The 144,179-nt window shown below is 35.0% G+C and overlaps 2 protein-coding genes across 2 annotated transcripts; one reads left to right on the plus strand and one right to left on the minus strand.

The window, feature by feature from the left end:
- Window positions 1-48,210: 48,210 nt before the first annotated feature.
- Window positions 48,211-56,674, minus strand: CSN2 (casein beta). Its single transcript, XM_032632699.1, has 9 exons — window positions 56,582-56,674; window positions 53,839-53,901; window positions 53,073-53,099; window positions 52,939-52,965; window positions 51,890-51,913; window positions 51,752-51,793; window positions 49,884-50,381; window positions 49,254-49,295; window positions 48,211-48,530 (listed from the first exon to the last, which is right to left on the minus strand). The coding sequence occupies exons 1-8, from the start codon at window positions 56,672-56,674 to the stop codon at window positions 49,290-49,292; spliced, it is 780 nt and encodes a 259-aa protein (XP_032488590.1). The 3' UTR covers window positions 48,211-48,530; window positions 49,254-49,289.
- Window positions 56,675-79,449: 22,775 nt separating this feature from the next.
- Window positions 79,450-102,748, plus strand: LOC116753977 (alpha-S2-casein-like). Its single transcript, XM_032631992.1, is given in 14 exon segments — window positions 79,450-79,500; window positions 80,937-80,963; window positions 81,730-81,753; window positions 81,837-81,878; window positions 82,270-82,296; window positions 83,829-83,852; window positions 83,950-83,994; window positions 85,579-85,710; window positions 86,216-86,233; window positions 87,421-87,447; window positions 88,897-88,920; window positions 89,009-89,053; window positions 89,925-90,044; window positions 102,638-102,748. Coding segments are annotated over 14 exon segments (717 nt in total).
- The last annotated feature ends 41,431 nt before the right edge of the window (window positions 102,749-144,179 follow it).

A 144,179-nucleotide genomic window follows, 5' to 3' on the forward strand; every position in this document is an offset into this window, starting at 1 on the left:
AACTTCTACATCCTCTTACATATTGAATTTCTTTCCCTTCTATTCCTGTCTCCCATATTTTCAAGTTTGGACCCAAAGGCAGAGGTAAGCTTATTTAGGAATGTCATCACAATTTAGCTACTCACCAAACCAAATAACTGATCTGTAAACAGGTAGTTACAGAAGGGGAATTTGAGGATGAAGCCTCAAGGAATCAAGGAAGATTTTGGAATTTGGGGGACAAAGCATAGTACCAATGTCATCTGGTTAGTAAAAGGAAAGAATGGATTTGAACCCTATGGGCCACACGATGAGATTGAGACAAAAATACATTTTAAGATGGAGAAAACTAAGCTCAAAAGCAACACCTTGGTGAAACTGATTTCTGATTGAGATTGCTAGAGTCCTCGACAGCTGCTGTGGTTCCTTGTCAGCCATTTACTGGTAAGGTATGATCTATGGTTGCTAACTGAAATTTCAACCATATTTAACAACTGTATATGTTTTGTAAATATAAGTGTAACTATCATTTTTAGAGTTAAATTTTTTAAATGAAAGTGTCTTTTTCCCTCATTATCTAAAACAATTGATCCATGTCCTTATAAAGTAAGTACATAATAGTATTACTTACTTTCTGTAACAATAATCATTTTACTGTGTCTCTGTTTCTTTCTTAAATATTAAAGAATTAAATACATTTTTTCTGAGCTTAGTTTGGCCTCAAATCCTGAAAAGGCTAAGTATTAATAAAGTTTGCCAAATTATATTTTAACTGTGTGAACTAGTGTATCAATACTAGAAGCTCAGTAGTAGAATTGAATTTTATTAGGCTATGTAATTTTTTTAGGCTACTAATTTGATTAGGTAATTTTCTAGCTCTTTTTTTTCATTATTGTAATATTCCAAACTTAAATGGCACATGTGAAGTAATTACAGTTCCCCTTTAGATTAAAATATTGTTAATCTATGTTATAGATTCAAAGAGTAGTTTGTTCTTTTTTTATAATTATCCATTTAATTTTGTCTGAATAAAGATATTGATATTGGAGACCTCATGTCACTGAAATACGCCTAACAAAGTATTTCCTTGTTCTAAGTCTGCCTTTGAATAATTGACAGTGAGTTCAGAACATTTCTAGGAAATGCATTGTGTTTATTTTCCAAGCATTTTATCTGTGACATCTTAATTACCTAATGGTCATTTTAACTCCCCTTATTATTTCAAATTTGTGATTTTATGCCAAAAGCATAAAGTATTTTCACCACCATTTATCTATATTTTAACCCTTTTAAATAAAACTAACATCATTTCATAAAGAAATATCCATAAGCTTGACATGTTTAGAGATCATAAAGCAATTAGTGTACTTTGAACTTTTACACATCAAAACGCTAACTTTAAATCAGTAGAGGTAGCAGAAATCAAAAAAAGAAAAATAAATTTGACTTCTTAAAATAAGAATAGCCCTAAAAAGTTCAGCATATTGGTATAATGCATGATGACCTTTTTATTACTTAAGAATATTTAAATTATTATTGGGTAATCACATTTTATTTCTTTTAACCATCAAAATTTTGTTTATTGGCTAGAAAGTCAAGCTTTTAGGTATTTAGGGTGCATTAAATGAACAACACTGATAAAGATGTTTGTTTTTTGGTACTTATACATTCTAGAGGAATGTGGGCAGAAAGTAAACTTTTAATAGACTTATTTAAAATTATACATTAGGATAGAAGATGGTACAGGCTATCAAAAAGAAAAAGAAAGAAAAGAAAAGAAAGGAAGGGAAGGAGAGGAAAGGAGAGGAGATGAGAGGAGAGGAGAGGACAGGAGGGGAGGGGAGGGGAGGGGAAAGGAGAGGAGAGGGGAGGAGAGGAGAGGAGAGGAGAGGAGAGGAGAGGAGAGGAGAGGAGAAGAGAGGAGAGGGGAGGAGAGAAGGCTAAAGGGGGTCAGTATGTTATGATGGCCAAGGGAGAATAAAGCTGAGGAGAACTCATTGTGAGAATGTGCAGGCCATACAGAAGGCATTTGCTAAACGGCACATGTCTTCCTTTTTGCTACCAATTTATTCATGATTTCAAGAAACAAAGTACTTCTGTAAAATTAGGTCTAACACCAGTGTAAATAATGTTTTCTGAAAGAATAGATTTGATCACCTGGACATACTTCAAAGGTTATCACTTTTATTTTGTTATTTCCAAGTTCCAGGATTAAGTACATGCATTTGGAATAGCATTTGTTTAGTTTTAGACAAATGCTAAAGGGCTATTCCTGTTTACATACAATCCTAACGTAGTTTAAAGCTAATTTTGAGTGACAAATTTTTGGCCAAGGGCTCAAGTCACATTTTAATTATGATATCATCAGCTGGGTTGATCTATGCAGTTCAACTATTTACAACAAAATAGTTAACTGGTTTTCATAGAAAGCTGTCTAAAACTTCAAAAAGTTACTATATAGTATACTACAGATTATTTCTTGTCTTTTCCTGTTTTTCTTTGCATGTTTTCTTATTTTATTTTCCTACTTTCCTTTATCGGCTAGCACACATACCAAGACTCTATCATCATTGAATGATAGAATAATTGCAGGATTCTTGTTGATGGGAATAATATGCACTGGAAGAACAAATATATACTAATAGCTGTTATTTGCACAGTGTTGGAACATTTGTTTCAGACCTATAAGCTGATCCTTAATTACAGATTGGAAGTTGCTGTCTCTGACGTACAAAAGGATGGTATATCTCAATCCAAGATAATATTTCCATGTTTTAAATATATTTATTTGCATATCTATTTAAAAATATCACATCCCTATTAGCTGCAACACACCTTGAGGGTTACAAGAATGAATATTGATGTTTAACCTGTCAAAGAAAGAAAGAGAGAAAGAGAAAGGAGGAAGGAGGGATGGAAGGAAAGAAGGGAGGAAGGGAGGGAGAGAGGGAGGGAGGGAGGGAGGAGGAAGTATAAAGGGAGACAGACAACAATGCAACAGTCAACATTGCAACATTGTGCAACAGTCATTGTTACAGACATTACAACCCTATAATACCTTAAATACCTTAACAGAGGTCCAATATACTATAAAAGGTTAAAGTGAGTATAAATTACTTTCAGCTGAAGCAAGCAGGGAGGGTTTGTGGATGAGGACATAGCATTCTTCAAGGGGAGGGAAAGAGTGAGGAATAATTAATTTAAAGTTATTGAGCACCTCTACATTCCAGATATATTTCTAGGTCCTTTCCTTTTACAAATTTTATTTCACTTTATCTTATAACAACCCCAGGAGTCATCATCATCTTCATCTCCACCTTTCAGGTAAAGTAAATAAAATTCATAAAATCTAACTCTTCAAAATCACACAGTGAGTTTTCTCTTCTTCAGAGACTATTATTTTATGAGAATATCTTAATGAGACACCATAAAATCACATCCTGTGTGACCATAGAAAATTGAGACCCCTCTGGAATATTGCTGATGGATTTTCTAAACATTTTTAATCCTCATTCTGAGCAAGTGCTCCTGGCACCAACTCTGGCAATTGCATCTAAACTTCACCAGTCAGAATGGCCATCATCAAAAAATCTAGAAACAATAAACCCTGGAGAGGGTGTGGAGAAAAGGGAACCCTCTTGCACTGTTGGTGGGAATGTAAATTGATACAGCCCCTGTGGAGAACAGTATGGACGTTCCTTTAAAAACTACAAATAGAACCACTATATGTCCCAGCAATCCCACTACTGGGCATATACTCTGAGAAAACCATAATTCAAAAAGAGTCATGTACCAAAATGTTTATTGTAGCTCTATTTACAATAGCCCAGAGATGGAAACAACATAAGTGTCCATCATCGGATGAATGGATAAAGAAGATGTGGCACATTCATATTGAATTCTTCTTAATGTATTGTTTTCTTCCAAGCATGAACACATGCTTCCTTTACTCACTCAGATATCATTTACACAAGGCTGTTGAATTTGTCAGAATTTCATCACCACTTAATGATTTCAGAAGAGGACTTTGGTGTAGGGGAAAGAAAAAATAAAAACACCAAAACTGAATATTACTCTAAGTATCCCTAAAGACTATTAGCTAAAATCCAAGAGAGTCTTCACAAGATATGACTCTTCTTGACCCCAACATGCTCTCCTATGCTGTAGTTTGCCATTTTTGAAATCAGTTACCCATATTCTGTCATATCTAGCTAGATTCAAGGTCCCCAAAACCTTGTCTCGAGGTGCCCAATGGAAGTCAAAAATCAGCTAGCAGGTAAACATGTTTCTCACACTTAAGGGATATTCTTTTATATCATTTTGCTGAACAGTTCAACACCTCTTTAACCTAAACTTTACCAGTCAAGATTTTGTAAAAATAAACAAGGTGAAACAGGTTTTTAGGAGTGACAATGGAATGATGAAATGTCTGCATTGTATCAAAGACAACTTTTATATCTTGCCTGAAAATGCCAGTATACAGAGCTTGATGCTGAACTAGGGTCTATTTTATTCCATATCTCAATTTTTACTATGTTTCTTTCACATAAAGTTAAGTATATTTCAGTAGTTTTGGAAAGAGAGTCATGAAGGAAGAGAAGGGAGGAAATTGAAGGCAAGTTTTAGAAAAAGCAATCGGCTAGTTGAATGAAGCACAGGTTATGTTAAGGAGGGTATTGTAAGAACTGATTGGAAAGATAATTCAATTTCACTCCAAATATGAATAACTAATAGTAAGATGTTTGGACACAATTCACCAGGCACCATGTAGCCAACAAAGTGGAAACTTGGGAAGATAAAAGAAGCAAGAGATAAAAGTTCCACAGCCTAATGTAAAAAATGGAGTTGCATCAATTGTGTCCATATAACTAACCTGGAAAAATTACTTATTCATCCACAGCATCCCACGTAACTGCCCACCCATCCCATTGCCTTAGTTCCAACTTTTGAGTATGCTATTCTATATATTGCCTAGACACTAGTGCAATATTCTCTTTTGGGATTTAGTAACTGTTCTACCTTTGCCCTAGTAGACTGGAGGATTCAGACTGTCCTTTACTTCCCAATATTGCCCCTGACTAGCTACCCCATCTGCCTTGGATAGAAAAATGAATAACAACCAAAACAGTATGCTTTATCTTTAGAAAAGTTTCATTAAATTAGTGTGCTTAAATGTTTACTTAATTTTTTATCTCTAACCACATGCTCTACTTTTCCCCATAAGTTTTCAGTAAGGCACCAAAGATGAAATTATCTTTGTTTTTTCTATTGTATCTTCTCAGGAGGACTTCTAGTTTTCCTCAGAGTGGTTCTGTGTGCCCTATTGATTCATTATATTACTTGTCCAGTTGCTTTACCTATTTTAACCGTAGAATGAACTGGGCTCAGACAGAGGTATGTATCCATGATTTTACTTATAATTTTAAGTTCTCCCCCTCATTCTCTGGTTCTTTCAGACCTCTTACTTACAACAGCAAAAATTGGAGATGGAATTTTTTGATATTAATTCAGCATAATGTGCACAATCATACAAAAAATCAGGATTACCTTTTCTACATTTTCCTTCCCAGGGTATGTGTTAACAATATGGCATTCATCTTCTCACCATCCAAAACATTCATGAAGCCTCTGCAATGGCTGCTTTGACAAAAAGCTTCCAACAGAATGAGAGCATCTCGATTAGATTAGAAAGGCCTATTCAGGTATTGCTAAATTATCTTTCTAAAAGAGTATTTATATGGTTTTTTTCCTTTGTTTCCTATGTGAGGAAGGTAGTAATAGGGACCTGTAATAGTATAGTCAACCAAGACACATATGCTCTTGATCTCTTGGTTTTTGTAAGATTTCCCAATTTCAAGACATTGGACAATTATTAACTAAATTCCACATATTTTTAAGTTAGCAAACTCACAGTTCGTGGAGAGTCTGAATTTCCTAAAGTTGTCTTGGCAATCCAGGTGCAGCTGGCAGACCACAGAGTTTTTTCTAAGAAAAGTATGATCAACGTACAATGTTTTGTATTGTGTGAGTTTATGGATATACTTCTATAAAAAAGATCAGCTTAATCTCCGCAATGTTTGCCAGATATTTGTCAGATGTGTTTTAAGAGTTAAAGAGGGCTTCCCTGGTGGCGCAGTGGTGGAGAGTCCGCCTGCCGATGCAGGGGACACGGGTTCGTGCCCCGGTCGGAGAGGATCCCACATGCCGTGGAGCGGCTGGTCCCGTGAGCCATGGCTGCTGAGCCTGCGCGTCCGAAGCCTGTGCTCCGCAGTGGGAGAGGCCTCAACAGTGAGAGGCCCGCGTAAAAAAAAATACACACCAAAAAAAAAAAAAAAAAAAAAAAAGAGTTAAAGAATATTCTAAGTGCATTAATAACTTTTAATCTACTCTGTTTGCCTGTGCAACATGATTTTATTGTTATATTACATGAATAATTCTATTACTATAATAATATTGTATAAAATTCTTTTGCTATTATACTATTACAGCCAGAATATTCTTCTGAATACTTAAGGGACACAATATAAGTACTGGAACATTGTCTCTATAAGCAGTCAATTTTATCAAAAAAAATTTTGACCTCTGTTCTTAGGGACTATGATCTCAGTATTTTAACTGATCTTCTTTCATGTGTTTGTTCATTCAAAAATAACATATTAGTGGAATCTGTCTGCATAGTACTTGACATCTATTGACCAATTACTAATTTATTTTTTATTACCATCTGAATTATAATTTTCTTAGCTAAGAGATAATATAGCCTATAAACTATACTAGATCCTGGAAAGGTAATGTTCTATATCATGCCTTACAAATTATAAAAACCCTTGCTTTGTTGTTTATACCACATTTGTATTATAACATGACCAAAGAATATTCTGTCTTGGTTACTCTCAGCTTATTAACAAAAACTTCTTTTCCCTACTGGGGAGTCATCATTTTCTTTCAGAATAGCCAGTGGAAAATCATTTGTCGACCTAGATATGGACAACGTACACCACTAAAGGGCCAGGAAGTCACTATAAAAAATGAAGACTGTGTGGAACTTGTAACAACAGAAGATGAGAATATGTGATAATAATAATTTTTTTAAAAATCTGAGTTGCATCAACAAGGCCTCTTCCAAATTATTTGTTCTAGTATTTCCCAAAAATTTCAAAGAGATGTAATTGATAAGTCGTAAAAGAAAGAGTTCCTTTATCAAATATGTTTTTGAAATACTATATTCTATAACGTTTCTCTAGGAAATTTATAAACACCTTAGTGACTTAAAGGTTCTGACAACTCCTATAGTTTTAAAAAAAAGCCTTTGATAATCTTTAACCAACACTTATCAAATGTATTTGATCATAGTTATTTTTCCTCCCTTACCTGGTAACATTTTACAAAGTGCTATTTAGTTTGCAAAAATGCAGATTCAGATTTATCAGTTGAGTACTGCAGGGAAAAATATAAGTAACAATCTCAAGACTGTTGGAAAACCACTGATTGTCACACAATTTTTAAAATTTATTTTATTCAGGATCCTTGAAGTAGAATAACCCTCACTGCCAAGAAAGAAGGCCCTTCTTGTGTCAAAACTTGTAAGTCTCCAAGGGTTATAGTTTCTAATTCAACCTTCTTGGAATTTGAAGGATACCCCATCTTACACTAATAACTTTCAGAGTTATAAGGATAAGAATACCTTCCATGGTGAATGCAATATGTAAATACTCTTTTAGTGACTTCTTTTCATAGATTTGAGAAGCCATATTTTTTCAAATAAAACACTTCCTGAGCAATGTTTCTTACATGATCAAAAGCCAGAAAGTCATAAAAATAGGTAGGATTGCAGGGCACTTCAATTTTCAAATTAATTAATTATATGAGCATTATTATTGTATAATATGAAAAGAACTCAGAAAATAAAATTCACAGAACTTATTTTTCATTTCCTATCTATCTATGGAGATACATTCACTTCTCTATCTGGCACACATACCTCCAAGCATGGTGCTAGGCATTAAGATTAAGACAAGAAAAGATTCTTGCTCACATTCTAGTGGAAAAAACAGAAAATAAACAAATAAATTAAAATGTGCTATTATTACCAGATTATAAATAACACGTAGATGTATATTATCTACATTAAAACTCTCTGAGGTGCTAGGTACCCCCTTTACCAATAAATGCAAGTCTAGCCATAGCCTATGCATTCTGATTTGCTACTATGCATCAAATATTAATAATTTACAGATTATCAAGCTACTGATTATTTGGTTTATTAGGACAGTTTTTTTAAAAATAATTATTTAATGATATCTGACCAGAAGTTGACAACAAACTTGCAGAATTAACAATAAGACTATCTGAAATATGAATTTACATCTGCTATTATTAACAACAGACCTCTCCCAAAGTGTCTATTTCATGTTAAAGACCTTGTAATGAATAATTTCAACTATGACAGTCATTAAAATCAAAAACATAAATGAACTAAATCTTAAGCTAGATTTTAATCACTGTATTATAATGTTAAACTGAAATTTCAAAAATTATTCAACTTTGCAGTGCATTTCTTCAATTCTAGAAGTGACTGGAAAGACTCAATATGCATATAAACATTCAATTTAGCAAATTTAGGAACAGATTAAATATATACCTATAAAAGAATGAACAGTAATTTAGAGTATTACCATATAATGTAATATTGGATAGACATTTAAAATCACAGTTCTATCATCTATGTATCTATGTTGAAATATGCTTACAACATTTGTAAATAAACAAAATATTCAGTGCATATATGTTAAAATTATAATACACAAGTTATTTGAAAGCAAGTAAAATTTGAAAACAGTATATTTGTAAAATAAGAAATTATATATGATTTCTTTTATTATTGTTACTATTGTCATTGTTATGGTGACTGACATATGGTGCATGGTTTAAAAGAGAAAAAAAAATTAAAAGGAAATTGAACCATGTAATGTACCTAATCTGGAAGTTTTATAAAATATGCTGCAGCTGAAAATATAGTATATGCAACAATCATAGTGTTAAACAAATGCATATGTTTACCCTTTGGTTACTAATTCCTCAAGGGTAGCTTCTTCCTTACAAAGAGTTTTTCAGAGATCCACCTTTTGTTCTGAAGTGGAAGTGTATCATTTCCTTGGTTACACGTAATCCTTAATTTTCCCAAAGGGAAATTTCCTAAAACTATTCTTTCTTGATTTTCTTCCCCTCAGGTTGCTCCTGCACGGTCTCTGGTCTCCTTTGCAGCCATTCTTCCTTTTTCCATCCCTGAAAATCACTGTCCTCTGAGGTTCTGTCCTTGAACCACTTCACTTTTCACTCTATACCCATTCTAGGCAAATTCATCAATTTCTGTGGACTCATTTACCACATGGTTACATACTGATGATTGTTTTTTTTTCTTCTTTTTTTTACATCTTTATTAGAGTATAATTGCTTTACAATGGTGTGTTAGTTTCTGCTTTATAACAAAGTGAATCAGTTATACATATACATATGTTCCCATATCTCTTCCCTGTTGCGTCTCCCTCCCTCCCACCTTCCCTATCCCACCCCTCCAGGCCGTCACAAAGCACTGAGTTGATCTCCCTGTGCTATGCAGCTGCTTCCCACTAGCTATCTACATTACATTTGGTAGTGTATATATGTCCATGCCTCTCTCTTGCTTTGTCACAGCTTACCCTTCCCCCTCCCCATATCCTCAAGTCCATTCTCTAGTAGGTCTGTGTCTTTACTCCTGTCTTACCCCTAGGTTCTTCATGACATTTTTTTGTTTCTTAAATTCCATATATATGTGTTAGCATACGGTATTTGTCTTTCTCTTTAGGACTTACTTCACTCTGTATGACAGACTCTAGGTCTATCCACCTCATTACAAATAGCTCAATTTCGTTTCTTTTTATGGCTGAGTAATATTCCATTGTATATATGTGCCACATCTTCTTTATCCATTCATCCGATGATGGACACTTAGGTTGTTTCCATGTCCTGGCTATTGTAAATAGAGCTGCAATGAACATTTTGGTACATGACTCTTTTTGAATTTTGGTTTTCTCAGGGTATATGCCCAGTAGTGGGATTGCTGGGTCATATGGTAGTTCTATTTGTAGATTTTTAAGAAACCTCCATACTGTTCTCCATAGTGGCTGTACCAATTCATATTCCCACCAGCAGTGCAAGAGTGTTCCCTTTTCTCCACACCCTCTCCAGCATTTATTGTTCCTAGATTTTTTGATGATGGCCATTCTGACTGGTGTGAGATGATATCTCATTGTAGTTTTGATTTGGATTTCACTAATGATTAATGATGTTGAGCATTCTTTCATCTGTTTGTTGGCAGTCTGTATATCTTCTTTAGAGAAATGTCTATTTAGGTCTTCTGCCCAATTTTGGATTGGGTTGTTAAGTTTCATTGGTCCCATTTGTTTATTTTTGTTTTTATTTCCATTTCTCTAGGAGGTGGGTCAAAAAGGATCTTGCTGTGATGTATGTCATAGAGTGTTCTACCTATGTTTTCCTCTAAGAGTTTGATAGTTTCTGGCTTTACATTTAGGTCTTTAATCCATTTTGAACTTATTTTTGTGTGTGGTGTTAGGGAGTGATCTAATCTCATATTTTTACATGTACCTGCCCAGTTTTCCCAGAACCACTTATTGAAGAGGCTATCCTTTCTCCATTGTACATTCCTGCCTCCTTTCTCAAAGATAAGGTGACCATATATGTGTGGGTTTATCTCTGGGCTTTCTATCCTGTTCCATTGATCTATCTTTCTGTTTCTGTGCCAGTACCATACTGTCTTGATTACTATAGCTTTGTAGTGAATTGAGATAACTTCTGTCCACATTTGAGTAGGGTTTATATTGTCTAAAACTTCAAATTTCTACTTTAAGTAGCTCTCTGAATTCCTTTTGGAGATATTGATTTCCTCTATTGTATGTAGTCTTAGTGTGAGGGCATGTACACATACCTGGTTTCCCACTAAGGAAGCTCAAAGAACCAGATCCTAGCTCTTCATGCTTTGTTATAGCCAACATGACCCAAGCTTGACAATCAGATCTTCTCTTCTGGAATTGTAAATCTTTACTGAGTAACCCCAATGTGAAGAGAAGTTTAGATATTATGGTCCAGCCACTGTGTAGGGTTCAGACTATTCCAGCTAGCTTCCCTTACCGTTCTATCTTCTACCATTCAGAGCTACCTTTTAAATTCTCCTTGAGTTCTGAATCCTCCTCTCCAATAACATTTTGCTTCAGATAGCCAGAGCTGGTTTCAAGGGTTTGTAAACAAGGACCAAAAACATCAGGTGTTTGAAAAGCCCCTGATTCCTTAGTTTTAGAACAAAAATAGAGAAATTTAGATGCAAAGAGAGCAATGACAACCATAAGCCTAAAAGTGGTGAAATTTCAAATTAAGCACTTACCTAGTCTTTCTCTGACCACATAGGTGTTATTATTTCACCAATACCACCAAGAACTGAATAATGTTATGTTACTCAAGCCCTCCCATAACATTACACCCCCCAAAAATCCACACAATCCAGTCACTTTCCTCTGCTACATTCACCAAATTCTAGGTGTCCTATGTCTCTCACTGACATAATTCTAAAATCTTCTAAGTTACTGAATCTGAAAAAAAAATTATTGAGTATGGAAAATCAAGTTAGATCTTGATAAGGAGTAATTAGGTGAAATACTACCTTTACCAAAATTTAGGATTTAAAACTGGTGAAGTTATGATTTTTGGTAAAACCCCATTATTATATCACCCAAACACAGCTACATAGGACTTCTCTATTATATGTCTTTTTTTTTTTACATCTTTATTGGAGTATAATTGCTTTACAATGTTGTGTTAGTTTCTGCTGTATAACAAATTGAATCAGCTATACATATACATATATCACCAAATCCCCTCCTTCTTGCATCTCCCTTCCACCCTCCCTATCCCACCCCTCTGGGTGGTCACAAAGCACTGAGATGATCTCTCTGTGCTGTTTGTTTCATAAATTTTGTAGACTTACATATCTTCAGTAATAGTCCAAATATTTCTAGATTTATAGGCCCCTTCATTTAGAATATTAGATGAAAGAGAATAATGTCACAAAATTAAGCAAAGTAACTGAAAGTGATGAAAAAATCAATGAGTATAAGTTAATCAAATCTTATGGTGGAATAAAAAAAAGCCACAACTAAGGAAGATAAAAAATTAGAGGAATGCCTTTTCACAAATGTAACTTCATAGTTCATTTTACTTCTTTTTATTCCTCTTTGTGTATTTCTCCCCCTCTTTTCTTTCACTGTTTCTTTCTCTCCTTCATTTTAGAAATTTTCCTTCCTTATTTCTGTTAACACTGGTGTACAAAATGATCAAGTCTAATGGGCATGTGGTCTCAAAAACCTTAACCTCTAACTAACTAAAATATGAATAATTATCAATAAAACTGAAAGTCTGGATTCACTACTTTTTGAAAAGTTTTGATAACTTTTTTGCCTGATATAGTGCTTTCATATTTAAAAATCTTATTAAATTGTCATATTCACCATATTGTTTTCAAGATGCCAAGAGATTGACAATTTCTTGATTTACATTTATTTTGAAACCCCTTTACACAAGTTATTGATTTTGTGCCATAATATCAGTAATATTCCAAAACACTTAAGGAAATTATTCCTATGACAATTCTCATTCTCCAATGTAAATTTACTTAAGTCAATGAAAAAGAGCTTTGACATTTTATTCAGGCGGTGCCTTCATTCTTGTGTTTTGCTTTCTTGCTCATTGCTTTCCTCTTTATTTATTTTTTTTTCAGAATCATTCATCAGAGAAAAGCTTGACCTCATTTCTGATGGCTTCCTTGGTATTCATCTCCTTCCTTACTACCTTCTGTCCCCAAATCAACAGCCCCAAACAAAATCTGCAAACTTGGCTTGATTAAAATATTTCCATTAAATGGACTCTGAAAGACTGTAAAATGTCTCAAGACCTGTTTCAGAAACTTTGAAGGGTCCATGATTTTATCCTACTTGTAACAAGATGGCCTGCCACAGTTCCAAGGATACCAACAGAAGACTGCAACTCCTGAACAGAAGACTAAAGCTTTATTGGATGCAGGCAACCACAGGGGAGTATCAGCATTTGCACTCATTTCCCCAATTTTTACAGTGTTGTATGAAAAGGCACTGTATTACGGGGAAGAACTCTAAATGTAGGGAACTCAAACTTTTATAATGAGCAGTAAGTTTACCAGACTTTTACCCTGCAATGAAACATGATCTTTATTATAACTGGACAGACAACAGCCTGCCCTTTATTCTGAACAGAGACACTATCTCTGTCTTTCGAAGATGTTTACTTAAAAAAAAATATCCTTGGGAAGATGGTCGAAAACAAAGGCAGCCAGTGCCTCTACTTGCTGGACATGAGGAAAAGCAAAAGATCCATGGGGGACTGTCTCTCAATAATTAGTGAAGGCCCAGAGTGGGTATCCAAATTCTTCTCTGAAGATAGATTCTACCCCAAACATTTTTAATTTTCCCTCATTTTTAAACTAATCCTTATTTTTAACTGTATGTAGTCTCTCCCAAAATGAATTCTGGATTTTAATGATTGGTGAGAGATTTATAGAAATAGTTGTTTGTTAGGCATATAGCACAGGCTCCCAACCCTTCTTCTCCAATATAAATGGGTAAAAGAAATAAAAGATAATATAAAGGCACAGTTATGCTTCTTGTTTGTTTGTTTGTTTGTGGGTTTGTTTTAAGAGAATAGAAATGGAAGCATGGAAAAATCATTGTATATCTGTATAAGATATAAGGTAAAGATTACATCCTACATTACCCTCTCCCCAAAATGTGAATGTGACATTAAAATAAGACACTATAAAACAATTATTATGTTCAAAAGAAATTGATGTTTAATGTTTAAATCATATATACAGTACAATTTAACATAAAGATTCATGTATAACATAAATTACAAATGAATGATAATTTAGATTAAAAATTGCCCAAAGTTATATGATGTTTTTATTGAATTTAAATACTGTAACATAGAAATTTATTGGTTGTCGCCTTTCTGAGTTAAAAAAAATATTCTAATTAGATGTCATAAAGCAGATACTGCTCAGCCTTCAAATATTTCATTGTTGTGTCTTTTTTCCTCTTTTTTTTATTTGTGGTACGCGGGCCTCTCACTGCTGTGTCCTCTCCTGTTGCGGAGCTTAGGCTCCAGATGCACAGGCCCAGCGGCCATGGCTCAAGGGCCCAGCCACTCCGCGGCATGTGGGATCTTCCCGAACCGGGGCAGGAACCCGTGTCCCCTGCATCGGCAGGCGGACTCTCAACCACTGCGCCACCAGGGAAGCCCCTATTTCATTGTTTTGAAGAACTCTGAAACTGTAAAACCTACATGATTGAGACAAGGACATTTTTAAGGATCATATTTGATATACCACAGAAGAGCCATTGTTTTCTAGATGATGGATGCTTCCTTGTCTTGAGTGACCTATCTTATATTATCCAGGGTGATGCAGTAGCTTTAGGGCCAATGAAATGTCCTTGACCTCTGTCTTTAATGTCACCTTAAACAAAGATAAAGCTGAATATTTTGACTTCCTATTTTGACTTAAAAATTTGTAACTCAGAAATAAATGTAAAGACTGAAACCAGAGAAAATAAATATATATAGTAATCTGAAATTAAAAAATAGGAAAGCCAGGATCAGAACTGGGTGTGAGGCTAAAGATACTCCCTCTGAAGGTTTGGATGCTTAGGATTTTCCCCTTCGATTTTGGAAAAAATAATTTTACTGCAGAAATATGAGTTTTTTAACCCATTAGAGAAAATTACATTTATTATATCAACACAGTGAATAAAACAATATAAAATTATGATAAATATATATATTTTAATTTCAGAGACAATAAATGCAGAAAAAAAGAAACACCATACAATGAAAATTTGATTTGTTTGATTATCTAGTGTTTGAATACTTCTCAATATCAAACCCATCATAACATTAATATTTTGTGAAAATATGTCCACAAAATTAATGACTGGCAAAGGTAAATATTTTTATGATTGAGTAAAAACTTACAAAAATATAAAAGCATTTCCCAAGAGAAAGACAAAAGATACGAAATCATTCTAAAGGATAGACACGGCCAACACACATGTGGAAAGTGGCCCACCCTGCTTATAATAAGTAAGATGCAACTCAATATTGAAATGATACAATTTTTTGTTCATCATTTTATGAAATTAACAAAGACATAAAACCCCCAAGTCAGATAAATAATATTTGGTGTAAAACTCATGGCCAAACAAGTACTTTCAAACATTAATCCTGCCTTTATAAATTGAAAATTCACTTTCTGAAGGGTATTTGGAAATATTAATCAAAGGTCAGAAATGTTTATACTCTTTGATCATGAATTTCCAATTCCTCTTCTAGAAATATATGCAAAAGACATTGCTAGAGGGTATGCAGTAAAATTCATGTACATGTGTATATGTTACAGCCATATGCATAAAGGCAGAAAACAAAACCAAACTCTGAAAATTAAAAAAAAAGTCCTTTAAATTGTGATTAAATAAATTGTAATGTATCTAAAATACAGAAAATTGTGGCTCACAGAACCTGAAAAGAGCCCCAGGGAATGAAAAAGATTATATTCCATCAGGATTGGAAATATTCCAACCAAAGAAATACACATTTATCTCTTACATTTCAAGCTTTAAAGAACAGGATCAGTTGCTTAAAATTTGTTACATATTAATAATCTATAAAAATAACACTAGGAAAAAGTGATAATGTCATAACAAAATATGGGTTAAAAATGTAGTTTATGGTCCCACGTGCCGCGGAGCAGCTGGGCCCGTGAGCCATGGCCCTGGGTCTGCGCCTGCGAGTCCGGAGCCTGTGCTCCGCACTGGGAGAGGCCACAACAGTGAGGGGTCCGCATACCAAAAAAAAAAAAAAAAAAAAAAAAAAGTAGTTTATGAAATCAAGGTAAGGTACTCTACACAAACACTTGTATATATAGTTAAAAAACATGCCACATTTTTACCAGTGACTTCTTATCTTTGGGTTGAGGGTTAATGAATTGTCTTTTCTTTTTTTTTTTTCTTACTGATTTTTAAAAATTGTGTAAATATTTATTTAAATAGTTACTAAACTCAAATCTACAACTGTTCTATATTAAGTAAAATCTTGTGACTCAAACCTTATACCTCATTTTACAAGTTAAATGTCAGAAACTCTAAAACTGACTTTAATGTTTCAGTAATCTACTTGATTATAAATTTAAATAATAAAACAGAAATATGGTAAAGCCATTTGTTGGACTCTTATCTAGGACACAGAAAGCCTTTGGGGGTACATTTTAAAAATAAAGCACAGTGCTGAAAAGTGGGATCTCTGGAATAAAATGGCCTGATTCAAATTCCAGCTAGCCATCTATGTATTAAGCTGGAAAAGTTGTTCAACTATTGTAAGCCTTAGTTTCTTCATCTCTAAAATTGAAATAACAATAATATTTACTTTTTTGTGTTGCCATGAGAAAAATCCTAGTAATGAGAAAATCCTTTAAAAGTATTAACACAGTGCTTGAGTGTCTGGCTTGTTAAAAGTGCTCAGTAAATGCCAGCTCACACTGCTGTTGGAAGAATATGATTACATTTGAGAGTTGGCACCACAATAATCGATACATTGAGGAGAACGCCCTTCCTTGTCTCCTCAGGTGAGTGCTTAGAAACAAGGGAAGCTGGAGGCCAGGAACATAACCTGTGAATTGTTGGAGCATAGAGGGATCTAGTTCCTTTATCCTTCTCAGAGAGTTTCCAGGCAGAGGAAGAGGAAGGCCCTGGAGGTACTTGGGCTGAAACAATCCATGACCATCTTGATTTAAAACAACAAAAGGAGGTTACGACACCCAGGAAGAGCTGGGGTGAGGAGAAGTGGGGCAGATGTGAAGAACACTGTAGAGCTTCACCTCAACACTCAAGGAGAGGGAGCCAGCCTTTCAGGCTTCTGCCTTCCTCAAAAGGAGAATTTACAATTCTCAAAATTCAAGTTCAAATTCTTCCTTGTACTGCATGGTCTTCTATGTCCTGCTTGCTGCCTTCCTTTTCAACTGTATCACTCATCACTTTCCTGGTGATTATGGTACACTTCAAACCAAGACCATTAAAACACCTTCCCACCTCCACACGTAACCCCCCTCCCCTGTTTCCGCATCTGAGTTCATACACTTGTACTCATCTCTCAGGACTCCTTTCCTAATCTTTTCATGTTGAGACTAACACTTACTTTTTTGTGCCTTCAACATTCTTGTGTTCCTCAACAATTATAGTACCTTTCAATATATAAAATTTATTAATGTATAGATTTGTCTCCCCAACAGAATTATTTTTTAGTTTTAATTGCATGCCATTACACACTTGCCATTAGCACTTTCCTCATCTGTAAACCTCTCTTTCAATTCTCAACTTTCCAAATCTTACCCAAATATCAGTAGTCACTTCAAATTTCAGGCCACTTCATTCCATCATATGCTGTCTGTCTTCTGGACTTCTATTGTATTTTACTTATTATATCAGCCACTTAGAAATTAAATCCTGAAATTACTTCTACTTGTTAGATTTTAAATGACTTTTCATGTGCCTCTGTGAAATCTTTTCTACTCTACTACATTCTTCATCACTGTAGATTTTTTTTTTACATCTTTATTGGAGTATAATTGCTTTACAATGGTGTGTTAATTTCTGCTTTATAACAAAGTGAATCAGTTATACATATACATATGTTCCCACATCACTGTAGATTGTAATCATCAACCATGTTCAAAAAATCTCCAGCCTGGAACATACCAGCTCCACAATAGTCTTTTTCACTGGGTCTATAAAAATTGAATTATATTGATAGTAATCCCTTTCATCTCCTTTATTTCCAAGAAAGACAGACATTTGAACTTGAATCCCCCAGAAAAAACTATCTCATTTTATTACCTTCTCAAAAGGGGGAAGGTATCCCTTCTGTGTTGTCACCTGTGTCTGGAGGTCAGAGGAGGGGAAGGAATTGTCATTCTGCTTCTACTTCCACTTCCTGTTACTTTTTCTACTAGCTTTATTCAAGTAGCCTCCTTACCTTAAAGTCTCTCTTATTTTAAGTCTGGCCTATTTCTCATCTCACTGCTGCCATTTTCTATCCTTTAGGGACCCTAATGTGATCCTGATCCAGTGGTTTGTTCTCTGTTGCATCTTTAAACTCGCCATGATCCTGGACTATATCAGTGCCCACACAAATGGCCCAGTCAAATTCCTGATGTCTTTTGCTTCAGCAACCTTCACCTCACTTCACTAGTTTAGCCCCTATGGTCATCAACAAAAACTTTAAAGATTTTTAATCTTAAAATTTCCCTCTCGGGCTTCCCTGGTGGCGCAGTGGTTGAGAGTCCGCCTGCCGATGCAGGGGACGCGGGTTCGTGCCCTGGTCCGGGAAGATCCCACATGCCGCGGAGCGGCTGGGCCCATGAGCCATGGCCGCTGAGCCTGCGCGTCCGGAGCCTGTGCTCCGCAACGGGAGAGGCCACAGCAGTGAGAGGCCCGCGTACCAAAAAAAAAAAAAAAAAAAAAAAAAAAAATTTCCCTCTCTGCTCTAACATTTACACTTAGACACGTCAGTACTTCCATAAAAGTGGCAAACATTCTTACCAACTGTTAAGGATTAGTTAATCAATGAAGAAATATTATTATTATTGATTTTGCTGTAGTTAGTGTAAGAAAAAGGGTTAGAAGACTTTTGTTGGATACAGGGAAATTTCCTATCTGAAAGGCTGCAGACTTGTGCAGAAGCATTTTGAAGTTTGTCTTTAGCAATGCTGAGACCTTTTTTTACTCTGCTAGGTCCTTTTACTCTAACACTACCCTTGATGGCTTAAGTCAGTTCATCTTTTATGCATGTTAGGCATTCTCCACTTGCAGGGGTGCTCCTTCCTCCATTATCTATCCAAAGATATAACTTCTTGCATACATTAAGTATTTTTGAATAAAGGAGTTATCAGCATGATATATTAGAAAGAGCACAGGCTCTGGTGTTAGAAGATCAGAGTCATCATTTACTTGTTACCTGTTGCATGACCTTGTATGGAAATTAATTTACTTAACTTATAGAAGGTTTGTTTTCCTTATCTACAAAAGAAAGAATAATGTCTGCTTTCTCTACATGATTCTTGTAAGGAGTAAATGGATTAATAATTGTAAGAAGACTTTAGACATTGTAAAGAACCATATAAATTGATTAATTAATGCATATATTCCACTCTACAGTTGGATGGCTTATTATCTTATCTGGTACACTATGGTCCTGATAGCTAGTAATGCATGTTAAATACATTATATCTTCATAATAACACTGTTGAATATGGGCAACCAGTGACTAGAGCCAGGAAAGCTTATCAATCATGAAAACCACATTTTGTCAAGTCAGAGGAAGAGAGATTTCTGATAGGAAAAAATCTATTTACCTGCCAAATTACACAGTCTTTCAGAAAGAACTCACTATGTAGGATTTAGTTAACATAGTTAAATTTTAGCCCGTTTTTTCCAGGTGTCTTAAGTAGATGAAAGCCTCGTTAGTGTAAGATGAATGAATTTTTGGTTGGAGGTAAAAGGAGAGTAGTGGTATTAGTACAATATAGACAGATAAACTGTTACTAAAGGGATATCCTACTTACAAAAAGCATCTAGGGTTGGATAAGGAAATGCTTTATTTTAGATATTGTTATAAAGGTAAACACTTTCATGGAAACATAATTCAGCATTTTTAATGTCTTTGTCCTATATATGTTACATTGTTTTTATAATTTTCATGGTTTTCCTGTATACGTTACATATTTTTACAATGTTCATGTTTTTAAGTATTTCTCAATGGCATTTTGTATACAAACTTTCATTATTTGGTAAGTTTAAAAGAGAGGACTATACCTTACATTTTAAAATCTCCCAGTTCCTAGCTACTCAAAGTGTGTCACATAGATCACCAGCAATGACATCACCTGAGAACTTGCTAAAAATGCAGGAACTCAGGATGCACCTCTGACCTACTAAATCTGAATCTGAATTTTAACAAGACACCCTGGTGATTCATAAGCACGTTAAAATTTGAGAAACACTGTCTTAGTTCACTGTTCTGTGAGAATATCAAATAATACAGAATTTCATTAATAAAAATTCTCATTAATAAAAGTAGAAAGTTCTTCCTATTCCCTTCTCATAGTCCATTCCAAGCTTTCTTTGATTTTGGTCACTATTAGAAATTTTGTCTTTACCCTTCTATACATTTTCTATGCGTATATAAATGTAAAAATATAATTCATAAATTCTCAAAAGTTAACAAATCCATGAAGGAGGAAGATAATTTGGGCACAAAATAATTTTGGGATTCTTCAAAAATCATGTTCTAATAATGCATAATTTTAAATGAGTACTTACTTTGTTTCAGGCACTCTTTTAAGTGAGTGACCTAATTTTTTCCTCTCAATCACATAGGAAGTGGATATTATTGAACAGATGAGAACGTTGAGACACAGTGACTTTGCAAGATTACACTGTTGTCTTTGAGAGACAGAAATTAAACTTACAATTTGACCCTGAAGCCAGGGTCTTGCAACATTACATTATACCTCTTTACTTAGACTATGTGCTTCATTTAAGATCTCCAGAGACCTACTGACAGAGCACCAAGTTAAAAAGCACATTGTTCTAAATACAGACATAAAATCAAGCATAGGTTCCATATTTCCAGTGCTATCATATATTCATAATATGCAACAACTTCCTGGAAATAACTCTATTTTAATTCTGGGTGCCAAGGTTCTATTTGTACAATACCTAAGAGCAATTATTAATAATCTATTGTGAATCCTCTCTTAGATTTCAAATGGCATCTGGGTTTCTAGAGAAAAACAAAAATATCTTTCACATTTCTCAGTAAATTTCCTTCTGGAAGGTTAACTGTTTGTTACATAATTAAAGGACACTTTCCTACAAGACTCATCAGTCATAAACCCAAATGTTCCAGGGAGAATTTTGACAAACTAGCTTTGAAACTTATTATTCTTTGAATAATTCATGTTCTGAATTACTTACTGTCTCATACAAAAAGAGTCCTCCAAAGAGGTTTGAATCTGGACCAGAATATGTAACAACAGTGTACAGAACCTTGCAGAGTAAAGTGTACCTCTTGACTCATAGTTTTGTTTTGTTCTGTTTTTTTCAAAAATCTATGTCTATTGCTAATAATGTTTCCTTTCATTTTTGTGCCAATTTTTCTAGTAAGTATGAATCCAAGAAAAAATTTTTCAATATTTAAACTTGAAAGAAAAGAAAGCTTTCTACTTAGTTGTCCCTTATCTGACCTATCACCACTTTCATTTGTTTAGGGATTCTGTTGGATTTTCAAAACCAGTTGTGATACCACTAGAGTAGCTATGCCTTGGTGCACCTAAAATAGTCCTGGTTTATATCTATTGTTTTGTTACAATTATTAAGAGTAGACCCTTTTATTATCATAAATGTTCAATGTTGGGTGAACAATTTTATGTTCACCCTACATATGACTCTATTACATCAGAAAATTAATATTTTTCTTTACTCACAGGGCAAAGGTCCATTTGACTACAAATGGTCTAAATATGTGTCTCAATTTTGAACCTTGTTTTAGTGGTTGGAACCAAACAGCTTTAAGTGATAAAGCAAGTGGAAAATATCAATATAAAGCAAATAAATGTAAGCTAAAGTTTTGCAGGGCTTGGCATTGTATAAATCTACAATGAACCTGTTTTCTCAAATTATAATGAGCAGTGATGTTTTACAATGATAAGAATGATTTATTTAAAAAACACAAAACCTAATAAACCATATTCAATACTTAGTTAAGACAAAGTGGAAATTTGTCCTTATCCATAGGGGATAGAAAAATCTGGATTTTGAGTTCATGAGAATTCCCACAGTAGATTTACAAGTAGATATATACTTAGGGAAGAGGTGGCTTGTCTTATGACACAGATTAGACACTTTAAAAAGTCTGATTGTTCCCCTTTGATGGCAAACCTTATTATCAAATCTATCTAAGTCTTGTCTGATGTGGTCCCATCTCAGCTGTTCATAAGTATTCTGGAAGCCCTGTTCAAATCTCTTATTTTTGGATTATCAAAAGTATTAAAATTATTAGCTTCTTATATATTAATTACCCATCATAGTATGAGACCAAGGATTTGTCTTGCTCTACTTTTACATCCCCCTTACATTGTCTAGTTTCTTCACTTCTGTGAATAAATAAGTAAATAAAAGAATGAATAAACAATGAAGATACAGTAACTTTTCACAAATTACTGTATGATTCTGAGTTGGGAGTAAAATAAGTCAGTTCTCCTGGATACACTCCTGGGAAAAGACAAAAGCAGGGTATTATAATGCAGCGGCAGTTGCTTGTTCTCAGCTCCTTGAAGAAATCAGCCTAAATAGAAAATACTAGTACCTTGTTGAAATTGGTGTGATACAGGCAGCAAGGAAGATACTATCTAAAGAGAACTTCAATATGAAAAATTATAGTCTTTTCTATCCCCAGTGTGGAGAGCCTGAACCACTTTGAAATTTCTTTTAATCCAAAATGTTCCTGTCATATGACTGTGAATAGGCTGTAAATATCACTATAGATTTTTGTAATTTAAAATATATACTATGATTCCTTTCTTGTAAACAAGCAGTCACAATCAGCAATTTTTAAAAACCCTATGTATAGATATTTTATTCAGCATATAATATTTTTCTATAATGTACAATACCAGTTAATTCTAGGAGTACAATTGGGAATTGGAGGGACAGATTTTTAGTTTTTCCTTTTATTTATTGACTTTAAAAGATGGAAAATCAGAGTTATTGTTGATTTTTGCAGTATTTAAAAACTGTAATCCTTGAATCATTATTACTCTTAATTAATCAATCTATAATGAAATTAATGAATGATATCACAACTAGTACACCCAAAACAAAGCAAACAAAAAAATTACTTGGTGTAGTTAAAATACCACCAAAGTTTATAGGACAATTGTATTTTCTTTTTGGGAAAAAAATGATTAGACGACATATAATGTAAGTTACTTCACAAAGTAAATTCTTAAAATAAATAATAGGGAATAAATTGAGGTTTAAAAAGTGAAATAAATAATGAATTCTTCTCATGGTCTAGTATGTTGTTAAAAATTGAAAACTTTTGAAGACTCTCTTTTGTCCCAAGAATTTCTTTTATAGGTATTGAATTTCTCAAAAGATATAAAGGGAATTTTATTGATAAATTGGTCTTTCCAATTATTCATTTAACATAAAAGCATGTTCTCATAATCATAAATCTAGATTTTTTTATATTTTAATTTTGAATAATGCCATTCCATTTCCTGTATAATTTGCTATCATAGCATGAATCACTCTTTTGTTGAAAACTCTACTTAGAATTTCTTGGGAGAGGAATTGCACAGAAAATTAATTTCCTATTTGAGAGAATTCTTAGAATTTAAATGGTCCTACTGGTTGAACTGAAAACACAAAATTAGCATTTTACTAATCATTAGGTTTAAATATCTGTGAAGCAAAGAGATCTGCCATCACCTTGATCATCAACCCAGCTTGCTGCTTCTTCCCTGTATTGGGTTCAAGGTATTATGTTTACATATAACAAAATTACTATGATTTACTGTGTCTAATCTTTCTTTCATTCTTCCCTAATATGCATTTGTAACTCTTCTATGTGATTGCAAGTATTAATACTTTCCTATGATATACTGGTAGCTTAAAAATGCATTTGTGAACGTTAACAGCATCCATCTCAGAGCTTTAGGTGAAAAATCAAATAGTTTTATAAAGACCAAATAATTTTTTGATTATTATTTGAATAAATTTTCATATATTGAAAAAGTAGATACATAATTTCAGTATAGACTTGTGGTGAAGTAATTTGAATTACTTTTTCCAAATTCTGTGAAAAGTTTTTATGCAGAATAATTTATAATATTTTTAATTATCATAGTGAAGATCAATTCTGGTAGAATATTTCAAAACCATTTTTATTCTATGTCATTAGGTTAATAAAATTAATTTTATAAAGGATACATCAATGATAGACAATTAGATATAAAAGACTGCTTTTGTAAAGATAGTTAAATTAAGATACTAGGAAGGATACAAATGGATGAAAAAAGAAAATTTATTTTGGGCTTATAAATATGTCTTCTTTACTAATGCAGGTAGATTCCACAGTTTGTAAACTGAAACAGTATATATAAAATAAGCTGGTATTAGTTTGTTGACTAAGGTATAAACAAATTTCATGTATAATCTGATATTTTTCCTAATTTATCTGGAACCCATTTTCCCAGCACATATAAATGTAAGTATTTCTGGGTTCTTGTAATCTGATGGAACTGTAGAAGTCAAACCTGATAAGATATCTGAATCTTACGATTCTGTTCAGTTCAATCACCTTCATACAGTCATGTCATGGATATATCAGTGTAGCAAAACATAAAGTAATAACCAGATTCTTTTTTAAAAAATTGATGGAGGTTAATGGTTTCTACATAATGCACCTACAGTGTTTTTCACTGAAGACTCTAAAAGAGCAGGATGATTTTAAAAAGACTTAAAGGAGGGCTTTCCTGGTGACGCAGTGGTTGGGAATCCACCTGCCAATGCGGGGAACACGGGTTTGGGCCCTGGTCTGGGAGGATCCCACATGCTGCGGAGCAGCTGGGCCCGTGTGCCACAACTGCTGAGCCTGCATACCTAGAGCCCGTGCTCTGCAACGAGAGAAGGCACTGCAGTTAGAGGCCTGTGCACTGCAGTGGGGAGGAGTCCCCGCTTGCCAAAACTAAAGAAAGCCTGCATGCAGCAACAAGGACCCAATGCAGCCAAAAATAAATAAATTAAAAAAAAAAGACTTAAAGGAGAAAGACATTTTCAAAAAATTTCAGATAAAATTAAATGCCATTTCCTAGTGGATTTTAGTTTATTATCAATTTTAGCAAGTCTGATGATCTAAGAAGATTAAAAAAATTTTTTTAATTGTAGTATTTTAAAAGTCAGTAGTATTTAAATGATAATGATTCTCTATTCCTCTGACAAAACCCTATTACTACTTCCCGGATCAAATGCTTTGTTTTAAAGTATAGTAAGATTGTTATCTCTTATCCCATATAAGCACTAAGCAAGATAATTTGAATGATAAATATTTATATTGAATAGCAAAATTAAACACTAAATGAATAAAAATACTACTTCTCAAATAAAACTACTTTTATCATAATATACTCCTCTGTTGGAAAATTAAGGATTTTTATTTTCATGAATCAAATTTTATTATAAGACCAGATGCTTTTTATTTTGTTTTCTTCCGTAGGTCTTGACAACCATGAAACTTCTCATCCTTACCTGCCTTGTGACTGCTGCTCTTGCCAGGCCTGTGAGTACAGTAGAAAATTTAGAAGGTTCTAGATTCTTGCTTGAAATCACTGGTATCTCATCAAACACATGACATTGAGGATAATAATCTTAAAGAATTGGATGGTCTCTAATTAGCTATTGAAGTCTTGATCATAAAATTATGGTAATACTTCACATTTTGATGATTATTATGTAGTTCATTCAAAGCCTTAACTCCAAATAGAATCTCTGGCTTGAAATAAAAACACCTCACAATAAAAAAATTAAAACTAAAAAGTAAAAAGAAGAGGAAATAAAGGATTGAACAACATACTAAAGAGCATCAAAGAATGTTATTAGGCTCTTTGCCTGGGTCCATTACAGAATTAACATATTTGTAAACATATGTGTCCAATATTTTCTTACAGAATATACCATTAAGCCACATATTCCAGTGTATCTTACTCTTGGAGCCTAAGTCAAACCCTCATGTGAGATGGCTCATGCCAACCAATATTTCCCAAGATATAGAAAACTGGGCTCTTTCTGCTGATTCAGAGATCAAATTGCTTGGTCCCTGTAGACAGTAAAACTAGATAATGTAAAGTAAAATAACCTTTCTTCTCAAAAATAAAAGGAAAAGATTCTGTTACTTATGTGAAGCAAAAAGTTATTCTGTTTCCTTGTGATGTGTAGCTAGTGAGGGTGAAATAAATGAACAGGAATCACCTGATAGGAAAACAGTTTAAATAAGGTAATAGTCTTGGATATTTGGACATTGAAACTATCAAATATAGATGCAAAAGTTTCTGAAATGCTGAGATATTCTATTGATGAGACTCTTATTTTCTAAGTTTGTGATTGGATCACTAATACCCAGCTTCTTAATCAATATTCTGTCTGTGCTGCACCCTAAGCACCAACAGAAAGAAGTATCTGACATCAAGTTACAAAAAAAAACAGATCCAAGTTCTTCAGATATGTGTCATTGGAGTAGTCCATATCTTCTCCTTTTACAGATGAAATGGGTATAGGTTCCCCAGAAAACAGATTCTATAATCTTATTCCAAAGAAAACATCATTTTTAATGCTTCAATTTAACAAACAAAAATCTTGTTCTCACAGTTAAAATTCAGATTGAGTTAAATTTTTATATAATTTAATTGATGATAAAAATAAAATCCGGACAGACAAACAATATTTAATTAGTAAAAGCATACATTATTCTTCAAATATTTATCATGATTTAAAGTCACCTTTAAAACTACCATATAATATAAATAGTTCAAAAAATGTAATAATACCTTTATCATTCTGGATTAATTCAAACTAATGCAGGTTTGTGTTTTTTTCCATCTTTTTACATAGTTTTCTCAATTCTCCACCATACTCTAAAGAGAGAAGATAATTTACTTTTCTTTGAGTTTTGTCAGTAAAATCATTGTTTTATTCCTCCTAGGGAAACTTGGTGTCAGAAAAATTTAGATATTAAAATACAGACTTTTCTTAAATGGCAATGTTAAATGTATAGTATTATATGTGTATCGTGATATTATTATTATTGTATTTTGATTGCTTTTTGTTTTACAATTCTTGCATTTTTTTCACAGAAACATCCTCTCAGGCACCGAGAACTCTTTCAAGTGAGTGCTCTATTCTATGTTCCAAGAACTCACTCTAATTGTGACACTCAAGTGATGATGGATTGGTAATACATAGACTCTAGTTCTGTTCCTCCCTTCTCTAAAAAACATCCAGTTTCACATTCACTGAGCTGTAATATCTTCATGTATTGAACTGAATATAGATCTGCTCTCACAAACGTTTTTAGAGAGGAGGGTACATGGACTTACATATTTATGATTCATAACATTACTCAATAGCAGTAGTTAATTAAACAGAATATGTTACCGTAGTTTATTTTAATGTATTATTGTTTCTTTCTGTGTCTTCTACTTGCACTCAAACATATGATTTGCAATTTGGTCTCATTTTACACACTGAATATTAAGTTAGATATCTCTACCACACCTTTCTACAAGAACCATTAATCCTCCACTCTATCCACTGATTGAATTAATGCCTTTTAATTTATTTTTTATTCTTTGCAGAATGAACCAGATAGCAGAGAGGTAAGGTTCTTTCTTTCCCTCAACTAATGTCTCTTTCAGTGAGCTATGATGAATGTTGAATGTCTTCGTCATTTCAATTTTTATTTACCTACAATTGTATCCAGATACTCAGGTACTTGGATTAATCTCTCAATTCTCTGTTTTGATTATGTTCTTGTTCAATTCCTCCTTTGACATTTGATAAGGATGAACTTACTAAACCTTTAGGCCTGGTAAAGAATGAACCAAATATGGTGTGGTGTCTCCTTTAGATTTTAAAACTAGATCATAAAACTAAAACTAATTATCTTTTATTTTCCTAAGAGATTTTTGGTTTACCTAAGCAAATGAGGAACTTGTGTTCAAATGGAAAAACATGCTCCTTTTTGATGTGTGTTTTTCATTTTTATAATTCACAATTTAATTTCTACAGGCAGTCCTCAAAGAAAGAAAGTTTCTCAGGTTTGCTGTGGCGGTAAGCATCATCCACTTATTCTTCTGAAATGACGAACATATTTTTCTCGAAAAATAAACTTAATTTTTGTTATAAATATATTTTTCACTTGAGTTGATCAAACCTTTTCTTCTTTCACTCATCCAAGCACCCACAAAGAATATTGAAATTATATGTGCAAATATTAAAAAGTTGCTTTAAATGATAATTTGTACCTGTACTTTTGACTCTTTGCAAAACACTTATGCTTCCTTTTGCATAACCTATGTAGAGTTTTACAATTTTCATGCTCATTATGTTGGAATGTTCTGTATCTCTAAACGATACCCTGTGTGTGTTTTATATATTATTTTCTGTAATTTTGCAACTCAATTGTCAAATAAAACACAAATAGAAATTTTACTTCAAGAACACTATTTAAAAGATTTAATAGGCAAACCAACTTTTTCTGAATGGTGTGTAACATAACTTTCCTTTTTTTTGTAGCCTTTATTAGAACAGCTTAGAGAGGTAAGAAATTCTCCACAGAATATGCTATAAGTTAGCAAAGGGAAGCAAGTTTTGTTCTGTCCAGTGAGTGTTGTGGTGGTGTGCCAATTCTTTATTGCCTTTTTATGGAAAAAAACACTAGATTATTGAATCAGACAGAAGAGATCAAGAGAACTCAGAGCTCTGACTTAAACAAGGTTAAAGATAGTAACAGTAAAATTTAATGGAACAAAATTTTAAAATATTTTTAAGTGCACATTTACATACTGACAGCTTAAATGTAAAAAGCTTAGCAATGAGACACAAGGCAAGGAATGATATAGCAAGAAATATTAATGCATTCACAAAAAAAACATATTTATTTTTTAATTTGCAGCAGAACAATGAAGGTACATTTTCTCATAGATATCCATTTATTTATGTCCCTCTTTACTAACGTTTCTCTCTTTTTTTCTATCCTTAAGGAAAACATCAATGAACTGAGCAGGGTAAGGAATATCAATCATATTTAAATTATTTTAAAATTTAGTTCTTTCAAAAATGCATTTTATAACCTACACTTTATTGGTTTCAACAGAGAGAACTTCTGAGAGAAAAGCAGAGTGACGAACTCAAGGTAACAAAAATTTCCTTAAGACAGTATGTAAAAAAATGTATTCTGCAGTAGGAAAAATGTTTTAATTTAGAAAAAAAGTTTTCCTGTGGCATTTATACATTCCTTGAACTTTCAAAATGACTAATGAATTCTACTGAGATTCTATATTGATTTTATTGATTTAACTTTGTAGCTAGGAGGAGACAAGACATTAGTGTAAATGAATGAATGGATGAGTGAGTGCAATTATGGACTGACCAACTGTTTGCACTTATCACCAAAACTGAATGAATGAATAAATTCATGAATGAATACTAAGAGTATTATATAAAGCAATATATCTGCTCCAAGAATGTTTTACATAGTCATGGTTATTCACTTTCTTTAAACATGATTTTTTGATCTGGGTTGTCTATCAGGTTTTTAATAGATTTGGTATTAAGAGACCACACAGGTACTCAAAATTTGTGAAATAAAATATATATCCTTTTAATTATCCTTCATAGCTGAATGATCATCTTTTCTTGGCAGGATACCAGGAATGGATCAACTGAAGTAAGATTCTTTATTTTAAAACTATTAAATATAATATAAAGAAAAGAAGGAAGTAAAAACATTTCCTTTAAATACCCTAACCAAAATAAATGAATAATTCTCTTAGGTCAAAACTAAGAAAGATATCTCTAATTCAAAGAAAAAAGATTCAACATATATGTTGGCCAGAATTAGCTGGATAACTAAATTAATACTAATATTTTGAGCTTAAATTCTATGGTTCATGTCACTGCTCTCTATATTGCTATGGTCATGAAAACTGAGCACAACATACTAGATGGAGAAAATCCATTTTTCTTAAATATTTATACATCATTGAACGAATGCTTTGTGCACTTTTATTTACCACATGATCTTTAATCCAATGCTCTGTTTTGTCATCCAAAAGTCAAGTTAAAGAAAAAAAGATTAGGCTAGTTAAAGGAAGATGTAGGATTATTTACATAGATTTACCACTACATATAAGAAACTACAATAGTTTTTATTAAACTCTGAAATGCAGATTAAAGGGGTAAATTCTTTGGTTAGTCTGGTAGGTAGGCTTTTTTTGTTTTCCTTATCACTTCACTATTGCCACACATTTCTATTTCCTTTGGCATCTATTTTATTTGGTAATTATCATTTTACATTTGAATGTTTGTCATGAAAAATAAAGTTAATTCTCTTTTCTTTTCTAAGGATCATGGCATGGAAGACCCTGAGGTAAGACCTTTATTTTAATAAACTCTGCGCTTATATATCATAGATAGTATACACTCTATGCTTTAAGAAAGCTATCTTCTCAAATCGAGCAAGATTGAACTTCTCAAACAGGGCTTTTATACCCAAGAATGTACAATGTTGAGCTAGATAAAGTTAAAATTAGAAGAGGAAATTTGTCATTTAAGTGATAATCAGGAAGAACATTGCTTATTTATTTAAAAAAAGAGTAAAAAGCAAAATGTGCATAAGTGTTCAAAATGAAACATGAGACTCACAAAAATAAAACCCTGCTTCTGCCAACCCAGGGTATGAGCTCACTCTCGTAAGTTGAGGGCGGTCCTCGGCAGACAGAATCTATTTCAGCAATTACCTTGGATCAATGGGCTATGCTACCTAATCTAAAAATATGGGGAAAACTTTCCCAAAAGACAAATAATTTGTTGCATGTTAAAATTAATATTTTACTATGTATTTGGGAACAAAACTTATATCCATATGTAAAGATAAACATCCATGACTTAGGAAAAAAACTAAATATTTCAAAGCATAGATGGTTTAGAAGCTAGTGTAATTTTATTCCATACTGAAATTGGTTGTTCTATTTTAATATTTCCAATTTATTCGCATCAAAACTACCCCAAGAGTATTAGAGAATAGAAACTCAACCCAGGGTTTCAGGCAAGCCTAGCTCAACAGGGCTCTTCCTTCCAGGTTTCATTTTTATCACAGAAATATATGCATTTGCATTCTACTCAAGCATGTATCTGTGTTTGTTTTAATAAAAAATTGTTTTTAAGTTATCAGGTAAGTTATTATACTCCCCTCTCCAACATATTTTAAATAAAATGGACAATCCAAGAATGTACATTATATTGGCCTTAAATCTTTTCATACTAACTGTTGTAATTCTAAACAAGGAGTTAGCAACCCAGCATGAAAGTGTGGAACTAGTTTCCTTCCAATTCTAAAAATCACAGTCATGATTTTCTTTCTTTTAGCAAAGGGAATTTGGTAGCAGTTCATCAAGTGAGGTAAATCATTTTGATGTTCATTCAGTATCCCAATTAGAAAATGTTTATGAAAGCTTGTTGTACAATGAAGGTTACCTGTCCCCTAAGATCTCATTGTACAAGACACTATGTATACAGCTCTATCCTAATTTTAACATACAAGGAGATCAACCCAACAAATGTAAGAAAGCAAATATTTGTCAGAAACAAAATTACAGAATTCTTTCTGGGCAAACAATACTATCTGTGTATCTTTGGTTCCCAAACTTTTTTTTTTCTAATATGTTTTGACCTTCCCAGATTTTGGTAGACCTAAGTCTTGTTAAAAATTGCAATAATGGCTATGCTTCTAAATCAATGATATAAACATGATATATCCTTTGTAGAAATCATTCAATTCTAGGTTAATCAGACACTGGAGTCCTTTGCTCTTTGTTAACCTGGAGGAGAAAAAGAGCAGGAATACAGGGTGATGAGGTCCTTCCTTTAACTTTGTGAGAAGACCTTCATCCAGGTTACAAAATAAACCTAACGCCATTATGTGGAGTTTCTGTGAGTTGGATAAAAGTGAATATTTCACATCCACCTCCAACATTCTGAATAACTTCCCTGGTGAAAGTGGTGAGAAGAGAAAAGAGAACCTTGAAGACGACATGTACCTTGAATTATTTATCTCGTCTAAGTTACCCAGGAATTTGTGGCTAAAATCAGTTTATCACAGTTAAGCAATGGAGTGTCTGGTTAATTGGTATTCTTACCTTGAATGTAAATTAATGTCATAAAACTAACAATGCATGTTTTTATTTTTTAAGGAAGTTGCTCCCAATAGCAATGAGGTGAGATATATTTAGTAAATTTAAAATATATTAACATTTTCTGGGATATGTTAAAATTTCCTTAAACTTTTTTTTTAGCAAAAGCACTTTCAAGGGGAAGATGTGCCCTCTGAACGCTATCTGGTAAAATTTTATTAAAAGTTTATCAAAGGCAAATGTACCAAGGAATGAATAAGAATCTTATATTGATAAATTATTTCTCCTTTTTAATATCTGCTAAACTTTAATACACAGTAAGCAGTCTAACAGACTCTAGATGTTTACTGATCTCTTCTGAAAATAAAAGTAACAACTTTTGTACCCCAGGTATTTAATTCATGCTTTCACTTGAATATTTGTGTGTTATAGTCTACTTTAGGATCTGAATAGCAGAGTATTGGAATGGCACTCTATAGATTTGGCCAGAATTGAGTTCGACTTTAAGCTCTACATTTTACCAGCATGTGATGTTAGACAGTTTACTTGTCTGCTATAAGTCTATAATCTAAATTCTAAAATGACAACACAATAATAAATATTTAATCATGTAAAGCAATTAATACAAGCAAGACATAGCACAAAGTAAGCACTCAGTAAATGTGGCTTGTATTAGAAACATCATCTTTTCCCACTTCATCTAATATTCTAACTTACTCTGCAAAAACCAGAAAGCAAAAGCCACTTTCAATTTTTTTAGCAATTCTGACATGACACACTGTAAGTGAAATTGCCGAAATACTCATTTATATCTTACTGCATTATAATTTATTTTAAGTTAAAAATAAGTTAAGAAAATAGTTTTTCTAAAGAAAGAATAATTGGATTAGTCCAAATTCTCTGTGGTAGAAATAACACTAAAGTAGGATTACTAGTTCCTCATTCTTTACTCCTGGGAAAGGGCACTTTAGTATTTTACCTTTATTACTTGAAAATGTTGGAAGTGGACTGAATGGTATCCACAAAATTGACAATATTTATTCTTTTTGAATAGAAAGAGCTTCTCAGACTGGACAAATACAACCTACACCAGCTAGTAATATTTTATTATAATAATACAAAATAATATTCTGCAGAATTAAAATAATTAAATTTTAAATTGGGTCCACTTCTAAATATATAATTTTTTTTCAAGAAATTATTTATTCTAGCCTTGCCATTAATAATAATTGAGAAATGATCCATATGATTGCCTATGTATTTACTGTCACAGCTATTTCTTTCTATTTATGCCAAAACTAATGTTGTATATCATATCCATAATTGTTAACCAGGGAGAAATTTACTTTGACTAAATTCTACATCGAATCCTCTTAGAGCCTCCCAGATGATGCATTATATTCAGGAATTTATCCTGTTTATTTTCCCAAATTCAGTTCTGGATGGTGATTCCATAGATATGCCTCCTTGTGAAAGCACTGATATGCCAAATAAGCTTTCCATTTAAGGAAACAGTGTAGTCTCTGGAGAAGGAATCAGGAATCCTAAACATTCCAATTGCTTTTGTCAAAATTCTCTAAGGAAGAGCTGGCAAGCTGATTGATCTAATTGTCTCTGGACCTGTTTCCTTATGTGTGAAATGGAAATACAGTTATTCTCACTTCCTGGTGTTATTTTGAATATTGAATGAGCAATCTACTACTCAGCTATCCCCGAGTCTAGCTTTTAGCAAGTGCAATAAAATGTTCATTTCCACTTCTCCTGCCCCCACTCCCCAGTCTCTGTAAAATTTGCTGTGCTCATGCGATTTCTGACAACATTATGAAGGTCTTTCATCAGGCTGTGCATTTGAACTATGACGTCATAAACTATCTGCTGATAGTATGGATAGATCAAAAACATATCAATTAGCACAACCCTCTCTTACTATTTAGCTTCGACTTTTTTGAGTATCATAGTCTTTCACTTAGGAGGCCAAAATTTTTTCTTTTAGTTATATAGCAAATAAACTTGACTTAATTAGGACTTTAGGGAAAAGGGCTTGTCTTAGTTTAGCAAAATTACATTTTCACATTTTCTTCTGTTACAAATGTAAGGAGAAGGAAGTCAGTAATGAATTTAATTTGGACCTCAATTGTTACTCTTGTTTCAGTTTCCAAGTTGCTTGTGTTTATAGTCCAAATAAATTTAAATATATCAATACCCCACTGAAATGCATCATTACTGATTTAAGAAATTACCTGAAAAATATATTTTAGTAGCTTAGTTATGATATGACTAGGCTGTAACCTCCACAAGTGTTAGAACTACATGGTCCTGCTCATAGTGTTCATCGCATTTCATAGTTGGTCCCCAGTATTTAGCATAGACCCTAAGTGAATGAAGGTATCTAGTAAATGTCTGCTATTCATACATGGATAAAGTCAATACACTAAAACAAAATGTTCTCTCTTTCTTAGGAAGCTACTCATGATCATGTAAGATTATTTATTAAATCTAGAATATTTTAGTATTTTCTTCACATGTTATGCTTTTATAACATGTGCTCCTCTTTCTTTTTTTAAACAGAAATATATTCCAAGACAGAAAATTTTCTACCACCCATATCTGGTAATATTTTATTTAAAATTTACCAAAGATAAAATTTAAACAAGTGATTAATAGTCATGAACAGAAAATACGTAGTCCTAGGGAATTGGTGAGTTATTATTTCCCCCCCGGGTATGAGCCTTATAGATTCTTTATTCTTCCAAACTATAGTAAGTCTAGCCTTTAGTTGAATAATTTTCCTAAAGTTAGAAAATAAAAAGTGTATTGCTATTTTTCATAGTTTTGACATAAAATACTGCTTATCCTAAATTTCATTGTATATTGTAAAATGAATGTGATGTACCAGAAGATGTCTAAGTAATTTGGAACATATTTCCTTCTACATAGGAACAACTTCACAGAACAAATGAGGAAGACCATGCCCAACTGGTAATATTTTGCTTAATAAATTACACAATGATATATTGTGAAGCTTAAATATGTTTGTTTTTAAATAACCTCACACTTCTGAAGATATTTTTTTCTTCTCAGGCAGTTATTTCTCACTCCCAACTTTCTGAAATAATTTATATTCTTCAATCTGAGAGAGGAGAACTACTTGTCACTCTTCTTTGGAATGGGAGCTGTCTGTTCTGTCTGTCTCACCTGATACGGGCAGCACATTTATAACTCTAAACACTATGAAGTGTTAGTTTCCATGGTTACATTAATTTCTCTCTTAAGATATTCCTTAATTTTATATCTTTGTGTCCATGCTTTGATTCCTGAATTCAATTTACATTTAGGAAAGTCAAACTCACTTACAATTATGTTCTTTTAAGCAAGTCATATTGGAGATTTACTAGTTGACACATTTTGAAGAAACCATCTGGAGAGATATTAAATGTCTCTGTTAAAAAACTTTCCAGTCCTGTTTTATCTCTCATCTGTGGCATGAGTTTATCTATAATACATAACAGAAACCATTTCTTCCCCTGCCCTACATTCCATTGATTCCATAGTGCTCCTGGGGCTTCTGATTTCGTTTTTAAGGCGACAGCCAGTTTCTGTGAAATATGTGCTGCTATTGCAATTCTGATTCCTATCAACAGCTACACCAATTCCAATTCCAATCATGGAGCCCTTCAATCACTACTTGCCATTCAGTGAATCTTAAAAGAATTGTTGAGGATGTTTTATATGTCTTAGAAAAAATTGTATCTAGGTAATGCAATTGGCAAAATTATTAGGGTGAGTTCCCAGATCTCTAACATGAAAAGCATTTCAAAAAGTTTGCTTCTTACATCTTTGGGTTTATTCAGCCTTAAAAGTTAACCCTGATTCTCTTTTTCTTTCCAGAGAGAGCCTATGAGAGTAGTGAATCAGGTAAGTGTGTGTGTGTGTGTGTGTGTGCTTTATAATACTGCCCCAAACTGTCTATTAACAGTCTGTTTTTTGGAAATTATTGTACTAGTTGCATCATGAACTAGCGCTATGCTAGTATTTCTTAGTTGTTGTTGAGTGTTGGACTCTCCAGTGCTGGTTCTAACATTGCTATGGAAGATCGGATCTAAGTTGCCAAGGAAAATGAAAGAATGATTCTATGGCCATTCCTGAGTGAAGATAGCTTCAGGCCAACTTTTAAGTCAGAACAACCTCAACCAACTATTCGTGTTGTTAAAATTTGACTTTTTATTAATCTATAGTACTGTGTAGTGAAAATAACTTGAGTTTTCAATCTTAGATCTGATACCTTCTAATCATATGACCTTGAGTAAATTGTGCTATTCTCTTTGAGCATTGCTTTTTCATTTGTGAAATTAGTATGGATCTATTAATTTATTTCTCCCCAAACTCCCATATCCTGATTTTTGCAGTGTTCTTTTGTGTCTTCACTTTTACAGGTAGTAACTGTGAATTCAATTCAGTTGCTTTTGTCCATTGATGCTTCAACATATATATGGCATGCTAAGTAAAAAAATAAAGCATGCAAAGAAAACCATGGAGTTTTCTCCATATGAATGTGATTATGGATTAAAAACTTTCCTCAAGATTCAAAACATAGTAGTCATCAATCAATTTTATGATAATGAAGATTCAAAACATAGTAGTCATCAATCAGTTTTATGATAATGATTCCTCACTGTACGTCAGATTTTACTCTCAAATTTCTTCCAAAATTCTCTCATCACTCACGGGCCAAAGTAAGAGGAAAGAAAAGGCAATTACTCACTTCATTTGAGCTCTAAGGAGTACACTATCTTCACCTTTCCATGTAATTAAAAAAAAAAAAGAGGGTGATAATTATAATCTTAATGAAAGTATTTGGTAGTAATATTTTAGCCCATTATGGTATTTAACTGGATTTAAATCACAAAATTATTTTTACCTCTCTCTCTGTTAAGGAACTGGCCTACTTCTACCTTGAGGTAAATATATTTTATTTTATTTTTTTATATAAATTACTTAATAAAGAGAAGGTATCAGATATCATTATTTATTATAAACTTTACATAGGTAACCACAGCAAAATTTGAAATGCTTTCTTTGGTTTTTCTAATTCCATTGAAAAACACATATTTTCCACCTGAATATATAGAGAATTACATTAATACATAGAAGAAAGTAAAATCTCATGATAGATTAACAGATGCACCTATTCCAAAATTTCAGAAAGGAAAATAATGTTTTGGCACCAAAACCTTATAGTTATGAAGGGGCACTGAGCTAGGAATTGGAGAATTCTTTTCTCTTTACTCCTGGCATTTCTGAAAGACCCGTATTGACCCTGGGTGGAAGGTTCTTCCCTTTCTTTGAGCTCAGTCTTTCATGGAAAATTAAACTATAAAATTAAACGGCAAAAATTATCCTTTCCAGTCCAAATGTCCATAAGTTTATAAATTATATAATAATTAAATCCACACTACTATTTTCCTCTGGACTCTGGCAAATGGACCTGTGTTAGTAATGCAGGTTCTTAGAGTTCAACACTGAATATTGACCTTGAAGAAGTGGTTTATTCATTGCCCCTCAGGTACCCTAAAAAAGCCCTTTCCAAAAATTCTTTTACCATGGTCCCCCATAGGGAACAGTGTGATTTCTCATTTTTTCTCACAGTGTAAACATCTCTTGTGATGCTAATAGCCATGTCTAAAATGAATGCAATGATTCATTTTCAGAGATTCAAAACAGCAATTTCTCATACACTGTTGCTTTTTCTATGGTCTTTCTTTCTAGCCTTTCCAACAATTCTATCAGCTTGATGCCCATCCCTATGCTGCCTGGTATTATCCTCCACAAGTCACACAATATATTGCTTCTCCATCATTCTTCGACATCCCTAAACGCATTGCCTCTGAGAACAGTGGGAAAACAATTATGCCACAGTGGTGGTAAGTTCATTTAAATTACTGCATGCTGATGTTCTATCAAAGGAAATTAAAGAAAATTGCTTACAGAACATACCATAAAAACATTTAGAATAAACATGACACATCATGCTTAGTTCCCCATACTAGAATTTTCTGAAATGGAAAATTGGTGATACTTTTTGGTATATGGTTAATGTTAATCTATTACTCAGGAATATGTGGAACAGTGCTATCTATTCTATAAGCGAAATTCAGTCTGATGAAGGTAGGGGAAAAACTTCTCTCCAAAATAAAAATACAATAATTCAACTTTATCCTCCTTTCACTTTTACTAACCTTTAAATGCCTTTCTTTTGATTATACACATGATATACATTAGAAAGCAGTGCAGGGAATAAAGCACAGATTCTGGCATCCAGAAGTCCTAAATTCAAATCCTTATCTTTTCTGGTTACTTGAAATAATATAATGATGCTTGTTTTTATAACTCTGAAGGTGATTAAATATAATAATCTGTTAAGCATACTGCTGGGAAAATAAGTAGTGGTCATTTTTTGATTTAGAAAAATTTTATTGCCGACTACCTTCATCACATGATTTTAACAATTTTTGTCCCTTCAGAAGGATCAAGTGAATTCTCAGGAACTCCACAATTATGGTCTTTGGTAAGTTGGAAATTACTTGTCTAACCATTGATCCTCTTTTCATATGAGAACTCAGTACAAAGATATGACTGTATTCTACAAAGTTCTTTTTTTTTTCCTGTAGTCTAGCTGCATGAAGACACATTAGCAGTTAGAAAATAATTAAATTGTCTTGGACATTTGCAAATTTTTGTTTCATAATAAATTTAAATAGCAATAAAACTTAGCTAATTTAATTAATATAATTTATTACATTGAAACTCCTATACAAGTATAGGAGTGTTGATGTTACTAATTTTCCATCAAGACTCTGGTGAACCCAACAGTGGAATCCTATTCTTTATGATCACTGCAGTAGAAATCCTTAGCAAGTCACATAGTAAAACCAAGTGTTTGTCTGTCAAAGAAAACAGACTTAAATGTCTCCAGGTTTGTGTTAATTACTTTAATCCAGTGTATTGGAGTTTCTAATTGTGTGTATGTGTGTGTGTGCATGTGCGTGTGTATGCATGTGTGTGCGTTTTCCCTTTCCAGTGGTGGAATCTTCCCTTACAACAGATCAAAATAAGGAAAATGATAAAAGTCTGACATATGTGCAAGCTTTTTCTTTGAATTACCTTGCCATATTTTCTGTTACTGCAAAGGAAAATGCTACCTAGTAATAAATTGTCTGTAAAACTTAAAAGTCAGGAGCAATGGGTATGTACATCAGTAACAGGAAAGCACAGATAACTTTGTGAACTTCATCTTAAGATGAAGAAAAAACAACTATTAAAATGTATCATATCATAACAGTGCCTCTTCCTTCAAAACATGTGACATAACTAACCACATATTTCTTTTTCTATTTACAGATGGGACTGAAAATTCCATGCTCTAAATTTCTTTCATCTATCATGTAAAACCATTCTATCCAAAGGCTTTGACTGCTATTTTAGAATAGGACAGTCCCAAATTGAAGGCACTCTTTCTTCTTGAGCTCTCTACTGTATATTAGATAGCATATCATCCTTAAGTGAAATTGTCCTAACAGTTTATTGTCTAAATTCCAGTTGTATCATGCCAGTATGAAAGCCACTGCGTCAGAGGGAATTAAAGTCTTTACTAAATTTCTGTATGGAAAATTTGTTTTAAAAGCCTTTGAATCACTTCTCCTGTAAGTGCCATCATTTCAAATAATTGTGTGCAGTGACTGAGATTTTTTCTTTCTTCTTTTCAATAAATTACATTTTAAGGCACCATTCCTATTTTTTATCATTAATCCATTCAGCACAATTTACACAATCCTGTGAGTCTTTATGTATATAACATTTTGTTTTCACTGAACTTTTATAACACTTTCAATCACATTTTAATGAAAAAAATTGTGTTCACTTCTAGCTGATGCTGGTAGATTATAAACTGGGTCTAAGATCTTTCATTTGAAGTCAGCTGTTTATAGAATATTTTCTATGAGAACATAGGTGTGGCTGCAGTAAGGAACAAGTGTGGCAGTTGTGGGTGCATTAGGAATTTGAACAACCTAGTTATGCTGTTTACTTATGCCATCAGAACTTGTTTGGGCCCAATTCATTTGATTATACTTGAGTTTATAACTAGGTAGATTAGATAACAATGATTTAAAGAGTTAGCACAGGACACACAGTAACAAAGTATTCATGGTGAGCTGTTTAGTGTCCTCCAAAACTCCAATGAGGAGTTATTTCTCAAAATGACAATAGTTGCTTACTCTGATATCTTCAAATACCCAGGTGAAATTTACTTTCCAGGGTTTGTTACAGGCTTCAAAACCAACCCAATCTGTCATGACTTTTTAAGAGCCTTGTATCCCCCAGATCACAAAACACAGGTAACAAGGTCTCTTGTACCACAGCTTAGACAATCTAGATAGCTATCCATGGTTCTGTTTCTTATTAATTAAGTATATACATAGACATAACATCCAAACATGTATTTTTGCCTTGAAAAATTTTTTAAAAAGTCATTTAACATTGGGTCTTCTGCCTTCTCTGTGTTAAGAAGTACAAGGTGAAACAACTTATTATTCAACCTAGAGAAGGTTTGTCAACATACTCAGACTACTGGACTTGCAGGAAATTAATGGAACGTACAGATCACTATGTCTTCATAAAATGTATCTCCCAGCTTCTATCATCATGTCAGTTGCCAACAAATCAACAAAACACAGCTTCATGTGTTGTGAATCCTACAGGAATAAAGCCATCGGTTTAATGAATGCATGATGAACTGTAGTGCAATAAAACATTCACATTTTTTGTAGACTAAACTGTGATGCAAGACTAGAGTAGACTTGTCCTTAAAAACTGTCCTATGCGAAAGCAAGTTCTGTTTTTAAGATGAAAGAAAACTGCTACTGGTATTTTCTTCTTTTTCTTTAGTTTTTAAATCAGAATGGAGAAAAAATAATTTACTAGCTGTAAAATAAGTATCAGGAATTTATCTGATGTGTACCACGTTAAAATACCACCTGTAATAGGTGCCATAACCTCATTAAATTTGAAATAATCTGTTGTTATTCTCCAAGAAGCTATTTCAAAGGCCAAGTGGGGAAGTAGAATAATGATGTAATCCACTATCTTTTAGTCTTTGCATCTTTTAGTGTTTAACAGTTGTTGAAATTCTCACAGAGATGCAAAATTATTATTTTCTTATAGAAAAACCCAAAACAATGGTTTCTATTTGGTATTTTTTGACCTCCTTACACCATACATCAGGGAGGTAATATGCAGATTAGACCAGTTGCTAAGTATATCCAGTCAAACTATACACTCTGAACTTAGGACTTATCATAAATGGTTTAGACTATCACTAGGCTTGAAAGGAGGCAAACTTGGGTGGCAACACAAATTATTGCTTGACTCAAAGAAATCTCAACATGAACCAAAGATTATCAAGACAGTCTCCATTCCAAGTAATGAGTGGTAAGACAGAGCATGGAATCCAGAGTCTGTAAGAGGATCAGATAGTACCCTTTATCCAGGTAAATGCCCCAAATTCATAGTCTGAAGATAAGTACCAGGGTTGGAAATATGATGTTATAGCATGATCTTTCCTGTAGAATTTTATCGTTCCCTTCATTCCAGGGATATAGATCCATAAATTGATTCGTATTTGTAAATAGCAGGTGGGCGTCACTCTCTCTAATAGTAGCTTGAGTCAGAGTTCTGTTCACCAGAATATTTTTGTATTTATATATCAAAAACCAATGGGATAAGACAGCCATTAATTTTCCTAAGGATATAATAATGAGCCTCACACAGAGATCACGTCTGGTTTGACCATTTCTCATGGAATAATTACCCCATTCACTATATCTCTGAAATTTTAAATTATCACTTTGCTTCAGAGTTTATCAGTTATCACTTGGTTTGGTGACACTAGTCTCCTTCCATTTCCCCTGAGGTCGGAAATACAATTTCAGTTACTTTGCACCTCCCACTCGAGTTTTCAGTCAACTGTCGTTAGGCAGAAAATATTTTTATAAAAGTTTATTCTTCACGGAAAATTTAAAGGAGAGTCATTTATGCTTTGTCTATAGACACAGGGAAGTGATGGACCATTTGAACTAGGCATATCTATTTACAGATGTTTAAATGCTTCCATTTTGATTATGGTTACCAAACTGCCTTCTAGAGCTTGACAAATAACACAAGTGAGTAAAAGAAATGGCTGTGAAAAAATGGTGCTGACAGTGAACTGAAGAATGTATGCATTCCTCTTCTGCTACTCCTTCCAATCCATTGTTGACATGCAGGAGTACACAGGTCAAGTGTGACCAAATATTGGGAACTTCCAGTTCATATCGAGGTTGAATCCTGGTTATAGTGAAGCAAAAGTGAGAAGTGGGAAATTAAGGTAATGATTAGCTACAATAAACAAAGAAATCATGACTGCATCATGAAAAAGAGGCACAGTGAGACTTTCAGGAGCATTTGGGATCTGGAGTTTCTCTAAATTTTCCATATCTTCCAACATATTTCACTTTCAGTAGTTGGGATCCTACTGTCCTAAATTTCACAAGACCTACTCAGTTTGAAAATTCAGGTCATTTTAAGCACTATAGATTAAATGTTTGTGCTCCCCCAAATTCATATATTGAAGCCCTAATCCCCAATGTGATGTCATTTGAAGGCGGCATCTTTGGAGGCAATTAGGTCATGAAAGTGGAATGTAGGGGCTTCCCTGGTGGCACAGTGGTTGAGAGTCCACCTGCCGATGCAGGGGACATGGGTTCGTGCCCCGGTCCGGGAAGATCCCACATGCCGCGGAGTGGCTAGGCCCGTGAGCCATGGCCGCTGAGCCTGCGCGTCCGGAGCCTGTGCTCTGCAACACGAGAGGCCACAACAGTGAGAGGCCCGCGTACCATAAAAAAAAAAGAAAATAAATGTGGAATGTCTATGAGTGGGATTAGTGCCCTTACAAGAAAAGATATGAGAGAGATGATCTTTTGTTCTCTCGTGTGAGGATACAGCCATCTGCAAGCCAGGAAGGGAGCCTTCATCAGACAAGATCTGCTGGCACCTTGATTTTGGACTCCTAGCCTTTGGAACTGTGAAAAATAAATGTTTGTTGTTTAAGCCATTCAGTCTGTGGTGTTTTGTTATGAAATCCTGAACTAAAACATTAATTTTATAATTCAAAAACTCCATCTTGGATTTTTTTTCAAAAATATAAGCTCTATGGTCATAAGTGGTGAAAGATCCACTAACATAGAACCATGAGGTACAGAAACTTGGCTCTCTTCTGTCAGGAATCTTATGGTTCCAAGTGACATAAATAAATCTTATCTCAAAATAATGCAAAGAAGAAAGGAATTTATTAATTTATGCAAATAAAAATTGCAAGAGTAGAGTACAGTGGGATTTAGGAACTTGAAGGTAGTCATTAACACTTTTGTTCAAATTTCACCATCATTATTCCATGGACTGACTTATTTTGTAGACATGGATAGCCCACATCTCAGGGGTTTATGATCATTCAGGTCCTATAATCCTAGAGGAAGTGATAATACTGCAGTTTCCCTGAGTGTCTATGCATCAATAGAGGAATGTTAATTTTTCTGTTAGGTTCAAGAACCTCTCCCATTGGAGATAAGGGATTGTGGTATCATGATATTCTTGGCTTGGAACATATAGTCACTTCTTCATCCAAAAGCAATTAAAATATTCTAGCTACATTTTAAGATATACCAAATTGCAATTGTAGAAGTTCAAAATTAAATTTTGTATGTTATTTGCGTTTTCATTATTTCAAAAAAATTTCTTCCATGGGGAATAAATTTCAATGTCTTCCCATTTGCAAGCTTTGCTCTTAATAATTTTAGTAAGGCAGAACTTTTTTGGTTCTCTACTTGTTAAATAATTTGATCAAAGATTTTCAGCTGATTTTTGAACAAAGTGTAACCAAATTTTGTACATTTCATTGTATTTGTTTCCTAGGATTGCTATAACTCAAAAACATAAACTGGGTAGCTTAAAACAACAGAAATTTATTTTCTCAAAGTCTGGAGGCTAGAAGACAGAAATCAATGTATTGGTTAGGGCCATCTCCCCTCTGAAGACTCTAGAGATCCTTCCTTGCCTCTTCGGAGCTTCTGGTGGTTGCCAAGAATTCTTGGCATCCATAATTTGTGGTTGTATCTTATAATTACATCACTCCATTTTCTGCTTCTGCCTTCTCATGGCTATCTTTCCTCTGTGTATATCTGTGTATGTCTCTGTCCAAATTTCCCTTTTCTTATAAGAACCACAGTCTTTGGATTTAGGTCCCATACTCTAATCCAGTATGACCTAAACTTGATTACACCTACAAACAACCTATTTCCAAAAAAGGTCACATTCACAGGTACCAGGGCTTAGGACTTGAACATAACTTTTGAGGGGAAAAAGTTCCATACACTATAGTCACTGATACAGAAAATTCAATATTTTTGTAGTATAGTTAGATCAGTTTTCACATTGGTTCTCTCAAAGACTCAGGCATTTCTTCAATCTAAGTGGTACTTATTAAAGAGAAAATACATTCTGTCATGTTAAAGTATTTCTATAAATTCAATATCAACTTTGTTACAATATTTTATGTTTATTCATTTTGTGTTTATATAATAAACATTTATAAATGTCTACAACTTCTGCTTCTATTTAGATTGATTGTTTACTGAAATTTGTTTGGAAGCAATTATAAATTATGTATATGCCTGTACCCTATGTAAATGGAGGTAACGAAAGATGAAAGCAATGCAAGAACAACTTCATTACAAGTTGAAGGATAATCAGCAGGTGTGCCTTATCAGCACATAAGATTTTTCCAGAAAGGCTGTGCATACCGTGGGTTAATCTCAGCTGGTCTGGGTTGGCTGTATGTTTGTCTTCAGAGTTACTGACCCTTGGCCAACACTATGATACTTAATAACTGAAAGTAAATGGTATTCTGTAACCATATGTCTGTGAGTTGCTTCCAGCAGGATATATCAGCCTGTCAACATTGTTTAGTAATAGTTGAATATGGTTTGCACAAGATTTCAGTGGAATCTAGGAGTGGAGGAGCAAATTGGGGTTTGGCTTTTAATGGTTAAAACTAGTCATGTAACTAGAATATGCCTGCATGACTAGCTTATTGTAAGAGATCCTCACAACAAATATTTTTGAGCTTCCAGGTATTGAGGTAATTTGCACACCCTTGATTATGGTTTAACATGTGAATATGAAACATATCTTTTGCTACCAAGCAGTGGAAGGATAAATAAAGTTTGCTTCTTAGATTTCAGTGCATACCCTTCTCCTGTTGTTGTACTCTATCTTCTGCCTGTAATAAAGCTGTTCTGTTAATATAAACTGTTTGGGTCCTCTGAATTGTTTTAGCTATTAAAAATGGAAGGTGATTATTGTGTAATGACCACCTCTGAATAATATACAGAAAATAAAAGAAGGGAGAATTAATGTGCAAGTTCTCTCTTACCTCCTGCTTCTCATTTTAAAAATTTCAGCCCAGTGGGGGCTAAAACTATGCGTTTCACAGCAGCATTAACCAACTATTCCACAGCTTCTGAGGAAACCAGGTTTTATGCCCTAGTATGTAATTACATTCAAGTCCAAAAGCAAAGAATTGATTCTGTATTGGTGAGGCCCCAACCACAGGGAAAAGGAAGAAGGTAGGCAATGTACTGAGTGCCCACATCTAAATGAATTACCACAGAGTACTTATCTTCCAGGCTAAGGGAAAGAATTTCACTAATACCTGAGAGCACTTTCTCACATTCCCTATCAAGTTCTACCTTCCCTCAGATAACCAATAGTCTAGTTTATCTCATCAGATATTAATTGCTCATAGATTCTAATAAATTCTATTTATGGGGTTGTACATTCCACTATATTTTGTGTCCAGTTACTGTCATTCAGTGTTATTTATATAAAATTCATCCACGTTGTTTTGTGTAACAGTAACTCATTCATGTTAATTACAGTATAATATCCCTTTGCATTGTATACCACAATTTATTTATACAAAATACTGTTAATTCACACATGTTGATTTTAGTTTGGGATATTAATAATAACGTTGCTAAGAATTGGTTAAATGTTTTAGAGCATATATGTGTATATGTATATATGTATAAATGTCTTTAGAGCAAACATATATAAATATATTATATATATATATATTTATTTATTTATTTATTTATTTATTTTGGTTATATACCTAAGAGTGAAATTGCTAGTCATAAGATAAGCAGATGTTTATCTTCGACAAAGACTAATGCAGGTTTCCAAGTTGCTTGTACCAGTTAACATTTATTTTAGCTCTGCTTTTCATTCCTTTTGTTTGTTTGTTTTTGCAAATACTTGGTATTACCAATTCTTTTCATTTCAGTCATTCTGGTGGTTGTGTCATGATATTATTCAGTATATTTAATTTGCATTTTTTTCTGAGGACTAATGATGTTGAGCACTTTTTCATATATTTATTGACCATTAAGATAACCTCTTTTGGTAAAGTGCCTATTCAGGTCTATTGCCTACATATTATTACATCAGTTGCCCTTGTTATTGAAATATGCCCAATTAAATTTTGAGCAAGTTGGGGACTGGATTCAGACAAAAATTGTGCTTAGCCATATCACATTTGGGATATTAATTAGGTACTCAGATGTGGAGGCAAAGAATGCAGTTGAGTATGTGAGTTTGGGGTTCAGAAAAGAAGTAAGTTTGGAGACATACATGTGGAAGCTCTGAGCTCATGAATGGACTTAAAGCCTTGGAACTGAACAACATCAACAAAAGTAAGGCTAACTTCTAGGGTAGTCCAACCCTTAAAGTTTTGAAAAAGGAGAAAATGCCAAAAGGGAGACTGCAAACAAGTGGCTAGTGAGTTAAGAGAGAAACCAAGGGCTTATCAGGTTTAGGATTTCAAACAAAAAGAAGTGTAATATTTCAAAAAAGAAGGAATGGTCAACTCTACGAAATAACACTGAGAGGCTGGGTAAAATGAACACAGATTAGTAAGATAAAAGTTATTGGTAATCTTCAAAAAAGTGGTTTCCATAGGAATAAAATCTTGATTGGAGCAAGCTAATGAGAGAATAACAAGTGAAAAAATGGACACAGCAGTTTGGATACTTCTTTTATGATAGTCGTCGTAGAGTACCAAAGAACTGTCGAGGATGGAATTTTTCTTTAAAAATAGGAGATATTATGCCTAAGTACAGCTTGGACTTGATCCTGTGGTGAGGAAAACATTGAGGATGCAGGAAAGATGAAATTAGACAAGTCACTGTGTAAACTCAAGGGGATGGAATTGTGTATAAAAATGTAGGATTTGGTAGACAGATAATTCATCATGATGAAATAATTACTCCACAGGCAGAGACAATGGATATCAGAGCTTTACATAAGTCTGCTCTCTTGTGCATTAATTGCTAAAATCACATAACTCAGCTCATTCTGATTGTGATACTGGCTCTTGCTGCTCTGGTGTAAGTGAAGTCAGGAACATGGGGCAACCAGGAACACCTATCATGTACCATGTAGTGCACTATTCACATTACAACTTCAATAAAACCCCTTAAATTGACTATTTTATAGATGTAGAAATGGAACCTCTTAGAGACTAACATGCAGCACCACTTAGCTAACACGTTATAGAGCTGTGATTCAGATATCACATTTGAAGCTTTTTTTTCCTATTTATTAGGTCATAAATAAATTAGGTCATAAATTCCTAATTTATGACCATAAAATTTAACAGCTAATGCTGAATACTTCTGAGAGTGAAAGGCACAAATGTAATAGTTCAACTGAGATAATAGGTATAAACCAAGACTTTCTAGAGTATATGCAGCATATGATCACCCTATCTTTTCCTCCACCTTTTGATATCCTCTGGTATTCAATTCAAAGCATTCTATTCAATTTTTCCACAGCTATTTTTAATGCCAATAATAACTTTAAGTTAAAAATAAAGAGGCCAATTACATCTGAAAAATTATAATAAAGACAGGAAAGCTTAAATATGCCAAAGGATTAATTTATTGAAATGACTGGCTAGGAAAAAGATTCTTATAGAAATAATAAACACAAATCCAGAAATTATTTTTATACATATTTTTGATATGTTTATGGTATTTCCCACTTAAAGTTGAAATTTTGTTGAACTGAACTTTTGAAAATATAGAGTTTATAAGTCAAATTCAAATTAAGATGAATGCCATATAAAGCATAAAATAAATAAAGGAATAATTTTCATATTTTTCCATGTTGATTCATTTAAAAACTATTTTGGTAGCATGATGCAAGGATTGAAAAGTTGCCACATTTCCAGTCGCAGTCAATTCTGTGGAATAGAGAGCAAATATAGAATTAGTTATATGGTATAACTCTTCATCTCTCCCCATTTGTAATTTTGGTGGGACTAATTCATAAGAGAAATTTTATTACAAATGCACCATGTTGTGCCTTATCTTGGAGGCATATAAAAGTTCCTCTAGGACCAAATATCAGCTCACTTGGAATTGTTTTATGTCTACTGGATCATGATCATAAGAGTATTCGCATCTTAAGAATCTCAAAACTATGTTCTATTCCCTTTTTAAGCCTTATGTCTGGACTAAGAAACTGTATTTTTACTCATAAATTAAAAGACAATATATAAATCTTAACTGATAACTAATTGAAGTTCATAAAGCCTAAGTTAGAAATGTGAATGCAGTTGATCTTTAGAATAAGCTCTAACATATTTACATAAAAGTAGAAGAAATTATTTTCAGTTTTCCCTAAAAATGATGTTAATCCAGCATAAGGATATAGACAATTGAAAGAAAAATAATCAAATCTGTCAATAGTACATACATACAATTTTGAATTATTTGAAATATAAAAGATACAAAATTTCAGGTGCATAATTAATAGTCAGTCATTGAGAATAAATTGATAATTAATAATTAAGTTGGTATATTGATGGAAGTTGGCACTGTTTGGGGCTTATCCAGGAAAATGAAATGTAATAAGATATTAACTATAAAAATGATCAGTCTATCTCCAAACTCCTAAAGCTTACCAAAAGTGAGAAGGGGGCATTAATTTTGAAATCCTCTTAGACCTTAACAATTAAAAAATAAATGAATAAATATACAATTCACCTTTTGGCAAGAACACTTTCCCTAAGAATTTCATGAGTATTGAAATAAACACCTCAGTATTTTGCCCTCATATGCTCATATATCAAAAACAAGATGTGAAATGAGGCATGTGGGGAAATAATTGTGCACAAGCAAAACTTCAAAATTGTAGAAAATAGCAAACTTTCTTAGGTTTGTTATTCCCAACCAAATGAGGTTATCAAATTTAATTCTGGCTTTAGTACACCTTAATCCTCTTTATCTAAATTATCAACAGAACAGTTAAATCATAGTCCCTGAAATTATTTCTTCCCAATATTCAGTTTCTTCTACATAGAAAGAACAATTATATCAGAATCTCTATGGGTAAGCCTAGACATTGAGATTTAGGTGTGTGTGTGTGGGAAGTTCTCCAGGTTATTCTATTTGTAGCTAGTGTTGAGAACCACTGATCTAAACTATACGCATTTTGGAACCATTCATTATTCATTTTTTCTAGAGCTTTCAATTACTCTAACATCATAGAAACATCATGAGTGAAACAGCACAATTAGTAAATTTGGACTTACAATAACAGGGTAGAGCCCCTGGATAGGACCAAGTACAGGCTCCTGGTACAGCAGAAGGGTCTGGATGGGCATATCTCTCTGGAGGTAGGGCACCACTTGCTGGGGAATAGGCAGGACTTTGGGCTGAGAAAGGGACTTCAGTGGCTGAGGAGGAAACATGAGGGTAGGAGGAAGACGATGGGGAGGCTGGTGCATCAAGGACTGGAGCAGAGGCAGAGGAAGGTGCAGATTTTCAAGATCAGTGAGAGTCAGGCTCTGGCTTTCAATAAAGGGCTCTACTGGAGATTTAGGGAAGCGCATTTCTTTATGCTTAGGAAGGATAGTCTCCTTAGCTTTGGGGACTTCCACTATTTCAGGCTGAGGGAAAGGCACCACCACAGGGGGCTGAGCAAGAGGCAGGATGTTTTTTGGAAGGATAGGGTAAGGGATTGGCCCAGTGTAGGAATAGACTAGAGGCTGTGGCTGGGAAAAGTGGTGGATTCTATCCTGGCGTTCATCCTGGAAAGAAGGAAAAATAGTCTTTGCGTCTGTAATTCAGTTATAATTGTCATTCATGATGAATTAACCTCCTCTCTTTTGAACAATAATTCACGGAAAAGAGAGAAAGAAAATCTTTCCCTTACTTTGGTTAAGAAATTATTTGGGGTCCTGTGAAGATTAATGAGTAAAATGCCCACTAAGGGATTTCTCATTAAGCCACTTCCTTCATAGGTGAATCCACAGAGCCAAAAGAAATCAATGTTTGGAGATTTCAAGACTTGTTTCACCTTTTCCTGAGTTGCCTGCAGAGCTGTAGCTATATACTTTGGTCTTCAGAGGGTACAGACTTTTCAACAATGTGTTGATAATAGTCAAAATTGTTTTCATATAATGAATGAAGATCTATTTTAAAAAGACTTAAAGGGATAACTCCAAGTTTTATTTTTTTTTGTTTTAATGAAAAGTAAGTCTTAGTTTGTTTTTTTAATTCAAGGAATTATTTAACAACAGCAAACTTCTAGCACTACTTCCCTTGGTAGAAGGTGGTAATCTTGAGTCTTTAAAGAGGCATCAATTTGTAAATTCATTTTGATTTAGCAAATATTTGGTGTAAGTTCCAGACAATCTAACTTCATTAGTAAAACAGGAAAGCTTAAATATCACAATAGAGTAATTATGTTACCACAAAAGTAATTTATTTACAGAATTTTATGTTGTTCCCAATCCTTATTTTTAAGCAAGCTCTGCTATTTAATAACTATGTGATATTGCCACACAACTGTGTACTCAATTGTTCTGTACCTCACTTCTCTCATCTGTGTAATGGAAATACTTTTAGGAACTTCACACATTCATAAATGTGAGTATAAAAGCTACAGAATGCTAATGTAAAATCACTGAATATTCACTGTGTGCCAGCTCATCAATCCTGGGGATTTATGAATATTCTCAATTTACAGGTGAAGAAATTGAGGTACAGATAAACTTGGAGCCAAGGTTATACAGCTGATAAATGATCAAATTAGGATTTTTGCCACACTGCTTCCCTCCTCTTTTTCCTCACCATACCCATCTTGAAATAAGGGGATCACAGTCCCCTATCCAGAAATGTTCCTACCAATGTGCACTCTTTGAATACAGATATACTATTAGTAAAATGAATAAACTAATAGTTATTCTTAGGTATTTATTCTAAATTCTGGAAGCTGATTATGTGTTTAAAAATGTGTTTAAGTCTTTAAAAATATTTCACCTTCTCAAAGTTTAATTTCTTCCACTGATGTTTATATTATTACCATTCTTTAGACTGAACATAATTATTATAAGTATGTTTTCATGTATTATGTTTCATTATAATTTTCAAAATATACTAATCATGAAAAAATTACCTCTGTTTGCTGCTGTTCCTCATGTTTAAACTTCTCAATTTTCTGCTAAAAAACAATTACACATAAAGAATTGTTATTATTTGTAAAAACCAAACAGGAAATTTTGAAAATATGTACATTTAAATATAATGGTTTTACCTCATTGATGTGTGTAACAGATTCCTTTGGAAGAAAAAAATAAAATCACATTTAGTTTTAATGAACTATTCTTAGTTGTCAACATACATCAGAAAATGAAGACATTTAGTAGGTTAATGCAGACATATTGTTTGATAATGTCATTATTTTAATTGCTGAAACTTTATGTTACACTATTCTGAATAAATCTGTGTATAAAGAACAGATGATGCAGTCAAGAAAGAAAAGAAAATTAGTGAACATAATACCAAAAGAGGCATTTAACAGAAGTTAATTTCTCTTTATCACCCTGTTCCCTTCTTATGACAACAAATGATCTCTAATACCCTCATCTAGTTCTAGAAGAATAGTCATTGAATATATATGATAATAACCATTGAGGCATTTGTTAATCATTCTTAGTTCCCTTGTTATGTTTAGGCTTCAAATGAATTGTAAGAAATACACACCATCCCCTAAGGACCTTATAACCTTTGCAAAGAGACAAAGTATATTGATGTACCATTTAATTAACAGGTGATAACAGACCCAAAAAAGAGTGGTGCAAGCATTAATATCTACATGACTCCCCCAGTCAGATTTAGGACTACACTAATTCTCACTGCCTCTAATTTACTAGATTGCTATTACAATAACAAAATATGTCCATTTGCATGTCTCTCCACTCTTTACTAAGGGCATCCCTCTTTCCAGTTTGTACCACAGCTCCTAGTCAAAGTCTGATACAGAAAGTGCTCAATAAATGTCAAAACAGGGAAAGAGGTTAACATAGAGTTCAAGATAGAAAAGAGGACTGTATGTATAGTTCATCAAAAAAAAAAAAAGGCACAGTGACACAATTTAAGTAGCAGACAAACTTAGAAACTGCTAGAATACTAAATTTTCTAGACATTTATTCTGTCTTTAAACATATACAGTGGAAATTTACATTAGTTACCTGTCAGAACATAGCTACATTGGCTTGACTGCCCTAATGTAATATAAAAAGAAAGTACAGTATTTTTTTGTTCTAAATTTGGGAAATTGCCTTTGAATGAAGGTTGTCTTACCTCACTGCTTGAAAGGCTTTTCACAGTCTGCAAACGAAAAAAGAAATCAATAATCAGTTGAGTCTTCTACTAGATAATCAGAAAGTGTTATTACTTTATGGTTGGAAATTTTTCTCTGAAGAAAAATATCTTACCTCACCAGATACAATGAGTTCTTCTTTCTATAGAGAAAAAACAACACCATTTTAGTTCCCATAGCTAACCCATTATTAAACATTTTTCCTACCTAATTTTTACCTTCCTTATGGAGAGCTATTTCACAAATTTGAGAAATAAAAAATGTTATATGTCTTTTGAGAGACTTGTAATTGCTTTTACGGCTTTCAAATTTAGTACCTTTTTATTGGTAGATTTTTATTTTACCGTAATGAAGAGTCTTTTTTATGGGTAACAGAAAAGGAGTTATTTTAATTTGTATTGAACACTTTTTTATTATGATTATGAATATGTTTATGATTATTCATCTTCTGGAGTATCATCCTCTGTTGAATATACACAGGTAGGAATCAGCCCAGTTCCCTAGAGTAAGAGATATATATATTTCATCACTGGAATAAGATATATTTATCAAGATTGCACATGCATGCAATTGTATTTGTGCAATATTACTCATGTTTTTGTTCTTATGTGTGTTTCTTCTTGTTTGTCTGCTGCTTATTGGTCTGTCTGCTTTTCCTTTAGGTACTGGTGGCACAATACTGTAGAAGAATTTGACCCAGATTTGTGGTCCTATAGGATTCTGTTGAGATAGTGAGTGAATGTAAATGATTTTCTTAGAAGTCAAAAAAAAATCTGAGATCCTGCATTATTTATACATTTAAAATGTTGGTAATACTACATTCTGCAAATAGGCAGATAGTACTATTTCTTAGTTATTTCAAGATATTTTTCTGTACTTACCTCTCTTGCAAGAGCAAGAGCCAACAAGCAGGCAAGGATGAGGACCTTCATGGCTCTTAAGTCCTGTGAATGGGGAAATGAGGAAATGGTATATTACTTGTCAATCTAATGCATTTTATTATTTAGGTAGGATTACTTTCCTTTAAAAGAAACCAAAGATAATGTAAAACAAAAATGTCTGGGGACTTCCCTGGTGGTCCCGTGGTTAAGATTCCATGCTTCCACCTCGGGGGTGCGGTTCAATCCCTGGTTGGTGAATTAGGATGCCGCATGCCACATGGCGTGGCCAAAAAAAGAAAAAAAAAAAGAAGAAAATGTCTGTATTGTAGAAAAAATACTAATAGAAGTTTTATCATATGACCAAGGTCAAAATATACTATGGCTCTTTAATCTTACATACCAAGTTTATATTTCATTGCCAGCCATTCAGATATTTTCAGCTAACAGCCCTATCCTACTTTATTCGTTTTCATCTCATTCATGGTACTTATGAGGCTTTTTAGAAAGACAGAAAAAAAGTTACAAATATTTACAGAAAGATTAATTAGTTGATTCATTTATTCAAAAATATTTATTTAGGGGCTTCCCTGGTGGTGCAGTGGTTAAGAATTCACCTGCCAATGCAGGGGAGATGGGTTCGAGCCCTGACCCGGGAAGATCCCACATGCCACGGAGCAGCTAAGCCTGTGCACCACAACTACTGAGCCTGCGCTCTAGACCTGCGAGCCACAACTACTGAGCCCACGTACCACAACTACTGAAGCCCACATGCCTAGAGCCTATGCTCCACAACAAGAGAGGCCACCACAATGAGAAGCCTACGCACTGCAATGAAGACCCAATGCAGCCAAAAATAAATAAAAATAAAATTAAAAAATATATATATTTATTTAGCACCTTTTATTGTCAGACACTGCTTAGGTGCTGGGATTTTAGCAGTGAGCAAAATATTAAGGTCTCAGTCCTGTTGGAGCTTCAGTTCTATTGAGAGGCAACTGATCAAAGAAAATGTATACAAAGAAGAAGATCATATTTTATTTTTATATTATTCATATCTTATTCATATCTTTATTTCCAATAAGACCACCATTTTCATTTTAGCATTTCTTTTATTTGCTCCACTTATCCAGACATTTTCTTGGACTGATTGGACTATCTCTTCTCTATGTATATCCACCTCTCAGTCTTCATCCCCACATGCATAATGCCATCTCTTCTCATTTGTCGCACATAATTTTAGAGATCATACACTCTGTTTATTTTCTCTCCATAAAAATGTGTACTTATCCCTTGATGATTTACCAAGGTGTCAGGTTCTTTGGTCCAATCCCCACTCTAGGCTACTTCTCCTTGGAGCATAGCATAAAATATGTTATCACTTTTCACCAAAATGTACTAAATGGTTGGTCTTGTTGCATTTCTATATAAATAAAGTTTTATAAGTTCTTATAAAAAATAATGTTTGTGTCACCAATATCCTTTGACACACAATCTTCAATCCCAGATTTTCAAACTAAATTAAGAAATTTTTTTCTAGATTTTTCTCATGGGTGCTAATTCTATATTAGTTTTACTTTACCTAACACTTCTATAAATTTCTAAATAATTTTTTATTGTCATGACTCAAAAAAAGAGTATGGTACTGTACTCGAATTCATTACAAGTAAGGAGAATATTATTACATTTTCTTTATTTTATAATTAGCATTTTATATACAGATTTTCAAGCAAGAATTTTATTATTGACTAATATACTTTGAGCTATTCTTTCTTTCAGATCATATATTTCCTTAATTTTTGTTTCCTGGTCATCTCTGTCAGATCTAGAATTTTTGTACAAAGTAAAACACTTTGTTTCTTTTTAACTTAATTCTGTGTTTCATGTATCTATTTTAATATTTTTAAATAGTATAAACTAAATGATAAACTGGGAATTTGGATGTTTTAAACAATTTTGATAAATACACTCTTCTTCTAAAAATATTGTCCATTTCTTGACTACTCTATTTCTTGACTCAGTATGCTACTTCTATAAACTATTTGTTGGCTAACACTTTCTCAGTGAAGAACCTAGGGCTAAGATGGGAATAAAGACACAGACCTACTAGAGAATGGACTTGAGGATATGTGGAGGGGGAAGGGTAAGCTGTGACAAAGTGAGAGAGTGGTATGGACATATATACACTACCAAACATAAAATAGATAGCTAGTGGGAAGCAGCCACATAGCACAGGGAGATCAGCTTGGTGCTTTGTGATCTCCTAGAGGGGTGGGATAGAGAGGGTGGGAGGGAGGGAGACGCAAGAGGGAAGACATATGGGAACATATGTATATGTATAGCTGATTCACTTTGTTATAAAGCAGAAACTAACACACCATTGTAAAGCAATTATACTCCAATAAAGATGTTTTTAAAAATTAAAAAATAAATAAATAAAAAATATTTACTTCAAGAAATAGATCTTTTAATATAGCCTGTTAACTAGTCATGTACTAAAGAAAATAGCAATCACTGTTACTACATTTTGTTAGACTCAGAAAACATATGCTGTCATTATAATTTTTATCAAATCTTTATAGGTACTTCTATTTTTTTCAAGCTAAGTGCTAAAAATATTGTTAGAACTATCTTAAATACTCTAACATTTAAAGATATATATTAAGTAATTATATTCTTTCTATATCTCAACTTAGTTTGAAATAAAGATGAGGAGAGGATATATTGAATTATCTGAAATTCTTACCTTTTTTCTGATGTAGAGGAAAAGAAGTGAAGAAGGAGCTGAGTGGATAATGGTCTGCTTTTGTGGCTCTTTATATACAGTATTTAATGGCATGCTAATTTTGTGGTTGAAATAAAATCAATAGTGAGTTTGAATTCCAAGAAGTCTGCATGATTAGAAAATGAATTCTTCCTATTATCTGTCCCCAGAAATTCTGGGGAGCATTTTAACAAGGGAATAATTCACAATCTGATAAAGGAAGTGAAACTGTCCAGTACTTACAGACATTGGCTGGGGGACAGTGATGTTCTGGCCCAGTCCCCAAGTTATTGTAACCACAATAAAGTCTCTTAGTACTTGGTGGGTCTTCAAGATCTTAATTGTGGGGAAATCCTAATAGACACCAGAGAGACACAAGCCACACAAAGGACACAATTTTGTGCTAACCAGAATAGCTGTAGTGTTTTATGCTGTAATGCAGAAAATGACAAGCTAACAAGTCCATGATGGTAGCTTAGACCCAAAGAGGGAAGAGAGTTATAGGCTAAAAGGAAAGGAAGAATAGGGTGTTGAATATGAGAAAGAAGTCACTATAATTAAATCAAGTAGTGAATCTGGGTCATGAATTGCAAGGAGTAGGGAGTAAATGGAGATGAGAAGAGAGAAAGAGAAAGGGGTCAGATAATGATGGGCAAAGCATACAATGATCCTAAGGAACGTAAATTTTATTCTCTAGATAGTGCGGATTTGTTGAAGGGTATTAAGACAGAAAGTAACATTTAGAGAATACTTCTACAAAATGAATGATAGTGGTACAAATTTATTAAAACGGGGCAGCCCAGGTTTGGCCTCATAACTTTTACAATGAGTCAATATTTATCAGCTAGTATACATGGAAGGACAAATGAGGGAAGGAAGGAAGAAAGAAAATGAAAACCCAAACAGGAGGAGGGTCTTACCCAAAGCACTACAATAGAGTCTGAGCCAGACTTCAAAAGTACTTTTTAGGTGCCCATTTACAAAAGCAGTCTTCAAGTTTCTTTGCCTCTTTAGCAATTGATGTTCATAAATGTAGTTGTATTTGACACTACTCATTTTTAGAAGGTTTGTTTCTTCTATTCATTGCCTGTAATAGATATATTCAGGGCTTCAGGACAGATAGATGCCCTTCTAAAGTAAGCACTTTAGCATAATTAATAATTTTTCTTCACAATATACTTCGCATTCATATCATGCTAGATGTGTGTGGGAGAGGAACACATCTGACTGTCATACAAGTTTTATATTGCTTAGAAAACCCAAGTCAATGTCTGCTATGTATTTGAATTATTCAGCTAATCTTCATTTTAAGACTGTTCATAGGGAGCCAGGAGGAAGCCATGAAAAGAAATGATGAAATGACTTCAGTGTCATAGGTATAACTAAAAAAGGCCTTGGCTGCTCCATGTGCCTTTATGTGTTAGCTCTTGGTTGCGAAGGCCACAGTCAAAAAAGTGTGATTTCTGAGAAAAGGAATACAAAAGCAAGCATGCCCTACCCATTCAACACTTCCTTTTTATTTTCTCAGCAAGATAGTTTACATATTGTGCAATAAACACAGCATTGCCTTATGACTGTCTCTCACCAAGTTTGAATTATATTAATTGTTATAGTTATGGACTCAACTGGGTCAGAAAAGTAGGTTAAAACCTTGATCAAGAAAATCACTAACAATACACTAGAGAAAGGAGCTTGTCCAAGGGAAAATTAAAAACACTGAGATTTAAGATGACATCAGGTGCCACTGGCCAGGGAAGCGTCAGAACACAAAGACCAATAAGAAGCAAAGTGCCATGTGGGCAACTCAAGCTTTTGCAATGTATAACTTAAGAGTTACCATTTTTATAAGGCAAAATGAGAATTTCATACAGGGAAATTTTATAAGATAATCCTGGGTGAAGAGCAAGATATAATCTAAGCAAGATGTTCTAGTACTATTTGTTATAAGCAGAATTTGTTCAGCCAATGCTTTTTCCCATATTGAATGATGGATCTGAAATATGCAGTCATTTGTTTTGGATATATTCTAGCTGAAACCATGTAAGTAATACCCTCAAGAAAGAGAGCAATAGAAAAGTTGGATAAAGAGTACAATAAAGGGACCAAAAAATGTTCAGAAAATAAGAACTAGAAGAGATATCAGGAATTCCCTAGTGGTCCAGTGATTAGGACTCTGCATTCCCATTGTGGCGGGCATGGGTTTGATCCCTGGTCAGGAAACTAAGATCCTGCAAGCTGTGTGGCATGGCCAAAAAAAAAAAAGTTAAGAGATATCATCCATATGATGTCTTAAATATATTTTAGAGAAGAGGAAACTGAGGACCTGGGAATTTGTATTATTTTTTCAGGATACTATAGCTATTTAGAGATAGAGCTGTTAACTAAAAACTTCAGTTTCCTAAAAAATATTTGAGGTACTGTTTAATAACTTCCAAAACATGGGGGCAGGGAGGAGGAAAATAAATAGGATTTATATAATAATTTAGACTTAGGAACAACAGAACACAGAATTACTTAATTCTGACAAATTATTAGGTAGGGATAAATAGTTTAGCTTAGCATTATTTATATAGTTGGAGTATTTTAATTCTTTCCATTTGATTATCCAAATATAATAAAATAATATCTTATCTATGTGAAATATAGCTATTAAGATTAATTTATAAAGTTAATCAAGAATCAGGGAATAAGAAATATGTTCTGTGAGCAAGCAGACACCATGAAAGCATAAAACCCAGAACCCTGATTCATAGGACACACTCTTAATCCTAATTACTCTCCCTTTACATATGAATCATCACTCAAGTTCAAGATACATTTATTGAGCACATACTAGACCAGTAGTTTTCAACCTTCATGCTATTGATATTTTGGGCAGGAGAATTCTTTGTTGTGGGGGTTATCCTGTGTGTTGTAGGATGTTTAGCAGCTTCCCTGGCCTCTACCCATAAGAAGCCAGTAGCACCAACCACACAGCTATTAGAACCCAAAATGTCTCAAGAAATTTCCAAATGTCTCCTGGTGCAGGGCAGTGAAAAATCATCTCACATTTAGAAGCACTGTACTGGATGACTTGAAAAGTCACACAAAGAAAAAAGACAAAGATGGTGTTGTTCCATCCTGTCAGTGTTTCAGTGCCTTTGAATTCCTTATGTCTATATGCCCCTCTTTTCCCACTTTGAATTTCAAGGGAATTGCTATTATCACACTTGTATACAGATATTCAAATCCCTTACTTGTCTCTGATTTTACTATACTGTCTTACCTAAATCATATCCCAGGTAAATCCGAATTCTACCTTCTGCCCCTGTGAATGTAGCTGACAAAACATATTCAACCATGACAATTGTTCTCACTATAAAATGAAGTGCAGCAGTCACATATTCTCCCCGACTTTCTTAGACTATTTAACATTCAAAGCAACACCTCTACATACTGCCTTTCATTGGTTTCCTGACACTCCCAGATTAAAATCCAAAAGTCATCACAATGACTTAAAATACCTTACATCATCAGGCCCCCTGTTGCCTCTTTGACCTCATGTTCTGTGTATTCTCGGTCTAGTTCCTGTTCTGTCCTGCTGGCCTCTTTGCTATTCCTTGAGCACAGTAGGTGAGCTGCCACCTGATAGCTTTCCATTAGTCTTTTTCTCAGTCCGGAATTCTTTCCCCAGGTAAACGCATGGACCACTCCCCACTCTTATGTCTCTACTTAATTTTTCTGTGAGGCTTTTCCTGGCCATCTTCCCCAGTACTCCTCCTGACATTTCCTACCCCACTTCCTTTACCTATTTTTCTTCTTTTCATATAATATAATGTAAATACTATACATTTTACTTTTTATCGTGATTTTTTTTTTGCTACTTGTCTTCAATTGTTTGTGTTTCTGTAGCTCTGTACACTTATAAATCTGTTTCCCTTAAAAGAATGTAAGTTTCATGAGGGCTATATCCCAGGAGCCTAGAATAATACATCTAGTTACTTGTAAATAAGTCTAAGTAGCTTATGTAATAAAATTAAATTCATTTATTTACATAGTTTAAATAACTGCTGATTGAGTAAATGAATTAATTAACATGTGACTGACTAAAATACAGCATCAATGTAAATACTCTCTTAAAGAATACACCAAATAAGCAAGCACTAGACCTACCCGAGGCTTGGAGGATATTGTCACAGAAATGTTCAAATTTCAACTTTGTCTTGGAAAATACATAGGAGTTTGTAAGTCAGAGAATGTGAAGAGAGAGCATTCTCTGTCAGAAGGAAAGACATGAAGACATGAAATTATGGAATGGAAAAGTTGTATATGAGACATAAGGAGAGGCAAGAAGTAAGGCCAGAAATATCTCCCCAGAAAGCTGTGAAATGGTCTTGAATGCTGTGTTAAGACCTTGGATATTATTCCATATATAATATGAAAGAATTAAAATAGTTTTTGCAGTAAAATTGCTTCTCACAACAGTTTTTGCAAAATAATTCTGAGAATAATGTGGATAATGACCTAGAAAACTGTCAGGTTAGAAGTGGAAAGACCAATTAGGAAACAAATTACAATTACCTAAGAAAGAACAAAAGATGTGAATGAGGTGAAAGTTGAATGTACAAGTTATGGAGCAAAATCTACAAATGTAAATCTTTTCGGTTGCTCATCTAAGTATTTGATGGTAACTTGTAGGAGAAAACTGGTGATGTAGCTGAAGAAACAGGAAATTATGAGACAGTATTTGTAGAATATAGGATGGGGCAAAACTGATGGTTTGTCTAGGCTAAAGAAAGACCACTGGAAATGAAGCAAAGATGTAAGAGAGAAAAGAGATAAAATAGAATGGTGATGATCATGTAGGAGGTATTAAGAGCCGATCTACCCAAGGCAAATGACTGATTCAGAGCTTCTCTGGAGAGTTAGAGAAATGAACAAGCATGGTTGTGAAGCCCCCAAGCTAATGGATGGAGATGCAAAAATGATTAAAACAGATCAGATATCTTGCCCTCAGGAAACAAACCTTTTTAAAATAGATCCATACAAAACATTATGACTGATAAGCAGTCATAAAAATGCATAAGCAAAACAATATGGTTAATAGGAGACATAAAAATCAGAAACAGGAAAAATAGCAATTTCAGGAAAATAATTTTATGGTGCTGAACTACTTTAAATTTGTCAATGACTGTAAATAACATATATATATATATATAAATTGATTATATTTAGTGTTTCAGAATGTAGTAAGGTGTGGTAAATTTTAAAAATTCTTCTACATAAAATAATTAGGAAATTTAAAAAATATCATTATGCTTAAAAGTTAATTTTTAAGTTGATTCCACTTAGCTTGTCAAAATGATTCATTCTCCAGTAACACAGAATCACATTTGTGATCTTTTTATTTTAGCAAACCCAGCCCTTCAATGTGTTTTTTTTGACAAAGAAGATATTTTAAGGCATGTTTCAAATTTGTTGATAGTCTGTAAATATCAGAAGAATTCACATTTTAAAAACTCCAGACTTCTGATTTATCTCCTAAAATAATTTGCAGAATCTGGTAATACAGAGTAATAATTTTTCCATGTCAAAAACTGGCTGGAGCTGAATATTGACTGCTTCCTTCGACCCATGCTCGAACTTTCTAGGAGGCCATAATCCATATTTTATCTTACCTTTTTTTTTTTTTTTTGCGCTACGCGGGCCTGTCACTGTTGTGGCCTCTCCCATTGCGCAGCACAGGCTCCAGATGCGCAGGCCCAGTGACCATGGCTCATGGGCCTAGCCGCTCTGCTGCATGTGGGATCTTCCGGACTGGGGCACGAACCCGTGTCCCCTGCATGGACCCCCCCACCACTGGGCAACCAGGGAAGCCCTATCTTACCTTTTTTATGTCTAGTGCTGTTTTATTCATTTAAATCACTTGGTTGGTCTCTATGGTTATTTGAATTTGTAAATATTTTCTGATTTAGCATCTTCCACCTAAAAAATAATATTTTCTATTACATACACTATTGCTAAACTTTGCAATAATACACACACACACACATATATTTAATTGACACCATCTTACAGATGAAAAACCTGAAGACAAAACTTATCTACTCAGTTTATAGTGCTAATAAGTAGTGGATACAAGCATTACATTGTGTGCCTTGTCATTTAAGTAGACCAAGTTTTTGTATTTGATAGATGGCTACCAAGCTTCAGTTCTTCATTCATTCAAATAATGAAGCACATTTATTTTTATAATAATGAAATTTTATTACATATCCAAATGTTTTTCAGATACGTGTTCAAAGAAAATAGAAAACAGATCTGTGAAATTCTTTTTGCCTGTATCCAAATAAATTTATGCAAATGAGAAAATGAGACTAGGAAAGACTTATGAACTTCCTTGAACCAAAAATCTAGGCCATGGCAGAGGTGAGGCTACATAAAAACAGAATGTTAATAATCAATGAGCATAATAACATCTTCATTTCCTCTAACCATATTCTAAATCATCCTGTATAAAATACTCCTTAGAATATGTGGGTACAAAAATTGGTCAGAAAAACAACATGTGATCATAGTGAGTTCTTAGAATTCAAGTAGGTTACTTGTATTTTAAACCACAGAATTACCACATGATGGAGAAACAAGGTTTAAATAGTATTAAGATAAACTATCTTAGCACATTCACTGTCTGGACTTCTTTTCTTTGTTTCACAAAACAAGGTAATATTTTCATATATCCTTTCTCTCATACTTCTTACCTATGAAGAATATCTGTACAACAAATACTATTATTTAGAAAAAAATACAAACTATTTTAAAAGATAATAGAATGTTTTAAAGAAGATTTCTTCTAATTAGCCCAAGACTCTTATTTATCATTCTTTACCAGGTTTTTCTTGATGAAACTGACATTTAGACACTAGAAACAGTTTATTGTATTTTTTTTTATTATTATGTGCTCAGACCTTGCTTTTGATGCAGGGAATTAAAAATAAAGATTACAGAAACTCAGGAGAATCTTCATCTGTAAAATAGAAAAAAAGTTATTCACCTTACATTACTCTGGTGCAGAAAATACACATAACATGACTAGCAGAGTGAAAATAGCAGATGCTGAGTGATTAGTAGATCTTTTGTTTTATTTTTTAAACCTACATTTTAAGAAAATTTGTTTCTCATTTAATTTTTTATGATATAATTTATTTCATTAATCTAAAGAAAATTCCTAACTATAACATATTGGGAACAGCTGTGGTGAATAAGCTTATTTCACATCATTAAATGTCACATAATATTAAAGATGTTCTAATGAAAATGTCCTTTGTTATATGAAATTTAACTTTAGTGTGCAATGTTAGGGAAAATACAATTTTAATCTGTCTACTTAAATATAAGTAAATTTATTTATTTATATATCAAAACTATGCAACAAATATATGAAAAAGAGAAATTATGCAGCTTACTACTTGGAAATTATTTATTAATGCAAATCTTGAGATAGAAAATTGAGGGAAGGAGCTTCAAGATGGCTGAAGAGTAAGACGCAGAGATCACCTTCTTCCCCACAAGTACATCAGAAATACATCTACGTGTGGAACAACTCCTACAGAACACCTACTGAACGCTGGCAGAAGATCTCAGACCTCCCTAAAGGCAAGAAACTCCCCACGTACCTGGGTAGGGCAAAAGAAAAAAGAAAAGACAAAAGAATAGGCATGGGACCTTGCACCCGTGGGAGGGAGCTGTGAAGGAGGAAAGGTTTCCACACACTAGAAGCCCCTTCGTGGGGCAGAGACTGTGGGGGGGGGGGGTGGAGGGGGAAGCTTCAGAGCCATGGAGGAGAGCGCAGCAACAGGGGTGCGGAGGGCAAAGCAGAGAGATTCTCGCACAGAACATCACTGCTGACCAGCACTCACCAGCCCGGGAGGATTGTCTGCTCACCCACTGGGACAGGTGGGGGCTGGGAGCTGACGCACGGACTTCAGAGATCAGAACCCAGGGAGAGGACTGGGGTTGGCTGTGTGAACACAGCCTGAAGGGGACTAGTGCACCACAGCTAGCCGAGAGGGCGTCCAGGAAAAGGTCTGGAGCTGCTGAAGAGGCAAGAGACTTTTTCTTGCCTCTTTGTTTCCTGGTATGAGAGGAGAGGGGATTCAGAGCACCGCTTAAAGGAGCTCCAGAGATGAGTGCGAGCTGTGACTATCAGCGCAGATCTCAGAGACGAGCATGAGCTGCTAAGGTTGCTGCTGCTGCAGCCACCAAGAACCCTGTGTGCGAGCACAGGTCACTATCCACACCGTCCCTCACGGGAGCCTGTGCAGCCTGCCACTGCCAGGGTCCTGTGACTCAGGTAGAGGTGAGGCTTACCCAGGAGAACAAACAGCAGGCCTCAGGCTGCTGCAACATCACGCCAGCCTCTGCCACCGCAGGCTCACCCTGAACTCTGTACACCTCCCTCCCCCCAGCCTGAGGGAGCCAGAGCTCACGAACCAGCTACTCCTTTAACCCCATCCTGTCTGAGTGAAAAACAGATGCCCTCAGGCGACCTACATGCAGAGGCGGATCCAAATCCAAAGCTGAACCCCAGGAGCTGTGAGAAAAAGAAGAGAAAAGGAAATTTCTCCCAGCAGCCTCAGGAGGAGCGGATTAAATCTCCACAGTCAACTTGATGTACCCTGCATCTGTGGAATACCTGAAGAGACAACGAATCATCCAAAATTGAGGAGGTGGACTTTGGGAGCAATGATATACATTTTTTTTTCTCTCTCTCTTTTTCTCTTTTTGTGAGTGTGTACTTGTATGATTCTGTGTGTGATTTTGTCTGTATAGCTTTGCTTTTACCATTTGTCCTAGGGTTCTTCTGTCCATTTTTTGTTTTGTTTTGCTTTTTAGTACAGTTCTTAGTACTTGTAATCATTGGTGGATTTGTTTTTTGGTTTGGTTACACTCTTCTTTCTTTCTTTTTTGTTACTTCTTAATTTTTTTTTAATAATTATTTTTTATTTTATTTTATTTTATGTCATTTTACATTATTTTATTTTATCTTCTTCTTTCTTTCCTTCTTTATTTCCTCCCTTTTATTCTGAGCTGTGGGGATGACAGGTTCCTGGCACTCTAGCCAGGCATCAGGGCTGTGCCTCTGAGGTGGGAAAGCCAAGTTCAGGACACTGGACCACAAGAGACCTCCCAGCTTCATGTAATATCAAATGGTGAAAACCTCCCAGAGATCTCCATCTCAACGCCAAGACCCAGCTCCACTCAATGAACAGCAAGCTACAGTGCTGGACACCATATGCCAAACAAGTAGCAAGACAGGAAAAAAACACCATCCATTGGCAGAGAGGCTGACTAAAATCATAATAAGGCCACAGACACCGCAAAACACACCACCAGACATGGACCTGCCCACGAGAAAGAAAAGATCTGGCCCCATCCACCAGAACACAGGCACTAGTACCCTCCACCAGGAAGCTTACACAACACACTGAACCAACCTTAGCCACTGGGGACAGAAAACAAAAACAATAGAAACTACAAGCATACAGCCTGCGAAAAGGAGACCCCAAACAGAGTAAGTGAAGCAAAATGAGAAGACAGAGAAACACACTGCAGATGAAGGAGCAAGGTAAAAACTCACCAGACCTGAAAAATGAAGAGGAAATAAACAGTCTACCTGAAAAATAATTCAGAATAATGATAGTAAAGATGATCCAAAATCTTGGAAATAAAATGGAGCACATACAAGAAACATTTAACAAGGAAATAGAAGAACTAAAGAGCAAACAAACAGTGATGAATAACACAATAAATGAAATTAAAAATTCTCTAGAAGGGATCAATAGCAGAATAACTGAGGCAGAAGAACGGATAAGTGACCTGGAAGATAAAATAGTAGAAATAACTACTGCAGAGCAGAATAAACAAAAAGGAATGAAAAGAATTGAGGACAGTCTCAGAGACTTCAGAGACAACATTAAACACACTAATAGTTGAATTATATGGGTCCCAGAAGAAGAAGAGAAAAAGAAAGGGACTGAGAAAATATTTGAAGATATTATAGTTGAAAACTTCCTAATATGGGAAAAGAAATAGTTAATCAAGTCCAGGAAGCACAGAGAATCCCATACAGGATAAATCCAAGGAGAAACACACCAAGACACATATTATTCAAGCTATCAAAAATTAAATACAAAGAAAAACTATTAAAAGCAACAAGGGAAAAACAACAAGTAACACATAAGGGAATCTCCATAAGGTTAACAGCTGATCTTTCAGCAGAAACTCTGCAAGCCAGAAGGGCATGCCAGGACATATTTAAAGTGATGAAGGAGAAAAACCTACAACCAAGATTACTCTACCCAGCAAGGACCTCATTCAGACTTGATGAAGAAATTTAATGTTTAACAGACAAGCAAAACATAAGAGAATTCAGCACCACTACACCAGCTTTACAAGTGCAAAGGAACTTCTCTAGGCAGAAAACACAAAAGAAGGAAAAGACTTACAATAATAAACCCAAAACAATTAAGAAAATAGGAATAGGAACACACATATTGATAATTACCTTAAATGTAAATGGATTAAATGTTCCAACCAAAAGACATAGACTGGCTGAATGGATACAAAAACAAGACCTGTGTATATGCTGTCTACAAGAGACCCACTTCAGACCTAGGGACACATACAGACTGAAAGTGAGGGGATGGAAAAAGATATTGCATGCAAAGGGAAATCAAAAGAAAGCTAGAGGGCTTCCCTGGTGGTGCAGTGGTTGAGAGTCTGCCTGCCAATGCAGGGGACATGGGTTTGTGCCCCGGTCCAGGAAGATCCCACATGCCATGGGGTGGCTGGGCCTGTGAGCCATGGCCGCTGAGCCTGCGCATCTGGAGCCTGTACTCCACAACGGGAGAGGCCACAACAGTGAGGGGCTCGCATACCACCCCCCAAAAAAAAAGCTAGTAGCAATTCTCATAACAGGCAAAATAGACTTTAAAACAAAACCTATTACAAGAGACAAAGAAGGACACTACATAATGATCAAGGGATCAATCCAAGAAGAAGATATAACAATTGTAAATATTCATGCACCCAACATAGCAGCACCTCAATACATAAGGCAAATACTAACAGGCATAAAATGGGAAATCGACAGTAACACAATCATAGTAGGGGACTCTAACACCACACTTTCACCAATGCACAGATCAACCAAAATGAAAATAAATAAGGAAACACAAGCTTTAAATGATACATTATACAGGATAGAATTCATTGATATTTATAGACATTTGGACATTCCTTCCAAAAACAATAGAATACACATTCTTCTTAAGTGCTCATGGAACATTCTCCAGGATAGATCATATCTTGGGTCACAAATCAAGTCTTGGTAAATTTAAGAAAATTGAAATTATATCAAGTATCTTTTCCAACCACAATGCTATGTGACTAGATATCAATTACAGGAAAAAATTTGTAAGAAATACAAACACATGGAGGCTAAACAACACACTACTTAATAACCAAGAGATCACTGAAGAAATCATAGACGAAATCAAAAAATTTTTAGAAGAAAATGACAATGAAAACACAATGACCCAAAACCTATGAGATGCAGCAAAAGCAGTTCTAAAAGGGACTTTTATAGCAATACAATCCTACCTCAAGAAACAAGAAACATCTCAAATAAACAACCTAACCTTACACCTAAAGCAAGTAGAGAAAGAAAAATAAAAAAAACAAGAGTTAGCAGAAGGAAAGAAATCATATAGATCAGATCAGAAATAAATGAAAAATAAATGAATGAAATGATAGCAAAGATCAATAAAACTGAAAGCTGGTTCTTTGAGAAGATAAACTCAATTGATAAGCCATTAGCCAGACAGATCAAGAAAAAAAGGGAGGGCTTCCCTGGTGACGCAGTGGTTGGGAATGTGCCTGCCAATGCAGAGGACACAGGGTCGAACCCTGGTCTGGGGAGATCCCACATGCCGTGAAGCAACTAGGCCCGTGAGCCACAACTGCTGAGCCTGAGCGTCTGGAACCTGTGCTCTGCAACAAGAGAGGCTGCGACAGTGAAAGGCCCACGCATCGTGATGAAGAGTGGCTCCCGCTTGCCTCAACTAGAGAAAGCCCTCGCACAGAAATGAAGACCCAACACAGCCAAAAATAAAAATAAATAAATACAAATATAAATAAATAATTTAATAAATAAATTAAAAGAAAAATGTATAGCATTGTCTAGAGTCTGTGCCTGTACTTTATTTCTAAAACAAAAAAAAAAGGAGATTAAAATCAGCAGAATTAGAAATGAAAAAGGAAAAGTACCAAAGGACACTGCAGAAATACAAAGAATCATGAGAGATTACTACAAGCAGCTATATGCCAATAAAATGGATAACCTGGAATAAATGGACAAATTCTTAGAGATGCACAACTTTTAGAGACTTAACCAGCAAGAAAGAGAAAATATGAACAGACCAATGACAAGCACTGAAATTGAAACTGTGATTAAAAATCTTCCAACAAACAAAAGCCCAGGACCAGATGGCTTCACAGGGGAATTCTATCAAACGTTTAGAGAAGCGCTAACACCTGTCCTTCTCAAACTCTTCCAAAATATAGCAGAGGTAGGAACACTCCCAAACTCATTCTACGAGGCCACCATCACCCTGATTCCAAAACCAGACAAAGATGTCACAAAGAAAGAAAACTACAGGCCAATATCACTGATGAACATAGATGCAAAAATCCTCAACAAAATACTTGCAAAAAGAATCCAACAGAACATTAAAAGGATCATACACCATGAATAAGTGGGGTTTATCCCAGGAATGCCAGGATTCTTCAATATATGCAAATCAATCAATGTGATAAACCATATTAACAAATTGAAGGAGAAAAAACTTGTGCTTATCTCAATAGATGCAGAGAAAACTTTTGACAAAATTCAACACTCATTTATGACAAAAACCCTCCAGAAAGTAGGCATAGAGGGAAATTTCCTCAACATAATAAAGGCTATATATGACAAACCCAAAGCCAACATCGTCCTCAATGGTGAAAAACTGAAACAATTTCCACTAAGATCAGGAACAAGACAAGGTTACCCACTCTCACCACTATTATTCAACATAGTTTTGGAAGCTGTGGCCACAGTAATCAGAGAGGAAAAGAAAAGCAATCCAAATCAGAAAAGAAGAAGTAAAGCTGTCACTGTTTGCAGGTGACTTGATTCTATACATAGAGAATCCTAAAGATGCCACCAGAAAACTACTAGAGCTAATCAATGAATTTAGTAAAGTAGCAGGATACATAATTAATGTATAGATTTCTTGCATTCCTATACACTAATGATGAAAAATCTGAAAGTGAAATAAAGAAAACACTCCCATTTACCATTGCAACAAAAGGAATAAAATATCTAGGAAAAAACGTACCTAAGGAGACAAAAGACTATGCAGAAAATTACAAAACACTGATGAAAGAAATTAAAGATGATACAAAGAGATGGAGAGATATACCATGTTCTTGGATTGGAAGAATCAACACACTGAAAATTACTATACTACCCAAAGCGATCAATAGATTCAATGAAATCCCTATCAAACTACCACTGGCATTTTTCACAGAACCAGAACAAAAATTTTCACAATTTGTATGGAAACATAAAAGACCCTGAATAGCCAAAGCAATATTGAGAAATTAACACAGAGCTGGAGGAATCAGGCTCCCTGACTTCAGACTATACTACAAAGCTACAGTAATCAAGACAGCATGGTACTGGCACAAAAAAAGAAATATAGATCAATGGAACAGGATAGAAAGCCCAGAGATAAACCAACACACCTATGGTCACCTTATCTTTGCAAAAGTAGGCAAGAATATACAGTGGAGAAAGGACAGCCTCTTCAATAAGTGGTGCTGGGAAAACTGTACAGCATGTAAAAGAATGAAATTAGAACACTCCCTAACACCATACACAAAAATAAACTCAAAATAGATTAAAGACCTAAATGTAAGGCCAGACACCATGAAACTGTTAGAGGAAAACATAGGCAGAACACTCTATGACATAAATCACAGAAAGATCCTTTTTGACCCACCTCCTAAAGAAATGGAAATAAAAACAAAACTAAACAAATGGGACCTAATGAAACAAATGCTTTTGCAAAGCAAAGGAAACCATAAAAAAGACCAAAAGACAACCCTCAGAATGGGAGAAAATATTTGCAAATGAAACAACTGACAAATGATTAATTTCCAAAATTTACAAGCAGTTCATGCAGCTCAATATCAAAAAAAAAAAAAACCAACCCAATCCAAATATGGGCAGAAGACCTAAATAGACATTTCTCCAAAGAAGATATACAGATTGCCAACAAACACATGAAAGAATGCTCAACATCATTAATCATTAGTGAAATCCAAATCAAAACTACAATGAGATATCATCTCACACCAGTCAGAATGGCCATTATCAAAAAATCTAGAAACAATAAATGCTGGCAAGGGTGTGGAGAAAAGGGAACACTCTTGTACTTTTGGTGGGAATGTAAATTGATACAGCCACTATGGAGAACAGTATGGAAGTTCCTTAAAAAACTAAAAATGGAACTACCTTACGACCCAGCAATCCCACTACTGGGCATACACACTGAGAAAACCATAATTCAAAAAGAGTCATGTACAAAAATATTCATTGCAGCTCTATTTACAATAGCCAGGACATGGAAATGACCAAAGTGTCCATCAACAGTTGAATGGATAAAGAAGAAGTGGCACATATATACAATGGAATATTACTCAGCCATAAAAAAAAATGAAATTGAGTTATTTGTAGTGAGGTGGATGGACCTAGAGTCTGTCATACAGAGTGAAACAAGTCAGAAAGAGATAAACAAATACCATATGCTAACACGTATATATGGAATCTAAAAAAAAAAAAAAGGTCATGAAGAACCTAGGGGCAAGATGGGAATAAAGACCCAGACCTACTAGAGAAAGGACTTGAGGATATAGGGAGGGGTAAGGGTAAGCTGGGACAAAGTGAGTGGCATGGACATATATACACTACCAAACGTAAAATAGATAGCTAGTGGGAAGCAGCCGCATAGCACAGGGAGATCAGCTCCGCGCTTTGTGACCACCTAGAGGGGTGGGATAGGGAGGGTGGGAGGGAGGGAGACACAAGAGGGAAGAGATATGGGAACATATGTATATGAATAACTGATTCACTTTGTTATAAAGCAGAAGCTAACACACCATTGTAAAGTAATTATAGTCCAATAAAGATGTTAAAATAAATAAATAAATAAAATAAAGATACAGTTTTGTAAAAAAAAAAAAAAAGTAAAAGATTGCTCAGTAAAGAAGTGGGGTGACAGAATACTCTTGAATATAAAAATCATTGGAATAAAAGTCAGTGTTTCCTTGCATGAGTCCAACTGTCTTTATACTCATCACAAGACTTCCCTGGACCTCACTTCCACTTCTGGTAAAATTAGAGAACCTTCTACCTCAGGTATTCCTTGTATCTAATTACTGGGAACATCATACACAATTAGTGGCAATACTCCAAATACTAACACATGCTGTATAGAAGAGTTTAAAATTACAAATGAATTATGAAACTTTCATTTACTACCACCTCATATGGCATGGAAAAGAAAGGGGGGGAAAACAGAAAAGAAGAAAAATAAGCAGTTTAATGAGCCTATCAGCAAAGCAAATATTTGAATTTAAGAAATTCTTGTTTTTTGAAACTGGTAAACATCTTTATTTTAATATGTCATCACTAGTTATATAATGTCGTTAAATAGACTTTGTTTAATATACAAATTATCGAATGATCTGTATCAATTCTATGTTTAATCATGATAGTGGCACTGTGATCATTTTAATTTTCCCTTAGGAAATTATTTGACAGTCTATGTAAATATTCAATGTGCATATACCATATGACACAGCCATACCATTCCTCTGCCTTATCAGAGATTAAAAAAAAAAGTCTTCAAAAATCCTTGTACAAATAATATTATAATATCTTTATTCATGATAGTCCCAAACTAGGAATAGCCATGGTGTCCTTCTAGAGGAGAGGCATAAACAAAGTGCAGACATTCTTACAATAGACAACTCAGCAATAATTACCCTGGATAAATCTCAAAAACATTATGTCATGAGACAAAAGCTAGACACCACAAAGTATATGCTCTATAATTACATACAAAAGATGCTCTAAAACAGAAAAAATGAATTATTGATCAATTCAGATGAGTGATGGTTTCTGAGAGGGGTGATCAAGTGGGAAAGGGTAGGAGGAAATTTCATGGGGTAATAGGAAAGTAACATACTTCGATCATGGTAACTGATCCACCTATACACTTAAAATATGTGCATTTCATCACTCATAACTAATACTTTATTAAAAGACTTTAGTTAATGAAAAGAAAATAAATTTTGTCACTACAACTGAAGCTTCATTGTCCCCACTCAATTCCATTCCCATCCCTAGCTCCTCAGAGGTAATCAGGATTTTGAAATTAGTATGTATGCTTCCCAGACATTATATTATGCCTGTACTACACATGCATATAGCTCTTCCAATAGATAGCAGACATTTCGTTTAAAAGGGTTGTTTTCTGTGTAATAAAGTAACATTTTGACATTAAAAATAGAAATAACTGGGCTTCCCTGGTGGCGCAGTGGTTGAGAGTCCGCCTGCTGATGCAGGGGACACTGGTTCGTGCCCCGGTCCGGGAAGATCCTACATGCCGCGGAGCAGCTAGGCCCGTGAGCCATGGACACTGAAGCTGCGCGTCTGGAGCCTGTGTTCCGCAACGTGAGAGGCCACAACAGTGAGAGGCCCGCGTAATGCAAAAAGAAGAAAAAAAGAAAGAACTGTGTATGTTTTAAGTTTTCATAAGACTGCATTCATGGATTTCTCAAAGAGTATAAAATATATGGAATTAAACTTCTTTTTAGAAAAAATGGTTAGATACATTTCTCATAAGTCATTCTTCACAGCTTACATAGCTAATGTATTTTTCTGCCAGAGATCACTTCATTTTAGACTTAGAAACTAATAAAAGTTTCCACGTTTTCAATGAGCCAATATTCACTAATCAAGTAGTAACATTTTTTAATGATAATTTACATTTATTGAATTATTTCTAGCTCTTATGAACCTGTGTTCAAGTTTCATTTCCATCCTCAGAGGTCTCTTGGGCTTTTTGTTTGCTTATGACCTAACTCTCAATTCCCTCAACTTTGCACAAACTCCCTCCATTCATTATTTTCTTTCTGGACTACCTGATTCTTATACTTACGGACAGTTCTGTATATAAGTTAAGTGTCTTGATGAACTATCGATATAGTCATTGTAATGTATTAAACGTATGACAAGAGATATATACCCATTGAAATAATATGGGACTTTTGATATTTTAGGATTTCCTTTCTTTCTTTATTTACTTATATCCTACACAACTTATCTACTCCAGGCCTTTTATTTCTAACTGGTGGTAAGATTTTCCTTTTCTTTATGTTCTTATATTAGTTGTACATAAATAGCATCAGAAAAGGCTGAAATCATGATGGTTGGTAACACTGATAAGGGCTTTGCCTGTAGTCTGTTCTTTAATAATTTTCATCAATCCCATTAGGTAGTTAAGTATTGTTGTACACTGTTTACTCTGTATTCCAACCTAAATTTCTAACTGGAACTTCAAATTTAACTTTTATAAAACTAAGCTCCTAAAAGAATAGATATATGTGTATATGTAACTGAATCACTTTGCTGTACACCTGAAATAACACAACATTGTAAGTCCCATGTAAAATAAATATTTAAAATTAAATACATAAATAAGATAAGGGGGGGAAAATATCTAAGCTCCTAATAGTTTTCCCCTAAACTAGCTCCTCTCTCAATATTTGTCATATCAGTAGGTAGTAACTACATTATTCCAGGTGATCAGAACAAAAACCTGGAGTAATTGTTGACCTTTTCCTTTCTCTCACACCTCACCTTTCATCTATTAAATTCTATCTTCTCTAAGTTTCAAAGTATATCTAGAATATTACAATTTCTTACCATCCCCTCTGCTGGCATAAACACAACTAGATTATTACAATAGCCTCCAACTTGATCATATTTCTTCTTTTGACCCTTTCAGTCTACATTTTAGTAGGTAATCCCAAGTTATCTTCTACTTGACATCACTTTCCAGTCAGTGTAACTGTTTCCTAAAGTCTTTTCAATACCTAAGAACCTTGCCTTATTGGTCCCATTTGCCCCTTTGACATTGTTTCCACCAAATTCACTATTTTTCAACCATGCTGGTTTATCCAAAAATTTTCAAACTTGCCAGGAATACTCATAAATCAGGGCCTTTGCAGATGAGTTCTTCCCAAACTATCTACAGTACAAGGTTTATTTCCTTTAAGTTTTTACTCTTTTGCTCATGGAGACATTTCCTGGCCACACTATCTAACAGTGACTACCCCATCCCTGCTAATACTTCCTATCCTCTTTCTCCAGTTTTCTCCTTAGCATGCATCATAATCAAACCAAGAATGTCTTACTTATCATGGGTCTATCTCTTTCAGCCAGTTGAAGTATAAGCCCCATGAAAGCAGAGATTTCTCTTTTGTTTATGGCTTTCTCCTAGATGCTTAGAATAATTCCTGGCACATACTCAAGAATTATTCACTGATTATATCTTAACTACATTTCCAACTTCAACAACTGTCCAAATATTTCATTCATAGCATATATTAACAAGTTCAAGTACATCGAAGATTTGGGTAATCTTTTCACAGATGGCTCAAATTTCAACTGAATCTTCAGAAACACTTGGGCATTTGCAAGGCAGGTAATGTGATAGAAGCACATTCCCAGTCAGAAGGATCATGGGACATTCCATGGTGCCCTGGAAAGATTGTGAATGAGGAATACAACATGTCAAGAAATGAGGCCAGAAAAATCTCCTGGGAAGATTTTGAATGACCTTGAATTCTATGTTAAATATCTTGAACATTACCCTCGACAGTATAAAAAAAACATAGAAATGTTTTGATTCAGTAAAATTACTTGTTACATTGATTATAGAAAGAAAATATTTGTGGAATTTATGGAAAATCCATTTTGGAGATAACAGATGAGAGGTTACAAGATCTATTAGAAACTGTAGTTATCTAAACAGTGGAAGATAAATTGGCACAGAAACAATAGATTGAAGAGGTTAGGAGGAATAAGTCACAAGTATGAAGACTTCCAAGAAGTTTGGTGGTGAGTGAAAGGAAAAAAATAGGTGCAGTGTCCAGTTAGTGACAGAATGATGAAATAGTATCTGTAAAATGAAGGCGAATTCAGGATATTGTAAGCTAAGCAAAGGAGCAAGTACAAATGAAGCAAATAAAACTAAGAGGAAAAAGGGATAAACATATAGGTAAGTGCTTAGAAGATGAGAGAGAAGCAGGTGGACCCACATCTCATAGAGAAGCTACTCATAAAACAGTTACTGGAGAGCCACAGAAATGAACAAGCATGGTTGTCTGATTTTCACACTCTCAAAAGTTAAAAGCAATGGAAAACTGTGGCTTCCAAAGGCAAGTAGTCCTGATTGTAAAGGGAAATTAAAGTGTTTACTAAGTATCCACCAAGTGTCAGGCCAACTTAAACAGCAAATATGTAAAGATGAAAAGCCAGATTTCTTCTGCTCCAGAGGACAAAGTGATTTAAATAATTCCATACAAACAAGATGATTGCTAAGCAGAAGCAAAGGAGACATAGAAATCAGAAACAGATTTAAAAAGGGCAGTTTCATGAAACATAATCCTATGGGGGAAACAGCTTTAAGCTCTTAAATACCATGTGTAATAATTGGTTTTCTTTAGTTTTAAGAGTGCAGTCACACTGTAGTAAACTTCACAAGGATTTCTATTGAAACTTAGGAATTTTAATAACTTGATGCCTAAACATTAATGCTTTGGTTAACCAGAATATGTGGTTTTCCAAAATGATTCATTTTTCAATAATTACATGCATCTAGAAACTAACATTCTCTCCAAAGATCTCAAATTGGCAGCACTTGAGCAAAATCTAACTGTGCATGGGTTCTGTCTTCAGACACAATATTTTAAAATAGTTTTAACATATTGACAATCAATATACAAAAATGTTCTGAATAAATAATAAGACACTTAGACTAGCCTAAAAAGTGGAAGATTTGGCAACAATGGAGCATATATATTACATGTCAAAATTGACTGGAGCTGAGTATTTCCAGGCTTGCACTTTCAGGAAGACCACATTACAGTCTCTGTGATACATTCTTTTCCTTCAACCTAGGCCTACTTCAGGCAATTACGTTTCCTGCCTGGTTATTATAGCCATTTCATTCTGTGATTTCTGAAAAAGTAGGTGCCATGTAGATACCAATTCACTTTACATAAATTATTTCTAATCATTATAATTTTATAAATTGGATTCAATATGAATATCATTATTTTAAAGATTCAGAAAATACTGAGAAAAGTTAAGAAAGTAAATTCTTATGAAAGTTACTGCTAACTAGTTGGAGAGCTGAGTTTTCCAGTATATCACATAGACTTGCATATGGCTAACCATATTTTTAGTGTTGGCAAATGATAAGCAATGAATATGAAAAATGTATTTTTTCACATATTAATGAAATTTTAGTTGAAATATCCAAAATGTCATTTGAGACATTTATTTAAAATGTTTTAGATTAGAAGAGGCACTGAGGTACTTCTAGGAAAGCAAACAAACAAAAAGTTTATCCTGAACGACCCAACTAGTACATGGAAGAGGTGAGCTACACAAACATGAAATATAGATAATCACTATACATTATAAACTCCTCCTTACCTGTTATCATGTTCTAAATCAACCTGAGCGGAAGCACTCCTTGGACTATATGGTACAAAAATTGGATGGAAAAACAATTCTAATCTTCATGACTTCGTAGAATTTGAATTCTGTTTAGGAATTTCAAACCACAGAATTACCATGTTATGGAGGAACAAGGTTTAAATAGCACTGGGATAACCCATCATAGATCTCCCACTCTCTGGACTACTTGTCTTCCTTTTAGGAAACAAGGTAATATTTTCATTTATCTTTTTATTATTCTATATAACTTGTAATATTGTAAAACCTAATAACATTGTTCTAAAAAGTATTTTTAAAGAAACCAATGTCAGTGTACCTTAAGATTCTTTGAGAAATTGGTAACTAACATAGCTACTGATTTATCTCCTTTTCAGTGCTTCTGAATATAATCAACATGTAGACACTGGAAACTATTATAGTGCTCTATCTTATGATGAAATGCCACAATCTTATTTTAAGGATGAGCTCATCATAATGAGGTTTTTGGAAATCCAGGGTACTGTGTATTTGATGTATGACCTCCTGAGTCATTTTCTTCATCTGTTAATAAGACTCATGTACCTAACAAAATTGTTCCAGAGACTAGAGAAAGAATTTACAACATACCTAACACAATGTCTGGCAATAGCAGTTGCTTAGTAACTACAACCATTTCTATGGTTCTCATTTATCAACATGCTAAAAGCATTTCTTTAACTTTTAGTTAACGTTTGCCCATGTTCCAACTTCCTTCATCCATGGAAAATAAAATCTTAAGTAAAATTAAGGTAAATGGCTATATATAATAAATTTATTTCAAAATTTTAAATTATAAAATTTAATATATATCTAATCTTATTTTAAAACTTACTCATTATGAAATGCTTCTAAAGTGAGTGTCATATGCCTCACCCTGTAAGAGTAAACAAACATATCTGAGATTCTTTAGTAGGAATGAGAAATTAATAACAAAATCAGGCAATGCAAATCTTAAGATAGAGAATAATTCCTGTGCATACACATTCTCTAGATGTGCATAGGTAGAGATCACCAGTAAATTTAACAGTTTGAGTCAAATAAAATCTTGCCCTTTAAGAATAATTAATTTCATATTTGTAGATCTACAGAGTAAAACACTGTTATATGTCAAAAAGCATTAGAATAACTTTACTTCACTTTTCAGTTCTCTGTTTATCCACTGGAAAAGTTGAACTGATATGTGGTCAGCAAACCTGGGGGACTTATATGTAGTCACAGTATTAGAGATGGAGCTGGAGGGGGTCTTATTAATCAAATATTTTTAGTTAAACCTCTCTTTGGCTAGATATTCTAAGTGAGGTTCAGCGATGTTCAGTGACTTGCTCAAGGTTCAGCAGCCTGTCCCAGGCTGATCTGGGATCAGCAGGCCTCCTTGTACCCATCACAGTGTTATTTCTACCTGATAATTCTTCCCCTTATGAGGGAGCCAGGCTCTTTTTGCCTCACCTGAAATCTGATTTCAAAATGATTTTGCATTTCTGATAGTGATTCTCTACAAGATTAAAGAAGAATTGTAAATAATATGGCCTTATTAGTATAAGCATAACTTATTATTTTCACCACTGTATCTTCATGTCTAGAATGGTACCTGAAACAGGGTAGCAAGTATTCATTGAATAAATTAATAAATAAATTAACCATTTATACATAGGGTCAATTATTCTACTAACTTGCTAAGCCCCAGAAGAACTTCTACAATTTAGAAACTAAGATTTTTCATTATGTTGTGTTAATTTTTCCTTATAAAAAACTCATCATATTCATATCCATGTGTTTCTCGGTGAATCTGCTTTTATCAGTCTTCATTTACCTTTCTTAATTAACTGGTACAAAGATAAATAACACATAATTAACAAGGAAATATGTGATTTTAAGGAGAGTAAAACTATTATTGGTTAGCTCCCTATCTATTTCACAGGACCAAGTAAACATGAAGTTCTTCCTTTTTATCTGCCTTTTGGCTGTTGCTCTTGCAAAGCATGTAAGTATAATAAGATATTTATGAGTATCTATTACCTGAATATAAGAATAGTGAATCTTTTATGCAGACAATGGCAGGGGTAGGCAACAAGGAAGTGTGACCTTTAAAACCTATAATCAAAGATGACGTTGGCCTCACCTTACACAAGATATCAAGGTGGACAAAAATACTTTTTATAAAGTGTTCTCCTTGTAGGGTTGGAAAGATTTTAGTCTTAGGTTAAAAGGCATACACTTTCTTCCATATCTGTTTGAATTTACTGGGGAACTATTTTCACTCCAAGAACCACTTCCTAAAAGTTAGAAACATATTAAACCATAACACGGACATCGTTCAAAGTTCAGGAGAGCGACAGGTAAAATGTAGATTCCCAAACCATCTCTCAAGCACATGTCAGAATTCCGTCATTCTTGACTACAGTACCTCAGCAGATATGATACTTAGACAGGAAACAAGCATGTGTTGAAGAGTGCTAACTTTGAAAATTACTTGCCAAATAACCTAACGCAAAGTCATCCCTTAACTTCTCAAAGCATCGTATTCTTCTAGTAAGAATGTAATAATAATATTCATATCACACGATGATAAAGAAGGACTAGATTCTTCATGTGAAGTGCTTCAAAGACACAGGCACACAATCTATTAACTTCCTCAGGAGTAACTCAGTTTTTCCCTTACCCTGCAGCCTGTGTTGCCAATCCCTCTCCCACCCAGTGTCTCACTCCCTACAAATGCACTATATCATCAGGGTAACCAGAGTTCTTTGCCTCCTTTGCATTTCCATATCTCACATATCAATCTTGAAAAGTTTTTGTTATTAAGTTTAGAGCCAATCCAAGAGCATAGCCAGAGTAAGAATTCTAGTTAAGCAAACAGAAAAATATAGTAATAATGCTTCAGTGATCAATCTTACACCAAGCTTCATTATTTCTTTCTTCTGTTTATAATCTCCTAGTCTTAACTACTCTTCTTCCTTTCTCTCTAAATCAGTAATTGTCAGTATTTCCCTTAAGATTAATTAAATCTAGCAATTAACATAAATGAAATAAAACAAAATGTGATGGTATTATAATATTTTAAGATTCTGTAGCACATCTGCACATACATCATATTATATTTTAAACTGTGACAGGATTAATATCAAATACTGAAAAACTAACTCAACACTTCCTAAAAGCAATAAATACATTAAGCTATAAAAAGGATTCATTTGAAGTACAGAATGATTTGCTTATTAATATTAGAGCATATAATATTACAATAATAATGAAAAAAATCAACTAAACACTACACATTTCCAGAAACAAATTTCTAAAAGTCTCTTGCCATCAAAACAAGAACAATAAAAACAAAACAAAACAAAAATAGTGAGATAGCTTTGCATTTAAAATCTACCATAAAACTGAAACTTGTATTTGTTTTTGTTTCTTTTATAGGAGATGGAACATGTCTCCTCCAGTGAGGTAAGACACTTTGGTGTCAACATAAAATCCTTTCACTTAGTAAAAACATAATATGCCCTAAACTCTTGTCCTTAAAATAGTTTTTCACCAGTGAGTCTAGAACTACAGTCAGAGACAATTAGAAGTGAAGCCATAAAAAAAAAGTAGATATGGAGGAGTAAAGACCAAGAAATCTACACATTCAAATCACCAAGATTAGATTTGTGCATTTTTTCTGAAGACCTCTCAATATTAATGATGTTTGTTCACAAGTCGTGATGAACATTTTGTGAGTACAATGACAGGAATCCATTCTATGTTTCTGCAATGAGGACTCAAGCTTTTCTGGAACTATGTTAAATGCTACTTTCCAAATGACTTCCTGGCCATAACAGATGCCCACAGACAACTTCAAGGTCACCTAAGCATTTTCTTGTTTTCTTGTGGTGTATTTAATCTCTTTTAAAAAGACAAAACATGATAACAATAAAAAAAAAGAACATTGGAAATTGTACAGAGGAAATATTTTCTTTCTTCTCTGTGGATGATATTTGGGAGAGCTTTTGATTCAGTTATTCATAAACCAAAGCACAATGAAAAATTAGTTAGTTATCTGAAATATAATAATTATGTAGAGGGAGTGAAACTTTGGCTAACTTTGTTGTGTAATTCAGGTAAAAACTAATATGTTATCTACCCAATGGATAATGGTTGTAGATTGATATTGTATTAAGCTAGAATGAATTTAATTTAGGTAAATAAGTAATATTGTCTTTCTCTTTCTAAGGAATCTATCAACATGTCCCAGGAAGTAAGTCCTAAATTCTTAAATTAAATATATTTTAACTTTCTTTTTTTAATCAAAGTTATAAAATAAATTTATTTAGTTCGTAGAAATATAAGCAGGGAAAGAATATGGTCCTTCATCCCAACAAGGTACATCCTGATTACTTTAGTTTGTTAATCTTCGATTGATGAGACTGCTTTTCCTATCAAACATGGGTCACTTTCTCATTCAGCCAAAAAGATTATTATTTTTTATTATGATTATGAAAATGGTGATGTTTTCATTGTTTCGCCAAAATGCTATGGACTAACATGAAAAGAATTCCAGGAAAAGACTTGTGAGCCATTTTTGAGCCACAATTTTAAAGCAGAATATCTTAGAAAGAATTTCTTGTTAAAAGTTCATCACCTTTACTTTTCTTCCTTAATTCTGTACCCTTTTGTTCAAAAAATTATATTTTCTTTGCTATCACTTTATGCTCAAGAATATTACCCTGGATTTCAGTAAATGCTATATCTTTTTGGTTTTGTTTTCTTTTAGGAGAACATTTGTTCCACATTCTGTGAGGTACATATTGATTTCACATCAGTAGTACAATGTGAAGTAAAATATAGTATTAGAACCACATTGAAATTAACCTGGATTTGGAAAATATATTTCAAGTCAATCAAATTTGAAAACCAAGATTATCTTTAAAGAATGAGACCAAAAGTATACCATCTTCTCTTAATTCTATGACTAATTCAAATGAAGAAAATATATCTTCCCATGAATCAACTAATACATTTCATTCCCAGATTCTATGAGGAATGAAGAACTTGTCTTTTAATGGTTTTCATTCTTGAAGTCTCAAACTTATTTTCTTCTTTCTAAAATTATTTTTCTATTGCAATATTTTCTTAAAATTGACTCAATCAATTTGTTTATCACAGAAACAATATATATTTACTTCCAAAGGCATGTTAGTTGGGTTAATGATTTATTTTTCCTAATACATAATAAAATAAGTAAGGACTATTACAATGAGAACGAAAAGCTTATCCATGACTTGCCTAAAATTATCTTGTGCATCCATTCATTCCCTTGACAAAGCACTTATTCAACAAGAACTATGTCCCCAACACTACCTTAGCCTCTAGGAGTACAATAATAAATATGTTAATCTCTGGAGATACAACAATAAATGCAATAAACAATGATAAATACCACTGGTTGTATGTTTATCACCAAATAGAAAATTCTACTATAATTCATACAAAACTCTTACAATGTACATTGGTGCTCTTTGACAGACATATCCGGTATCTGACTCCAGAGGAAAGTACATTTTAAATCAAGCCAGTGTCAAATCAAGAACCTACCATTCACCTTCAGTGTAGTTTTAGCCTGAAAAACCTCTCAATATTGCTTAGGGCAGTGTTTCTCAAAGCGCTACCTTTCAAGTAACAGCATCAGCATCACCTGGGCATGCTTATGCACTTTAAAATTTGAGAACCTCTTGTTTAAGCGGAGGTGAAAGAGGGAATGGTCACTAGTATAATAAAGACATGCTGTGGTAGAAATATCCAAGCAATGAGCACAGTGGGAAAAAGTGTCTGGAAAGGAAGAAGCATAGCCATGGCCCGGAAGCTTGTGTCCTGAGGCATAGCCTGAAGACTTCCTACTTAGTGTCTAGGAAGTCTGCTTTACGGTTTCTCTAAGCTTCAGGTCTGTCTCAAACGGAGAGCCAATGGCAGCCTCTCATAAATAACAATTGTGTCCTGTAGAAAGGGTTTGCAGGATTTAGTTTGTCACACACCTCACTAGTCCTACTTTGTAATATTTTTGTCTCCTGTCTACACTCCCTAGGCATCTGATATTGTATGAATAACATAGAATTGATGAAAGCTTTAAAATGAAACATATTTTCAGTCACATGTTATTAATTTTACATAGAGTGAGGGCTCTCAGTAATTTATTTAATCTGTAATAAATAACATAATTTCTCAGTAATAGTAGCTTGGGCCATAAATATATTTAATTAACTGCCCCTTCTACTCTAGTACAACTTTAAGGCTAAATCATGCAGGTTAAGTTAATTCTTCTTTTCTTCCCCTAAGGAACCTGCTGAAGTTCCCAGGGAGGTAAGTAATTTTCATTCAAATAAAATGGAATTCATATCACCCAGCCCTGTTTTCTTTTTGTGTATTTTTATAGCAAGTGCTTTTGTTTTCTTAACAGAAAGTTAAGGTTACTGTGGAAGATAAGCAATACCTGAAACAACTGGCAAATTTCTTGTACAAATTATAATTTCAAGTAAACCATGATAGTATTGTTGTTTCTTCTCCCAAATGTTCACACAACTCATTCCATCCCAATGAGTTATTTACCCCCAATTTATAGTAAGTAATATATTTTTTGTTACTTTAATTTCCAGCTATTATCTTATCAAACTTGTGGATTTATAGTTTAAGAAAAATGAGTGTTGAGCAATTATCCAACTGATTTTGAAGGAATTACGAACTTTAGAAAATGTATTTCAAGTTTAAATGGTGTGAGTGAGATACCAGTGTAGTTGAGGTGTCACGTTTTTGTCCACTCAACTTCTCTTTGACAACAGTGTCATAGAAAGATACCGCAACTGTAAAGGTTTCCAAGCCATATATAGGAGGTCATGTAACCCATCCTCTGTGGATTAGAGAAGCTTGCTGTGTGCACAAGGAAAGAGCACCTGCTTTGGAGTTATCAACTTGTATTCCAACCACAACTTCACAAATCATTACTTAACCTCTCCAAGCTACAGTTTCCTCAACTAAAAATGAAGATAGTTATATTGACCCTGAGGAATTACATTATATGATATGTATTTCAATTATGCAAAAAATTGCTTGGAGCACAGTAGTTAGGTGCATCTAAAAAGAAGGTAACAATTATTATTATCATATCCCTACACAGAGCAGACATATCTGCTAAAACCTTTAGAACAGAAGCAGTCTTTCTTTGAATACTTAAAAATTGGGACTCCCCAGATAAGACCTCTCTTTTTAGGAAATTCTGACTGCCAGAAAGGCCATTCTTAACTTTGTCAAAATGCTTCTAGTAGCATTTTTCTTTTGTACCACTCTTTTAAGGTAATTCTGAATTCATCCAATAATTATTCCCAGGCAATTCTAAAGATGAGTTGACATTCTACATGCCCATTTATTTTCAAATCTCTATGAAATTAAAATTCTCCTGAGTGAAGATGGCACTGTGGCTTTGTATTTAGTCTCTAAAACAATCATCAGAGTCAGATCAAAGGCTCTGGAATTTACTAGAATATTTATTGAGCCTGATAGATAGATAGATAGAAGACAGATAGATAGATAGACATAGCAGGCACTATGAAAACTGCTATATATTTTAACAAATATAATCCTACATGGTAAATAATGCTCAGATAAATTAAGCAATATGAGCAGGGTCATGGATTCCAATACCCAGGATTAAGGGAATTAAAGTTCAGTTCTATCTGACTCCAAAGACCAGACTTCTTACATACATGGAAAAGAAAATGACAGACACTTACCTTCTAATTCAAGAAATGTTCCTTTCCTTTCTTATACATACCTTTGGTTTTTCCACATAGATATTGTTCTGGAGGCCTTAATAATCAGATAATTTCTTTAATTTTGCAATTTATTATAAATGTAGGAACAGTTACAATAAATGTTATGTTACTAAACTATTCTTGTTAGGTAAATTTGCCACCATTTATAAATTATCTAATTCAATAAAGTTCTAAGTAACTTGGTTCTTCCAAAATCTGCTTTTGACACAAGGAGGAAATTCAGCATTAGAGTAAATATTGATAATTTTCTTTCTCTCTAGAGCAAAATAAGTCAGTTTTATCAGAAGTTCCCCCAATATATCCAGGCTCTATATCAAGGTCCAACTCTTATGTACCCATGGGTTCAAGTTAAGAGAAGTGCTGAGCCCTTTATTCCCACTGTGGTGAGTGCTGCTTTTTTATTTGTTGTTTGCTTGTTTGTTTTTCTTTTTGTTTTTGGTGAGGGATGAGTTCAGGATAAATATATGTAAAATAGCTAGAGGCAAAATGTCCCAACGACTTGTAACTGAGAAAGCAGAACAAATGCAAATAAAATCTTGTAGTCCAGAAATTAAATAGCAAACAAAAAATAGCCCAAATGTAGTAACAAATAACAATAGTAACCATAGTGACAAATAAGAAATTTAATTTGAATTGTTCTAAGTGTATGTTCCTACATCATTTTGCTTGGCTCCTCAAACAAGTCTCTAATATATGAGGGGATAGTAATCATTAATTTCATGTAACAAAAATATTGTATTGTTAAGAAAATACGAGAAAGTGAAGTAACTTGCCCAAGTTCCAAGTACTCTCTACCATTTTGTTTCATAAAACAGTCTGTCTTAAGGAACTTTTTCTCATATGAGGAATAAATAACAAAAGTTTTCCTGACCCTTTTTTTGGTTACAAAGCAGACAGCAGCTCTCTACCAGTGAGGTAAGGCATTTTCCTACAAAGTCAATACCCTGGTAACTAGCAAGATATTATACACTTATTATACACTGTACTAGACAGTCTTTGATGTAGTTTTTAAGCAATAAATCTAGATTTATATAATATAGGAAAATCGGATCTTCAGATCTCAAAGAAAAATCTGGGGAAGGCAGAACAAAAATGTACACATCCAAGGATACAAAGATTAGATCTGTTCTAGTAGACCTTGCCAAAAATGTTAACACTACTTCTTTTTAAAGGTCACCATTAATATTACTATCACACCAGAAGACATGGTGTAGATATTACATTTTATAAACAGAGTGGGAGGAATCCAATGTATCATTCTGAAATAAGAACTCTAATTCATCCAGATCCATACAAAGTGCTGTTATCCAAACGTCTTCCAGCATATCACACATGATTAAATACATTTTCACGTTACACAAGAAATTGCCTAGTTTTTTTTTTTTTTTTTTGTGGTACACGGGCCTCTCACTGTTGTGGCTTCTCTCGTTGCGGAGCACAGGCTCCGGACACGCAGGCTCAGCGGCCATGGCTCACGAGCCCAGCCGCTCCGCGGCATGTGGGATCTTCCCGGACCGGGGCACGAACCCGTGTCCCTTGCATCGGCAGGTGGACTCTCAACCACTGCGCCTCCAGGGAAGCCCAAGAAATTGCCTAGTTTTATTCCTACTTAATAATGAATGAAAAAGTTCAGAAAACAGAAATAATTTTACGAGTAAGATTAAATGCATCATTTCAATCTTTTTTAAGGAATCTGTCAGTTCCTCTCAGGAAGTAAGTCAAAACCACTTATATTAAATATAGTTAAGAAATTATTTTTTAGTTTGTTATGGTTATAAAGTAAATATTACTTATTTTGCATAAATATAAGCGGGAAACAATGTGGCTATGCATCCAGTCAGATAAAATGTATTTATATATTTATTGGTTCATTGATGAGATATGTCATTCATCACTCACTTAAGAAATATGTATTTAGCAAGCATTATGTCCTTACATGATCTTAGATCTTTGGGATACAACAGCGATTGAAAACACAATAAAAATAAAATTAATTATTCTTCTTTATAAAAGAGGGGTTTTCTGCATATATTCAAGATGAAATTATGTATAACCAATACAGTGAGAATAAAATGTCTAATTCGTTTCTAAATTTTTTTAAGGAAAATTCAAAGAAGACTGTTGATATGGTAAGGTATTATTTCTATATGAAGCTCTATTTAACTCATATTTTCAAAAACTAATATGAATAGTTAGGTCTATCTGAAATGTTCTGCTTTTAATAAAATAGAGTTATATTTGTAAGTTATTAAAAATATAATTTCTCTCCACCTTTTAATGTGTTTCTCTCAATTGCCCTGAATTCTTTCAATTAATCCTTCCATGTAAGCCAGACTTTCCACATAAGTTTTATATGGTTCCACTACCTCTTTCTTTTTTTTAATCAAACTTTTACTATTTTTTGAACTGGAAATTTTACTTTTTCTTTTTTACCTTTCATACTAATATCCTTTTTGTAACATGAGAAATATCTTTAATTCCACAAATATCAAAAATATACTGCTAAGGATTCAATCATCCTGGTCCCCAGATTTTGATTACTTTTTTTATTTCTCAAGGAATCTTCTAGTAGCTTATATAGTGAGGAGAATGGTACTTTTAATATAAAACAATTAGTTTATTAAGAAATACTGTGCTTTTCTGTTAATTATTTTAAGTAAATTAGGTATTGATATTTTTTTAACAGAGCCACATCAAAATAGCCAGTAGACATAAAGAAAAACGTGTAAGAAATATACACAGAGTCATTTTAGAGGTCTGAAATGAAGTAGATACATAGCCAAGAGTAGCTGTTTTACTCCATGCTTTTGATAATGTTCAACTGGACTCTGGTTCATTGGTAATAGTAATTTTTAAAATAAGCCAAAGCCAAATCAACATCCTGTCAATTGCCTTCACCATAGTTCTACCCTGAGTCTCTCTCACTGTTTAAAGTGTTGAATACTGGATTGGGTTATGAGTTGTGTAAATCACAGGTTCAAGAACACTTGCTGTGTTACAGTGAGCCAAATGTGTAAGCACAATGGGAAAACTTCCTGGGAGACGAAGTTTTGGAGAGCATGGATTGTAGCCCACAGTCTTGTGGCCTGAGGCACAGCCCAACATCTTCATCTTCACTGTAGGAGGAAGCATTCTTTACCCTTTCTCTCAAATTGGGGGTACCCAGGCACTAAAAAAAAGAAAACAATGATCTTCCCAGAAAGGGCATGCAGGCTCTGCCACATACCTCAACAGCCTAATTAGTTTTAGTTTTTCTCCTTTCTCTCTCTCTCTCCTCACCTTTGCATCTGCATATACTCCATGAGAATTTGACATTATATGAACAATATAGGTAAATGGAAAATTCAAAATATATTTTCAGTCAAATATCATATGGACACAGAGAATGCTTTGATAATGAATATTTAAACTCATTAAATCCATAATACATTCCTATAAAGTAGTACTTTGTTTTTCGGTAACAGTGGTTTTGCCTTGAATTATTAAAATAATTAGCTCTAATTCTCTACTATAATGATATAGACAAAATTACTCGTGAGCTATCTAAGTAAAGCTGATCCTCATTTTCTTTCCCTAAGGAATCAACCGAAGTACTCACTAAGGTAAGAAATTTCCGTTCAAACAAAACTAATTACATATTATCCCATATTTTCTTTTGTATTTATCACAGTTTATTTTTATTATTAACAGAAAACTACATTGACTGAAGAAGGATAGAATCGCCTAAATTTTCTGGTAAATTTTCCATGCAAGCCTTTGTAGCACAACCAGTCTCAGCTTGGACACTGAACTGCGATCCTCTCAAAAAATATAAACAAAAAAATGCTATTTTTAATACAGTCTAATTTCTATAAAAGTCTTCCCTATACTTTGTCAAAACTATTACAAAAACATTCTCCCATTGTACTAATTGGATCATTGCCATGTATCCACTCAACCATTATTCCCCAGTTATTCTAAAAACCCATTGATTTTTCATTTTGTAAAAACAGGAAATTATCCTGAAGGCAGATGTCACTGTGTTTAATTCCAATTTTAATCTCTATAATAATCTATAGTTGGACCCATATAGATGGTTCAAAATACAACACAGAGGAGAGGGATATTTATTAATATGTGACAGGCACTATACCAAGTGCTCTCTCTATATTAATTCATTTACTTCTACAAGGTAAGTGACACTCAGAGATTAACAACTGACTCAGTGTCACAGATTCTTCTAAGATAAATCACACATTCTATATGACTCTCAGGACAAGGGTGTTTCCACCAGACATGGAAAAGAAGCCACAATCTGAGACACTTATTTAGTAAATTAAGAAATTATCCCCTTGCCTTCTTACACACACCTTTTTTTTCTTTTCTTTTTTTTTCTGCTTAAATACTTTGGCATTAGGGTCTGAAATAACCAAAGAATATTCTTAATCCTACAGTTTATTTTATGAATGTAAACATAGAGTTAATTTTATATGAATAACCTCTCCTTTGCTTAAGTCTGTTTGGTATCATTTAGAATTTATCCAAATAAATAAAGCTTTAGTTTATTTGGTTATGTCCAAGAGTGCTCTGACGCATTGGATAACGGAAAAGTTATATTTTTTTCTAGGACAAAATCAACCAATATTATCAGAAATTAACCTGGCCCCAGTATCTCAAGACTATTTCTCAGTATCAGAAAACTATGAAGCCATGGAATCACGTTAAGACAAATGTTGTCCCCTATCTGGTGAGTTCTCCCTTTTATTTTTAATTTTAAAAACGGAGTTATCTTTTATAGTAAAAATAAGATAGGGAAATTAAATTCCAGCAAGCTCTCAAGTAGAAGCTGAAACAAAATTAAGTAAAAATTCTAGGCTGGAAATTAAATTAAATTAATCGTATAGTACAAATATAGTTACAATAAGCAGAAATAATTATAATGATAAATTGTGTTTACATTGGATTTAAATTTCTTAAGTGTTTGCTTATAACATTTCAGTTTATTCCTACAGCAATTTTTCAAGTTGGGTCAGCATAGAGAATATGACTTCTATTTCACAGAAGTATCTGAAATTCCAAAAAGTAGCCTGACACAGCTCTAATTAACATTTCACCTTTATTTCATTTTTTAAAAAATGTGACTTAGGAAACTTTTTAAACATTAGGAATAAGTGGGAGAGCAGGAAATTGCACCCAGAGAACTGACAGTTTAACATAAAAATATAGGATTGGAATCAGAAGCCCTGACATAAATAAGCTTTTGACTTTGGTCAAGTCACTTCATTTTTTCAGGATTTTTAAAATATGATTTAATTTATTAGATATACATGTAGCATTTAAAGATATCTGTCCTATAATTAGAGAAAATAAGAATTTAGCATCTGTAGTTTGAATATGAGATGCCAAAATGACGCTCTAAATATTTCCATGGGGTAGTAAATATTCTTTTTGTTTTTTATTATAAGCACATAACTAAAATATATTATTCCTTTCTCTTTTAAAGAGATACCTTTAAGATTCTTGAATTAACTGCTTCTACTTGATTATGGTATCTTTAGGCTTATAATTTAAACAATAAATAGGATTTTTGTATGAAGAATGCATAATGTTAATAGAGTTTCAACTTTAATTAAGTCATACTTGGTTTATGAAATATTTTAAATTTTGCTTACACCTTTTTGATTCACAAATGTAAGTGATCTGTGTATGTGCATGCATTTTATAAATATTTTGAAAATAAATTATAGGAAAGTTTCTCTATAGCTGATAACACATTCAGCCAGAAGCAACAGCTCTGGGTGGAAATTGTCACAAGCTTAATGGTCACAAGGATGTTAACTTATCACCTTTGAGTTCAGACTCAGAATTTCAGTTTGGTGGAAGAGAGTTTTCCTACACAAGCTAGTTTAAAACAAATTCTCTCCATTATTTTCTCTGGAAAAATCACCACTGTTTTAAATACACAAAATCTACTTTTCTTAGTGTCTCTCTTTGACATTTTAACCATTGCTTTAAAGCCAGGATGAAGGGCCAAGGAAACGAATAAACATCAGTGTTGCTTTTTTGTGCAGTCACCTTTTCTTTTTCTTACGTTGTCCTTGCAGTATATAGGTCATCTCCAATCTAGGAATTCTGTCTCACTCAAGTTATCTTCTTGTTCCTTTTATATGTCCTGCAATGAGACAAAGTAGGTTTCAGAGAAATGAGTAATAACAGTGGTAGTAATTTATTGAGGCCTTACAATGCTAGTCACAATTCTAAGCCCTTTGCCTATATTAAAAAATTTCATATTCACAAAAAACCAAGGAGGTGGTTAATATTATCAGCCAATTTGAGATAAGGAAACTGAGGCCCATGGAAGTTAAAAAGACTTGTTCATAATCACCCTGCAGAAGTGGAAGAGCCAAGACTCTAACACAGATTTCCAGCTCTAGGACTCCAACACACCACTACTGATGCCAAACTACACCTAAAGTCCACCTAGGGGATTTTTTGGCTTTAAGTACATTGTCACAAACATGATTTGCTTTGTCATGTCATTTTGGCTCTCCAAATGATGAAAACGGATCAGACAACTTCAAAAAATGATTTTATGTGAGAAGAATAATAACTATTGTGAATAAGAGCTGAAATCACAGCTGTATTTTATAAATAGCAATATGTCCATTGCTATAGTTATTTATACATTTGTTTTACACTTTTCAAAAGCTGATCACGTATTCTATACTGTGAGAGACATGAGGGAGACAGAAATAAGGTACCAAACTTATCCTCATTAAGCTCTATGCTAGACAAAGATACAGGAATGGCAATACGAGGTGCCAGATGCTAAATTAGAGGCATGAGAAGTAGCTGGTAGTACAAAAAGTTTGTGATGCATCAGACTTAAGTCATAAACTAAGTCTTTCAGATAATTAAAACTAGACTAAGCAAAGCAATGGCAGAGAAAAAACGAAGTCAAAAGGTATTGAATTGGCAGAAAAATTACAAAAGAAATAGAGAAACAAAAAAATGCACAATAGATTTTAATAATTTTAAGCAATTTCTTAAAGTATCAGCCCAAGGTCATTTTGCATAATGATTTTTTTCCCTAAAACCTAGATTTCAATTAGATAAAAGGGTTTTAAATGTAGAAAGCATTTTATGTCTAATAAACTATTTAGAAAATAAGAATAAATTTTCCTTCAAAATTGGCTAAAAATGTAAATATTTACCACTTAATGAATAAATATAAATATTTCTTTTATATGCAGGATTGAAGAACCTGGCTATCAATTTTCACTCATTCATTAAATTGCTCCACAAATGGTTATTAAAACCTTACTATGGGGCTTCCCTGGTGGCTCAGTGGTTGACAGTCCACCTGCCGATGCAGGGGACACGGGTTCGTGCCCTGGTCCAGGAAGATCCCACATGTCGCGGAGCGGCTGGGCCCATGAGCCATGGCCGCTGAGCCTGGGCGTCCGGAGCCTGTGCTCCGCAACGGGAGAGGCCACAACAGTGAGAGGCCCGAGTACCGCAAAAACAAACAAACAAAAAAACATCTACTATGTGCTAGGTATCATGTTGAACACTAAAATATATTAACTAATAATCATTATAAATAACAACATTCTGCTAGAATAGGATGGATGGGTGTGTGTTCTGTATACAAGCATACATTGTTTCTTGAATATAAATCTAATAGATAATATTGTATTATCTTTTTCTTTTTAGGCTTGACTGGAAAATCTATCTTCTACATTTTCTTATCTACCACTTTACTTCATACTACCAACATGTTTGGAGAGGCCCACTAATAAGACACAAATGTTGAGAGAAAGGAAGACTGTGCAGAATATTTCCTGAATTATTTATATTCTCCCTGTTAGTTCATGTTGAATATACTGGGTTTGTATGGTGGTTTCATAAAACTTAGTTGATGATTATTTAAAATACTTTCCCTACTCTTTCTGAGTTGCAGAACTACATTTCTTTTCCTCTGAAAATAAAATTTCAAGTGCATTCTTTGGTGTGTAATCATCATTTCCATTGTTCATACTGGCCCACTAGGCTATGGATGATAATATAAATGGTCCTTTAACAATCAGTTTACACCAGCTTGATTACCACCAAAATAACTGTACACTTTCTGGGTAATGCAATTTTACTTCTCATAATGGATAACCTTGAACACTACAAATTATATTCTCCAAACACAGCTAGGTTTACAGTACTATTCAACCATTGTTTTACCAATTTTTGATTTATTTGTGCTCATAATCTATCACAGCATTAATCCCAAATCTTCACCAGATCCCTCAATCCTCCTATCCCAGGTCACATTGTCACACTAAAGTAGGGAGTCAGGCATTGAGAACATAAACCTTCCAAGGCCCCCCATTAATGGTATCAACAAATGAAGAAACAGGAAACGCAAAGAAGTGGATTCATGCATGGAATGTAAGGGAAAACTCTAAGGGGGTGACATGTCCAAGAAGACAAAGGGATAGGGAAAGATAAAGGAAAGTTGATTTAGGAGGAAGGAATAAAGATGAAAATTATTTGAGCTTAGAAATTTGTGTTAAGCATCTGCTTATGATGGGAAAACACTGGAGGAGTTTTCACAGGGGAGTGACATTACATGATATGTACCTTTGGTGAAAAGATTTGAAAATTGGAGACTTTTTCTTAGACACGGTAGAATACTCCAATCCTTTAACCCTCTCATTGTATTCCATTCTGTCCAAGCCCTCTTAGGCTCGCTTCTTATTCAAGCTGAACACTGAAGTGTTTTTCAGAAGGAGGTAACATATGCCATATATTTTGAAAGGGTAAGAGGTAGAAGCTAAGATAATTCTTCTTTGCCTTCGTAGAACACTCCATCCCTTTTTTCTTTGTCTTCGTAGAACACTCTATCCCTTAACACTCTTATTACATTCCATTTCCTCTATTTCTTATTCGCCTCACTTCCTTTCTTGCACAGCTCAGAATTCACCCTTGATTTTTTAAAATATCATCTTGATAACTCGTGTAATTCTTTGCACCTCTGTACTTAATCCTATGGGAAAACATCCAAACAGGAACTAAATTTCTATTGCCACTCCATGCAAGGAGCTGAGCACTAAAGTAAGTTTGTTTTTTAACATTGTTGGTCACCAAAGACTACTTATCAAAATTTGTCTTGTTGGCATTAGAGTTAGCAGCCTTCTTCAACACTCCCTGGAAAAAATCTCACTGGAAAAATATTTGCCTTTCTACTTTATTGACAAATATTTTGTCCATCAAGCCTAAACACTATCCACCTCCCTAGTATGACACTTCAATAACTTGATCTAACTCTGAACGTAACTTTAACTGTCTCCTTCAAGTCTCAAGGGATGTGGTGATCTTCCTCTAGTTCAAAGCTAACAGCTTTTTGGTGCTTTTTAAATTTACTCTGTAGGCTTTCCTGGTGGCGCAGTGGTTGAGAGTCTGCCTGCCGATGCAGGGGACACGGGATCGTGCCCCGGTCCTGGAGGATACCACATGCCACGGAGCGGTTGGGCCCGTGAGCCATGGCCGGTGAGCCTGTGCGTCTAGAGCCTGCGCGTCCAGAGCCTGTGCTCCAGAATGGGAGAGACCACAACAGAGAGAGGCCCGCGTACTAAAAAAAAAAAAAAAAAAATTTCCTCTGTAATCTATCCTTTTCAATGATGTTCAGTGGGGCAAAGTAATAATGATGATTATCATATCTAAAACCATTTGAACAGCTATGTGCAGGGTAATTTATATATTTGTCTCAATTATCCTTACAATTATTAATATTACTCATAGTTCCTTTTTTTAGAAGAGATTAATGTTTATTACATCTGCCATATTAATTTAATATAGGCCACATTTATTTATGATCCAGTAAAGGTTTTTTATGTGTTATGTGCAACCTTTAGTGTACATATAAGGGTCATTAAAATTATTGTGCTCAGTACATTTAAATATATATATATATTTAACATCTTTATTGGGGTATAATTGCTTTACAATGGTGTGTTAGTTTCTGCTTCATAACAAAGTGAATCAGTTATACATGCACATATGTTCCCATATCTCTTCCCTTCTGCATCTCCCTCCCTCCAACCCTCCTTATCCCACTCCTCCAGGCTGTCACAAAGCACCGAGTTGATCTCCCTGTGCTATGCGGCTGCTTGCCACTAGCTATCTACCTTACGTTTGGTAGTGTGTATATGTCCATGCCTCTCTCTCGCTTTGTCACAGCTCACCCTTCCCCCTCCCCATATACTCAAGTCCATTCTCTAGTAGGTCTGTGTCTTTATTCCTGTCTTACCCCTAGGTTCTTCATGACATTATTTTTTCTTAACTTCCATATATATGTGTTAGCATACAGTATTTGTCTTTCTCTTTCTGACTTACTTCACTCTGTATGACAGACTCTAGGTCTATCTACCTCATTACAAATAGCTCAATTTCGTTTCTTTTTATGGCTGAGTAATATTCCATTGTATATATGTGCCACTTCTTCTTTATCCATTCATCCGATGATGGACACTTAGGTTGTTTCCATCTCTGGGCTATTGTAAATAGAGCTGCAATGAACATTTTGGTACATGACTCTTTTTGAATTACGGTTTTCTCAGGGTATATGCCCAGTAGTGAGATTGCTGGGTTATATGGTAGTTCTATTTGTAGTTTTTTAAGGAACCTCCATACTGTTCTCCCACCAGCAGTGCAAGAGTGTTCCCTTTTCTCCACACCCGCTCTAGCATTTATTGTTTCTAGACTTTTTGATGATGGCCATTCTGACTGGTGTGAGATGATATCTCATTGTAGTTTTGATTTGCATTTCTTTTATGATTAATGATGTTGAGCATTCTTTCATGTGTTTGTTGGCAGTCTGTATATCTTCTTTGGAAAAATGTCTATTTAGGTCTTCTGCCCATTTTTGGATTGGGTTGTTTTTTTGTTATTGAGCTGCATGAGCTGCTTGTAAATATTGGAAATTAATCCTTTGTCAGTTGCTTCATTTGCAAATATTTTCTCCCATTCTGAGGGTTGTATTTTGGTCTTGTTTATGGTTTCCTTTGCTGTGCAAAAGCCTTTAAGTTTCATTAGGTCCCATTTGTTTATTTTTGTTTTTATTTCCATTTCTCTAAGATGTGGGTCAAAAAGGATCTTGCTGTGATTTATGTCATAGAGTGTTCTGCTTATGTTTTCCTCTAAGAGTTTGATAGTTTCTGGCCTTACATTTAGGTCTTTAATCCATTTTGAGCTTATTTTTGTGTATGGTGTTAGGGAGTGATCTAATCTCATACTTTTACATGTACCTGTCCAGTTTTCCCAGAACCACTTATTGAAGAGCTGTCCTTTTTCCACTGTACATTCCTGCCTCCTTTATCAAAGATAAGGTGACAATATGTGCATGGGTTTATCTCTGGGCTTTCTATCCTGACTTCAGACTATACTACAAAGCTACAGTAATGAAGACAGTATGGTACTGGTACTCTTATATTTCTAATAGCTATTAATATTATAACTTGCAGATGAAGAAATTTTAGTAGAAAAAGAATAAGTTGTCCCTAGGGGCATCATTCTATTTGGACCTGTTGATATTTACTTCCTGGTAATTTTCCCGTTGTGGAGCACAGGCTCTGGACGTGCAGGCTCAGCAGTCATGGCTCACGGGCCCAGCCGCTCTGCGGCATGTGGGATCTTCCCACACCGGGGCACGAACCCGCATTCTCTGCAGCGGCAGGCAGACTCTCAACCACTGCGCCACTAGGGAAGCCCCCTGGTAATTCTTATAACAGTCTTTATCTAGCTACTTTTTATAGGTATTTTGCAGGACTTCTTTTCTTTCTCCTGCACAAACATTGATGTTCTCTAGGGCTCTGACCTCAGCCACTTCTTTTCAAATTCAACATATTTTTTCCAAAATGTGTTATCCACTTTAAACATTTTAATTGCCACATAACAATCAGCTGATAAAATCAACTCCTAATTATCTAGATAACTTCAGCTCTAAATTTCTGTCCCCCAATATTAGACAAACATACTCAATTGACTTCTGAAACTCTCTCTATATGGTTAGCTTCCCAAATTAAAATGTAAGTAATATTAGAGGTAACATGTAAGCAGAGCTTCACTTGAGTCCCCAGTGTTAAAACATTATCTGGTATTTGGATGAATTCCATATATTCCATATATTTCAGACCTAATATTTTATTACAGTAGACTAAACTGGAGCATAGCATTTATCATAGCTCCTAAATTTTTATGCCATAGCACATGGTGAAAACACCTTTAGAACCTGAAATGTTTCCCAGTAGGTGATACCAATCTCCCAGTGAATCTATAAAAAGAAAATCTCAATAAAGCACCCATAGAATGGCTATGTTTAAGCAATTTTATTTCCTGGTAAGCCCTCCAAGACAAATTAATTGCAAAGTGTATCCCTAGGTAAGTAAATGAGATGACTTCCACTTAAGGAAGTTTAGCCAGAAGCCAATTAGTTGTTGAAAGACATCTGCCAAAAAACATAGTTTGGACTTTGATGTCATTTATGTTAGGTAATGCTGACAGTAGTTAAATAGCGGAACCAGATTTTATGTGAAGGGTCTTCCTAGTCAGACTAATAAAGCCATACATTCTTTTGTCACTCTCTAGAAGAGAAGTACAAAATACATTTTATATTTTCTGAAACAACCAATTTATAATATTAATGTTCATAGGGTCAATCAAAATGAAGCTTTTATTTTGGGCCTGCATTGTGTGTGTCGCTTCTGCAAGGGTGAGCAAATGGACTTTTTAAATTACAGCAATAATATACCCATCAAGTAATTATAGACAGGGATTCGTGTTAATGGTATAAATTATTATAGTGTTGATAATGATGCAGCAGAGAGATATGTTAATGGACATGTGGTTTGCTGTGCCAAACTTTTCAAAAGAAATTTTTAAAAATCTGAATTTAAAAAGTTGTGTAATCTGAAAATGAATAAACAGCAAGGAGAAGAAGTGAATTCAGAAATGCAGTGGGCTGGAGAAAGGTAAAATTAAAGGGAATCAGAATTCCATGAAGATGATCTTCACTGGTTATATCTTCAAATTATAGAAAACTGGATTAGGCTTCCTCTGGCAGTGAAGTCCCACTGCTGGAAGTATTTATGTAGAGTCACAAGGAATACTTAATGGAGTTAAAGTAAATGGACTTAATGACTACCAGTGTATTATAAATAGATGAGCCTCTAATGTAAGAAATAGCTGATGGAAAATTCTTAATCCTAGCCAACAAGTGAGCTAAATATCCTCTTTTGGAAAAAGAGAAAATTATGACATCTACTCCATAGGATGGCTTTGAAGATTAAATATGATAATTATGTAAAGTACTTAACAGAGCACCTATGATATAGTAGGAGCTCAAATGCTACTTGATATTATTAACTATTATTATCAGATTATTGACTGATACTACTAATTATCACCCTGTGAAAATTTCAAGATATTTTCCAATCTCCTAAAATCACCTGAATTAAACTCTAATTGTTAAAATAGTAAATGATGAGTTTCCTACACTATCTTGTCATTCTTATCTCATACTCTGTTGTATAATCTGTGAGAAATTCATAAAAGATATTGAAGCTTAACTGGAAAACAACTGGACATATGTTCCTTCTGCAACTGTTAAGAGGTGGCTACAAACCACATACATACAGACAAACACACACACAAATGCAAACAAAACCTGAAAGGTGAAAGAGAACAGCAAAACAAGATATATGAAAAAGACTGAATGATTTTTCAGATGGTAAGATTTATGTACATGTAGAAAATTACAAACCGAAATCTATCAGCCAATATAAAATTTCCTGAGACAATGGTCTATGTTAAAAAAATATAATGATGATAACAATAATAAACAACTAATTTATACTAGCGATTTATATTTCAAGAAGAAATTAACTATATTAATAATACAGTTGTACAAATTCTTCAGTAATAAAATCTTGGTACAGATGTTTTCAAATGAATAACCATAGTCAATTAATATTTTTCCTTTTGTTTTAGAAGTGTTTCTACTTCATTGATGAGGTAAAACTTTTTTTCATCTGTGTATAAATGTATTTGTTTTTACCTTAAAGTATATTTTACATTTTAAAACTCTGATTTTTTACAAGGCAATTTTGTGACAACTATTGCTGTTAAAATATTAATGCTATTAATCTCTTCTTATTTGATAGAAAAATATTTGTGGAGTATAAATGTATTTGTGTTAAACATATTTACTGTAAGGTCTTTATTTCTTTTAAATGAGCAGAAGCATTAAGTAAGTGTACTCCCTTTAGAGTGTGATAAAATTTTTGCTATACCCAGGTTTCCTCCTCATGCCTCTATGAAATTTTATGACAATACTATACTAAGTTTACTTCAGCAAACTAAGAGATTAATCTGGGAAGGCTTTGCCTGTATGAAAGATTAGAGCAGAAGAAAGCATGACCTAGGAATTACCAGCAGGAGGAGTATGTCCCAAAATGTTAAATGACTTCTGTGCAGCAAATACTCATAAATTATCACGACGCAGGACACTAAAACATTCATCACTTGACATATATTAGAATTTTTTTAGTTCTTTGTCATTTTTACCTCAATTCTGATGACAGGAGCATGCTAAGAAAATGATACTGGTATCTACCCACAAGCGTGCAGTAGAGAAACATGACAATCTAGCAAGGAAAGGTCAAGAGATATGATCTGGATGTGTGCAGTTTGAACCAAATACCATTAGATATATGGAGAAGAAGTAGAAAGGTTTTGAAAATAATTTTTTAAATGAAAACAATGAGATAATACTTTGAATTTCTTATAAGAGTTAAGATTTTAATCTTAAGAATCTAGGGCTCTCTGGTCACAGTATGAATCATTGACATTTGTCTCTGTGAACACTCTGGAACATCTATCACTTGTGTATTATGCATCATACCTTCAGGTGACAATATGATCCAGGAGCAAATATTTTATCTCAGTAATTCAGGAAACCAACCTAAAATTGGAGAGAATATGATACACAATATTAAATTTTAATGAAGAAGCTTGATAGCTGGGAAACAGTAACCCAGACACAAGCAAAGAAACCTTGTCTGTTCTTTCCAATATCTAAGATCTAGCATGTGGACAGCACAGAGGAGGCACTCTATTTTTTTTTTTTTAATTTTTGAAAATCTATCAAGAAAAACAAAATATCCCAAAGCTACTGAGGAAAAATCTACATTCATTGAGAAGTTATATTGCAAAGCCTTGTTTAGTCCCTAGGGATTTTGTGATAAACCTAAATGATGATCTAATGTAAATATCTGGTGTAAATAAGTCACTAGCCAAAGAATTAATCAAAACACTTGGTTCCCTGTACCTAAGTATTTGTAAATAGTTATGAATAAGAAAATTTAAAGAGGGTGTAGAAAAACTGGAACCAGTAGGACATTAAAATCAGTCATTGCCGATCTACTTTGTAATAAGGTATTTAGAATAACAGGACTGGGTCTACACAGTCATAGGAAAGCAAAGCAAACAACTATATTGCTTAAGAAAGAAAATTCTACGTTACTCACACAGTTTTGGCAGTTATAGTCACTCAGAATGCCAGTAGAGATCTAAAGAAAGATTTTTTTCAGGGACCTGAAACTTAAAACCAACTTTGTTTTCTTTGTTGTTTTAGAATTTTGTCTCATCAGGTGGAGAGGTAAAATATATCTATATTTGTTTATATTTTAAGAAATATAAATATATTTTAAGAAATATATTTTATATTATTAATTTTCTTTTTAAAATAGCATTTTCTGTCTAATAACATTAAATAATTCAGTATTATTAAGTTTTTCCCTGAAAAGCTAAATAATTTCATAACATGTTATCTTTTCTTGCTGTGATGGTCTCACTTAAAAATGCATCTATAAGGATGAGCATATTTATATTTACACATATTGTAATCTTTTATTCATATTGATATCCTGCCCAATTTCACTGCCACTTCATTAGGTAAATACTTTTAAATGAAAATTATATAAATAAAGTTTTATATCATAGAAATGTATTGCTGATTAAAAAAGGCAGCATTTTCCAACAAATATGAAAATTGGGTCTATGTTTATCAATAGTGCATGTTACTGACAGGTTAACTTGGAATACATGAAAAGAAAATAGCTCCATCAACCAGTTACCATTAAAATAAACATATGATAAGAAATATTAAATATGGCTTTTTATATTTTAAATGATATTTATGTTATATAAATTTTTACTTTCTTGGATTATAATTGGGCTATGCAATGAATCAAAGAATCTAGAGTCTTAATATATAAACAAATACATACCAAATTTGCTCAGAAAACTGACAAAGTTATAATAGGAAATAAAACTTCATGTGTGTGAGACTAAGAAATGTCTTAATTTTCTATAAATTCTTACATAAGGTTGTGACCTTGGAGCTCCCTGACAGTTTTACATACATGTAATAGACAAAGCTAGAGAAGTTAAAGGAAAATGAGGAGGTCCTTCTACCAAAAAATAATCATGTGAAATGTAATAGTAAATGCATTAGTAATATTTAGAATTTTCTCATTTAAAACACTATCGGGAAAATTAAATATGAAAAGCCCATAGTATATATTGTGAAATGATCATCACAATTAGTTAACATCCATCACCACGTATAGTTACACTTTTTTCTCGTGATGAAAACTTTTAAGATCTGCACTCTTAGCAACTGTTAAACACACAATATGGTATTGTTAACCATAACCAATTATATCTCAATTGGGAAAAAAAAAAAAAAAAAAGCCAGCAGTCATCCACATCCAGTCTGCTTTCCTTCTTAATAACAATTTAAGATGCCTAGCCTTGAAGGAGTAGAAGCTTTGAGGAAGGGTGGGAGGAATTCAGAAGGACAGCTAGAAAAGGTATAACTAAGTGAATGCACCCTTGGGGGCACTTTAGAGACTCAGCGGGTCCTGAGGGCATCCAGCTAGGCGTGCTGTGCAGATAAAGAGGCTTGGAAGGACTGATCCTACACTGTGCATCTTCTTTTCTTCTATTGTTGTCCTGGCCTAGCTGGCATATTGTGCAGTTTATAACACTCCAAGTCACTGACACACAAAATATTTCCTTTTACATTGAAGTTTATTCCATTTTCTTCAGAAATGATTAGTTCTTATTTTGTAAGTGATGCAAGCACATTAGCCTTGAGAATGAGACTAAATTGGAATTCTTTAAAAAATAACCTTTACTCATTGTACATCATCACAGTCATAACATAAGTAATGTAGCGATAAGATAGAGGTAATGACTTTAACTGACTTCTTTGCTCTCGTTTAGGATTACAGCGGCAATCCTGACAGTCCTTACCCAGTTAACCCAACTCTGAATATTCCTTATCCCATACCAGACAGTGATTTCACTCCTCCTGTCTATCTTACAAGGAATTAGTTCCCCAATTACCCTGGGAATCCTGACCGTGATGCCGGGGTACCCTCATATCCCTGGGTTCTCACTGCTCCTGGAGCCCCCCTCTACCACATTCCTAGTTTTCCCATACCTTCTTGGTTGTCCCATCATCCTCCCCCTCCTTGGGCTTTCCGCCTTCTTCTTCCCTCAAAAAGACCTATGGGACCTTATTTCCCACCTGATACAGCTGCACCTACTGCAGCCGATCCATATGTACCTAAGTCTCTTGCCCCACCTACAACAAACCCACCTTCTATCCCAGAGACTGAGCCACCTGCTGTGACAGAGCCTGATGAAGCAGAAATTGCAGCAGCTGCCCCAGGACCTCAGTCCTCTATTTCTCTTGACCAGGTGGGTTGCCTCAGTCTTACTCCTGTTATGCATGAGAGGTGTAGGAGCAGGAAAGAAACAGTCTCTCCACAAGCAAATATATATTGTATCAGCTGAAATATTTTGTACAGCTTTACTGAGACACAATGACATACCAATACTGAAAGTGTATACTTTGGTAAATTTTGACATATTTATACACACCCATGAAAAAAATCACCAGGATAATGAATATATCCACCACAGCCAGAAGGTTCCTCCTGTTTTTTTTAATATTCCCACCCTCCCCTTTTTTCCTGTCCTTGATCTATTTTCTGTCAGTACAGATTGGTTTGCATTTTCCAGAATATTATATAGGTAGAATCATACTGTATATACTTTTTTGTGTGTGGTTTCTTTCACTCAGCACAATTATTTTGAGATTTATCCATGTAGTTATGCATATCAATAGTTCAGTCTTTTTATTTTTTTGGAAAGTAGTATTAGATTATATGGATGTATCATAAATTTTTACCCATTTATTTGCTGATGAACATTTTAATTTCCAAATTTGATGCCATTTATTTATATCCAATTATATATTGAATACTGTACTGGCTTAAATTGCAATATTCAATAAAAGGGATTAGATGGACAGCCCTGTCTTATTTCTGACATTAGGGGAAAGTTTTATTTTAGGATACCATTAGGTTACTGTGATTTTCACATTTAGTAAACAGGAACAGAGAAACATTTTGATCTAAAGCTAATTTTTCCCATTGCAGAGATCAAACTATTCTGAGTGCCTTGTGAAATCTGAGCTTTTTTTACTCTGGCTTGTATGATCAAAAACTTTTTCCTGCTCTGTGCGAGCGCTAGAAATTGTTCCATTTTGTCCTTTCAGGTGGTTCTTTACCTGACCTGAGGTAGTATCTTCATATGAATAATATATACTTGGTTGAAAACCTTAGGATAACATATTTATTTATTTATTATTTAATTTATTTATATTAAAGTATAGTTGATTTACGATATATTAGTTTTAGGTATACATCATAGTGATTTGATATTTTTATAATTATACTCCATATACACTAATATGTATAAAATAGATAACTAATAAGAAAAAAAGTTGAAAGAAAAAAAAGAGTTATTACAAAACAGTGGCTATATTTCCCTGTGCTGTACAATATATTTTTGTTGCTTATCTATTTTATACATAGGAGTTTATATCTCCTAATCCCATACCCCTAACTTGCCCCTCCTAGCTTCCTTCTCCCCATTGATAACCACTAGTTTCTTCTCTATAATTGTAAGTCTTTTTCTGTTTTGTTATATACATTCGTTTTAATTTTTAGATCCCATATATAAGTGATAACATAGAGTATTTGTCTTTCTCTGTCTGACTTATTTCACTAAGCATAATACTCCTACATCCATTCACGTTGTTGCAGATGGGAGAATTTCATTCTTGATTATGGCTGAGTAATATTCAATTGTGTGTGTGTATATGTATATATATCACATCTTTATCCATTCATCTATTGATGGACACATGCATTGTTTTCATATCTTGGCTATTGTAAATAATGCTGCTATGAACATAGGCTAACATTTTTAGATCTTTGTATCTATGTCTTTGTCCCCCATTTTCCTTCAGATTCTCTGCCTTGTGAATTTCAGCTATCTTGGTCTTCCTGGGCACCCAGGTCCATCTCCCTTCACTAAGTCCTGGAAACAATCCAGGCAGTAAGATAGGACAATCATAGGGTTCATCTCCTTTGCTTCCTGTCTCTTAGGGATTGGTGTTCTTCATAACTTGATGTTTAGATCTTGAGAAACTGTTGCTTCTCATATTTTTGTTATTTTAAAAATTTGTTTCAGGCAGTTTATCTTACTCATATTACCTAAAGAATAGTTCTCTGAACTTTTTTAAAACAATGATTTTTTGAAAAATATTTAGAAGCACTTTGTCCCCAAGTTTTAGTAAATGTCCCTATTTTATAAAAGGGAAAGTGGGATTCCAAAGTACTTCAAAGATACTCTGAACCCTGGGCACAGGCTGAAAACAAATGAGAGCTTAAACCCAGCAGTGAATAATTTCTAAAGTATATTGTTACTAATTGAATATTCCTAGTAGTTGTTTCCTAGAAGGGGGTACCAACTTTTCTTCTTGTTCCCTTGTTCTGACAGGGATCAGAATCAAGTTAAATGGTTGCTTGGAACTGCTCCAGAGAAGTTTGAAGAGCCATCATTATTCTCCAATACTCCACACATTAACATGTTTCTTCAGTAGGTTTCTTTGACACAAAGCACTCTCCTTCTACCAGTATATACATACTTGTAGTTCATGACTGACACGAAGGTAGAGAGAAATTTAAGAAAGTATGGATAAAAAGAAATTGATAAAAAAAAAAGGACCTTGAAAACACTGCTAAATATCTTAGACTGTTTCCTGTAGCCAAAGGAATTTATAAATGACCTTCATTGGGTAATTTGACCAGTTCTTTGTTTCCAAAAGCTAAGTCTGATGGCTTAGAGTATTCTAAATATGAGTTATGAAGAAATCACCAGGGCACAACTTCTTAAGGAATAAAGATTACCCAGAAAAGATAGGTCTAATACTAGGAAATGAAGTACATTTTATCATTTTGTTGTGTGTTTTGTTTTTTAGGTAAAGAAATGAAATTTTCAAGAGAAGAGAGTGCCATGCATTTGTTTCTGTAAGTCATACATGATCATGAGATTTTAAAATCATGAATTATATAGATGTCATCTTCTGAACCCACTTTTGAATATATTTTTACTATATGAAATTCAGAAAGTGGGGTATGGAGAGGTACTGCCAGTCTGTGCCTAAGATCTCTGAAATTAGGAACACATACCCTGTGTAAGAAACTCAGGCAACTTTTGGACAGTTCTTCCTGACATTGATCCATATAGATTATGACTTGAATATCCTAAAATAATAGAGGTCAATATAGGGAAGAAACTTCCATAGGGGGAAGGGGGTTGGGTTGAGTTATGGGTGAAAGAAACCATTGTTAAAGTTCTCACAGATCATTTTCTATGTTATTTATTCAACTGCCATTCTTACCCCACATTGAGAACCACTGCTTTAGAAAACAAATAAACAAAGAGACAATTTAGATCTCAAATCTCCTGTCCCCACCTCCTCCCTTGCACCAGCCTTGCCTCCCACTTGTCATTACACACTGTCCTGGGAAGAAAGGCACTGGTTAACTAGCTCATTGGTTACACTCATTCCAAGCTCTTATTACTTTATCCCTTTGTAAAGCTGTTCCAATTTTACTGTTATAAACATTCACTGGACAGGAAAATGGCAAGGCTTTATTTGACTGTCAGCCAAATCAGAATTTCTACTGAGGTGACATCAGTACTTAAAGTAGAATTGAAGACCAAACTTGATAGCCTTTAGTACTGTTGATGATACCTCTTAACAGCAGCTTTGCCAAGGAAATTAAAAGGCTTAAATGTTGAGTTAAACCCTGTCTACTGCTATATTCTTTGGGTTTTTTATTTGTTTTACTCTTATATAAGATAAAAGGATATTAATTAGGGAATTAGTTCAAGATATTATGTAAATTTAACAATTTTCAATATGTATTTGCATTTCATTCCTTATTATATTAATTACTTAATTCACAACAGATAAAGGAAAAAGTACTACTTTTCTGGAAAAGTCTTTTAAGGCAGAGAAGGAATTCTACTTCAAGTCATTCAGTATTAGGAGACTGTTGATCTGAACCCAACACTCATACACAAAAAAGTTCTGTATAATATATACATATGTGCAAATAAATCATAGCATTGAATTAACATTGCACTTTTAAATTGTTACAAGAATGCATAATATCTACAAGAAGATAGAGGAAAACAAGCTTGATTCTCTTAAATGGGCCATTGAATTGTAGCATGAATTTGTACATGACCATTCAATATAGTCCCTTAACATTAAAATCATAAAGCAGCAAAAGCAATTCTCTATAATACAAGTCATTTGGTACGTTTTACACAAAACTAATATTTTTTTTTTCCCTTTTCAGGAATAACTGGTGGAGAAATCAGTGAAAGCTAGAAAAATTTATTTTCCTTTCCAAAGACTACCATTCTGTTATATTAAAATATACTTCAATAAAAAAATAAAATTTAAAAAAATCAGTCTGACCATATTGGTTGGTTTGTGATATTTTTTCATTAGACTGAATTCATATAGAAATGAAGTTTACGGTGTATTATTTTTCCAATTTACAATTTTAAAAGGTTACTTCCTAAATATATACATAATAATTGTCAGACATTTAAACATGTGATGGCAATATGCGCCGTTTTTTTCTGGCTGAAAATTATTCTGGGCCTTTATTTTTATTTATTTATTTTTTTAACATCTTTATTGGGGTATAATTGCTTTACAATGGTGTGTTAGTTTCTGCTTTATAACAAAGTGAATCAGTTATACATAAATATATGTTCCCATATGTCTTGCCTCTTGCGTCTCCTTCCCTCCCACTCTCCCTATCCCACCCCTCCAGGCTGTCACAAAGCACCGAGCTAATATCCCTGTGCCTTGAGGCTGCTTCCCCCTAGCTATCTACCTTACTACGTTTGTTAGTGTGTATATGTCCATGACTCTCTCTCGCCCTGTCAAAGCTCACCCTTCCCCCTCCCCATATCCTCAGGTCCGTTCTCCAGTAGGTCTGCGTCTTTATTCCTGTCTTACCCCTAGGTTCTTCATGAAATTTTTTTTCCCCTTAAATTCCATATATATGTTAGCATACGGTATTTGTCTTTTTCTTTCTGACTTACTTCACTCTGTATGACAGACTCTAGTTCTATCCATCTCATTACAAATAGCTCAATTTCGTTTCTTTTTAAGGCTGAGTAATATTCCATTGTGTATATGTGCCACATCTTCTTTATCCACTCATCCGATGATGGACACTTAGGTTGTTTCCATGTCCTGGCTATTGTTAATACAGCTGCAATGAACATTTTGGTACATGACTCTCTTTGAATTTTGGTTTTCTCGGGGTATATGCCCAGTAGTGGGATTGCTGGGTCATATGGTAATTCTATTTGTAGTTTTTTAAGGAACCTCCATACTGTTCTCCATAGTGGCTGAACCAATTCATATTCCCACCAGCAGTGCAAGAATGTTCCCTTTTCTCCACACCCTCTCCAGCATTTATTGTTTCTATATTTTTTGATGATGGCCATTCTGACTGGTGTGAGATGATATGTCATTGTAGTTTTGATTTGCATTTCTCTAATGATTAATGATGCTGAGCATTCTTTCATGTGTTTGTTGGCATTCTGTATATCTTCTTTGGAGAAATGTCTGTTTAGGTCTTCTGCCCATTTTTGGATTGGGTTGTTTGTTTTTTTGTTATTGAGCTGCATGAGCTGCTTGTAAATTTTGGAGATTAATCCTTTGTCAGTTGCTTCATTTGCAAATGTTTTCTCCCATTCTGAGGGTTGTCTTTTGGTCTTGATTATGGTTTCCTTTGCTGTGCAAAAGCTTTGAAGTTTCATTGGGTCCCATTAGATTATTTTTGTTTTTATTTCCATTACTCTAGGAGGTGGGTCAGAAAGGATCTTGCTGTGATTTATGTCATAGAGTGTTCTTCCTATGTTTTCCTCTAAGGGTTTGATAGTTTCTGGCCTTACATTTAGATCTTTAATCCATTTTGAGCTTATTTTTGTGTATGGTGTTAGGGAGTGGTCTAATCTCATACTTTTACATGTACCTGTCCAGTTTTCCCAGCACCATTTATTGAAGAGGCTGTCCTTTCTCCACTGTACATTCCTGCCACCTTTATCAAAGATAAGATGTCCATATGTGCGTGGGTTTATCTCTGGGCTTTCTATCCTGTTCCATTGATCTATCTTTCTGTTTTTGTTCCAGTACCATACTGTCTTGATTACTGTAGCTTTGTAGTATAGTCTGAAGTCAGGGAGCCTGATTCCTCCAGCTCCTTTTTTCGTTCTCAAGATTGCTTTGGCTATTTGGGGTCTTTTGTGTTTCCATAGACATTGTGAAATTTTTTGTTCTAGTTCTGTGAAAAATGCCAGTGGTAGTTTGATAGGGATTACATTGAACCTGTAGATTGCTTTGGGTAGTAGAGTCATTTTCACAATGTTGATTCTTCCCATCCAAGAACATGGTATATCTCTCCATCTATTTGTATCATCTTTAATTTCTTTCATCAGTGTCTTATAATTTTCTGAATATAGGTCTTTTTTCTCCTTAGGTAGGTTTATTCCTAGATATTTTATTCTTTTTGTTGCAATGGTAAATGGGAGTGTTTTCTTGATTTCATTTTCAGATTTTTCATCATTAGTATATAGGAATGCCAGAGATTTCTGTGCATTAATTTTGTATCCTGCTACTTTACCAAATTCATTGATTAGCTCTAATAGTTTTCTGGTAGCATCTTTAGGATTCTCTATGTATAGTATCACGTCATCTGCAAACAGTGACAGCTTTACTTCTTTTCCGATTTGGATTCCTTTTATTTCCTTTTCTTCTCTGATTGCTGTGGCTAAAACTTCCAAAACTATGTTGAATAAGAGTGGTGAGAGTGGGCAACCTTGTCTTGTTCCTGATCTTAGTGGAAATGCTTTCAGTTTTTCACCATTGAGGATGATGTTTGCTGTGGGCTTGTCATATATGGCCTTTATTATGTTGAGGAAAGTTCCCTCTATGCCTACTTTCTGCAGGGTTTTTATCATAAATGGGTGTTGAATTTTGTCGAAAGCTTTCTCGGCATCTATTGAGATGATCATATGGTTTTTCTCCTTCAATTTGTTAATATGGTTTATCACATTGATAGATTTGCGTATATTGAAGAATCCTTGCATTCCTGGGATAAACCCCACTTGATCATGGTGCATGATCCTTTTAATGTGCTGTTGGATTCTGTTTGCTAGTATTTTGTTGAGGATTTTTGCATCTATGTTCATCAGTGATATTGGCCTGTAGCTTTCTTTCTTTGAGACATTCTTGTCTGGTTTTGGTATCAAGGTGATGGTGGCCTCGTAGAAGGAATTTGGGAGTGTTCCTCCCTCTGCTATATTTTGGAAGAGTTTGAGAAGGACAGGTGTTAGCGCTTCTCTAAACGTTTGATAGAATTCACCTGTGAAGCCATCTGGTCCTGGGCTTTTGTTTGTTGGAAGACTTTTAATCACAGTTTCAATTTCAGTGCTTGTGATTGGTCTGTTCATATTTTCTATTTCTTCCTGATTCAGTCTTGGCAGGTTGTGCATTTCTAAGAAATTGTCCATTTCTTCCAGATTGTCCATTTTATTGGCATAGACTTGCTTGTAGTAATCTCTCATGATTTTTTTTTATTTCTGCAGTGTCAGTTGTTACTTCTCCTTTTTCATTTCTAATTCTATTGATTTGAGTCTTCTCCCATTTTTTCTTGATGAGTCTGGCTAGTGGTTTATCTATTTTGTTTATCTTCTCAAAGAACAAGCTTTTAGTTTTATTGATCTTTGCTATCGTTTCCTTCATTTCTTTTTCATTTATTTCTGATCTGATTTTTATGATTTCTTTCCTTCTGCTAGCTTTGGGGTTTTTTTGTTCTCCTTTCTCTAATTGCTTGAGGTGCAAGGTTAGGTTGTTTATTCGAGATGTTTCCTGCTTCTTAAGGTAGGCTTGTATTGCTATAAACTTCCACCTTAGAACTGCTTTTGCTGCATCCCATAGATTTTGGGTCATTGTGTCTCCATTGTCATTTGTTTCTAGGTATTTTTTTATTTCCTCTTTGATTTCTTCAGTGATCACTTCATTATTAAGTAGTGTATTGTTTAGCCTCCATGTGTTTGTATTTTTTACAAATCTATTCCTGTAATTGATATCTAGTCTCATGGCATTGTGGTCAGAAAAGATACTTGATACAATTTCAATTTTCTTAAATTTACCAAGGCTTGATTTGTGACCCAAGATATGATCTATCCTGGAGAATGTTCCATGAGCACGTGAGAAAAATGTGTATTCTGTTGTTTTTGGATGGAGTGTTCTATAAATATCAATTAAATCCATCTTGTTTAAAGTGTCATTTAAAGTTTGTGTTTCCTTATTTATTTTCATTTTGGATGATCTGTTCATGGGTGAAAGTGGGGTGTTAACGTCCCCTACTATGAATGAGTTACTGTCGATCTCCCCTTTTATGGCTGTTGGTATTTGCCTTATGTATTGAGGTGCTCCTATGTTGGGTGCATAAATATTTACAATTGTTATATCTTCTTCTTGGATCGATCCCTTGATCATTATGTAGTGTCCTTCTTTGTCTCTTTTAATAGTCCTTATTTTAAAGTCTATTTTGTCTGATATGAGAATTGCTACTCCAGCTTTCTTTTGGTTTCCATTTGCATGGAATATCTTTTTCCATCCCCTTACTTTCACTCTTTATGTGTCTCTAGCTCTGAAGTGGGTCTCTTGTAGACAGCATATATAAGGGTCTTGTTTTCGTATCCATTCAGCCAATCTGTGTCTTTTGGTGGGAGCATTTAGTCCATTTACATTTAAGATAATTATCGATATGTATGTTCCTATCCCCATTTTCTAAATTGTTTTGGGTTCGTTATTATAAGTCTTTTCCTTCTCTTGTGTTTCTTGTCTAGATAAGTTCCTTTAGCATTTGTTGTAAAGCTGGTTGGGTGTTGCTGAACTCTCTCAGCTTTTGCTTGTCTGCAAGGGTTTTAATTTCTCCATCAAATGTGAATGAGATCCTTGCTGGGTAGAGTAGTCTTGGTTGCAGGTTTTTCTCCTTCATCACTTTCAGTATGTCCTGCCACTCCCTTCTGGTTTGTAGGGTTTCTGCTGAGAGATCAGCTGTTAACCTTATGGGGATTCCCTTGTGTGTTATTTGTTGTTTTTCCCTTGCTGTTTTAAATATGCTTTCCTTGTATTTAATTTTTGACAGTTTGATTAATATGTGTCTTGGCATATATCTCCTTGTATTTATGCTGTATGGGACTCTCTGTGCTTCCTGGACTTGATTAACTCTTTCCTTTCCCATATTAGGGAAGTTTTCAACTATAATCTCTTCAAATATTTTCTCATTCCCTTTCTTTTTCTCTTCTTCTTCTGGAACCCCTATAATTCGAATGTTGGTGCATTTAATGTTGTCCTAGAGGTCTCTGAGACTGTCCTCAGTTCTTTTCATTCTTTTTCTTTATTCTGCTCTGCAGTAGTTATTTCCACTACTTTATCTTCCAGGTCACTTATCCGTTCTTCTGCCTCATGTATTCGGCTATTGATCCCTTCTAGAGGATTTTTAATTTCATTTATTGCATTGTTCATCATTGCTTGTTTCATCTTTATTTCTTCTAGGTCCTTGTTAACTGTTTCTTGCATTTTGTCCATTCTATTTCCAAGATTTCATATCATCCTTACTATCATTATTCTGAATTCTTTTTCAGGTAGACTGCCTATATCCTCTTCATTTGTTAGGTCTGGTGCATTTTTATCTTGCTCCTTCATCTGCTGTGTGTTTTTCTATCTTCTCATTTTGCTTAGCTTACTGTGTTTGGGGTCTCCTTTTTGCAGGCTGCAGGTTCATAGTTCCCGTTGTTTTTGATGTCTGTCTCCAGTGACTAAGGTTGTTTCAGTGGGTTGTGTAGGCTTCCTGGTGGAGGGGACTAGTGCCTGTGTTGTGGTGGATGAGGCTGGATCTGGTCTCTCTAGTGGGCAGGTTCACATCTGGTGGTGTGTTTTGGGGTGTCTGTGACCTTATTATGATTTTAGGCCGCCTCTCTGCTAATGGGTGGGTTTGTGTTCCTGTTTTGCTAGTTGTTTGGCATAGGTTGTCCAGCACTGTGGCTTGCTGGTCGTTGAGTGAAGCTGGGTGCTGGTGTTAAGATGGAGGTCTCTGGGAGATTTCCGCCATTTAATATTATGTGGAGCTGGGAGGTCTCTTGTTGACCAGTGACCTGAAGTAGGCTCTCCTACCTCAGAGGCAGAGCCCTGACTCCTGGCTGGAGCACCAAAAGCCTTTCATCCACACGGCTCAGAATGAAATGAGAAAAAATAGAGAGAATTAGTAGAAGTATGAGGAAAGAAAGAAGGAAAGGAGGAAAGGAATGAAGGAAGAAAGAAGCAAAGAAGGAAAGAAAGGAGGGAGGGAGGGAGGGAGGAAAGAAAGAAGGAGGTAAAGAAGGAAAAAAGACAGAAAGAAAGAAGATACAGTAAAAATAAAATAAAGTATAATATAGTTATTGAATTAAAAATTATTTAGAAAAGAAAAAAAAAAAAAGGGACGGATAGAACCTTAGGACAAATGTTGGAAGCAAAGCTATACTGAGAAAATCTTGCAAAGAAGCATACACATACACCCTTACAAAAAGAGGTAAAGGGGGGAAAATCAAATATTGCTCTCAGAGACCACCTCCTCAATTTGGAGTGATTCGTTGTCTAAAGGAGGGAAGGAAGGAAGGAAAGAAAGAAAGAAAGAATGAAGGTAAAGTATAATAAAGTTATTACAATTAAAATTAATTATTAAGAAAAAAAGTTTAAAAATAAAACCATAGATGGAGAGAGCCCTAGGACAAATGGTGGAAGCAAGATTATACAGACAAGATCTCACACAGAAGCATACACGTACACATTCACAAAAAGAGGAAAAGGGGAAAAAATCATAGATCTCGCTCCTAAAGTCCACCTCTTCAATTTGGGATCATTCCTTGTCTATTCAGGTATTCCACAGATGCAGGGTATATCAAGTTGGTTGTGGAGCTTTAATCCGCTGCTTCTGAGGCTGCTGGGAGAGATTTCCCTTTCTCTTCTTTGTTCTCACAGCTCACAGGAGCTTAGCTTTGGATTTGACCCTGCCTCTGCGTGTAGGTCGCTGGAGGGCGTCTGCTTTTTGCTCAGACAGGACGGGGTTAAAGGAGCCGCTGATTTGGGGGCTCCGACTCACTAAGATGTATTTCTGATGTATCCGTGGGGAGGAAGGCGATCTCCACGTCTTACTCTTCCGCCATCTTCAAGCTGTCCTCGCGCCTTTATTTTGAACAAACCCCATCTAAAAAATACAACACAGAAGAGCTTCAAGATGGCGGAAGAGTTAGATATGGAGATCATCTTCCTCTCCACAAAAACATCTACACTTGGAACAACTCCTACAGAACACCTACTGAATGCTGGCAGAAGACCTCTGACCTCCCAAAAGGCAAGAAACTCCCCACGTACCTGGGTAGGGCAAAAGAAAAAACAGAGACAAAAGAATAGGGACAGGACCTGCACCAGTGGAAGGGAGCCATGAAGGAGGAAATGTTTCCACACACTAGGAAGCCCCTTCATGGGCGGGGACTGCAAGTGGCGGAGGGGGAAAGCTTCGGAGCCACGGAGGAGAGCACAGCAACAAGGGTGCGGAGGGCAAAGCAGAGAGATTCCCGCACAGAGGATCGGTGCCGACCGGCACTCACCAGCCTGAGAGGCTTGTCTGCTCACCCGACGGGACAGGCGGGGGCTCGGAGCTGAGGCTCAGTCTTCGGAGGTCAGATCCCAGGGAGAGGACTGGGGCTGGCTGCGTGAACACAGCCTGAAGGGGGCTAGTGTGCTACGGTTAGCCGGGAGGGAGTCCGGGAAAAAGTGTGGAGCTGCCGAAGAGGCAAGAGACTTTTTCTTGCCTCGTCGTTTCCTGGTGCATGAGGAGAGGGGATTAAGAGTGCTGCTTAAAGGAGCTCCAGAGAAGGGTGCGAGCTGCGGCTATCAGCGTGGACCCCAGAGACAGGCATGAGATGCTAAAGCTGCTGCCACAGTCACCAAGAAGCCTGTGTGCGAACATAGGTCACTGTACACACCTCCCCTCCCGGGAGCCTGTGCAGCCCGCCACTGCCAGGGTCCCGAGATCCAGGGACAACTTCCCCAGGACAACACACGGTGCGCCTCAGGCTGGTGCAATGTCACGCCGGCCTCTGCTGCCGCAGGCTCACCCCGCATCCGTACCCCTCCCTCCCCCAGGCCAGAATGAGCCAGAGCCACCGAAACAGCTGCTCCTTTAACCCCGTCCTGTCTGAGCGAAGAACAGACACCCTCAGGTGACCTACACGCAGAGGCGGGTCCAAATCCAAAGCTGAACCCCAGGAGCTGTGCAAACAAATAAGAGAAAGGGAAATCTTGTCCAGCGGCCTCAGGAGCCACAGATTAAACCTCCACAATCAACTTGATGTACCCTGCATCTGTGGAATACCTGAATAGACAACAAATCATCCCAAATTGAGGAGGTGGACTTTGGGAGTGATTATATATGTATTTTTTTCACTTTTTCTCTTTTTGTGTGTATGTATATGCTTCTGTGTGTGATTTTCTCTGTATAGCTTTGCTTTTACCATTTGTCCTAGGGTTCTGTCTGTCCTTTTTTGTTTGTTTGTTTGTTTTTTAATTACTTTAAAAATTGTTTTCTTAATAATTATTTTTTATTTTAAAACTTTATTTTATTTTGTTTTACTTTATTTTATCTTCCTTCTTTCTTTCTTTCTTTCTTTCTTTCTTTCTTTCTTTCTTTCTTTCTTTCTTTCTTTCTTTCTTTCTTTTTCTCCCTTTTATTCTGAGCTGTGTGGAGGACAGGCTCTTGGTGCTCCAGCCAGGCATCAGGGCTGTGCCACTGGGGTGGGAGAGCCAAGTTCAGGAAACTGGTCCACAAGAGACCTCCCAGCTCCATGTAATATCAAATGGCAAAAATCTCCCAGAGATCTCCATCTCAGTGCCAAGACCCTGCTCCATTCAACGACCAGCAAGCTACAATACTGGATACCCTATGCAAAACAACTAGCAAGACAGGAACACGACACCATCCATTAGCACAGAGGCTGCCTAAAATCATAATAAGGCCACAGACACCCCAAAACATACCAACAGATGTGGACTTGCCCAACAGAAAGACAAGATCCAGCCTCATCCACCAGAACACAGGCATTAGTCCCCTCCACCAGGAAGCCTACACAACCCATTGAACCAACCTTAGCCACTGGGGACAGACACCAAAAACAACAGAAACTATGAACCTGCAGCCTGCGAAAAGGAGACCCCAAATACAGTAAGTGAAGCAAAATGAGAAACAGAAACACACAGCAGATGAAGGAGCAAGGCAAAAACCCACCAGACATAAAAAAATAAAGAGGAAATAGGCAGTGTACCTGAAAGAGATTTCAGAATAATGAGAGTAAAGATAATCCAAAATCTTGGAAATAGAATGGAGAAAATACATGAAAAGTTTAATAGGAGCCTAGAAGAACTAAAGGGCAAACAAACAGTGATAAACAAAACAATAAATGAAATTAAAAATTCTCTAGAAGGGATCAATAGCAGAATAACTGAGGCAGGAGAACGGATAAGTGACCTGGAAGATAAAATAGTGGAAATAACTACTGCAGAGCAGAATAAAGAAAAAAGAATGAAAAGAATTTGAGGACAGTCTCAGACACCTCTGGGATGACAGTCAATGCACCAACATTCGAATTATAGGAGTCCCAGAAGAAGAAGGGAAAAAGAAAGGGACTGAGAAAATATTTGAAGAGATTATAGCTGAAAACTTCCCTAATATGGGAAAGGAAATAGTTAATCAAGTCCAAGAAGCAGAGAGAGTCCCATACAGGATAGATTCAAGGAGAAACACACCAAGACATATATTAATCAAACTATCAAAATTTAAATACAAAGAACAAATATTAAAAGCAGCAAGGAAAAAACAACAAGTAACACATAAGGGAATCCCCATAAGGTTAACAGCTGATCTTTCAGCAGAAACTCTGCAAGCCAGAAGGGAGTGTCAGGAAATATTTAAAGTGATGAAGGAGAAAAACCTACAACCAAGATTACTCTACCCAGCAAGGATCTCATTCAGATTTGACAGGGAGATTAAAAGCTTTACATGCAAGCAAAAGCTAAGAGAATTGAGCACCACAAAACCAGCTTTACAACAAATGCTAAAGGAACTTCTCTAGACAAGAAACACAAGAGAAGGAAACAACCTATAATAACGAACCCAAAACAATATAGAAAATGGGGATAGGAACATACATATCGATAATTACCTTAAATGTAAATGGACTAAATGCTCCCACCAAAAGACACAGATTGGCTGAATGGATACAAAAACAAGACCCTTATATATGCTGTCTACAAGAGACCCACTTCAGACCTAGGGACACATGCAGACTGAAAGTGAGGGGATGGAAAAAGATATTCCATGCAAATGAAAATCAAAAGAAAGCTGGAGTAGCAATTCTCTTATCAGAAAAAATACACTTTAAAACAAAGACTATTACAAGAGACAAAGAAGGACACTACATAATGATCAAGGGATCAATCCAAGAAGAAGATATAACAATTGTAAATATTCATGCACCTAACATAGCAGCACCTCAATACATAAGGCAAATACTAACAGCCATAAAAGGGGAAATCAACAGTAACACAATCATAGTAGGGGACTTTAACACCACACTTTCACCAATGCACAGATCATCCCAAATGAACATAAATAAGGAAACACAAGCTTTAATGATACATTAAATAAGATGGACTTAATTGATATTTATAGAACATTCCACCCATAAACAACAGAATACACATTCTTGTAAAGTGCTCATGGAACATTCTCCAGGATAGATCATATCTTGGGTCACAAATCAAGCCTTGGTAAATTTAAGAAAATTGAAATTATATCAAGTATCCTTTCCAAACACAATGCTATGAGACTAGATACCAATTACAGGAAAAAATTAGTAAGAAATACAAACACATGGAAGCTAAACAACACACTACTTAATAACCAAGAGATCACTGAAGAAATCAAAGATGAAATCAAAAAATACCTAGAAACAAATGACAATGAAAACACAACGACCCAAAACCTATGGGATGCAGGAAAAGCAGTTCTAAGAGGGTCGTTTATAGCAATACAATCCTACTTCAAGAAACAAGAAACATCTCAAATAAACAACCTAACCTTACACCTAAAGCAAGTAGAGAAAGAAGAACAAAAATACCAAGAGTTAGCAGAAGGAAAGAAGTCATAAAAATCAGATCAGAAATAAATGAAAAATAAATGAGTGAAATGATAGCAAAGATCAATAAAACCGAAAGCTGGTCCTTTGAGAAGATAAACTCAATTGATAAACCATTAGCCAGACTCATCAAGAAAAAAGGGGAGAAGATTAAAATCAGCAGAATTAGAAATGAAAAAGGAAAAGTACCAAATGACACTGCAGAAATACAAAGGATCATGAGAAATTACTACAAGCAACTGTATGCCAATAAAATGGACAACCTGGAAGAAATGGACAAATTCTTAGAAAAACACATCTTCTGAGACTGAACCGGAAAGAAATAGAAAATATAAACATTCCAATCACAAGCACTGAACTTGAAACTGTGATTTAAAATCTTCCAACAAACAAATAGGTGAATTCTATCAAATATTTAGAGAAGAGCTAACACTTATCCTTCTCTAACTCTTCTCAATGGTGAAAAACTGAAACCATTTCCTCTAAGATCAGGAACAAGACAAGTTTGTCCACTCACACCATTATTATTCAACATAGTTTTGGAAGTTTTAGCCACAGCAATCAGAGAAGAAAAAGAAATAAAAGGAATCCAAACCAGAAAAGAAGTAAATCGGTCACTGTTTGTGGATGACATGGTACTATACATAGAGAATCGTAAAGATGCTACCAGAAAACTACTAGAGCTAATCAATGAATTTGGTATAGTAGTAGGATACAAAATTAATGCACAGAAATTTCTTGTATTCTTATACACTAATGATGTAAAATATGAAAGAGGAATTAGGGAAACACTCCCATTTACCACTGCAATAATAAAGAATAAGATACCTAGGAATAAACCTACCTATGGAGACAAAAAACCTGTATGCAGAAAACTATAACACACTGATGAAAGAAATTAAAGATGATACAAACAGATGGAGAGATATACCATGTTCTTGGATGGGAAGAATCAACATTGTGAAAGTGACTATACTACTTAAAGCAATCTACAGATTCAATGGAATCCCTATCAAACTCCCAATGACATTTTTCACAGAACTAGAACAAAAAATCTCACAATTTGTATGGAAACACAAAAGACCCCGAATAGCAGAAGCAATCCTGAGAAAGAAAACAGAGCTGGAGGAATCAGGCTCCCTGACTTCTGACTATAATACAAAGCTACCGTAATCAAGACAGTATGGTACTGGCACAAAAATAGAAATAGAGATCGATGGAACAACATAGAAAGCTCAGAGATAAACCCACACACATATGATTACCTTATTTTGGATAAAAGAGGCAAGAATATACAATGGAGAAAAGATAACCTCTTCAATAAGTGGTGCTGGGAAAACTCGACAGCTACATGTAAAAGAATGAAATTGGAACACTATCTAACACCATACACAAAAATAAACTCAAAATGGATTGAAGATCTAAATGTAAGGCCAGACACCATAAAACCATTAGAGGAAAAAATAGAACACTTTATGACATAAATCACAGCAAGATCCTTTTTGATCCACCTCCTAGAGAAATGGAAATAAAAACAAAAATAAACAAATGGGACCTAATGAAACTTAACACCTTTTGCACACGAGAGGAAAGCAGAAACAAGACTGAAAGACAACCCTCAGAACGGGAGAAAGTATTTGCAAATGAAGCAACTGACAAATCTCCAAAATTTACAAGCAGCTCATGCAGCTCAACACCAAAAAAAAAAAAAAAAGAATCCAGAAATGGGCAGAAGTCCTAAATAGACATTTCTCCAAAGAGGACATACAGGTGGCCAAGAAGCACATGAAAATCTGCTGAACATCACTAATTATTAGAGAAATGCAAACCAAAACTACAGTGAGGTATCACCTCACACCAGTTAGAATGGGCATCATCAGAAAATCTACAAACCACAAATGCTAGAGAGGGTGTGGAGGAAAGGGAACCCTCTTGCACTGTTGGTGGGAATGTAAATTGATACAGCCACTATGGAGAACACTATGGAAGTTCCTTAAAAAACTAAAAATAGAACTACCATATGATCCAGCAATCCCACTACTGGGCATATACCCTGAGAAAACCATAATTCAAAAATAAACATGTACCAAAATATTCATTGCAGTACTATTTACAATAGCCAAGACATGGAAGCAACCTAAGTGTCCATGGACAGATGAATGGATAAACAAGATGTGGCACATATATACAATGGAATATTACTCAGCCATAAAAAGAAATGAAATTGAGTTATTTGTAGTGAGGTGTATGTGCCTAGAGTCTGTCATCCAGAGTGAAGTAAGTCAGAAAGAGAAAAACAAATACCGCATGCTAACACATATATATGGAATCTAAAAAATATATATATATATATATATATATGTATATATATATATATGTATATATATATATGGTTCTGAAGAACCCATGGGCAGGACAGGAATAAAGACTTAGGCATAGAGAATGGACTTGAGGACACGGGGAGGGGGAAGTGTAAGCTAGGCCGAAGTGAGAGAGTGGCATGGACATATATACACTACCAAATGTAAAATAGATAGCTAGTGGGAAGCAGCCGCATAGCACAGGGAGATCAGCTCGGTGCTTTGTGACCACCTAGCGGGGTGGGATAGGGAGGGTGGGAGGGAGACACAAGAGGGAGGAGATTTGGGGATATATGTATACATATTGCTGATTCACTTTGTTATAAAGCAAAAACTAACACACCATTGTAAAGCAATTTTACTCTAATAAAGCTGTTTTAAAAAAAAGAGATACCATGATTATTAATCTTCTTGTTATATTTTAATAATTATATGTGTTTGTGTGTGCTTGTGTGTGTGTGTATTGAATGTACAATTATTTAGATATTAATCAAGAATCACGGTATTATTTGTAATAGGCTCAGCATGCTGTGGTAACAAATAGTCCCCCAAATATTAGTGTCTTATGTAATAGAAGACTATTTCTTACATGGCATTACATTCTGATACAGGTGTGATATATGACTTTCATGTGCTACCTCTGGACCTCAAGACATCCAAAGTCCCAGCATCAGGATAAGAGAGAGTAAGGGGACACATGAAACTTCTTGTGGTTAATTGCCATAATCAGATAATGGCACACATGATACTTCTCACTGTCCATTTGTCAGAATTAGACATGTGGCTCCATCCTACCTTCACATAAAGGAGAGAATGGAGACTTTACTCTCTCAGGAACCATAACACTATGTCTAACTGTGATATAGTAGCATTGGTATGTGTGTTTGGGGGGCAGAAAGAGAATTTGGAGAACAGTCAAATGGAATTAATACAACTTTTGGTTTAAATTTTGAGTGACTAGATTCAAATTTTATATCTTCCGATATGAACCTCTGAAACATCTTCCTCCTAGAACATTGATTTGTATACGTCTTCAAATGAATCAAAATTTTATTCCATGTTCTTTTACTCAAGTGTTTGGTTCTACTATGATGGCATCTGTGGATTATATCATGTACACTAAAGAAAATGTATAGCAACAGTAATACCTTTGGAATTTGAATTTCTTTACTTTTCCTATTAAATCTCTTTTGCAGGCATATAATTTATTGTTGTATTTTATTTCATTTCCTGAGGCAGTAAAGGCCTTTTTTTTTTTGCTTGCTTTTCCTAACTTTTATGTCTCTGTTTTTACTAGTATCACATATGCTATCACACCCTTTACCACTCATCTAAACATAGCCAATTCTTTCTGTGAAAGACCCAAGAACAGCAAATCATAGACTAAGTAACATAGGTAAAGTAAAAGAACTTACCTTGCTATTTCCTGAACTCTGCTCCAAAGATATTCATTCAAAGAATAGCTTTTTAATCTCCTTTGTGCCAGGAATTGTTCTAGGTACTAGGAACATAGGTGTGAACAAAAACAAAAATAGCAAGAGACCTACTCTCATTGAAATTACATTACAGTGAAGCTAGGCAGAAAATAAATAAATGAAAATTTATTTCATTTGAGGAAATTAGGGTAAAACAAGTGCTAGAAAAATAAAACATGGTGCTGTGAGTGAGAGTTTTGAGGGATTTCTGAATAATTTGACACAAAAATTAAGCAACTGTTAATAATATACTTGAGTGTAGGAGCACATTTTCTGACTCTTCTCAATGAATCAGAGAGGAGGCTTTAATTGGATACCTATTCAGATTCTCTTTCTTATATATGATGTATATTTTAAAAAAATATTAAAGTCATGTGGGTCATTCAGAATGCAAAATGCAGTAAATCTCAATTATTTTTATCCATTGACCAAGAAATTACCTTCACTTCATTCCTTTTATTCAATGAATATTTTTGATTATCTATTACAAGTCATGCATATAATAGAGGTGCTGGGGATAAACATCTATGACAATAAGACCAAGTTCCTCTCCTCGTGCACATATATTTTAGAGGTGCACTCAGGCAGTTAACAAGTAATATGCAGTAAAATATAGATATTAAAAAACTTATAAATAAAAAACACAAAGTAAGTTAAGCTGGCAGAATGACAGAGGGAGAGAAGATACATAATTTAGGAGGTCAAAGAAGTCTTCTTTGAGCAGGTGAGGTTGGTCAGAGAGCTGAATGGTGGGAAGCAGTAAGGCATACAAAGCTCCAGGAGAAGAATACTCCCTGAGGAGTGGCTGAAATTGCAAAAGCTGTGAAGTAGAACAGAACCTGCCAAGCTCAGAGAAAAAGCCAGAACACTAGTGTGGCTAGAGTGGGTGAACAATGGAAAGAGAAGTAGAAGATGACCCGCCAAAGAGGTATGCAGGCCCTGTACATTGATAAGGACTTTTGTACTTTGACTTACAACCAGAAAACATCAGAGTGTTTTCAGTAGAATACCACCCAATAGCCCATCCTGCTTGGAAATATGTGAGGTTTTCATGCTGAACTTCTTCACTTTCCAACCCAGACAAGGAAATACAATTCTACACACACACCAAAAAAATTATTAATATTTTGTCTAAAATAAGAGGCTTAGATAAGAATATAGAGTCATTTAATAACACAAAAGAGATGCAATAGAGTCTGACGTCTTTTCAAGGCATATCCTTGGAAATTCTGCATTTTGTTTTCAAGGACGATTAATAAATGTCTTCATCTCAAAAAGAAAATTACCAGTTTGATATTATCTGACCCACCTGTAAACATACCAGTGTGCTATCAAGTGACATACCCAATACCCTGAAAGTTACTGGAGATGTGTTTGGGGTGTCAGAAGATTTCCCAGGGAGCTTCTCCTCTCTGTCAAAAACTTCTTCTGCACCCACAAACTTCATTAATAGTCTACTTCTAGGAAAGTTTGAACTGGGAGTTTTATCCTGCCTGCCCGTTATGCATGACAATTGTGTAAAGGTTTCTGAGCCTAAAGCAGAGGTTTAAAAGGTAAACTTAAGCCTTCATAGCAGACAGGATCGACACTAACACTACAGAGTGAGCAAAGACAGAATGTATTTGAGGACCCAGAATTAAAATCAGCAAACCATATGGAAGAATATTATTCTATTCATTAGCATAAACATTATATTTCTATTTTTCCTTAGTATTTAAATGATCATGGACATGATCAAAATGATAATCATATTCACCACCTTACCATAGAACAGACTCTCCCTGATTCCCTGGTGATCAGTATACCTCAGTTTTGAGCACACTATTAGCAGATGCAAGGTACCTTATGATTTAGCCCTGAATGTAACAAATCAACTCTAAATTTCTTTGTTTTTAAGTTTTTAATACACTCAGATTAAATGTGTGTAATAGGTAGCACAGTAAATTGGTTTGGCAGTTACATAATATGGATGCTGGAATCAGATAAAATAGGTTCAAATCCCAGATTCAGTAATTAAAAACAATGTAGCTCAAGGCAAATTATTTAATTTCTCTAATGATGATTTTCTCAACTAGTACGGTAGCAATACTATTGCCTAATGGAGTTGCAAGTAGCATGTGAGATTAGGTTGCATATCTGCAAAGTAGTAAGTATCCACTAAATTGTTAATGTGACATTTTACGAATCAATAGGATTTTCCCTCCAAAAATTGTCTTTGCTGTGTAAATAAAATCAAACAGTTGCATATGGAAAAATATTCATTTGTGGCTTAACCCTCTGACTTGTCTACAATATAAAACAAAACATTTTCAAAAACAGTTTAACATCAAATTACTTCTGCTCTTCCAGAAGAATAGGCCTTTAAAAACAAACATTGGCTTGCCCACTGTTTCCAGGCATTATCTTTGATGCTTTCATATAAAATCTATTTTTTAATAATAAACAGAGGATAAACATTATTCCAATCATCCTTTACTCCTCTGTTTGTCACATGCCATATATGAGATCATCAGTAACTCATAATACCACTACCTTCAAAATATACCCAGAATCCAGTCACTTGTCATGATCTACACTGCAAGTACCTGGGTTACAATCACTATTATTTCTCACCTGAGTTTCACAGTAGCCCCCAACTGAACTGCTTGCTTCTCCTACCCTTTTAGAATCTATTCTCATCACAGTTGCAACAGTAATTCTTTCAGAATAGGAACCATATCTTGTTGCTAAGAGAGCACATATCAAGTTTTCTCACTACATACACACAAATGGTAAATAAATGAGAGGATAGAAATGTTAATTAGTTACATTGTGGTAATCATTTCACCATGTACATGTATATAATATTATCACATTATACACTTTAAATATATGTAATTTTTATTTATCAATCTTACCTCAATAGAGTTAGGGGAAAAAGTTGCAGTGAAATTAAGTATAAGTCTTTCTGCAAGTAAATGTCATGCCTGATAGTAAAGGAGGAGAAATTGTGCTTAGTTGGTTGTAATTGTGGCTAAAATCATCAAATAATTATGGAAAGGAGTAGATTCACTCTAATAAATTCAATAGAAAATCAGGACAATGCACATGAAAAAGGAATTCAACTATGATGTCTGCAAATCCTTTCATTTCCCTCCAATCATGTTATTACATGTTCATAGGTACAAATGAATTTTCACATTAAAAAATATGAAATGCTAGTGGGAAGCAGCCTCATAGCACAGGGAGATCAGCTCCGTGCTTTGTGACCACCTAGAGGGGTGGGATAGGGAGGGTGGGAGGGAGACACAAGAGGGAGTGGATATGGGGATATATGTATATGTATAGCTGATTCACTTTGTTATACAGCAGAAACAAACACACCATTGTAAAGCAATTATACTCCAATAAAGATGTTTTTAAAAATTTGTAATTAAAAAAAAACATGAACTGTACTTCTTTGTATTGTCTAATTTCAACCCCTGCCACCTCATTGTAAGCTCTGTTTCTATCACAAATTCTTACTGAAGAAAGAAAACAAAGCCTCCAATGGTGGCTCTAGAAAAATCTCAAAAGCAAATTTCATACTTTAAGTAGGGTGTTATGGGGAAGAGGTACAACCCACCACTTTAACTTTGTGCAATATAATTTTAAACACGGTAATCAGTGGTCCGATTTTACACGAACCCAAAGATCTCAGTGCTTTACCCTATATGCAAAAATCAATTTCCCAGACAATTATTTCAATTGTTTCTCCGTGATGCCCTATAAATCTCCAAACACCTCAAATTACACATCTAGACACAGTAATATAAATAGTTGGCATTTATTTGCCTAATTTAGAATGAAATGATGCTTATTTCAGGATAGTTGTTCTTTAACTCCACCAACCCTAAGGGTCAAGAAAATTACAATACACAAAGGACAATTTTTAATGATGTCATCTTTGGGAATAATTATAAAATAGTCAAATGTCTTTAGTGTCCCCAGGCTCAAAAACCTATTCCCTTCTACCCTAATAAATGTTCACACTCGCCCTATTCTATGCCTATCTAAACCTGGTCTTTCAAAGACACCTTAACAAATATGAGTGACCTTTTCCAACCACTTCTCTCTGGGGGCGACCTGCACTTCCATCTCTAACCTTCTGAGATTCTAGGTCCTTAGCACGTACTCATTTAGGTAAATGATTAAGCATTCTTTGTCAAAAAGCAGCATTTAAAAGAGCTCAAAACTTTGATATAAAAAGGCTGCATTTGAAGAGTTCAAAAGTTCTAATAAAAATGAAATCATACTCTTGGAGAAAATTCTGGCATCAGTGAGCAGCTGATAAGCTCATGGATAAAAAAAAGAATCTGGCTCTTGAAATTGTCAAGCCACATAAACAAGTGACAGAAACCCAAGTGACAACTATGCCTTTGGGTATGTACACAGGTGACTGGTCTCTGGTCTGTCCTTTTAAGCTTTAGTGAAATCAGTATCAGCACTGTCCACAGAACACTTTGAATAAGCCTCTGAGTTTATCTGAGGTGAATTCAGCTCTCCTGACTTTTCCTCATGACTTTGTTTCCCTTGGCTTTTCACTGGTTGACAAACAACCTGTCTCTCTTCTTGTTTCTGAATGTCGTTATTGATTCTGTGGTCACATTTATTTTCCTTGTACTAAACTAGTCCCTGGTATATGCCTTGAGTAAATTTGTCCTTTGTTGCCATAAATGACCTTAGTCTATGCCCTTCTTAGTGGAATTCTTACGGAAGTTGGATACACCTCCTAATGTTGTCACAGCCATTGAGGAATCATTTTGTAAGCTTCTGAGTTCTCATTGAATCTCCTCTAGCATTTAACATTCTAAAAGCCTGTCCCTTTAAAAAATATATATATATATATATATATATATATATATATATATATATATATGTCTAGATTTTAACTGATTCTCACTGCAAGGGATACCACTAGGTTGCCTTATCTTTCGAATGGTCCTACATATTGGCATGACTTAATAAACAGTAAAAGTCAAACAAATGGCGCCTGTCCATCACGTATTGGATTTCAACAGATACAGAGCTCTTCTGACAGAAGCAGTCTGAATTTTTTTCTGATTTTTACACCTCCATACTTTACATACAGAAAAATACCAAATACACAGCTACATTTATGATTACCAGTGAGCTCCATAACCATAAATCCATCCAGCAAAATTTGGCCCTTAGCCTTAGCCTCCATAACCTCATATTCATCAATATATCTGGCTGGCTAAAATTAAATTTGAGTTACCTATAGTTATTTGGAATGCATTTTATTTGGTATGGATCTTGCATGACTCAAAAATATAGGATGTAGCATGATTAATTATATTTTCCCTTAAGAAAGAACGAATTATACTGAAGGAAAAAAAATCTGTTGTGTATAGCTAATGAAGGGAGCGCCCTCAAGTGGTGACATGTGGATACTGCAGGCATTAAGACCTAACCTATAAAGACCTAACCTGCTTTATAGCTGACAGCTTTATCAAGTCATGGGTCCATCCTGTGCCCACTGCAGCCATTACTAGTTGAGTTAGCCTTAAAATCTATCTCAGTACAACCTGTTAAGTAGCTATATGCAGTCAGTTGTGACTGGCACTTAAGATACAAGTTTTGTTCCTTTAATTAGCCACAGAATCATTTAGATAAAATACCCAAAGGTAATCAGATTCACCAGGAACTTACTAGTAAGACTCATGTGTTCAGGTTTCTGATTTTATATTTCATTCAGTAATTTTCTTTATATTTTAATAATTCTGTGTTAATGATTTGAATGTCTGAAAACAAACAGATAGGAAGAAAAACTTAATTTTGCAACTAAACCACATCACCATCATGTATTTTCTCTCTCCTCTCTCTCTCTCTGTATCACACACACACACACACACACACACACACACACAGATGCACACACACACACCATGTTTCAGCATCATTTCATTTAGGGATCTCTTAGCCCAATAACTGTAGTTTATTCTTAACAAGACAATCTAATGATTTTTATCCTGTCATCACCCATCTATATACAAATAGAGTTATACAATTTGTAGCATTGCTAGTTCTATGTATAGTTCATAGATACTGAGGACTCACATCCTAAAGTAAAATTATTGACAAAAAATATAAAAGTATATATTCGTGAATGGGAACACTTAACTAGCTGTTAGTATTTCAAGAGTGAAGTTGTAACTAGAAATCTTAGAGAACTTAGAGCATCAAGACCATCATTAGATCAGTGGAACTCAAAAATTGCTGAGACATCAATAACAGAATTATAGAACTTAAAGTTTAATGGGAGACTGTGAATGGTCACTAAATTGATTGTCTGTTACAGAAATTGAGCACCAAGAGTTGAGAGGTTGAGATGAGTGAAGTGGAAATATTAGCAACATTAATAATGGTGGTTACAGCACCTATTTAATGAGTAACCATTACATGGGTATCAGACAATGATAAAGTACTTCCTGTTGATGAAGGGCAAGGAGGACCGATGAAAAATGCAGAACACTCCAGGTTGGTAGATGGCAGTTTTAATAAGAGAGAGAACTTACATACAAGGCTTGTCTTGGGTGCCACAAAACCAGTAATCTCTTCACCTGCCCACCAGAATCTTAAAAGTCTATATAAAGGTCTTTAATTGGGTTCAGTCATGTATACTGTTCAGATTGTCTTGACAACACATTTCTCTCTCAAGGCTGCATCTTTGAAAGCAGTTCTGGCTGTGGGGACAGTAAGCAAAAGGTACATTCCAAGGACAGGGGAGGGGACGAGAAGCCTCTGATTGCCTGGGCCCAGCTTGCTGGTCAGTCATCACATCCTTTTGATGACCTCCTCCAACACAATAACTCCACAAGGCAAATATTATTAGCCTTATTTTACAGATCATAAAACTAAGGTCTGGAAAGATTACATAGTTCACTTGAAGTCACTTAGGTAACATATCACAGAGCTAGGATGGTCTATGGACAATGGAGTTCACCTGGCAATGAAATAATAAAGACAAGCTAACATGCTGCAGTAACAAACAACCCCCAAAACTCGGTGGCTTGAAACTCTAAGATTTATTGTTCTCTTACACTACATATTTACTGTGGATCAGTTTAAGTTCTGCTACATATTGTTCTCACTGGGGGAGTCAGGTTGAAGAAACACATATTGACGGAAAAGTTACCATCTATGACATTGCCAGTAGCCACAGCAGAAACAGAGAGTGGTGAATTATCTAAAAGCTTCCAGCCAGAAGTGACACATGCTATTTCTTGCTCATATTTAATTGGCCAAAGCAAGTCACTAAATTTAAGGGCTGGAAAGTAGAACTTTACATATGACCAGGAGGAGGAATGGAAATATTTGGTAGACACTACTAATATCTAACACATGTACACTTTGCTTAATGGATAGATGCCAGATGCCAACAGGATGAAATCCAAGCATGTTTATTTGTCTTAGAAAACCCAGTATGATGTGGCCTCTGATTATCTGTCATACATCATCCCATCAATTTCCCACAGGAATCCTATATTCCAGTGATCTCAAACCAGTAATTATGCCTCCAAACTATCAAGCTGTGTCATGCCCCATGCATTTGCACATAAGGTACACTTTGGGATTTTCATTCCACTTGTATCTGCCTGATGAATTTCTCTTCTTCTTTCAGGACCCAGCTAAGGGTTTTCCTGCGCTATGAAGGTTTATCAGCACACTCCATCCCTGACCCACATGTGCCAGGGCCGTACCTCTATTCTATCCTCATCAAACAGTATCACACTCATTTGTTTACATGTTATTCTCATCTATTAGACTGTAAGTGTTCTGAGTGCTATATCTCTGGATCATTGCTAGTACTCAATAAATAATGTCTGGATGAAGGAATAAAGTCATTTGTATTTTAATAGGGGATACCAAGATTTAGCAAAAAAAGTATATCATAAGTATTAAACTGTCATTAATAAACCAGGGAAGGTTTGAAAAAAATATAGGGTGGTAGGAGATAGGCATATCAGCAATAGCTTTTTATCCTTTACTGCTAAAACTAACAATTTTTTCCTAAGTAACCATTTTTTTTAATGCAACCTGGTGATTTCATACTGGAGTGGAAGGTCACATATATATGAGTAGTTTGTGAAGCTTTTTCAAATGATTGTTATCTGTTAGAGACTGCTCCCTAGAAAATCAGATGTTTCAAATTTCCCCTAAAATGATTTATTGAGAATTATTACCTTGGTGAGCAATGAATTTTCTCATCTAGTAACATTTATTTTCTGTAGATATGCTGGAGATAAGTATATAATTTGTCCCATTTTACAGAAAAGGGAACAGGTTCAGAGAAGTTAGTTAACTTGCCCAAATTACACGGCTGGTAAATGGCTGAAATGGGGTTCAAACTCAAGACTTTTTGATGATGAAGCCATGTTATTAATAATTCCATTTGTATAATAAATGCAGTAGATGTAGTAAATAAATTTATCATACTCATGCATTTATGATGTTCTAATAAATCACCTTATGCTGTGTTTTATCAGAGCGTTTTCCTTTCACAATGTTTTTATCCAAAGAGCATTGATAAGGTATAAACTTCAGGTTTTATCACTTATATAGGTGATAGTTTGGAACTTACAAATTTTTCTGGAATTGTAACAGCTATGTTTTTTGTCAAATTCTAGGGCCTCTTTTGGGTCTGGTGCTGCATGGTGGTTACACATCTAGAAATCTTATGACCATCCTACCTACCCCAGCTGTCACATGTCTTTGGGTAGATTATGCCCTTGAAATCTTTGATACTTTTGACATTTAAAGGAAAAAAGCAATGCATTTGTTTTCCAAGAACTTCTCCTACCAAGAATTTCCTAATAGCACAATGTGACTGCCAAGGTTTGTAAAACACATTCTCCTAAATGCACACAATTAGCCCCAGGCCAGATTTCCACAGTTATTCATTCATTTGGACTCGAACTGTATCCATCTGTGAACAAAAATATTTCTATCTGAAGGCACATCTAACCTTTGAATCTAAATCTAAATCTATGAAATATAGAACTAGGAACTTTTTTCTACCATCCAACATAAAGAAATTCTATATTCCTTTACAGACAATTCTTTTCAAAATTCTACTTAGAGATTACACTTGTTTATTCTAGCTTTCAGTGATTTCCTAGCCTTAGAATTTGCTTGAAGGCCCCGAGCAAATGCAAATTGCTTATTTCAACAAGTCTTGTTCACTGGGTCAAATTAACATGACTGCTCAGTGAATTTTACCTTACAGAGAAATCAGGATGAGCAATTACTGAATGAGCAATTACTGAAGAAGGAGTGTCCAATTCCTGCTGTCTTTGCAACCAACAGACCACGTCGCCTCAAAATTATTTCCCACAGTCGTTTCATTCACATTGGTTTTTAGGAGAGTCATTTCAACCCAACCTAACACTTATTCAAAGCCCAGGCTTAGACAGCATGAATGTTTCTTGGTAATACTTTTTCATCCATTCATACCTTCAGGGTTAGAACTTATTTTGCAGCATTTTTATTGTAATTACGTGTCTTAAAGATGTTATTTTTTAACCTTTGCCTGGTAAGTGACAGCCTAAGAAAATGATATTTTCCACAGTAATGTAAAATAGGTACCACAACAGAAAAGAACATATTAATAATAAATTATCAATGAAGGTTAAATTTCTTCAACTCTTATGTATGCATGGATGTTACAATCGGATACAAAATAAGACAAATACATTTGTGGAAATGTAGCTTCATAATCATCAGACCCATGACAAAACATTATTTAATTCACTGAGATTTTTAAAAATGTGTACGTATATGAAACTGTAAACATTAAGGTTATGGAATAAGTCTTTAATAAATTTCCTGCCTTAGTGTAGTATGGTTGTTAACAAGAGTATTTTGGAGTTGCATAGGTCTTAGTTCAGATCTTGACCCTGTAACTCATCAGTCATGTACCCTTGGGAAGATTTCAGAATCTCAGTGATCAATATTTTATCCAACTTTAAATGAGAGTATCAATATCTACAGCTAAAGATTGTGGGATGATTAATACAATTTTGATGTGTGTAAATAAAACAGTATAACACCTTGCACAATGTATATGTTAGTAAGCAATATTTTTGTTCTAATTAACATCATCATTCAGCAATAGGGGCTGGATGCAATGCTTTACAGGAGTTTGCAAGTAAATGTCTGCATGTATGGTATACATATTTATATATGGCAAAAGAGAGAATACAAGAGGAAGAATATGCTCTGGAAGGTTATAGCACATATGTTCAGAAATTTGATGAGGTATCCAACATAGTAATAAATTTAATTTCAGAAAGAAAGTAGAACTCTATGTAAATAATATTACTAAAACATCCAGTTAAGCAGATACCTTATGAAAACACAATATTGGTGTTTCCACAGAATTTCTATATTTCTGAAAGCCGTCCTGATGAGGAAAGTTGTCTGTGGCACTGGTTTATTAGTTCTTGGCTTATGCTGCCTTAAATAATTGTTTTTGCAGGTGGAAAATCTTCTTGGAAAAAGAATAGGGAAAATCAAACTTCCTTCACTGAAATGTGACCAGAGCAATAAGCAATGTTATTAGGTGACCTTCCCAGTTTGTAATTTCAGCTGAGAGCACTTAAGCTGTATACTGGAACTATAATCTTGGATATATTTCCTCATGTCAGAATGAGTCTCTTAAGACTATTAAGGAAGCAGAAATAAGTTGTCTGACTTAGTATCTCTTTCTCAGAAAACTCCCAAATGATCTAAGGCAAGCCTCTGAAAATTCAGAAATCAAGACATATTAATTATAACAGGATATATGTCAGGGATCATATTATTCAAGACATCTGGGGCATCTTCAACAAATAATGAGAAGGGAATTTTAATCAAGAAAACCGTGATATTTATTGAATGTATCTCAAAAGTACATGGGAAAAAAACTATCCAATGTCTTCATCCTGGGCAAACACATAAAGAATGGTTTAGAAATAAGTATTTACTTTAGAAAGAGACCTGGGTTCAAATTTAACTCTATCACTAACAAGCTATGCCACCTTGGGCAAATTACTTAATATCTCTGAGTCTCAGTTTCCTTGTAAGTATAATGATGATAATGATACTTTGTAGATTCTTATGAGGGTCAGTTGAAAAAGTGTACTCAGAAAACACAGCTGAGAACCTGATGCATGGTACCAAACAAGTGTTAGTTTCACATATCTCTAAATACCTGTATCCTCAGCATAAATTGACAGTTATGTGGGATACATCATATAAAATACTACTACCAGGGCAACGAAGCTAGATTATTTGGGCGATTCAAGCACTATTCATTATGTGAAGGCATTATTTTGCTGGAGCTGACTCTTACTGCCTCTTGAGATTCAATCTTTAATATTTAGGTATTTTAAAAGCCAGCTGTTTAACAGTTGGTAACTTGAAATGGGCCTGGTGGGAGTGTTACACTGTGGAAATTGGGAGATACTAAAAATGAGGGTTTTGTTTTGGTTTTTTTTTGTTTTGTTGTCAGAGATTTGGTTAACTGAATTTTAGCACACCACTGTCTAAAAGAAACGTTAGAACTTGAGAGAAAGAGGAATTGGTAGAACCAAGTGAATTTTTCTTAATAAAATGTTGAAATCAATATTTCAAAATTTTTTCAAAAATATTTTTAATTAACAGACTAACTGATCAATAATATATATCCTTAGTTTTGGTTCAGTGACTTCCCTCTATCCAAGTGCTCTGTGGATCTTCTATTTCTAACATCACACTGGCTATTTGCTGTTCACTTTTGTTCTCCTGCACCAAGTTCCATTCAATTTACCAAGCTGGTGTCTGTAATAAAATATATTTCTGTGTATTATGCTTCATTCTTTCATTCATTCAACAAAAATTCTGTGTCAATTTTGTGCCAGGCCCTGGGGATATTCAAGGTCCCTATTGTCTAATGAAGAATCTAACATTGGGTGCTTTTTATATGAATAGAGCATTAATTATCTCAACAACCCTATGATGTCATCCCCATTTTACAGAAAGGTAAACCAACCATAATTCAAAGGCTTGTACCTGACAGAGTTAGAGCCAGGCAAAATAACTCGAGCCCATGTTCTTTTTATTTTTATTTTTATTTTTTTAAACATCTTTATTGGGGTATAATTGCTTTACAATGGTGTGTTAGTTTCTGCTTTATAACAAAGTGAATCAGTTATACATATACACATGTTCCCATATGTCTTCCCTCTTGCGTCTCCCTCCCTCCCACTCTCCCCATCCCACCCCTCCAGGCTGTCACAAAGCACCGAGCTAATATCCCTGTGCCTTGTGGCTGCTTCCCCCTAGCTATCTACCTTACTACGTTTGTTAGTGTGTATATGTCCATGACTCTCTCTCGCCCTGTCAAAGCTCACCCTTCCCCCTCCCCATATCCTCAAGTCCGTTCTCCAGTAGGTCTGCGTCTTTATTCCTGTCTTACCCTGAGGTTCTTCATGACACTTTTTTTTCCTTAAATTCCATATATATGTGTTAGCATACGGTATTTGTCTTTTTCTTTCTGACTTACTTCACTCTGTATGACAGACTCTAGTTCTATCCATCTCATTACAAATAGCTCAATTTCATTTCTTTTTAAGGCTGAGTAATATTCCATTGTGTATATGTGCCACATCTTCTTTATCCATTCATCCGATGATGGGCGCTTAGGTTGTTTCCATCTCCGGGCTATTGTAAATAGAGCTGCAATGAACATTTTGGTATATGACTCTTTTTGAATTTTGTTTTTCTCAGGGTATATGCCCAGTAGTGGGATTGCTGGGTCATATGGTAATTCTATTTGTAGATTTTAAGGAACCTCCATACTGTTCTCCATAGTGGCTGAACCAATTCACATTCCCATCAGCAGTGCAAGAGTGTTCCCTTTTCTCCACACCCTCTCCAGCATTTATTGTTTCTATATTTTTTTTCTTTTTTTTTTCTTTTTTTTTTTTTTTGCGGTACGCAGGCCTCTCACTGTTGTGGCCTCTCCCGCTGCGGAGCACAAGCTCCGGACGTGCAGGCTCAGCAGCCATGGCTCACGGGCCCAGCCGCTCCGCGGCACGTGGGATCTTCCCGGACCAGGGCACGAACCCGTGTCCCCTGCATCGGCAGGCGGACTCTCAACCACTGCGCCACCAGGGAAGCCCTGTTTCTATATTTTTTGATGATGGCCATTCTGACTGGTGTGAGATGATATGTCATTGTAGTTTTTTTTTTTTTTTTTTTTTTTTTTAAACATCTTTATTGGGGTATAATTGCTTTACAATGGTGTGTTAGTTTCTGCTTTACAACAAAGTGAATCAGCTATACATATACATATGTTCCCATATGTCTTCCCTCTTGCGTCTCCCTCCCTCCCACTCACCCCATCCCACCCTTCCAGGCTGTCACAAAGCACCGAGCTAATATCCCTGTGCCTTGCGGCTGCTTCCCCCCAGCTATCTACCTTACTATGTTTGTTAGTGTGTATATGTCCATGACTCTCTCTCGCCCTGTCAAAACTCACCCTTCCCCCTCCCCATATCCTTAAGTCCGTTCTCCAGTAGGTCTGCGTCTTTATTCCTATCTTACCCCTAGGTTCTTCATGACATTTTTTTCCCTTAAATTCCATATATATGTGTTAGCATACGGTATTTGTCTTTTTCTTTCTGACTTACTTCACTCTGTATGACAGATTCTAGGTCTATCCATCTCATTACAAATAGCTCAATTTCATTTCTTTTTAAGGCTGAGTAATATTCCATTGTGTATATGTGCCACATCTTCTTTATCCATTCATCCGATGATGGGCGCTTAGGTTGTTTCCATGTCCTGGCTATTGTAAATAGAGCTGCAATGAACATTTTGGTACATGACTCTCTTTGAATTTTGGTTTTCTCAGGGTATATGCCAAGTAGTGGGATTGCTGGGTCATATGGTAATTCTATTTGTAGTTTTTTAAGGAACCTCCATACTGTTCTCCACAGTGGCTGAACCAATTCACATTCCCACCAGCAGTGCAAGAGTGTCCCCTTTTCTCCACACCCTCTCCAGCATTTATTGTTTCTTGATTTTTTGATGATGGCCATTCTGACTGGTGTGAGATGATATCTCATTGTAGTTTTGATTTGCATTTCTCTAATGATTAATGATGTTGAGCATTCTTTCATGTGTTTGTTGGCATTCTGTATATCTTCTTTGGAGAAATGTCTATTTAGGTCTTCTGCCCATTTTTGGATTGGGTTGTTTGTTTTTTTGTTATTGAGCTGCATGAGCTGCTTGTAAATTTTGGAGATTAATCCTTTGTCAGTTGCTTCATTTGCAAATGTTTTCTCCCATTCTGAGGGTTGTCTTTTGGTCTTGGTTATGGTTTCCTTTGCTGTGCAAAAGCTTTGAAGTTTCATTAGGTCCCATTTGTTTATTTTTGTTTTTATTTCCATTACTCTAGGAGGTGGGTCAGAAAGGATCTTGCTGTGATTTATGTCATAGAGTGTTCTTCCTATGTTTTCTTCTAAGAGTTTGATAGTTTCTGGCCTTACATTTAGGTCTTTAATCCATTTTGAGCTTATTTTTGTGTATGGTGTTAGGGAGTGATCTAATCTCATACTTTTACATGTACCTGTCCAGTTTTCCCAGCACCATTTATTGAAGAGGCTGTCCTTTCTCCACTGTACATTCCTGCCTCCTTTATCAAAGATAAGGTGTCCGTATGTGCGTGGGTTTATCTCTGGGCTTTCTATCCTGTTCCACTGATCTGTCTTTCTGTTTTTGTGCCAGTACCATACTGTCTTGATTACTGTTGCTTTGTAATATAGTCTGAAGTCAGGGAGCCTTATTCCTCCAGCTCCTTTTTTCGTTCTAAAGATTGCTTTGGCTATTCGGGGTCTTTTGTGTTTCCATACAAATTGCGAAACTTTTGTTCTAGTTCTGTGAAAAATGCCAGTGGTAGTTTGATAGGGATTGCATTGAATCTGTAGATTGCTTTGGGTAGTAGAGTCATTTTCACAATGTTGATTCTTCCCATCCAAGAACATGGTATATCTCTCCATCAATTTGTATCATCTTTAATTTCTTTCATCAGTGTCTTATAATTTTCTGCATACAGGTCTTTCGTCTCCTTAGGTAGGTTTATTCCTAGATATTTTATTCTTTTTGTTGCAATGGTAAATGGGAGTGTTTTCTTGATTTCACTTTCAGATTTTTCATCATTAGTATATAGGAATGCCAGAGATTTCTGTGCATTAATTTTGTATCCTGCTACTTTACCAAATTCATTGATTAGCTCTAGTAGTTTTCTGGTAGCATCTTTAGGATTCTCTATGTATAGTATCATGTCATCTGCAAACAGTGACAGCTTTACTTCTTCTTTTCCGATTTGGATTCCTTTTGTTCTCTGATTGCTGTGGCTAAAACATCCAAAACTATGTTGAATAAGAGTGGTGAGAGTGGGCAACCTTGTCTTGTTCCTGATCTTAGTGGAAATGCTTTCAGTTTTTCACCATTGAGGATGATGTTTGCTGTGGGCTTGTCATATATGGCCTTTATTATGTTGAGGAAAGTTCCCTCTATGCCTACTTTCTGCAGGGTTTTTATCATAAATGGGTGTTGAATTTTGTCGAAAGCTTTCTCGGCATCTATTGAGATGATCATATGGTTTTTCTCCTTCAATTTGTTAATATGGTTTATCACATTGATAGATTTGCGTATATTGAAGAATCCTTGCATTCCTGGAATAAACCCCACTTGATCATGGTGTATGATCCTTTTAATGTGCTGTTGGATTCTGTTTGCTAGTATTTTGTTGAGGATTTTTGCATCTATGTTCATCAGTGATATTGGCATGTAGTTTTCTTTCTTTGTGGCATCCTTATCTGGTTTTGGTATCAAGGTGATGGTGGCCTCGTAGAAGGAATTTGGGAGTGTTCCTCCCTCTGCTATATTTTGGAAGAGTTTGAGAAGGACAGGTGTTAGCGCTTCTCTAAACATTTGATAGAATTCACCTGTGAAGCCATCTGGTCCTGGGCTTTTGTTTGTTGGAAGATTTTTAATCACAGTTTCAATTTCAGTGCTTGTGATTGGTCTGTTCATATTTTCTATTTCTTCCTGATTCAGTCTTGGCAGGTTGTGCATTTCTAAGAATTTGTCCATTTCTTCCAGATTGTCCATTTTATTGGCGTAAAGTTGCTTGTAGTAATCTCTCATGATTTTTTTTATTTCTGCAGTGTCAGTTGTTACTTCTCCTTTTTCATTTCTAATTCTATTGATTTGAGTCTTCTCCCATTTTTTCTTTATGAGTCTGGCTAGTGGTTTATCTATTTTGTTTATCTTCTCAAAGATCCAGCTTTTAGTTTTATTGATCATTGCTATCGTTTCCTTCATTTCTTTTTCATTTATTTCTGATCTGAGTTTTATGATTTCTTTCCTTCTGCTAGCTTTGGGGTTTTTTGGTTCTTCTTTCCCTAATTGCTTGAGGTGTAAGGTTAGGTTGTTTATTCGAAATGTTTCCTGCTTCTTAAGGTGGGCTTATATTGCTATAAACTTCCCCCTTAGAACTGCTTTTGCTGCATCCCATAGGTTTTGGGTCGTTGTGTCTCCATTGTCATTTGTTTCTAGGTATTTTTTAATTTCCTCTTTGATTTCTTCAGTGATCACTTCATTATTAAGTAGTGTATTGTTTAGCCTCCATGTGTTTGTATATTTTATAGATCTTTTCCTGTAATTGATATCTAATCTCATGGCGTTGTGGTCAGAAAAGATACTTGATACAATTTAAGTTTTCTTAAATTTACCAAGGCTTAATTTGTGACCCAAGATATGATCTATCCTGGAGAATGTTCCATGAGCACTTGAGAAAAATGTGTATTCTGTTGTTTTTGGATGGAGTGTCCTATAAATATCAATTAAGTCCATCTTGTTTAATGTATCATTGAAAGCTTGTGTTTCCTTATTTATTTTCATTTTGGATGATCTTTCCATGGGTGAAAGTGGGGTGTTAAGGTCCCCTACTATGAATGTGTTACTGTCGATCTCCCCTTTTATGGCTGTTAGTATTTGCCTTATGTATTGAGGTGCTCCTATGTTGGGTGCATAAATATTTACAATTGTTATATCTTCTTCTTGGATCGATCCCTTGATCATTATGTAGTGTCCTTCTTTGTCCCTTTTAATAGTCCTTATTTTAAAGTCTATTTTGTCTGATATGAGAATTGCTACTCCAGCTTTCTTTTGGTTTCCATTTGCATGGAATATCTTTTTCCATCCCCTTACTTTCAGTCTGTATGTGTCTCTAGGTCTGAAGTGGGTCTCTTGTAGACAGCATATATAAGGGTTTTGTTTTTGTATCCATTCAGCCAATTTGTGTCTTTTGGTGAGAGCATTTAGTCCATTTACATTTAAGGTAATTATCGATATGTATGTTCCTATTCCCATTTTCTATATTGTTTTGGGTTCGTTACTATAGGTCGTTTCCTTCTCTTGTGTTTCGTGTCTAGAGAAGTTCCTTTAGCATTTGTTGTAAAGCTGGTTTGGTGGTGCTGAACTCTCTCAGCTTTTGCTTGTCTGTAAAGGTTTTAATTTCTCCATCAAATCTGAATGAGATCCTCGCTCGGTAGAGTAGTCTTGGTTGCAGGTTTTTCTCCTTCATCACTTTCAGTATTTCCTGCCACTCCTTTCTGGCTTGTAGGGTTTCTGCTGAGAGATCAGCTGTTAACCTTATTGGGATTCCCTTGTGTGTTATTTGCTGTTTTTTCCCTTGCTGCTTTTAATATGCTTTCTTTGTATTTAATTTTTGACAGTTTGATTAATATGTGTCTTGGCGTATTTCTCCTTGTATTTATCCTGTATGGGACTCTCTGTGCTTCCTGGACTCGATTAACTATTTCCTTTCCCATATTAGGGATGTTTTCAACTATAATCTCTTCAAATATTTTCTCAGTCTCTTTCTTTTTCTCTTCTTCTTCTGGAACACCTATAATTCGAATGTTGGTGCATATTAATGTTGTCCAGAGGTCTCTGAGACTGTCCTCAGTTCTTTTCATTCTTTTTTCTTTATTCTGCTCTGCAGTAGTTATTTCCACTATTTTATCTTCCAGGTCACTTATCTGTTCTTCTGCCTCAGTTATTCTGCTATTGATCGCGTCTAGGGCACTTTTAATTTCATTTATTGCGTTGTTCGTCATTGCTTGTTTCATCTTTATTTCTTCTAGGTCCTTGTTAACTGTTTCTTGCATTTTGTCCATTCTACTTCCAAGATTTCGGATCATCCTTACTATCATTATTCTGAATTATTTTTCAGGTAAGCTGCCTATTTCCTCTTCATTTGTTAGGTCTGGTGGGTTTTTATCTTGCTCCTTCATCTGCTGTGTGTTTTTCTGTCTTCTCATTTTGCTTATCTTACTGTGTTTGGGGTCTCCTTTTTGCAGGCTGCAGGTTCGTAGTTCCCGTTGTTTTTGATGTCTGTCTCCAGTGGCTAAGGTTGTTTCAGTGGGTTGTATTGGCTTCCTGGTGGAGGGGACTAGTGCCTGTGTTGTGGTGGATGAGGCTGGATCTTGTCTCTCTAGTGGGCAGGTTCACGTCTGGTGGTGTGTTTTGGGGTGTCTGTGGCCTTATAATGATTTTAGGCAGCCTCTCTGCTAATGGGTAGGGTGTGTTCCTGTTTTGCTAGTTGTTTGGCATAGGTTGTCCAGCACTGTGGTTTGCTGGTCGTTGAGTGAAGCTGGGTGCTGGTGTTAAGATGGAGGTCTCTGGGAGATTTCCGCCATTTAATATTATGTGGAGCTGGGAGGTCTCTTGTTGACCAATGTCCTGAAGTTGGCTCTCCTACCTCAGAGGCAGAGCCCTGACTCCTGGGCTGGAGCACCAAGAGCCTTTCATCCACACGGCTCAGAATAAAAGGGAGAAGAAGTAGAGAGAATTAGTAGAAGTATGAGGAAAGAAAGAAGGAAAGGAGGAAGGAAGGAAGGAAGAAAGAAGCAAAGAAGGAAAGAAAAGGAGGGAGGGAGGGAGGGAGGAAGGAAGGAAGGAAGGAAGGAGGGAAAGAAGGAAAAAAGAAAGAAAGAAGATACAGTAAAAATAAAATAAAGTATAATATAGTTATTGAATTAAAAAATATTTAGAAAAAAAAATAGGGACGGATAGAACCTTAGGACAAATGTTGGAAGCAAAGCTATACAGAGAAAATCTTACACAGGAGCATACATATACACGTTCACAAAAAGAGGTAAAGGGGGAAAAAATCATAAATCTTGGTCTCAGAGACCACCTCCTCAATTTTGGGTGATTCGTTGTCTAAAGGAGGGAAGGAAGGAAGGAAAGAAAGAAAGAAAGAACGAAGGTAAAGTATAATAAAGTTATTACAAATAAAATTAATTATTAAGAAAAAAAATTTTTTTTAAAAACCATGGACGGATAGAGCCCTAGGACAAATGGTGGAAGCAAGACTATACAGACAAGATTTCACACAGAAGCATACACGTACACATTCACAAAAAGAGGAAAAGGGAAAAAAATAGATCTTGCTCCTAAATTCCACCTCTTCAATTTGGGATCATTCCTTGTCTATTCAGGTATTCCACAGATGCAGGGTATATCAAGTTGATTGTGGAGCTTTAATCCGCTGCTTCTGAGGCTGCTGGGAGAGATTTCCTTTCTCTTCTTTGTTCTCACAGCTCACAGGAGCTCAGCTTTGGATTTGGCCCTGCCTCTGCGTGTAGGTCGCTGGAGGGCGTCTGATTTTTGCTCAGACAGGACGGGGTTAAAGGAGCCGCTGATTCGGGGGCTCCGGCTCACTCAGGCCGGGGGTGGGGGGGGAAGGAGGGGCACTGCGTGCGGGGCGGGCCTGCGGCATCAGAGTTGGCGTGACGTTGCTACAGAGGCCGGCGTGACGGTGCACCAGCCTGAGGCCCGCCGTGCGTTCTCCCGGGGAAGTTGTCCCTGGATCCCGGGAACCTGGCAGTGGCGGGCTGCACAGGCTCCGCGGAAGAGGGGTGTGGAGAGTGACCTGTGCTCGCACACAGGCCCCTTGGTGACGGCAGCAGCAGCCTTAGCGTCTCCCGCCCGTCTCTGGGGTCCGCGGTTTTAGCCGCGGCTCGCGCCCGTCTCTGGGGTTCGTGCTTTTAGCCGCGGCTCGCGCCCGTCTCTGGAGTTCCTTTAAGCAGTGCTCTTAAACCCCTCTCCTCGCGCACCAGGAAACAAAGAGGGAAGAAAAAGTCCTCTTGCCTCTTCGGCAGGTGCAGGCTTTTCCCCGAACTCCCTCCGGGCTAGTCGTGGTGCACTAACCCCTTCAGGCTATGTTCAAGCCGCCAATCCCAGTCCTCTCCCTGCGCTCGGTCCAAAACCAAAACCCGAGCCTCAGCTCGCAGCCCCGCCCACCCTGGCGGGTGAGCAGACAAGCCTCTCGGGCTGGTGAGTGTTGGTCGGCACCAATCCTCTGTGCAGTAATCTCCCCGCTTTGCCCTCCGCACCCGTCGCTGTGCACTACTCCGCGGTTCTGAAGCTCCCCTCTCCGCCTCCCGCAGTCTCTTCCTGCGGAGGGGCTTCCTAGTGTGTGGAAACTTTTCCTCCTTCACAGCTCCCTCCCACTGGTGCAGGTGCCGTCCTTATTCTTTTGTCTCTGTTTTTTCTTTTTTTTCTTTTGCCCTACCCAGGTACGTGGGGAGTTTCTTGCCTTTTGGGAGGTCTGAGGTCTTCTGCCAGCCTTCAGTAGGTTGTTCTGTAGGAGTTGTTCCACGTGTAGATGTATTTCTGGTGTATCCGTGGGGAGGAAGGCGATCTCCGCGTCTTACTCTTCCGCCATCTTCCACCATCGCCCGAGTCCATGTTCTTAATCTCAATCCTTATATAGCCCCTCTTTGAGATGGAGACAAGTTAAAAATTGGTAACAACTGAATGCAATAAACTGGGAGGTTTTGTAAGGGATTTCGGAAATTAAATTTTTATAGCCCTGGATTATTCTGGTACCTCACAATGCTAACCTTTCTGGTGTATGCTCAGCAAAACTGCCAGGTGCTTTTTATCCTAGTGAGATCTCTGTTCTCTCTCTCTCTCTGAAACTTGGTCAGAAATGCATTGCAGTGATGTAGTGGGTGGCAAGTTTTATCAACCATTCTATGAAAAGAATAACCAGCAATAATTTTCCAGCATGGACTCTATATGTAAGGCCTTAGTGTTTTCTTGTTTAGTCATTTTATGACCCATTATATCAGATAATATTGGTTCTTATTCAATATATATCTAATTGCTAACATATATAATAGTAGCAAGTCTAATGAGAAGTTTAGTTCTGGGTATTAGACTATGGCCTAAGGCATAGGAAGAACATTCACAGTTCAACACACGATAAATGAGACTAGTGTGTTAGAGGTTATTGCTCAGAAGTAATCTATTCTCTGTAGTGATTCAGAGCTGGCTAACTAATGAGAAATAACACTTGATGAACAGGCAAAGGGAGAAGTCAAGCTGCTGTACAGTCAACAAAGGCTTCAGTCAATCCCATAAGGAATTCTGGAGCTAGGATGGCGAGAGTTCTGGCCACTAGTGGGTTAGTTAGATGGTGTTTGTTGGCCAGGGAAGGGAGAATACCCTTGAGGGAGGGAGGTGAGGCAAACCCTGAAGAGACTGTTGTCTGGCAGCACAGCCAGCAGCTGGGATAAAAAGTCCTTCATTTAATTGTTATATTAAACAATATAATGTCTTATCATCCTGAGTGGGACTCTCGTTGGGGCATTGAAGCATCCCTAACAGAGACTAATACAGAATTCTGAAAAAGAAGAGTTTGAAACTAAAGATGACTTTTTTCCATCACTAACTCCAGAGGACAGGCTAATGTGAATATGGGTGACTAAATGACCAACACTAGTAATTTGGACACAGTTATTCCCAAGGTGAAGCAGGAGACAAACTAGAGTCTGTAGCACTTTTACTCATATTTGCCTCCATAATCTAAGCTTGTAATATTGCGTGACCTCCAGAATACAGTTCCCATTCACAGCATTGTTTTTCATAAATTCATACTGATTATTTTTCCTATTTCTGATCATTCTGTCTGCTAATTTAGCTCCCATTTCTGGCCTTGACTACATAATTAGATTTGACAGTCAGCCTTATTTTCCAAGCAACAAATATAAGTCCCCTTTCATTGTGTTCAAATAGCAAGCAGAAAAAAATAGATATTTCTAAGATCGCTAAGGTGTGGATTAAGATATTACAAATAGAGAA

The sequence above is a fragment of the Phocoena sinus genome, chromosome 5 (genome assembly GCF_008692025.1).
Source record: "Phocoena sinus isolate mPhoSin1 chromosome 5, mPhoSin1.pri, whole genome shotgun sequence".
NCBI classification, from domain to species: Eukaryota; Metazoa; Chordata; class Mammalia; order Artiodactyla; family Phocoenidae; genus Phocoena; species Phocoena sinus.

Excerpts from the sequence above, each read along its gene's own strand:
- CSN2 (XM_032632699.1), bottom strand. The coding sequence starts at position 56,674 with ATGCCATTAAATACTGTATATAAAGAGCCACAAAAGCAGACCATTATC. Across the intron at positions 52,966-53,072 it reads AACTCATTGTATCTGGTGAG|ACTGTGAAAAGCCTTTCAAG; the intron begins GTAAGATATTTT and ends TTTCGTTTGCAG. Across the intron at positions 51,794-51,889 it reads CTGTTACACACATCAATGAG|AAAATTGAGAAGTTTAAACA; the intron begins GTAAAACCATTA and ends GTTTTTTAGCAG.